The sequence below is a fragment of the Protopterus annectens genome, chromosome 8.part0, assembly GCF_019279795.1.
Source record: "Protopterus annectens isolate FY-2018-M chromosome 8.part0, PAN1.0, whole genome shotgun sequence".
Classification (NCBI taxonomy): domain Eukaryota; kingdom Metazoa; phylum Chordata; order Ceratodontiformes; family Protopteridae; genus Protopterus; species Protopterus annectens.
This window is the reverse complement of record NC_056741.1, coordinates 307,298,290-307,442,468: the sequence shown is the minus strand read 5'-3', so window position 1 is coordinate 307,442,468 and position 144,179 is coordinate 307,298,290.

Genomic DNA, 144,179 nt, shown 5'->3' with positions numbered 1-144,179 from the left:
TGATTCATCGAATACTCATTTCATTGAATTTCAATTCACCCTCAAAAAATCGCTGAAAGCTCAAATCACTGAAAACTCATTTCACTGGATCACATTTCACTGAATGTAAGTACTGTTGGGCAAATAAAATGTATATGTCCTTTTCCCCACTGTAGTGTGATCCTGGAATTAGTATATATAGTTAGGCATATGTGGAGGCTATGCCACCCACATTGGGGGGTGTGGGTGGCATAGCCCCCCACCTACTTAGCTTTTATATTTATGAATCTCATTTAACTGTGCTCCCCACACCCCCTAACTATATATACTAACTCCGGGTTCTCACTACAGTGGGGAAAAGGGCATATATGTTTTATTTGTCCAACAGTACTTACATCCAGTGAAATGTGATTCAGTGAAATGAGTTTTCAGTGATTTGAGCTTTCAGAGACTTGGCATGAGTGTTTTGAAATTCAGTGAAATGAGTTTTCAGTCAATCAAAGTAGATATATATATATATATATATATATATATATATATATATATATATATATATATATATATATATATATTTTACAGTCAAAAGGGCAACATTGCCTCGAACATGGCAGGAGTGACATTTGGAATGTCGACATTCATGTGTACACAGGGCAGGGGCTTACAGCATGGTTGTCAATGGAAGATTTAAACTGTAAGAATGACAGAAATTGTCGACTTTGTTGTGTCGACCATACAATCTACTTAAGTGATTTTCGTGTTTTTGATAGTAAACCTATTTATATATATATATATATATATATATATATATATATATATATATATATATATATATATATATATATAAACTGCTATGGAGTGACATGCATTGCTCAGTACACCACATTACACCCTTACCATTAGCTTAAACCCACTTATTCCTTTACTGGCATAAAATCAGTAGTCAGTACTTTAGACACTGATGTGACTTTCTAACTTTTTGCAAAAATTTTCAATGGTTCTTTTCTCACTGGAACATCAGACTTAGTTTTCTGCTCAGTGACTCAGGGAACAGGTCAGGACCGAAAATCAACTCATAGTCTTCAACTGGTATATCAGCACAGTTGTTGTGTCAGCCAACAGATGAAGGTTTATGTCATCCAGACTGGCAGTGTCCTTAACAATTTCTTGTGTGGAACTGTATCTCATCTAGGAAATCCTTGTTGTTTTCCTTTGGACTCAGTACAAAGCTGAGTCTGTGTTGTGCAATATAATTCCTGAAATTTAATTTGGAACTTCATAAATGGTATCCCAGACATATATTATATTTTCTATACTGAATGAGCTGTCCTTTGCATGCCTGTCATAATGAAACTTCTGCCAGTATTGTTATTTTGAAATGTCCCAATAAGACTTGGACTGGGATTTGAAAAGTACTTGCATAAATTGCTGTGAGCAAGAAGGCCAATTTTAAATAAAAGTGGAAAATGCAATTTGGAGATGTTCAGCTGCAATGAAGATAGATGTCATTATCAATTAATTTACATGTCTCTGAATCACGCGGTTACCACTAGTGCTAATCAGCCCTTTGTTGTCATAATTTCCACTGGCAGCCAATGCATCATATTGGCACATACGCTACTGCCATTCACTCTCCCATACACATGCACACATTCAGACACACACACATACACAACCACACACCATACCTCTCTGATGTCCCTGATTTTGCCTTTTATATTTGCCCTATCATTGTAAATCACAGACAATTGCAGTCAGTCAGTGAATAATGGCAAACAGAGTTTCATGCTTCTTTTTGTTCAGAAAATGCATTGTGATGCTGAACCTGTTACTATATGATGAATATTTCAGGTGAATTACTATAATATTTAACATTGTTCCTGTTTTGGACTCTTTGTTCCACCAATATTTATCAATTTTCCCTGAATCCACTAAAGGCTAAACTTCCCAGTACTTATCTGCAATGCAGTTTATCCCATTAAAAGTAATGGCTTTACATGGCATTTTGGTCACGATAATTAACACTACTGGTTATACTAATTCATTACCGTAGGCGTTTTCTGGTTAAATAAGTCATCTCCCCAGAGTGCTTCATTAACGTTTATCACAGCCATGGAGATGGCCCTCTGTGGTGAGTGTAAAACCACTGTGCTGGGTCCTGTCTATGAATCATAAAGTGCTACCAGCAGTGGTTTTCCATCTATGTTGGTGCTTACTGTGGGTGATGGGTCTTTCTGAATCAAACCTAGTCTGAATCTGACTCACCTATTCAAGGACAGCTGCATGGGTGTCTCTTCTGTAGTACAGTTCGGAGATAGTTTATATTGTAACAGCAAATGCAAAATTTTATTTTCAGTTTTCAACCTGGTATTAAGATGCTTTCTTCATACTCACCTTGAAGATTTGTACAAATGTCTTTGTTAACCTACTTCTTGCTAGATACCCTGGTATACTAATGGAATTCATTACTACATTTTGTTTATTTAACAAAATGCTGATTTTTATTCTGATGTCCATTGGATTCTGTTGTTAGTAGCAATATGTTCAGGTAGGCTATATGCAAAAAAAGTACCTTTGGTTTCATAATAGTAACCTGGGATATGTTATCAGACCCCCAAGACACCTCTTTACACTCGACACATGCATTTAGCCCTATCATGAATACATTATTTATAAAGGTTCCTGTAAAATCACTGTGTAACCTTTTCCAACATCCACTGGGAAATGCCTATGAGTGTGAGGGTGCTTATCCTGTTATTTTCCCTTCCATTTGACTTGGCAAAAAAGCCTTGACTTTTTTCACAGTCTCGCCCTCTAGTTCAAGTAACCAGACTGCCTTCTAGCTATTTCATTCATTTTAGCAATGCCAGGGTGACCTACATGTAACTGTTCCAACATAACTTTTCTTTTCTCACAGGAAACAATAACTTGAGTCCCCCATAAGATTGTTATCTGCATTATTTGTAAAATGAGAGTTGACCAGCCTCCCATCACAAAACTTAAAACTTATGATAGCCCTTCATCAGTTTTTGTTACTTATGCTATTAGGAGTGCTTTAAATGGAACATTCAGAAAGTATTCTTCAGTCAAAATAAGCACATATTGTGGAATCCTTTCTGTGGCATTATTTGAAATCAAAGGTAACAGATCTCTGGAGATGTAATCATTGCATGAGTCTTAGAATAGCCATACTTTATGTGATAATCCCAGGATGGTGGTATTATTGTCCAGCTGCTATCATGGTAGGCAAACTCTTGTACTCACCAAGTAAAGTAAATGAAGGTTTATCCTCAGTAACCAACTTAAATTTTCTACCACAAATATATTCATGGGATTTCTTCACTGCAAAAATTAAAGCAAATGCTTCAGTTTCAACCTTCCCTCAGCAGGGCAAGAGCTCTTGATGTATCTACAGTTGATTTTTCATCTTCTGAAGGCATGGCACAGGATGAGGCATCGATAGCAAGTTATACTAGTGAATACCAACACCACTAATCAAGTCAGCATTTCCTAATGTATTCTGAATGCATTTTACACAAGTAATTTAAACATCTGGGTCACACCATCTTTCAGCAACACATGCAAGAAGCTACTTCTAACCCTGAAACCTACAACTCTTGTCCCTGACAACTTAACATCTGAATATTGTACTTTTCAATATATTCATAAACAACACACGTGTAGCAACCAAACAGCCACCACCACCCAATCTCCGGATGATCCAACACTCATCTGCTCTGCAAAACAACTTAGATAAACTAAAATTGCTGACCCAAGAATCCTTCTCCAACCTTGAGTCTTGGCTGACTGACTCACAGATATTCCTTAATCTTAAAAATTCCTAACCTAAACCGTTTACCCCAAAGCAACTATCTGATCACAAAAATTACTTTTCAATAATGTTCCCAATAACAGTAAAACAGAACTAATAAGTCATACTAGGCTTCAGGGATTAAATATTGATGAAAACCTACAATTTGACCACTACATAAAAGTAGGCTATAAGGAGAACCCACCAAAAATTAGATGGCCTGTACAGGATCAACCATACCTCACAGATAATATCATGAAAAACATTGCTTCTGCTTTCCTCATATGAACATTCCTATATGAAGCTTCTACTGATTAACCTACAATCCACTCAACTCACTATATTAGACAAAAGTTGCAATAAAATATTCACCACTACAGATTTCATGAACTAGAACTATACATCTCAACCTGCAGACATTAACAATAGGTAGAAAGGCCCTTGAGAAGTAGGCACATCCATCCACAAAAATCTGGATATCTAATTAGCATACAATTTGAACAGCAAATAGCACACAAATCTTCTTGCCTCTAGCAGGAATATGGGACACTACTCAGAAGCATGTTTAAAAACAAAAAGTGACAAAAATGGTCAGTAAGACAACAGCACATTGTTCAAGAGACAATGTAAAATTTGTAGACTTTAGTTAATTGTATTGCACAAGCAAATGCTCTAGACTAAACTGTATTCTCCACCACTGTACTCTTGGGAGAACACTTTGGTCCACTGACAAAACATAGTCGATTGTAATCAAATCAAATAACACTGCAGGTGACTCCAATACCCCCTTCTACATCTCTAAAGTATGGAACTCCATTCCTTTCACTCTTAGAGTAATAGAAAATTCAAAGTCCTTTAAACTATCACAAAATAAGTACCTAATGGATACATAGATATGCTCACGCACAGCTCCTGGATAACCAACCTCCTCACTTAACTTTTATCTGGCACATATAACTGCAATCTCTTTACTTTACTGATAAGCAACGTCTATATCCTTCCATATCATGTTATGGGTCAGTCTCTATTTTCCCCTCGCAATTCTCTGTAATGACTACTTTAATGCTCAACTTCTCCTCTCCTTCCTACTTTCTCTCCCTCTTTTCTCTTCCTTTTTGCTGTTCTTCTCATCATTAAAGGTTTGTTGTATGATTGTTTTGTAACCAGTAACTTCTGCAATGCTACCAATTTTCAGTGCTACTACTTGTCATCTACTTTGTATTTACAATTATAATAATTTAAATGTACCTTTATGCATACAATGCATATATTCATAAAATGTTGTCTTGCATATGGAGCTTTTTTCCTGGGCCTCAGCTGCAAAGGTAGGCTTCTTGCCTATCAGACTATACATTACACTATGACAAAATAAGTACCTAATGGATACGTGGATATGCTCACGTACAGCTCCTGCAATCATTGTAATGCTATGTGTTGCTGAGATGTTTAGTTTTTATCCCCAGTAATCGGCATGTCATGCAAATACACATTCATATTCAAAACCTTGAATACATTTTTCATTATTCTTTAAATAATAGATGGTAACCTGTTATACACTAACACATCTCTGTGCACATCAGTCATCATAAACTTTATAGAATCAGTATTGAGTAACATTGTTGCTAAAGGATTCCTTACATTCCATCAACTTAACCTAATTCGAGTTATGCTTTTTCGAAAATCCAGTATCGAAAAGCAGAACTTGAAAACCATAAAATCACAAAAAAATATATTTTTTTCTTTTTTTCTTTTCTCTTTCTCTATCTCTCTCTCTCTTTTTTTCCAATCCTCCATGTGGAAAGTCCAGCCCTCAGACACCCTAAATTGTATATACCACACATTATATATACAATCACAGCACAGTGTAGAAAAAGGAAAAGTCCCCTGGAATAGGACTGCTGACATACAATGCAACGCACTGTAGTTAAATGAACATCAATATTGTTTTTTTCTTAAAAAAGAAGGCTGATATTTGTACAAATCCCAAAAGAGCATAAACTCCAAAAAGAGTATTGAGAAACAGTTTTTAAGTTTGTTTTAGAAAAGAAAATTCCACTACTCAACATGGCCATCACTTCTTTTAATAGAGGGAATGGATATATCTATGTTTGAAGCCTGATAACAGTCAGTTTACAATCATCACATATTTAAGTAAGCAGTACCTTTCACTCAAAGTTTATCTTTCATATTTTACTAAACTGAAGGCAAACATTTGTTTTACTTTTTTGCAGTATACTTTAACTGTGGTGGTGGTGCTGCGGTAGCGTTGTCACCTCACAGTAAGACGTTGTCCTGTTCGATTCTCAGCTAAAGCGTCTTCTGTGTGGAGACATGCGTGAATGGGCGTACTTTCATTGAAGGTTGTGCGTCAGAGCTGACAACTCGGCACGTAAAAATCTACTGCCAATCATTAGCGGACCGGAGTTCCACTGTGGTGACCCCTAACCGGGAAAAGCCGAAAGACACAACAACTAAAGACATAATTTCTAATGAGAAACACAAACTCTTCCCTATAGATGCCTTAAGCTCTACAGCAGAATTTTTAAGCATGTCTTAGAAAACTATATCTGAAAAAATTATTCAAGTATAATGGATACTGCTGTACCTCAATTCATTTTATGTCTACTTTTTATGTTTTATAATAGATGCATACGGCGGCAATTATCTCATTCACATGCTTCTTCATCTTAATATATATATATATATATATATATATATATATATATATATATATATATAAAACACCATAAATGTAAAAATCTAGTACACCTACCTTAAACTAGTGTTTATATAACACTGCATACCCCATTCATGGCTTATAAATATTATAAATGCAAATAATCAGTTGTGTGCTTAGCTAAGACTAGTGATTTCACTGCATGTAAACTCTTGCATTGCTTTTTGTTAATATCATGTGGTTCATATTATGTTTATTGTTTAACCTTGTGGAGCTTTTCTCCCTGGGCCTCCAGTGAAAATGTGCTCACCTGGCCCAGTGGACTTTGCCAGTAAACAAATGCAAACAAATAAATAAATATATATATATATATATATATATATATATATATATATATATATATATATATATATATACATACACACCCTGGGATTCAGCAAGCAGCCGTGCAGGGACCATTCCTGTTCAGCACGGCAGCGCACTATGCATATGTATGAAGGCACGCTGCCATGCTCTAAAATGGACATGGTTCCATGTACGAGCGCAGGTGTGTGTGTGAGAGCAGAGCTCTCACAATATACACACCTCCTGCACTCCAGAATTGCCAAAATCTGGTCAAAGCCATAAGGGACAATTGTCCCTACCAAGACAAATGTTGTCAGAATACCACATGTAGCATAAGCACATAGTGCACACTTCCCAACCGATTAGAGTAAGGAATGTGGACAAAGCCAAAAGGGACAATCGTCCCACAAAGCAGAAAGTTGATAAAATAACAGGTTCAGCATTAGCAGGGATATTTTGAAGGGTACAAATAAAATAACACAACAAATATATATTTTTTTATAAATGCAATAAAGTTTAAGTGTAGCTGTGCGGGTGTGCCCGTTGCTTAGCTGCGCTTAGTCCAGCTTAAACAGCACAAGAAGTTAAATAGCAAGAGACATCCAGCATAAGCAGTGTTTCAACAGTGGTGTGGTTAGACTGTACGCTTTACAAGCAGCCATTCTGGGTTCACTCCCCAGTATGATCAATTTGCATTTTACATGTGAAAGTAGTACATACACATTTATTTTTATAATTAGCTACTAAATAACATATATTTGTTAACCAGAATACTGTATTAGGTCCAGATTTGAGGTGTCAGTTTAATAAAGTTGTGAAACCCCCATATAAACACAAGTGCACCATACAGTATAGTCACACATGAATAAATGTAATGAAAGCACATTGGGAGATGTCAGGGACAGTAAACAAATTTATAATATGCAATGAATGATGAATTAATGCCATACAGCAGATAGTCTATTAAATGAAAAATAAGCAATGCTAAGCATTGCACAGCTCTGCTTACCAGGTGTAAACATAGTGTAAATATGACTGCTAAGCAATGAGTAGCCTAGCTAAGTGGATTTGCCCATTGGTAAGCAGTGCAGAACCTGCCCCTTAAGCGCTGCCAACCTTAGCTAAGCAAGTTTGTCCATAGCTTAGCTTAGCTCAGTATATTTAAAACTGTCTAATCACAGCAAAGGATGGGAAATCAGCCGCATTTAAACCCCACAGGTGGGAATACAGCTCATAACTGGTTGCAGCTTCCCACTGTAGGTAGTATGGCAGGAGTTTGTGAGGGCATGAGCTTCCATGCACAGCGCTGGGGCATACAGGAGTCCAAGGTCATGGTAGGACTCCTGGTATAAAAGCATGATGACAGACTGCTGCAGGGCCAGTACCAAGGCTCCCAATATAAAGCGGAAGCCTGGGACCATCTCGCCCATGATCTCACCAGCACCACTAGTATCCCTCGGACTGGTGAGAAGGTCCGGCACCACTATGCTGACTTGAAGCAGAGAAAGATGGAGCTCTTGGACGAGTGAGTCCAAGAAGCAAGGCAGAGGGGTGATGTCACAGCAGTGTGTAAGTACCCATACCAATAACTGTTTACTAATGTCCAGCCTGTGTATATGATGGATAGGTATGCCTAAATATTTCTCTATTTCCCTTACAGCTGCAGCTGAGTTGGCTGTGAATCATGAAGCCCAGGCTACTAGGTTGCAAAGGCTGCATCACAAGGCTGGTGAGTAACAATCCTGCTTGTAGTAGCCATACCAAATAAATATAAAGTAGTAGAAAGTCACCTGGCAGTATAAAAACTGTGTATGGGTTGTACTGAATAAACCAGGCAATAAGACAGTAATAGTCCCATATAGGTCATATTTAAATAAAGCTGTAACTGCCTGGCAATAAAGCTCTAAATCCTGGACTGGTTGTGTTTACTCTGGTATTGTATGGCATTTATTGTTGCATTCTCTGAATAGTAATGTTGTGTTAACCACTGTTACCCACACTATGCTACATAAGAAAAATGTCTAGGAATATCTGTACAAGACTGTTGTTAGTACAAGATCAAGAGAGACTTAGACAGAAAACACTAAAGGGATAGACAGCAATATCCAAATAACACACTTTGATGAAACTTAAATTGTTGTATTTTAAGCAGACACAGCCATGGTTCGAATCCTGGGAGTGATAGCAAGCTATCTGCATAATCATACCTCTCAACAGTACAGAGTTTTTCAGAATGTCCAGATAATTGGCTCATATTTTCTGCCTGTTCCTCAGTCCCCCTGGCAAATCAGTGGGATGATCACAGAATTGCAGTCACTAAATAATGATATACATTTGATTTTCAGACCACAAAACCTTCAAAAAGTGTATATTAAAACAAATCCTGTCACTGTAGCAACTCTCCAAGTTTATGAGAGCAATATTCAAAATGTGTCCCAATTTGTAACCCCATGTTGTCAAGCTTTGTCCAGAGTGTGTGCATTAAGAGATTGAGAGGTATGTTCATAGGTTCATAGGTTGGTACTAGGTTGTCGGCCCTATTGCCTATGCAAGCCTAGCCATAACAATTCCCTGGATATTTCTTCCCACAATATTTACTTCTCTGGGCCCCCTGTCTAGCAGGGCGACTGACATGATCCCCGGGGTGAATTTCCTATCTCCCATCCAATCATCAAGGTTCCTTTTGAAGAGGGCCAATGAGGCGCTCTGCTTGACATGTATGGGCAGTCTATTCCAGAGTATGATGAGACTCTGGGTCAGGAATCTATCCCTCCAGCATGTTTTGTTCATTGTGATGACAAGGTTTAGATCCCTGGAGAGTGTGGCTCTGAGGGATTGGGATTTCTTTAAGTGGAGCATGTTCAACAGCTCAGGGTTTGGCATGGCCTTGTATGTTAAGCAGAGATCGCCTCTGAGTAGACGATGTGCCACAGAGTATAGCTGGAGTTTTTTTAGATGGCCAGCATATGACATCTGCTTTAGGTCTGTGATTCTTTTAGTGAGGTATTTCTGTGGCCTTTCCAGCTGTTGCAGATGTCTTGTTAGGTACATACCAAATGGGGCATTATACTCTATAATGGGTCTAATGAGGGATGAGTACAGTGGGACAATGACCTCCTTTTTTCTGGATGAAAAGCCCTTAGTGATGAGGTGTGCCACATAGGAGGATTTCCTGACTGTTGTGGCGATGTAGTTATCGAAAGTGAGACCACTGTCCACCTGTGTCCCTAAGTCTCTCATCACACTTTAGATGTTTAGCGTCCTGCCACCTATGTGGTAATTCATGGGTACATGTTTATTTTCCAAAGGGGATAACTATACATTTCTTTGCATTAAGCTTGAACCCATGAATCTGGCACCAGGCATCTGTTTATGTAAGGCCTTTTTGTAGAATATCCACATCATTTGGGGATTCAATAATGGCTCCCAGTTTGCAGTCATCTGCAAACTTTGTTAGCCAGAGCCCCTTAGTGTTGGCCTGTACTTCAGAGAAGTAGATGCCAAACAAGAGTCATCCCAGGACTGAACCTGAGGTACTCCACTTGTCACTTGTCTGGAGCTGGATTTGGAGTTGGCTACTTTTACAGTCTGGGTTCTGTCAGCAAGCCAGTTGGCAACCCATCGAGTGACATAGGGATTTATGCCCAGCTTAGTAAGTTTATCTATGATTCCAGAGTGGGGGATGGTGTCGAAGGCCTTGGCGAGGTCCAGATAGGCTGTGTGGACCACCTTACCCTCGTCCACAGCTCTGGAGACTGATTCAAAGAAGTCAATCAGATTCAGGAGACAAGATCGGCCCTTCACAAACCCAAACTGGGTGGGGTCCAGTGTTTGAAGGTTGCCAATGTTTTTGTTTATAAGTTCCATGATAATGAGTCCCATGCCCTTGCAGATCAGGCTTCTCAGACTGATGGGATGGTAGTTCCTGGGATCCAAGGTGGATCCTCCCTTGTGGAGTGGGATAACTGTAGCTGTGCGCCACTCAGTGGTCATGAAGCCTCAGGTGAGGCTATGATTAAACATGACACTTAGGTGAGGTGCCAGTTCATTTTGTAGTTCATGTAGTACACAGCCTGGGATGTCATCTGGTCCCATGGATGCTGTATTCTTAGCTTTGGAGAGTGTGGTTTCTACCTGTGTGGCCATGATTATTGGAATTTGACAATCTTTTGGTATTGAGATGGGCCCTTTTGGGGGTAAGAGGGGGGTGAAGTTGGCACTAAATCGATCTGCCAGGATATTGGCAATATCCTTGGGATCAGTATATTTAATGCCATTCTGTTGTAGCTCAGAGCAGATCTGAGCATTGCCATTTAGATTCTTGACATAACTATAGAATGCCTTGTGTTTGTCTTTTGGAATCTTTGGCAATTTTATTTTCGTAACTAGATTTTGAGGATTTTATGAGGGATCTAGGCTTTTTACTGAGGCTGGTGAGGGAGTTTTTTGCATCCTGGGATTTTCCTTTTTTCTGCAACAGTTTCTTCCTTCTGTTGTATAGTTTGTTTATAGCAGGGGATCACCAGATTGGTTTCCTTTTTTTGGGGAAGAGTATCTTGGTTCTATTTGGGATGGCACGATTCATGCATGAGTGGATGTGCTCGTACAGTGCCTTAGTGTAGGATTCTGCAGTCGAACTTCCAGATCCTATCTGCGTGGGTGTTGTGAAGTTTGTCACTTCTGACTTCAGTAGCATGAAGTTGGCTTTGGAGAAGTTTTTTAAGGGAGTTTCCTTACTGGGGGTGGGGGGTGTGGGTGGGATGTGGATGTCAAAGCTGATTTGCTTATGGTCAGACCTGACCAATGATGGGGTGACCACTGGTGTGGAGCATCTATCTCCCATGTTGGTAATGACCAGGTCTAGGATATTGGCTCCCTTGGTGGAACAATGGATTAGTTGATCAAGGGCACTGGAATTTATGAATTCCAAGAACCGTTGGGAAAAGGAGTTGGTAACCGAGTAGTTTTCCCAATTAATGGCAGGGTAGTTGAAATCACCCAGTATTAGGGTGTTTGGGTGTATCTTAATATTTTCCAATATGTTTAGAAAGGTGCAGTGAGAATCTTGGGGCATGGTGGGGGATCCGTAGCAACTACAATTTGGATTGCAGTCTTACCTAGTGTTAGTTGCACATGGAGAATTTCAGATGCATTGTGTTGGGCAACTAGCCTGGAGGTGTGAATATCCTTGGTGAATATGGACACTCCTCCACCTTTAGTGTTTCAGTCTTGGTTTTGTGGCCGAAAAGTGTGGTATGAATTGTAGCCTGGTATTGCAGGGGTGGTCTCTGGAGCCTTGATCCAGGTCTCAGTTCAGGTATGTGCATAATATTAACTAAGGATCTGGGAATATGTGTAGAAACAGTCAGGTAGTGTTAACAAACATTCCCCCTACAGGTCTGTCAGATAAGAAAACTGTAACTGCCTGCCAATAAAGGTTTAAATCCTGGACTGGTAGTGTTTACTCTGGTATTGTATGGCCTGACATGTAGCATTCAGTAACATCTGATATCAGAATAGTACCGTTGTGTCAACCACTGTTTCTCACACTGTGCTACATAAAAATATGTCTAGGAATGTCTATATAAGACTGTTGTAATTACAAGGTCAGATTGTACAACCAAGAGAGACTTAGATAGAAAACACCGAAGGAATAAACAGCAAAATCCAAATAGCACACTTTGATGAGACTTAAATTATTGTATTTTTAGAAGACACAGCAATAGTTGTAATCCTGGGAGTGGTAGTAAGTTGTATGAATAATCATACTTCTCAACTGTACACGTTTTTTTCAGAATGTCCAGATAACTGGCTCATTTACTGTCTGTTGCTCTGTCCCCCTGGCAAATCAGTGGGATGATCTCAAAATTGTAGTCACTAAATTATTACTAAATTATTAAATACAATTAACCTGCCTTCTTTTTTTATTTTTTTCTTTATTATGTATTGTACCTGTATGTTGTATTGTACCTGTATTTTACACTGTTATGATTTTTGTCCTTGCTGAATACTCTGTGTTAACCTGTAATATGCATTGTATATATCACTGTTGCCGTTAATTGTTGTTTTATCATTTCTGTCTTGGAGCTTATCTCCACTGGCCTCTACTGAAAATGGACATATATCCAGTTAGACTAGCCTGGTCAACAAATGTAAAACAAATAAAATAATAAATAATGACATACATTTGATTTTCAGACCTCAAAATCTTCAGAAAATGTATATTAAAACAAATCCTGTCACTCTAGCAACTCTCCAAGTTTATGAAAGCAATATTCAAAATATGTCCCTATTTGTACCCCCATGTCGTCAAGCTTTGTCCAGAGAGATTGAGAGGTATGTGCATAATATTAACTCAGAATCTGGGAATATGTATAGAAACAGTCAGGTACTGTTAACAGACATTCCCTTCACAGGTCTAACAGGTAAGAGATGTAGAATTTAGCTATAAGACAGGTGAAGCATACACTGTGGACAAATATACCACTGCCCAAACCAAGGTCATAGAGTATTGTAATAATATTTGTACAGTAATGATTAGAGAAATGATCATTAAGGTTGTGAGTACTACAAGGATATATAAGTTGTTAATTGACATCTCCCCCCTCCCCACCATATCTGCAACAATAATATAAATACACAAATCAATGGGTATGTTTACACCAAACCTACTGTTGGGACAAATGTCCTATTGTTCAATAAATATTTAAATGTGTTTCTATTAATTTTCCATGTTGAAATACTATTATTGGTGGCCTGTTGCTTTCAATGCAACCTGCATGTCATTCTAATGGCCACTGTGGTTCCATATATGCATGTGTTCTGTTTACTATGCAGCTGTTCCAAATCTGGTGTTTTGGGTTAATGGGAATATCTATGCATGCTGTTATAAGTAGTCCCGGATTGTATGTATAAAAAGTTGAACTGCCACAGTAGAAGGAAAATTCTTTATTGCAAGGACAACGTGAGCACATTCATGATCTTCCAGGTCACTTCATCAGACTTAGTAAAACATCCCATACCTTCCTTGATATATATACTTTCAAAGTAACCAATCAGTTAAGACAAACAATTAAATATTTATATCACACTCAATTAATTTAAAAATAGTAGAAAAAACATAAATAGACATAAAACTGTTAAAAACAGTATGCACGTTCAAATATGAATTCGTATAGAACCCTGCTCTGCCCCCAAATTCCACCCACCCCCAGTATGCCTATTTTTATTCTTTCCTTTCTTCACCCAGCCAGCCCAATTACCCAATAGTAGCTCTTCCAACATTACTCCACCTATTTACAGCCATCGCACTTAAAGTCCCCTCCATCTTCTTATAATTCTAAGAAAACCTTTATCTCTTTCTCAAACCCTCTCTTCTTCATAGCCATTTCTCTTCTCCAAATCTATACCTATCATTCTCCCTTAGCACAGATATGCTCTCCTTAATTCTCCACACCCTTTGGGCCCCCTGCCTCCTCCTTGTATTCCTAATTCCCCTATGCTATGCCAACTCATATTCCTCCAATGCTTGTCCAATATTACCTTTAACAATAACTACCACACAAGCCCACCTTCACCTTCAACCCTACTCTCATTTCCATTCTATCTCCTCTTCCCTTATTCAGCCTAACACTCTGCACCTATTCCACCCTAAAATCTTCTCCACCACAGCTAAGATATTGACACCTAAACTAATTTTAGATTTTCCTAAACTCCTACTTTGCAAACTTAAATGGCTAAAGGTTATTTCCTTTAACAACCTAGTCTTAGCTGGTGATATCCATCCCAACCCTGGTCCTAGTCCCTCTATTAACAACACCTACCCCTTATCTCCTTCTTCCCCCCACAACACCCTTAAAATCTTCACTATCAACGCGCTGAGTCTTAACAATAAAGTTAACCAATTTCAAGCTTGGCTAAGCCATAACCAACCAGACATCTTAGCCATCTCCGAAACTTGGCTCAAACCCCATATCTCTGACTGAAATCATGCCCTCAGGATTTCATACTCTCAAAAATGACCGATTAAATAAAAAAGGTGGTGGCATGGCCTTAGTCTACTCTAACCTTCTTCCCTTAATTCCCCTCCAAATTCCAATACCTCAATTTAACAACACCGAACTTATAGCTGGTCTACTAAAAATGAATAAACACAAGAATATCTGCATCATTGCCCTATATATCTCACCTGGTAACAACATCTCTACCCTCGGAGATATTCTCCTATGGGCTTCAACTGAAATTAACTATAAAACATACATTCCAGGGGATGTAAATATTGACTGGAATAAAGTCAATAGTTCCTCTCCTTCCCTATCCATTAACCTCTATAACTTTACTCAAGTAATCCTCTCCATCACCCAACCCAACAAAACAAATCCCCCTGGATCCACTATTGATTGGATCCTAGTCTCCCATCCAAATAAAATAACCAACTCTGGCACAATTCCTGACAACATTAGTGATCACCTCCCAGCTTTCATTCATCGTTCAATTTGCTCAACCCCAAACTAGCATCGATACATTTTCACTCACAACCTCAGTAGCTTCAACCCCACAACTTTTTCAAATACTTTCAAACAAATGAACTGGCAAATTCTAAACACCTTTCTTCTTGACAAAGATATAGACTACTTTAATTCTGTCATTCTAGATACTCTAAACTCCCTAGCCCCACTATGAAACAAAAGGATAAAAACTAATACAGCTCCTTGGCTATCCAAAGACACAAAACAAATTATGCATCTAAGGGACAAATTATGGTAGTTTTACCAAAACAATAAACTGCCAATACCTTGCTCCAATACAAACAACTCTGTAACCTTGCAAAACAGATAATCACTAAGGACAAAAAATCCTACTTTATTAAGCTCCAGTCCAATAACAATAAACCCCCAAGCAATTCTGAAAATCAATAAATTCACTTCTCAATTCAGGCTTCAAGAATAACCCCTGTCCTGACCCAAGTAAATCTGACCTCGAACTAGGCTCTGAATTTAACTCATTTTTTCATAGAAACTATTTCTGACCTGACCAAGACTTTCCCCAGCAACAATCCACCAGTCCCTCACTCTTCTCCATTTAACTCCCCCAATAACCTCCCCCTTATGTTCGAGCTCAAACCTGTCTCCACTAACTTTATAAAAAGACTTATGTCCAAACTTAAACCTTGCTCTAATGCTCCTGACAATATTTCCTCCTCCTTCCTAAAATGTGCTGCTAATGGTATAGCTCTCCCAATCAGCATTGTTAGTAACAGATCTATATATGAATCATACATCCCCAAACTCTGGTGCTCAGCTTATATTATTCCTCTTCACAAGGGTGGCAAAAACACCAGCATCTCAAACTTCCACCCTATTGCACTGCTCTCACCAATCACCAAGATCCTAGAAAAGTGCATTCACCTCCAACTTATGCCTTTCCTGACCCAAAACCATCTTCTTACACCTACCCAGCGAGGCTTCCACCCAGGCCATAGCACTGTAACTGCTCTACTCTCTTTCCTAGAAACGGTCAATCAAGCCCGAGATTCAGGACACTTAGTCTCTACTGTTTTGCTCGATCTGTCTAAAGCTTTTGATACTGTTTCCCACAAACACCTTCTCTATCATCTCTCAAACCTACATCTCTCACCAAACACTTTATCCTGGTTCTCTAGTTACCTGTCAGACAGATTGCAGGCAGTTAAATGGAATAACTCCACCTCTTCCTTCTTACCTACCCCAACTGGCATACCACAGGGATTCATCCTTGGACCTATGCTTTTTAACATCTTCATCAATAACTTTCACACTGCTATTCCTGATGCCAAAATCATTCAATATGCAGATGATTCAACCTTAGTCTGCTCTGCCTCTAACCTGTCTGAATTGCTCACTAAAGCCCAAACTGCTTTTTCAACTACTGAAAATTGGATGTGCCAAAACTACCTCTCTCTCAATGCAAATAAATCAAAAATTCTACTATTCCCTCCCACAAAGACTTACTCCTATGACAAAAATGCTTTCAAAGTCCTTAGTCAAACCAACTCCCCTATAGAAGTGGTTCCTTCTGCTAAACTACTTGTCGTTACTATTGATGAACACCTCAAGTTTGATATCCATATTCAACATAATATAAAGAAAACCTAGCAAAAGCTAGGTATGCTTTACAGGAAGAATCTCTCTCTCTCCAACTCTACTAGGCATACCCTGGCCACTACTTATCTTCTTCCTTCTTTATTATATGGACCCCCTCTCCTAACTAACCTGTCCTCCTCCATCACCTCCAAACTAGAAAACTGCTATAATAAAATCTTCTAATTTGCCACCAAATCCAAAAATTCCACACATCACTGCCTTACCTTACAATCTCTGAAGTGGCTAAAACTCACAAACTACCTAAACTACCTCCAACTCACCACTGCACACAGACTTCACCCAACAAAATTTCCAGCTCTAACAAATATCCTTCCCCCTTGCACCCCTAACATAACTCTTAGATCTGAACATCCAAACTTAATTTCTATCCACAAACCCAAACATCCTGCTTACCAACTTTTCTCTTTCCCAATAGGCAAGAGATAGAATTCTCTCCTTTCCTCTCTAAGAACTATATCAAACTCAGAAAACTTCAAAACCTAGCTTTTCAAACACCTGTCTACTAAATGGAAATGTACTTGCCTTCACCCTACATAATTCTATCTAAGTATATGCCCCCAGGAGGTTTTCTCCAGATTCCTAAGCTCTCTATAAGTCCCATAGCTATTTTCCTAATGAGTGGATCTAAGCTCTCTGCAACTCATATAGCTACTTATCACACAATTCCAACTTTATAAATATTGTAAATAGTATCTCACTTTAAAAAAGTGCATGTAAAGTGTTTCATCATTTACTTTAAAAGTGTGTATGTAAAGGGTTTCCACACTTACAACATAAGAGTGTTTGCTCAAATGAATCCGTGTAGTACAACCCTTAAGATCAACCGCAATGAATTTTGTTGATTATGCGTGACATTGAATGTACATATTTGTAACTGTTCTATGCAATGTATGTTTTATACTTTTGTATTTTTTGTATCTTTACTGTGTTATGTATCTTGGAGCTTTTCTCCCCGGGCCTCCACTGAAAACAGGATATTTGGGCCCAATGGACTTCCTCGGTAATCAAACTGGAAATAAATAAATAAAAAATAAAAAATGTAGAAAGGAATTAGTGCTTTAAGGCTCTTGCCTTTAAAAATGGTTTCAAAGAAGTAGTTTCATTAATGCCTGGGGGTTTGTCTGCATTTAGTTGAAGAATCCATTTTTGCTCAGCCTCTTCTGTTCTATTTCTAATGTCACCCTCTCTGATATTTTCTTCCAGAACTTCTAAAACTAAAAATTTTAAAAACATGGTGTATCCCTTCAGCTTCTACATGTTTAGCTAGGACACTACTCTCCTTTTTGTTTACTATGTCCTTCATATGTTCTAAAATCCATTCTTTGAGTATTCTATTAGTCTTGCCCACATAAAAAAAAAAATTTACAATATTGGCAAAAACTAAGATAGACTATATTGTTAGTCCTACAATCTGAATAGAAATTAAATTCAATTCTAAACTTTTGCTGTGGATGTACAAAAGTGCTGCATGAGAACATATACTTACAAGCTCGGTAGCTCCTGCACATATAAAGATGAATAAGTTTTGTTTGGGAGGCATTATTTTACAATTGGTGTATATAAACTATTCTTGTTTAACATTATAGCTTTATTCATAGTAGTATTGTGCAAACAACATATTTTTATTTATATTTATTTTTTATAAGTATGGGATTGTTTATGATGCCATTATTGCTGATGTCATTTCCTGCTGAAGTTATTGCTGAGGTCATTTCCTTTTGGAATATTTTAAATTGAATGTTTAACTGTTGTCCTGTGTCTGAAGAAGTTGGATTACTTGTTCAACGAAAGCACTTACATAAATATTTTGGATATTATCACCGGCCTTGTGTGTTCTATACACATACATACACATATAAATATATAAATACTTATAGATATGTATAAAAAGACTATATATAGAGGGTGCACAGCATATCAAACAGCCATTATTCCTACAGTTGCCACCTTTTCAAATGGCCAGTGTCTGATTCTTTCCTACAAATGAGAATTATTGCTTGAAACATATACCCACACACAATGCAAAGGACAGGACTCCACACACAAGTTTGCATACATAGAAATATTTATTTTTGTACTATTTCTGTTGTTTATGCCATTTCTTATAGCAGTTAGGTGTGAAATACATAATAACTGATTAATTAAACTCTCAAACAAAACATATGATACAGTAATCTGCAAACATAACATACTTTGCTGTCTAGGCTAAAGCCTTCAAGTAGTACAACAGCAAAAAACACACTTCCATTGAAGATAAGAATCAAGCAAAACTTAATTACAGATGTAGTTCAACAACCTTCAATTACACTCTGTACTCAACCCCTAGGGGGAAAGTATTAGTTGTCACAATGAAAATGTATCTGTTAAATAACAATGTTTAACGTAAAACATCACTATCACACTGACAAACAGAACTGTGCGTAAGACAGCAAATTCTAGCCCACCACTGTTCCCATGGTGAAATGTATGAAAATGTACAGCCATATACCTTAACATTTCTTATTACTGATATCCCTCACATGTTGTAACAGCCTAGGTTAAAAACATTTAATATCCCCTCTCCCATAAAATGTCTTACAAGGGCATATAACAGTGTTCTCTGTACACTGACCTCCGGAATGTACATGGTTATACATGTTTTGTCCAGTTGTAGCCCTCATATATATGGGCCCTACTCCACAATTTGTGTAGGAGTCCACAACATCACTGGAATGATAGCAGGAATGTCAGCACTAAATAATGATAGGCTGTTCCCATCAACCTCTTACTGCATGACATCTGGACAAAGCCTGGTATATAGGTGGAGGACAGAGGCTGAAACACAGGGCCATATTTGAAATATTGCTGTTATACACTGTGAAAGTTGCTGGTGTTACAGGATTGGTTGCAACATACCCATACTAAGGAATATGAAGTCAGAAACACAAATGGATGTTGCCATGTACTGATAGCAATCAACGGAGAGAATGCCACTGACATGTCAGGGGCAAGACCTGTGTGGGGAACAGACAAAACATAACAGCAAATCCTCTGGCCATCATGTGGATAGGACCACAGTTGAGAGCTATGCAGACAGACTGCATTCCATGCAAAATAGCATGTACACACAAACCCTGTAAAACTAGCAGCATTCAATGCATATAACAGCAATACTCACCCACTGTCCCTAGCTCTGGAACCTTATACAAACATGTAGCTGGCCTGTGTCCACAAGTCCTGTTGTAAGAGGTATTGCTACCTGCTGTCTGTAACACCTCTACCCACACACAGGAAGGATGTCTTCCATACAGGAAAGGTAAAAGGACAATGCCCACATGATGTAGTCATTTATAGTAGTGGGTTGCTATGACAGTGGCTATTGGAGGAACTACACAGCTGGCTGTATGCAATTAGCAAGTGGGGAACACCAATTGATGCAGAGGTCATCACCTGATCATGAGTATCACCTACAAAAGCCATGCTGCAACCTATTCATACCAGCTCGATCCCTGTAGTGGAGAGAGAGAGAAAGATAATGAGAGAAATAAAAAAAAGCAAAAACAAAAATAATACTAAAAAACAAAAATAATACTGAAAACAAACAAACAAGGCAGACAACCAACTGGTACACAGAAGAGAGCACAATAATAAAACAGGTATGTGAAACATGTCAGCATGTAATTGAATGTGTTACTTGGTCTGTAATAATGGGATAGTTGATGTTGAAAGATTTATATTTGCCATCAAGACTTGCTGTAAAGATGTCCTGCTGAACAAGTGCTAAGGACATAGCATCTGGCCCTGTGGGCAGTGGGCCATACCTGTCAACTGTGCAGATCTGCACCGAATGTCAAGATTTAAGCTATCATAGTGTTTGTTTGGTTCCTCCAAACATCTATATTAGTCTGGCAAATAACTGAAGGTGGAAGTAATGAAGTCATGACAGACACATGAGTTTCAGACCCCACCACATTCAGAACAGTCATGGTAATGTGAAATGTATCATGCACAAACTTCATAGGTTTGTAATAGGCATCTCTATGATCTGTCCCTATATACCCCCCCCCCTTAATGTTAGGCTTTGTCCACATGTGATGCTCTGTTTTGTAGCAAGGCACAACAGTTCAACTGTGAAGGAAGGAGGTTCAGAATGTTGATCTGATGTCTGAATGCACTCTCTCTCTCTCTCTCTATATATATATATATATGTGTGTGTGTGTGTGTGTGTGTGTGTGTGTGTGTGTGTGTGTGTGTGTATACACACACACACACACACACACACACACACACACACACATATATATATATATATATATATATATAAATACATTTTCCCTACTGTTGAATGACTGTGCTGCATGATATGTTTGAGAAAACATCACACGTATCTGCAGCTCAGATGGCTTACGGGTAAATTGCTTTGGCTATGGTGTGCAGGATCCTGGGTTAGACACTTGCAAGGGCTGATCATTTTTTTGCTTGGCAGAATAAGGGCTGTTGGATACAGAGTGATTAAGGCACTTTCAAGCAGGTGTAAGTGGGTGCGAAATGGACAGTTATGTATGGCGTGAAATTCTTTTTGGGAACAGATTGCCCTTTTTTTTAAAGTGAGAGTGGGATGTTGGGGAAGGATAGTAGGTATATTTGGGGAGGTAGGTTGGGTCGGAGCACAGACAAGACAGACAAGACAGCATACAGGGGCAGTATATGACACATGTGGGGGTAAACACCTTGGATGGGGAGAGCTTTTTAGAAATAAGAAGCCCACGAGCCCCAAATAGAAACCGTGGGACTGAGGTCCCCACCCATGGGCAGTCACCACTGCACCTTCATGGCCCTGAAGGTGGCTGTGCTGGGGGCTGAGCAGGAGGGGCAGGCTGACCCTCTAAATGCACCATGAGGCCCTCAAGCTGGTGTAGAAGATCTCCCTATTCTCTACAGAGCTCCCTATGCACCAGACCCTGGAGCTGACTTCAAGTGACAAGATCCTGTCTGTGCCTGCTCCCAGGGGGAGATAAGCCCCATCTCCTGAGGTGGTTCCATCTGAAGATAGTGCAGGACCAGTAGATGAGGAGCTCCTGGGGTGGGTCCCATACATGCTGGGGCCTGGTGCCACAGCCAGATGAGGTGGGAGAGGTGGGTCCACTGGGAACAGCCTTCCGAAAATGCTATTGTGTTGTAGTTTTAGAACATATGTGGGTTAGTAATAGTCAACACAATCCAGCATTAGTTATAACAGCATGCATAGATATTCCTATTAACCCAAAACACCAGATTTGGAACAGTTGCATTGCAAACAGAACACATGCATATATGGAACCACAGTGGCCATTACAATGGCATGCAGGTTACATTGATAACAACAGGCCACCAATGATAGTGTTTCAACATGGAACATGAATAGAAGCACATTTCAATATTTGTTGAACAATAGGATATATGTCCCAAAAGTAGGTTGATTTGTGTGTTTAGATTATTGTTGCAGATATGGTGGGGGGGAGAGAGATGTCAATTCACAACTATTATATCCTTGCAGTATGAGGTCCTCTGATGTTTTTTTCCTGTTTATGTCTTGCAGGTACAATGTCCCATGAATGGCTCCCTGCATATACACCCCAGGAAAATGATGTCATCATAAACTTCATTGTACTACATCACGGAACCCTATTTGTACACAGGGCCCATGATCTGCATGCATATGTCAGATAACATAGTCTGTTGCTGCAATGTAGTAAGAAACAGCTGTGCTTAATCTCTAGTATTGTGAGTCGGTACTGTTGATGTACTGAAATGTTGCTCCAACCCTGTACCTGTGCCGCAGGTGTGGCTACTGACATACATCTCTCACACAACTATGTAGGTCCCTCTGGTATACATCTGGGGCAGCAGCCTATAGCTGGTGAGTATGGAGTTGTTTTGTTCAGGTTTGCCAATACACCGGCCATGTTATGGCCATGGTATTTTCCATGCACACATTTAACACACCTACCCATAATGCATGCTGTACATGTTCACTTATTGTTGCTGTTAACTGCATTACATCACATTGGTTCTCATGGTGGCATATCTGAAGGGAATGTGCAGTATACCTAACAACCTGTCAGTACAAGATGTGTGGACAGAGATGAACATACTGGTGGGACAAATGGCCTACAGTAGGGACATGTCTGAAACATTACCCTTATATAGTTGCTACAACAGTGTATACACCACTATTACAATGGCAACTGTTCCTGATTTACACAACAGGAAATCACAACACCACATTCCACACCTTTTACAACCTGTAATGTGATCCTAACATGAGCAATGAATGTGTAATATGGAATCCTATGTTGTGAGCACACACTCCAAATAACATATTGTGGAAGCAGCTTTTGAGGTACTGACAGCATTCACTCTTCTTCAGTGCACACCTTCTATGAAATACAGGGCCTCAATGTCACACCAAGTAATGGTCTGCAGTCCAAGAGGTATGTCCATGACATTTGCCAACTCGCCTGCAACAGAGGCAGCCGTGGCTTGCACACATCTTACAAACCATGGAATGGATCCCATATCTGAAAGGTAGCACTCAGGAGTGGGAGAAGTAGCCTTACCTCACCATTGCATATACCATGACAAACAGTGCAGACAGTCATGTATGTGACTATGAAGTATGGGACAACATTAATGTAGAAAAAAAAACAGATGCCCATCAAAGAGAGATGACAACACATGTTGCAAACTCATCACAAAGGCTGCCCAGAAACATGCAGCAACACTGAGAGACTTGCAGGAATGTCTAGTAAGTAATGCTTGTGCAGTACCTGTGTTGAAAATCACCTGGGATCTGCATAAGTGTGGCCTATGGGTTAGGGTAATCAGATGGAAGAGTTGTTCCACAGGAAACATCATCCAAGGCTCTCTACAGTTAGCATATGCATAACATCAAGACTCCCAGAGGCATGTGTTGCAATGTGTAATAGTGTACTGAGACCATGGCTGAAACCTACAGACAGTATTAATAAAGATACATGCGGTGCACAAGCAACACCTCACTCCACCTCAGGCCCACCATCCCCATCTTTAGCTTGCTGGTGCCAGTGCACACCTTTAGGTTTGCTGTTCATTAGCAGGAACTAGGCTGGTAGACAGACATTGTGTTCTGAATTTGGAACACTGCAAAATGACACTCATGCATGACCCATAGTTGCCAAGCTTCTGCAATAAGGCTGAGGATGGGGGGGGGGGAGTGTAATCCTGAAACACAACAGTGAACTGAAGCATACATCCAAAGCTTGCTAATAATGGCTGTATCTGAACACAGTCAAGGTCATGAATTGTGCCAGACATAACCCTGACTCCACAACAATAGTGAAGGCACTGTGTGACCTCCAACAGCTGTGCACATGAGCTGACCTTGCAATCCAGCCAAGTTTGGGGACATTTGTAAGGCAGAGTGACCAAATAATGGCAAGTGAGGATGGGCCATGCTAGTATACTCCTTCCAAGAATAGTGACTGCTGTAGTTCACTTAACAGGTACTGCAACTAACCATTGTATTAAGGGTGTGTACACTTATGCAACCCACATATTGTATGCATCTCAATCAGCATCTGCATGACTAACACATGTGTTTGATACTGCAGTTAATTGCACAGGTCATATGTCACATATCAGGTGTGTGTAATGTTAACATATGCAGTATTGTGGTCCCATTGCATATCAAGGAAGAGGCTAGCATGTCAACAAGGGTGTGTACACTTCTCATAGCTACAGTAAGTGTTGAAGGTTGTCAGTGTAATTGGATTTTATTGCTCATACATGCACAGATGATGATGATGAGATCAGCAAATCAGAGATTAGGCATGAACTATTGACATCTGTCCTCATATCATCCCAGATATGTGTAAGACAAGCACATAGGGGCTGTGGGCAACAAAGCAAACAGAACTGCCACACATATACACATTCAGGAATGGTGTGTACACTCATGAGGCATGGTGCACGGCAATACATGGGTGCAGTGTGTTCCAGGGGAAGGGGCATCACCTACTAACACAACTCATGCATCGCAGAGATGTATAATGTTGGTAACAAGGATTGAGTATAGCTGCAGTGCATGCTGTTGAGTGCCATATGTCATGCATGTTGACTGTTGGGTAATGAGAAGTCTGTGTAATATCTTTGTGCTACCTCACCTGTAAGTGTATGTGTGTGTGTGTGTGTGTGTGTGTGTGTGTGTGTGTGTGTGAGTGAGTGAGTGTGAGTGTGTGTAGAGATAAGCAATGATGTGCAGGTCTTAAATTACATTTTTTGTTTTCCCCTCACAGGTGGTGAGGTGGGTCAGGGTCTCTCCTGCAGGCAAACTGATGTTAGTGTCCATACAGACTCTGACAATGATGATAGATATGGTGAGGCACAGGCAGGGTTGTCAAGGGCTGAAGCTGTGCTCTCCGGTTGACATCCCACTTTTATCCACCCCATCCCCACACACAGTCACAATGCCTATACATACCCCATCACCAGTGGCCATAGATGAGTGACAGTTGGTGTGTGGTGGCATGGGAAAGGACAGTGTGGTGACTATGGCAAGTGCGTCTGTACACAGCAGCCATAGCCAGATGACCGGCGAGGTACCACACAGGCAGATGTACAGGGGTGCTCATAGGTGGGCTGCTGGCCATCATACACCTGGCAGAAGTGCCGGGTCTATATCAGAACATCGAAGTATTAAAACTTCAAATGTTCTGATATCGAACACTATTCAGCGAATGCTAAGAATAGCGAAGCTGCAGAACAGCAAATTCTTTCCTCGGGAAAGAATTCAGTTGGCCATTTCTGTGGCTTTGCTATTCTTAGCGCTGTGGTGGAAAGTTACGGGTTGGGTTCAGGTAAGTGTGCGATTGTTTGTACGTTAGGGTTAGGGGCTGTTTAAGTGAGTTAGGGTTAGAGCGCGGGTTAGGTGAGTGTGTGTTAGTGACAGACCCTATGGTTAGGGTTTGGGTTAAGGTAAGTGGGTAGATAGTAGTGTATGTTTAGTTTAGTGTAGCGTTAGATGTAGGAATTGAAGTGTATGTGTGTGGTTGCTGTTTGTTTGATGTGCTTGTGCTGTGTGTATGTATTTCGGAGCAGAGAATTTTTTCCATGGGAAAAGATTTGTTGTTCTGAATGTTCGATATTTTCATGTTTAGTTGTTTTGGGGCCGATGAAATAGCGATCGCTATTTTCATCTTTCGATAATGTGATATAAACACGAAGTGCTATAGCAGGTGTCACCAGATGCATGTTCTGGCCGTCATGGAGGCACGGGCACATATGGAATGTTACACCAGAGGGCTACTCATTCTACTGTATTTGACAACATCTGTGAACTTGCAGGTGCCCACCATTATTTTGCAGAGGTCCTGGATAGACTGTTGGATGAGATGGTGGGAATCCTCGACCGTGTGGTGTCTGTGTTAGAGCATATGGTGGGAGTAGGGCATCAGCCACATGGACATAGGTCAGCAACACCAACAGGTGGATGTCTACATGGATGTGCAGCAAGTCACAGCTGCTCCCGTAGTGGCAGTGCCAGCACCAGCACTGCAGGGGGTGCTGTCTATGTGCACGTGGTCCTGGCTGGTCCCAACAGGGACTCGGATCCATTGGACATTTGTTATCATTAGGGGAGAGTAACATATCTGGGCTTCTACCTGGTAGTGCCTGTGGGACCCCTGGCAGGCACAGTTCTCGAGTCCGTGGCCAAACATGGTGAACTATACACCCTGCCATGTACAGTCTGCAGCTGTCCAACAAACCCCTGTATAGGGCAGACACATGGCAGAACTGTGGATTAGGGTTGGCAACAGGTACTTCTAAGGTGGATGATATCTGCAGGACTGCTAAAGCCAGGCTCTGAGATGTGTACTGGGTGTAAATGGGGCCAAAATCTTTGAGGTACACACACAAACACTTGCCTCAGAGGAGATTCAAACCCATACCTGTGTAGTTACTGCTATTACATTATTCAGCGTTTATGGCATGCGCCATGGAGCTTGCATGTTGGAAAGCTCTCCACAGGTATCTTTGAAGGTGACTAACATCAGAAGCAGTGCTAAAAGAGGGGTAAGGGGAGACTAGTACGTGTGAATGTCCATAATATCAGGTATTATCAAAGACACACACACTCTCTCACACAAACACACACAGTTTCACAGTTGCCATGTCTGGGATTAGAACTCATACCTAACTAGTATGTTATACTATAGCATTAAAACAACAAAATATACACCAAGATCTTTATTAAATAAAGCTTTAGGGTCTACACCCTTCAGCAACACAAACAGGTGGATGTCTACATGGATGTGCAGCAAGTCACAATGAATCAATAAATATAATTTTTTTTTATGTGCTACTTTGCATATATTTATTGATTCATTGTAGCTTTAAATTTTTATTGTTAGGTGGGTTGAAGCATGTGATTTTATGTTCTCCTATTTAAATGATGGTTTTTTATATGTTAAGTTATACTGATGAAGGGTGTAGACCCAAAAGCTTTATTTAATAAAGATCCTGGTGTATATTTCGTTGTTTTATTCAAGCAGTTGCAGTAACACCTATTGCTGAATATACTATAGCATTACACAGTTATTGCAAGCACTAGGGAGCTTATAGGGCTGCTCCTTTTCCAAAGGGTTATTTCAAGGTGACTGACATCACCAGGCTTGCTAGAGTAGGGCAATGGGAGGTGTATGACTGTGAATGGCCTCAAAATTATCCATTTCCACAGACACACACACACACACACACACACACACACACACACACACACACACACGCAAACACACGCACACACACACACACACACACACACACACACACACACACACACACACACACACACAGTTTCACAGTTGCCATGTCTGGGATTAGAACTCCTACCTAACTAGGAATGTTACACTATAGCATTATGCAATTATCACAAGTGCCACAGAGCTTATGTGGCTCAGATTTGGCCAGATGGTTATTTCAAGGTGACTGACATCAGCATGAGTGCTAACATGGGCTGTGGGAAGTGCAGTGTGTGTGAATGGGCCATAAACCATTTCTCTGGAAGCACACACATAACACTCAGTTTCACACAACTTTACATTTGACAGGACTGGGTATACAAGTGCTAGATGAATACTGATTTGTACAATGTCTACAGTGATTGACATCAGCATATCATGTGATATTGGCCAATTGGATGTGTGGTGGGTGGGACAGGCCTCATGATGGAAATCTCTCTGTCACTGTCTGTCTCTCTCTTCCCCACATCTCTGTGTGTGTATGTTTGACATATTAGAGTGTGTTATTCTGAACAGCAGGGATATGACCTGTGATAAACCTGTGGCTGATGGTGGGGTGAGCTGAGTGCATGTGTGATATGGAAGCTTCTTGCAGCTGACTCACAGATATACCTGGGACATTCCCCTTATGCTGCCTTGTGCGGGGACATAGGCAGTCTCTCATTACTTCATAGCTGTGCCTTTTGTGGTCTGCCAGTGATTGGTCAGACTACATCAGTATTCCATATTACACAGAAAACTAATGTGCTGCTAACCTGCATGTACAATTCCAAAGTTGTGTGCAGTTGACAGTTAAATTTTATTTACTCTGTCTAGGGTACTTCCACCTGTGTACTGTGTGTATGTCTGGGCCCACATTCATGGCATGTCCATCTTTCAGATGCTCTTTCAGATGGTGACATATATTGACATATGGACAGTGAATATGGATGACTGCTGAATTGGGTATTGCTGAGATGCATTGTGGTTGGCACTGCAGTTGTTGGAACATGGCCCTGTCATCAACAGTACTGGTCATAGGCCACCAAGACACAACCCTCCATGCCTACACGCTGACCACTTCCACACAATATAGAACACACAACAACCTAACACATGGACCCCTGCATATTGTACACATGCAACAATATATCCTGTAAATTGGGTCAGCTCAGGTAATCTGTGCTCCACTGTTATTAAACCCACACGTACATGTTACTGCATTTCTACATAGTATTGGGGGGGGCACACCTGATAACTGTAAAACATTTGCAATGACTGTACTTGAATTTTCAGTACTCTGTTGGCTTCCATTTCATTTTGTATTCTGACCTATCATGCAGACTAGAGGCATATCAGTAGAGTACAGATCTTAGGCTTTATTGACCTACATTTCAGTTTCAGACTTCTTACCTTTCAGAACTAACATACAACTGCCAGACCTGTTGTAGGCTGTCTCTGTAGGTCTGGAGGGGGGCTGTTCACCATTGTCATAATTTGGAGGCGTTAGCACAGCCTTTTCCAAAGGGTTATTTCAAGGTGACTGACATCAACAGGCTTGCTAGAGTATGGCAATGGGAGGTGTATGACTGTGAATGGTCTCAAAATTATCCATTTACACACACACACACACACACACACACACACACACAGATACACACTTTCACAGTTGCCATGTCTGGGATTAGAACTCCTAACTAACTAGATATGTTACACTATAGCATTACACAGTTATCACAAGTGCCACAGAGCTTATGGGGCTGAGACTTGGCCAGAGGGTTATTTCAAGGTGACTAACATCAGCATGAGTGCTAACATGGGCAGTGGGAAGTGCAGTGTGTGAATGGGCCATAAACCATTCCTCTGGAAGCACACACACAACACTCAGTTACACACAACTTTACATTTGACAGGACTGGGTATACAAGTGCTAGATGAATAATGATTTGCACTATCATGTTACACATTTATCACAAGCACTACAGACACTATAGGGCTGAGGGCTACCAAAAGCAATGTCTACAGTGATTGACATCAGCACATCGTGTGATATTGGTCAATTGGATGTGTGGTGGGTGGGACAGGCCTCATGATGGAAATCCCTCCGTCACTGTCTGTCTCTCTCTTCCCCACATCTCTGTGTGTGTATGTTTGACATATTATAGTGTGTTGGCCTTGGATATGTGTGAGCATTCCTATCCAATATGTGTGCAAAGCATGAATGGTGTGCAATGTGGTGTGTGCACAGACATCTGCGACTGACAGATATGTATAGGCCACTGTTGTTGTCAGACATGGGCTTCATTTCTCTAAGTGTAGGAGCATGCTCAGTATGACCTTCTGCATTGAGTGTTTAAATTCATTACAGGTAGGTGTACTCCAGTCCAGGATTTGGTGTTTTACACCTACAGCTAACGACCTGTTTCTGCAGGATGTCTATAGATAGGTTGACAATATGGAGTTACAATAGGCGAAAAATAGTGGGATACTGTAACTATTGCGTCTGTGCTTCTTGTGTTTCATGGTTGATGTTAGCAGAGATATTCAGACATATGTACTGTTTTACACTGTGATGTATTATGTCATCAACTACTGACAGGTATACTTATTTGCTCACAGTTATTTCCTGGTAAATACAAGATGAATGAAGCTGTGTCCAGTATTGTGGTATGCAGCCTATATATTCTTGCACACTCATACCATTCTGGAGGGGTAGCTGCAGACACTTGCTGAAGGAATTGTGTAAATGGTTCAGCACCTTGGTACTGTGGTGGCTGAGGATCCCCTGCCTGTAAATATATCGATATAACAGAATGGCCATATCCTGCTGTGGCCATACCTCTCAGCTGTACAAATTCAGCCAGGTTACCCAGAGGCAGAGGTCATATATCTGGTCAATTTCCCTTCACATTGTGGTTTACAAGCAGGTTTGTAGCCACCCATTACTGGGTTTGCAGGCAGGGGTAGTATGGGCACACATCAGAGTTTCAGACTTCATACACTCCATGACATTCATGCATCTACACCCCCCCCACTCTGTTCTTCTATCCTCTTCCTAACATTATGCGAGCGATATCTGAGAAGTATCTCTATAGTTGTCCTTTCATCCCAGCGATATTTCGGAATTGGTCCACATTTCGTGCAGTAGGACATGGTGAGCATGCTACTAGGATTTGTCAACATGGCCTTGCATTTGTGTTTTGTGGACTGTGTTATGTTGTTAGTTGGGACCCCATGAGATAACATATATTGGCAGTACAGGTGAGGCACAGGCCTTTGACAGAGGACTGTAGGGCATTTGGTAGTGATGCAACCATCTGTAGCAGGTCAGTGCATTCTGTCACTCCTACATTCCCAGGCTGCGAGCCACTGGATTCCCCTGGGTGACAGGGTAAGTGTGTGAGGTGTTAATGGCAATAGTTCCTGTCCATATTAATCCATTGGTCTGGATGCTGGCAGGGTGATGCTTACAGCTAGGGACACACCTGCATGGGACACCTCTTCAGCATGCTTCATTCTGTGGGTATTCCCATACAGAAGTGGGGGTCATGCTGTACTTATTCCCAACAGCAGGGATATGACCTGTGATAAACTTGTGGCTGATGGTGGGGTGAGCTGAGTGCATGTGTGATATGGAAGCTTCTTGCAGCTGACTCACAGATATACCTGGGACATTCCCCTTATGCTGCCTTGTGCGGGGACATAGGCAGTCTCTCATTACTTCATAACTGTGCCTTTTGTGGTCTGCCAGTGATTGGCCAGACTACATCAGTATTCCATATTACACAGACAATTAATGTGCTGCTAACCTGTATGTACAATTCCAAAGTTGTGTGCAGTTGACAGTTATATTTTATGTACTCTGTCTAGGGTACTTCCACCTGTGTACTGTGTGTATGTCTGGGCCCACATTCATGGCATGTCCATCTTTCAGATGGTGGCATATATTGACATCTGGACAGCGAGTAGGGATGACTGCTGAATTGGGTATTGCTGAGATGCATTGTGGTTGGCACTGCAGTTGTTGGAACATGGCCCTGTCATCAACAGTACTGGCCAGAGCCACCAAGACACAACCCTCCATGCCTACACGCTGACCACTTCCACACAATATAGAACACACAACAACCTAGCACACAGACCCCTGCATATTTTACACATGCAACAATCTATCCTGTAAATTGGGCCAGCTCAGGTAATCTATGCTCCACTGTTATTAAACCCACATGTACATGTTACTGCATTTCTACATAGGATTGGGGGGGGGGGGGCACACCTGATAACTGTAAAACATTTGCTATGACTGTATTGGTATTTTCAGTACTCTGTTGGCTTCCATTTCATTTTGTATTCTGACCTATCATGCAGACTAGAGGCATATCAGTAGAGTACAGATCTTAGGTTTTATTGACCTACGTTTCAGTTTCAGACTTCTTACCTTTTAGAACTAACATACAACTGCCAGACCTGTTGTAGGCTGTCTGTGTAGGTCACCATTGCCATCATTTGGATGCCTTACCACAGCCTTTCATTATGGTCATCTACACCTGTCCTACTGGCTGAGGCTGGTGTTGGGTATGTGAGCCTCACTGACATGCATGTCTGTGTCCTATGGACGCACATTTGGGTCACCACATGTACTGCAGTGGGATTTGTCACCATGTCTAGTACTGCCTACTTTGTTGACACCAATATTTGATATGGATTTCATGCTGCCCATATAGGTGTCCACTATATGCTGCCATCCCATTCAGCCACCCGATTCCCTTTCATGCTCACATCCATACCATAGATACAACTAGCAGAACATACTACTTCATTCAGCAATTGATAGGAAGAGTGACTTACCTTTTGGCTGTGCCAGTATTGAGGATGGTGCTGGAGGGCTGACTATGCCGGATGCACATAGTACACTCCCTATACATGGTAAAGCACTGGTAGTGTCATGTTTGGCATCCCTTTTACTGTATGTGTGAGGCAGAGAGAGATGTCATTCCCTGGGTCCCTATTGTGTCAGTGTATGTGCTATCCGTTGCCTCTTTGCCAAAGCCTGGGCATACTGGGCATGCCTCCTTCTGCCTACATGGGCAGGCTCAGGTTGTTCCTCCTCTGAGTCCCTCTGTGCCTGTGATGGCCTTGGCAATGGTGGGAGGCTGTGTGGCCCTGCCCCGTGCTGTTCCTGCTGCAGCTGTTTTCGCAGGATTATATTGTGTAGCATGGCACATACAATGAAAATTTGTATACATGTAGCTGGAAAGCACTGCAAGACTCCACTGGATATGTTCAGGCACCTGAGCCATGGCTTGAGCATCCCAAACACACGCTCTATTATGATTCTGGTTTGGGCGTGTGCCTCATTATGGAGTTCTTGTTCGGGTGTGTGTGCATTTCTGATGGGTGTCATCAGCCACGGCTCCAGTGCGTAACCAGCATCCCATACTAGGTGGCCATATGGGATGTCCTCAAAGGCAAATTTCTGCTACAGCTGTGTTATATGACAGATGTGGGAGTCGTGATAGCTTCCAGGGCTGCCAGCACACACATCCAAGATAATGTCCTGGGCATGGCACACGACCTGGCAGCTGATGGAGGGGAAGCCCTTGCGGTTTATGTAGACCCTACCCCACTTGCCGGGTGGTGCTTTGATGTGCATGGGCGTGCAGTCTATAGCACCCACTACTTCAGGGTATTCTGCTATTTGGTGGAAGAGATGCATATTGCTGGTAAATGCCTCACGGGTGTTGAGGAAATATATGTGCTCACTGGCATTTGCTGACATGGCATCAAAGAAATGGTGGAGTACCCTGGATGCTGATGCCTGTGAGAACCCCATGATATTTCCAGTTGGCCTTTGGAAGGTACCTGTGGCTAGTATTCTTTACCCTACACATACCTTGGTATCCACTGGGATGAGTTCCCCTCTGTTGATTCTGTGTGTGAGGTGTGGCTGGCACAGTTAAACAATTTGCTCTAAAATGTCCCTGTCCACCCTATAGCGCTCTACTATCTCCAGCTCATGTAGCCCCTGGTAGCTTACCCTGGGTCTGTACACTCTTCTCCTCTTCCTCACTGTGGGTTGGTCATCAGCATTCACATCCTCACTACCCTCAGTCTCTTCCACATATTGATGTGTGAGAGCAACAGCAGCCCCTAACATTTTGTTAGTTTTGTCAGGTAAAATTTCCCCGTCTGTGTACACTGATGGTGTTGAGTTTGTGGGAAAAAAAAAGAGTGAAAGGTGTTTGCATAGTTTATAGTAGTGTGCTGTGCTGGGCTGCTGCCTGTGCAATTGGCTGATTCTAATGCATTTCACCTGTCAGCCATGCTAGTTCTCCTTGATTGCCTTCCTACTGCTGTTTTCCCTTCCCATTGCCTTCCCGTTTAAGCCCCTAGGCGCGCTGTGCATACTCGTGCTCAGATGTGAAAAAAGCTTCTATTTTCTTTTTCTTTTTTTTAAAAACCCATTTAGGCAATGTAAACACCTCCCCCCCCCCCCGTTTAGCTGTGCTTAGCTAATGACAAACACGGGCCACAGAGCTTCCGTAAGCTTACAACATGCATGAAACTTCCCCTTATGAGGTCATCTACCTCTTATACTTATACCATGGTGTTGCTGCGCCTACTCAGTTGTGTGCAAGCTAACACTGAAGAAAATCTGTGATTCAGTATCAATCCCCTCATTTGCATAAACCAGAAGGCTAATTCATAGTTACTACACTCACACTGAGCCTTCCCCCTTAGCAACCACTATTCTCTGGTATTGTTGTCTTATGCATGCCATTGACTATCATAGCAAAATGCTGATTTGGTTTAAAAGCTTATTTCCAAGTTTTTTTCTTATTTTTGAGCTGATCCTTTTTGCGCACTACGCTTAAATGGCCCAAATCGGCCCCCAAAAAATAAAAGTTATTTTTTATAATTTTGCAACTATTTCCCATGCCAATAGCTATATATTTGGCCATTGGCATGCCTACTACATTCAATATATGCTTTCTTTGGAGCTGTCATGCCTCTGTTTTGTAATTTGCAGAAATATATTCAGTTAGTAATCGAATACATTTCTGCAGGTTACACTATTCCTGCACAGACGCCTGCCTGCTTCCTGGATTGCTAATTCATCTCATTTGCATGGTTTTCACCAGAAAATGGGGTAATTAGCATAGAGTAGTGGTGTCCATGCAGGAATAGTGTAGGAGTGCTCGTGCACATCCCAGGAGCTCGTTCTTGGATTGCTTGTCAGCCATATTGCGTGCAGCAACTCTTGCACCATTTCTGTACACTGTGCAGAGCTTGCTGAATCCTGGGGCTAGTGTGTGTATGTACATATATATATATATATATATATATATATATATATATATATATATATATATATATATACATATATATATATATATATATATATATATATATATATGTGTGCATATATGTGTATGTGTGTGTGTGTGTGTGTGTGTGTGTATGTGTGTGTCTGTCTGTATGTGTGCGGGTGTGTGGGGGGGGGGGCTGGAAGAGGTACCCAGACACTTTGGACCACAACAGATGACATAGTCACCAACATGGATAAATGAAGTATCACAGGTGCTGTGTTCATTGACTTAACCAAGGACTTTGGGGTCTATGTTTGTCTACCAAAAAGAAATATCTGCAAACTGCTAAATATCAAATGGAAAACATTGAAATGTAACATTACTGAATGCACTTTTCAGACAATAGCTTTCTCAGTGCAAGCTCCACAATTATTGCAGTCTCTATCTCTCAGTAAATCAGTGATAACACAAACTTCGCAATGTTCAAGCATGAATTTTAAACAATATCTAATGGATCAACATCAATGTAAATGTAAACATATTGAGAACATAAATAACAAACCACCCCCTTTGCCAACAACTTTCTCCCAACAATGTTACTTCCTCCATTATAATATTTCAGTATTGACTATGACTTTGATCTATGACTGTTAATGTTTCTGTTGATCTGAACATTTTGTTTGTACCAATTCTTTATGTGTTATGCCTTGCTTTAAATTATGTTGTTAAATGTGCCCCGGGTTGATACTGCAATTGGCCAGTATGTGATCAGTGCTCCTCTCCAGTAACCAAAATGCATCTAAATAAAATATTTAGCAGTTTTGCCATGGAAATTATTTTTTATACTGTCCTTTACATCAACTTGCTCATTTTGTAAGCACAGTTTTACATAAATATGACATTTAGCCTCTTTATAATTATAGTTATGTTCAGTGTGATTTTCTTACTGGTATATCACTATAATATTCTATCTTTTGTAAAACTTGACTGTATTTTAGCTTTGTGTACCGCACAATTGCTCACCTGTTGTAAATATCTTCCTGTTCTCTATAATAAAGGAAATATTAAACACATTTGGAAAAACAATTCAATTCAGAAAATAGCTATGTTTAGCAGGATTCACAACAAGCATTGCACTCGAGTCCATTTATAAGCGTTTCTTCCCCAGATTCCAATTAAAACCTGAGTTCCATGATCACTGTTTCAGTTCAGTAATATATACTTACACTGCCTTGTTAAATCTCTACTTGCAGGAATTAAAACAAAATGTTTCTGCAACTACTGATTTAGGATCATAATAGCCCTTTAGTATTTTAATGACCTTTTGTGGAAGTTACCTTCAGATTTTTATAGCCAATACAGGTGTTGAAGTTCCAATGCGCTTCGTATTCAAATGTATCCAATACACTGAGCAATCCTGCCACATGGTTTCTTAAAGATGTATTATTAACCACAAAAAAAATATTCAGTTTTTTGTATATTTACAGACCTCACCACAGACACCGAGGAGTTAAATCATTTAATTCTTCACACCTAGTCCATCAAAATTAATATGCAATTTTTTTTTTCTTTCTGTGTTACATACATTGAAGAAAATCACATGCAAACTTGGAAATGCATTAGGTGCTGCAAGCACAAATAGAATATTACCTAAGCACAGACTAAGCATAGATTGACTACATGAGGGGTGGGTGGACTGACTTTTACAGAGCTACAGTTTCTGGTCAGTAAATTGCTACAGGAACATCATCACCTGCTTACATACAAATCTGATTTTGCTGTCATTCACTGTCATGCTTATCCATACTGCTTTGCGATGGATCATATCAACCATTCTTCTCTGAACACAGACTATGTCACTTTGCACACTGTATTCTAAAGTTCTCCACAGTCTAAATAACTGAACCTGCATTAAGCATACCTCTCAACCTCATAGCTCAACAGTCCAAAACAAAGCCAAAACATAATGCAGGACAAAGGCCCAAAATCAGAGACAGATTTTAAACATTGCTTTTAAACACTTCGAAAGCTGTTAGAATAATAGGTTTTGCTTTAGCATGCATTTTATGAAGGATATGAAGTCTGAAGCTCAAATATCTTTCATTATTTAGTTACTGCAATCCTCAAGGATTTGCCAGAAAAACACAAATTTTATGAGGACCAGACCAAAAATATGAAGCAAAATCAGGGACATTCTGTGAAATCAAGAACATTTGAAAGGTATGTCAGGAAAACTGCCATGCACATATCTGCACATGTCTGCACCAGCATCAAACATACTTATCATCTGGCCTTATGCATACTGACATGTTGTTCCCACATTTATTACCTAATAAGAATACAAAAATGTCCATCAGGTAATAGCCTGTGGTAACATTTTAACATGACGCCATGTCCCCGCTAGCTTTATCAGCCTTATCAGCCAGATTGGATTTCTTCTAGACTACAGGAAGACAAATGAGCAAACAGCACAATGTCGGCACTACAAATTGGGGTCATGCTACTACAGAGATGGAATATGATGTGGCACAGCACTGAAAAATAATGAATAAGCAGCCAGATAGCCATAAAACGTCAAAGGAATTTATTTGCACAGTTAACTTGCACAGATCATTTAACCTGTCAGAATTCTAATTACCTAAGCAAAGAAATTGCTTCGAAAGTCAGAAACCTGGGCATTTTTCTACATCAAAAGTAATAAATTACAGCTTTCTAAAAAGTAGTTATAAGAAATCATTTAAAATAACTTGCACTGTATAATACATATTTCTCTAAATGTCATTCAGTTCTGGTGCCTGCAGCCTTTTAAGAGCGAATGAAATGGATAACCATACTATACACTTTACTTTGTTCTCTGGATGCGAACACCAACACAATAGCAGTTGAGTGCATAGTTCATAACGCTGAATCATATCCAATATATAAAAAAATGTTTCTTATCGCCAATAGTAGAATACCTTGAAGTTAGTGCTTTAAAACATGTAAAATGGCCACACTGTATTCCACTGAATTTGCACATAGTAATATGAAAAGCAGTCCTCTCCTGCCTACAAGAAAGGAATTAAAAAATAGTTAAGGCTTCTTTATAACTCAGATGGAAACCTGCGAAGACTAAGAGAAAGCTGTTAATTACCTCACTGACAGAGAGTATTACCACTCCCTTGGGGCTTCCCATGTCTTCTCTCAGCAGACGGTATGAAATGGAGAAAGTTGGGAGGCACTTTGCAGAATGAGGAAAATCAATTAGTCAGGGAAACCTCCAGAGAGCAGGGTGATGGATTCAGATATTCTTAACCCTCTGTACCCTGTGCTGATGCTGTGTGTGTGTTTGTGTGTGTGTGTGTGTGTGTGTGTGTGTGTGTGTGTGTGTGTGTGTGTGTGTGTGTGTGTGTGTGTGTGTGTGTGTGGGTCTTTCTGTGTGTGTGTGTGTGTGTGTGTGTGTGTGTGTGTGTGTGTGTGTGTGTGTGTGTATGTGTGTGTGTGTGTGTGTGTGTGTGTGTGTGTGTGTGTGTGTGTGTGTGTGTGTGTGTGTGTGTGTGCATGCACATGTGTGTGAGTGTTCTATAGCGTGTGTGTTCCAAGGTGCTACACATATTAAAATGTGAACAAGAACTTACATTTTTTTCTCTGTTGATACCTGTATTTTTGCTTTACAGCTAGCCTGTCCTGCAAGGCATTGCCATAAGACCTACTATGACAAAAAGGAGACTAATACACTATATTTCTAAGCCCTTTTGTTTACAGCTGCATGCATTCTGAGTTCTGTAGTCACTTCAAAGACAGAAGGATTGAGATTTTATTGTTGATTTTGGGATGCTTTATAGTTCATAGAAGGTTCACTGTTTCATTAGCAGGGCAGAATGACTTCCCCACGTGTCTGCTTGTCAGTAAACGTGTTTCAAAGTGGTAACCCAAGAGTAAACAAATTAGTTATTAGTACATGTGTTATAATTAGGGAGGTTTAAATGATTTTATTCATTTTGGGTGATTGCAGTGCAATTTTAGCTATGTAGTTTTCTTTATATTCCTCTAAAGATCCTCCACACCCAAACCAGATCTATGAAGCAGGAGGACCCTCTCCTACATCTGTTCTGAAGTACTAACATTTGTTGTCATAAATGCTAGAAAGTGATGCCTGACAAAGAATAAATATGGTATATATATATATATATATATATATATATATATATATATATATATATATATATATATATATATATATATATATATATATTTGTGAACACACAGATGTGCATCCGTCTTACTTTTTCCTGTTAGTCTACTAATATGAACTGTTCAACATGTTCTCCATCTTCTTAAGTGAGTGAGTATACCTGTTTATATTATAAATCATTATGTTCCCAAAGTGGACTCTCACAAATTAATTAATGTGTGAAACACATATAGCGCCCCTACTTTTTCAGTGTAATATGGGAGATTTCCAAATTTTTATGAAAATAAAATGTGGTTCAACTCACTGGCATAGCAATTACTTATGGAACAAATCCAGAAAGACAATGGTCAAACACAAAAATATGCACAGATATATATGCTAACCTCCTTTTATGAAAATATCAGAAGGAATTTATGTATGTTAACTAAAAAACAATACATGTATGCAGGTCTCACCTAATAAAGTACACAGGCTAACCAGCCAGACTTCTTCAGGTAAAGGTATATTCAGCCTTTAATACAGCTTATCAGTAGGGTCTTTTGGTTTAGCTTAAATAGAAAATCTAACTATTTCTGTATTATTCAGTTTATAATGAAGCCACTGTCATATTTCTCAAATAGTTAGGTACCAAACAAGTTGAAAAAAAGGAAAGATTCTCACAGCAGAATCATAAAACACCACTATAAAGTACATAAACAAGTACAAAGATTCCTTAAGAAGCCAGACTCATATGACTGCTATTTCTTGTCTCATGCTTGTTTTTTACATATGGATGCTGTCAGCTGTTTTGTGAAACATACAAGAGTGCATCTTATCTATGTATCCATTCTGATGCATAACTGCAATGCATAGTCAGTCTTATTACAAGGAGTGACTATGACTACATACAGTCATGTATTCTGATGAGTGACTGCTTGCAAGATATTCAAATAAATGCTCATTCTAAAAACAAATCTGTTCAATGATAATGCAACCTACTAATAGTAACAATAGGAAGCTGGCCCTACGTACAAATAACTACACCCCGTGTCTCGGTAATATGCCTGCAGCTAATGGACCCAACTGACTCAGCCTAGTTTTCTAATTGCACAAATCAACAGCAAAATACAAAAAAGTTACAAATGTTAACAAACAAAAAAGCCGGATTACAGCTGCTTTCCAAGATGATTTGATAATGCTTTTTTTTAAATGCCTTTATTGAATTATCATTTGTGACACAGGAAAACTTACATTTGTATTTAAGTAATCAAACCATATTAGCAAGCTCACATTTACAGACATTATACAGCACATATATTGTTCTATACAATATAAGTAATCAGCATTATATAAACTGTTCGATTCCTGCTTTCTGTTAAACCTCATTCCTTCTATAAAATATTTTATAGCGTGTATTGTTCCCACAATTTCCATGTTTTTTCTATGTAATTTACTCCTACACTTTTCTAAATATCTCACTTCATATTCTTTTATTTTCCTGCTATATTCACTTCTTCAGGTATGGTTGGTTTAGAATTTGATTTCTATTTTCTAATAATTTTTTTTGTCAGGCACCAGACTTGAACTTAACAAGGCCTTTCTGTGTCTAGAAAATTCAGATCCGGTATCCCAGCTCGAAAAAATAATTTCCTTAGTTGCACTCACTTGCTCTCCCAGTATTTCTGACAGAGCACTCTATAGGTAATTTTTAAAGTCTGACAACTCATTACACTGTAAAAACATATGTTCCCTGAGGAGAAATTCTTTGTAGTTTACTTGGGATATAAAAATAACTATGCCAGGTAAAAATCTTGTGATGTGAATAATGTTGACCAAATAATTTGTATACCTTAAACCACATCTTCATTTCGGTCAACTGTAACCTACTCATGCCTTCAACTAACTTCACTCTAGCTGTCTGTACTGTCTGTACCCTCACTGCTGTAGTAACAACAGTCAGTTATATAGCGAGAGATAGTGCTGCATACGCAGGACAAACTTGTTTATTGGTTAATTTCTTGCATGCTTTCTTGTGCTTTGCTTTACTACATGTAGCAAAACATTTCTTTCTGTCTGTAGTTTGCAGATTTTTCAGATAATTCTGATTGAAGACCACTTTCTAATTAAATACCTTTATCAGTAGTGCCTGTCTACTCTTCACATTTATGATAGCCTGCATCTTAGCCATCAAACAAAGTAGAGACAGCTTAGCACAGAGTACTACAAGGATCTGGTAATACGTTTCCGTTTTATTCATAGGTTTGCTTCTCATTATTTCCCTTTGCAAAACAGGTGTCTGAGTAAATAACTTAAACCAGTCTTGACCCTATGCTGAAAAAAATCTTTCTACTTTGTGGGTAGTGGACTTACCATGTTCGCAAATTTAAAAAGAAATCAGGGCTTGGCTTTTGCTATGCAGAATTTTAGGCAAATAAGTTTCCTTAGAATATTAAGTTTATTCATATTTTGTTTAACCCTCTAGACCTTTGAGAGACATATGTCTAGAACATCTGGCTTTGAATCCTGGAAAGAGCAGCCATTTTGGAATGCAATACAAAGTGCTGGCAGCCAGAGTAAAGTAACAAAGGGATTACATAGTGAAGCTAGAAGTTTTTAATAAGATGGGGATGAACATAGAATTCATCTCCTCAAAACTGTACATATAAAAGCTGTTACATTTTGAGAAGCACCCTGTTCCAAATACCTTCTCTTTCCCAACGCACACACGCGCACACACACACACACACACACCAAAAGTACAGTGGCTATAACTTTGAAAGGAAACATAAGGTATTAGTTTCATCTGAAAGGGATACTAATAAAGTTGCAAATTACATCAAGCTTGCTACTGATTTCAAAACTAACTTGTATAACATATCAAGATGTATTTCTAAGCATAAGTTCGGTCTACTTCGAGTTGTTCCTTAGAACTCAGTTTTAAGATAATAACTACTAACTGGCCAGGAATCAAAACTGCTGAATCCAAATTAAACTTGTAAATGATTTCATCAGGGAAATGGCAAAATATGTAATGGTAATGTAAGGAATTGTTTTATTTCTATGTTACCTGTCATTATTCTTTTCTATGATTATTGTACTAAGGCCACTGTAAAGTTTAACCCATGATACATGGGATCAGAAGTAGGCACGTGTCAATGTTTCCAAAACCAGAAGTACGTGCATATCAACGTTTCCAAAACCAGAAGTACGTGCATGTCAACGTTTCCAAAACCAGAAGTACGTGCATGTCAACGTTTCCAAAACCAGAAGTACGTGCATGTCAACGTTTCCAAAACCAGAAGTACGTGCATGTCAACGTTTCCAAAACCAGAAGTACGTGCATGTCAACGTTTCCAAAACCAGAAGTATGTGCATATCAACGTTTCCAAAACCAGAAGTACGTGCATATCAACGTTTCCAAAACCAGAAGTACGTGCATGTCAACGTTTCCAACACCAGAAGTACGTGCATGTCAACGTTTCCAAAACCAGACGTAGGCACATGTCAGCATTGCCAAAACCCATAGCAGATGCATTTCAAAGTTTCCAAAAACAAAAGTAGGCACGCGTCAGCATTTCCAAAACCCATAGTAGACACATCTCAAAGTTTACAAAAACAAAAATACTCATATGTCAATGTTTCCAAAACCAGAAGTAGGTGCAATTCAGTGTTTCCAAAACCTGAAGTAGATGCATCTCAAAAGTTTCCAAAATCAAAAGTAGGCTCGTCAATGTTTTCAAAACTAGGAGTAGGCACATGTCAAAGTTTTCAAAACCAGAAACAGATAAATGACAAAGTTTTCAAAACTGGAAGTAGGGGAATGTCAAAGTTTCCAAAGCTTCCAAAACATTCAGTAAAAGAATCAGAGTTCAAGCCCCCTTCACATGTAATAGGATTTTACCACATATTTACTGACTCTGGCAGTCATGAATTAAGTTCCTAAAGATAAGCCTTTTGTAAGCCAAACAACTTATCCTCAGCATAATTGTGCCATTTACTTTGTTTGACCTTTGACTGATGTAATTATGAATATATATATCTATATATATATATATATATATATATATATATATATATATATATATATATATAGTTTTATTTATATGAGTGTTTTTCAGTGTTTTTTTCACTTCCTAACATCTGGAAAGGAAAGCATGGCAAATTCCTATCCCAAATACTGTAATAATATCAAAAGACTACAGACATATTACTGGCATTGCATACGCTTCCTGTAGCTTGTAATAAATTATGGGAAATTGAGAAAAAATATAAAATAATGACCACTTTAAAAATGAATCATCTAAATAAGATAGATATATTTCATAAAATATAACCTGCATTAATAAATATTTTTAACTGGAATAAATATTCTCCCTTCTGATGGTATAAATCCAATTGCTCTTGATAGCATTGTCTCACCATTATTAAATGAAATGAATAACTGAAAGACCCTCCAGTGGCCTTAAAGCAATTACAAAAGAGCAAACCATGAACTCTGCTACATCTAGCCATGGTAAGCTCCAAGTTTGCCTTTAGAAGTCCAGACAAATGCTTCTCTACATCCAGGCCTTGATTTACAGTTGATGGATGATAATCACAAGCACAGCAATAACATATTGCAAAGCAAAAACAGCAATGATAAGTGAATTTTATATATATATATATATATATATATATATATATATATATATATATATATACACATATGGATCTACTTCACAATGCCAACATTTCAGAATGCCGACACCATATGACCGACATCCAAAATCTCGACATTATAAGTAGACCATGTAAAAGGAAAATAAAATTTCCTTTCAACTGCCCCCACACCCCCTGTAACTTTAATATACCAACTCCGAGATCGCACTACAGTGCAGGAATGGAAATCTTTCCATTCTGCACTATAGTGGGATGCCAGTTCTGCATTGTCGGCATTCCGAATGTTGATCATATGGTGTCGGCCATATGGTTGTCGACATTCTGGAGTGTCTGCAATGTCAGATGGACCCACATATACACATATATAGATATATACCTATATCTATTTATCATATGCACATATAGATCTATACCTATATCTATTTATCTATATTTTTCTATCTATATGGTTTTGTCAAATCAGCATCACAGCTTTGCAAAGCAGAAAAATACCCATACGTTGTTTCAGCAGTTGTGAAAATTATTTTGTTAATTATTCATATATTATTGATGTCATCACATGATGGAACTAATGCAGGAGGCTAAACCATGCCTACCTATAACACCAATTTATTGCCCCCCTCTAAGTCACAGGTGCAAGCAACTATTTTTGTTCATCAGATGCAGTTCCTCCCACTGATAGATTTCTAGCATATTCTACTATTCCCATAGTAATGTTGAGTTAACTTGAGTGTTGAACTTTTTTGATTAATGTGTCCTTCTGGTGGCAAAAGTGACCTTTGACCTGACTTCCCTGACCCCAGTCTGTTAACTGCTAACGTGTTTATTGTGCCTAGGCTTCTTGCAGACTGCCCGGAACAGGCTAAGGCCTCTAGGGGTACAAAGTGTCCCATTGCTCTGGCTTCTATATTTATCATGATGTAGTCCTATCTGGCATATTTTCTTAAGAAAGTACTAAAGCACATATGCTGCACATCTGAGTGACACTCTCTCTAATGCATATCACAGCTATTCCTATAACTGGTGGAACATTTGTACACTGAAGGGTAAACTTCATTCTAATTTAAATATTTGCATGAGAAATAATCTTTTGAAACTGTACCAAGAAGATAGGCTAACATAGCTTCCAGCTGTAGAATCACATTATGTTATGCTCAATGCCTCCGCCTATTTCATTTAGTAATCTGTATAAATTCTCTGAAAAAGTTAGCCATTCATTATGCAGCATGCCTTTTTATGAATGCTACTGTTCAACTTGTCATCTGACTTAAACCTTCATTCTTCGCCGTCTCCATGGAAGTTCTTCCATAGTTCTCACTGGTGCCATTACCTCTACAAACATTTTCATTGACAACCCCTATTCCAGCTAATATTGCTCCTATAACCACTATGTTTACTGATGCATATATTTATACTTCTCTGAGAATGCATGCACCAGTTCAGTGCATAATATTAAAACATAAATGCATCATATTCCCCAATAGTACTATGAACATGTAGCTGTGGAAGTAGAAGATCTGGGTGCAGTTTGACTCACTGAAGTTACATGCACTGCCCATGGCCTAGTGCAGATAATTTTACAACCACCCTGTGGCAGTACATTACAATTATTTTAAATTTGTGGGAGCTCTTCCACCATCTCCATAATTTGTAAATATACTAAGTCTGAGGTTGTAGTAACACAAGGAAAGAGAAAAATGTATGTTAGGACAGTCTTAGAGTGACAGTATTTTTTACATGTCTAGCATCAGTCAGATAAAGTGGACAGTGTGTTTGATATGCAGGTCTTCAGTTTCATCTGACCAAATGTGTGGATAATATCTAAGTAACTGCTCCACTTCACTTTCTTTTCATCCAGCTGTCCCAATATCAAAGCCTGGTATTGTCTACACATCACTACATATTCTGTCAGTGCATTCTAGAGCTGCACCACCTGCAGTATAGTTACTCAGTATCAAGCCTGGTATTGTCTACACATCACTACATATTCTGTCAGTGCATTCCACAGCTGCACCACCTGCAGTATAGTTACTCAGTATCAAGCCTGGTATTGTCTACACATCACTACATATTCTGTCAGTGCATTCCACAGCTGCACCACCTGCAGTATAGTTACTCAGTATCAAGCCTGGTATTGTCTACACATCACTACATATTCTGTCAGTGCATTCTAGAGCTGCACCACCTGCAGTATAGTTACTCAGTATCAAGCCTGGTATTGTCTACACATCACTACATATTCTGTCAGTGCATTCCACAGCTGCACCACCTGCAGTATAGTTACTCAGTATCAAGCCTGGTATTGTCTACACATCACTACATATTCTGTCAGTGCATTCTAGAGCTGCACCACCTGCAGTATAGTTACTCAGTATCAAGCCTGGTATTGTCTACACATCACTACATATTCTGTCAGTGCATTCCACAGCTGCACCACCTGCAGTATAGTTACTCAGTATCTAGCCTGGTATTGTCTACACATCACTACATATTCTGTCAGTGCATTCTAGAGCTGCACCACCTGCAGTATAGTTACTTTAGATTCTATCTCTGCCATTTTCCTTCTGTTTACCAAGTTGCTGATGATACATATCCAAATCATTTACCCGCTCTACACCATATCCTCCCATAAGTACATGTTGAGTGCCTTCTTCTTCTCTTTGATGGCATGCCCTTGACTTTTGATTTACATTTTTATGCCAAAAACTCCGAATTTTTGTAGACAGCTCAGTCTGATTCTCTCTGAAGGGCATCCAGAACTATACATGTACACGAGGTGAGACCTTATTAATGTGCTAAATTACTGCATGTTTCTACAAATCCATACCCTTTATTACACAGTATATCACTTTGTCTGCTGCAGCCACTGCCCTTCCACACTGTTGCATTAATTTAGCCAGAGCATGATTATCACATGAGGTCACTTTTCCCCATGAAAGATTTATTTGATTTGCTGTCTCTATGCTGCTGGTACAATGTGTAGACCTGTAACTTTGCAGGACCAAAGGGCAGCTGCCATGTCTCACTTAAGTCTGACATCAATACATCCTGGCTTAGGCCATTTCCCATATTCTACACAACTGCACCAGTTTTAATGTTAAATGAAATAGTTTATCTTGTTGTCCAGCTCCATTGTCAAATATTAGCCATCTTGAGAGCCACTTCCCTAAATAACAGCTGCCCAAACTGAAAAGTCTGAAATTATTTCAACTTAATCTAACCTCTCATTTTGCATAGTCTCAGGGAAAAGTAAATAGCAGATTTGGAATAATAAGTAGAAGGACTGTAGTGGGTGCAGCCCACACAAACATAGAGTGAGCATTGTAATGATCACAGCCCTGCAACAATGTATCTTTTGCAGCTTACATATTTGAGTTGTACAATTTGTGGCATTATCCATTTTGTTCTTTTTTTAGGCAAGCATTACATTGCTAAATAGCTAACAGGATTGTAAATGAAGGTTGATAAAGAAATGGACATCTCCAAGCTATAGAGCAAAAAAAAAAAAAAAACTTGAAACTTGAAGACTAAGACATGGTTATGTATACAATCCTGACAGCCTTACAGAATAAAAGTTAGACTATTAGAAGCCTAGGACTATTAATCTGGGCTGAGTAATATGATTGCAAGATAACTGACTTTTCAAAAATATTTTGCTACTTTTCCTAATAGTGTGTTTGCTCCAAAGCACCCATGTGAGTATGTGATTCTTCTGCCTGAAACAATATGGCTTAATTTACATTACAGACTGTCATGGATGGTGAGGCCATTTGGACTAGAAATCAGGGAAATACCCCTTCAGGTGATGATGGTTCTTTTTACACAGGGTAGTCAGAGTGTGATTCTAAGTATGGTTTAACTATGCATCTTAGCAACAAATATGTGGTTTCTTACTGCACACTTTGTCTACGAGCTGCATTTACTGATCTGTCTTGCTCTTCAGAATACGGTGGTATAACTTAATAAGTTATAGCTTTTGCATCCACATTTCAAAAGCTAAAAAACATTGATCAGTCACTTTTTGCTTAAGAAGTTGTTAACTAAGTTTATCGAATCAATAATAAAACATAAGCTTATTCAACTGACTCTTGCAACAATGTATACCCCCAGTTCACAGTGCAGATTTTGTTTCCTTTGAGGTAGTGCCTCAAACCTTGGGTACTTTACCTTCTCCCTGCTCTAAATTACTCTAGCTACTTTAGTTTCACCAACCTACTCATTTTAAGTGCCAATTCTTTTTTTTCAAATAGAATTTTATTTATTTTGCGATACATGAATATCACACATAATTGCAGTTTAACAATTAGCGATACAGCAGAATACATATAACTACTGACTATATCCAATATATACAACAGTGCTGCTTAAGACTAATATGACATCTAAGAGTAAACCTAATGTAGATTCTAGATGCAAAAGGATGATTACTATAACTGAACACAATGTATTGCCATTGCTTGAGATTTATAAGGGGGGTAAAGGAGAGGACATAATACTTATCTTGAGCCACCATACTGTCAGAGTAGGGAGAAGTGGGGAAAAGAGAAGGATTTACACCTATGGGAAAAGAATATATAGTAACAATGAACTACCTAAGTTTATACATAAATTAATTGTCAGCCAAGTGCTCAAATATGGTATTCCAGAATGTCAGGTAATAAGCACGCTTACGAGAGTTTGTTATTAGAAGTTTTTGTGACTTAATGTATTTAATAGCCAAACATCTAAACCCTCTCCAGGACATCTTAGTGTGATCCATACAATGTTTTGGTAATGTAGAATTTGACTAACAGACAGAGTGTAATTAAGATATGCAATCTTAGTTTTGACATTTTAAGGTAACATGTAACAATGCCATCTCCCACGAGAGGGTTGATTTATGGTATCCCATCTTGTCAAGTCTCACTTTGAGGGAGCACCAAATACTGTGGGAGTATCTGCAAAACCATATTATATGTAGGATAAGCCTGGGGGTAGGAGCAGCAGGGGCATGCAGTAGATACACTCGGGTTAAATTTATTTAGACGGACTGGAGTAAAGTATAAATTATTGGTAATCATAAATTGTGTATAAGTAAGCTTCTTAAATGGGGAAAACATAAGCATGGATTTAATAGCTGCTAGCTTTTGCTCTACTAATATGTTCAACTCTTGTTGGTTCCAATACTCCGCATAGGCCATTTTATCCTGGAATTGAATTGTGCTTATAAGTTTATGGGAGAGGGGCAGCATACATTTCTTGCTAGCTAGGGTTTGTAACAGGTTGACAGCCTGATTAAAGTCTGATTCATTAATGGTGTGACCTTGAAGTAGAGATGTAATGATTTCCCTTATTTGCCATAGAATTATGGTGTACTTTTTTTGTATAGGTCCAGGATACCACGTAGTTCTGTTAATGATAAACTTCTATGTTTATGAATATCCCATAGCCTATATTCTTTTATTAGAGGATAGTCAATAGGATTGATCATTTTACAGTTCAACTTGATATTAGAATTGAGGTGAATGGGTTGAAATAGAGGTAGAGCTTTTTCCAATTTCAGGGAATTAAAAATTGGAAAGACTTGATTTTAATCTTTGGGATATGATGCAACTTCAGATTTTTGAGAGTTAGTGAGCTTAAAAAGGGGATAGCTTTAGGGTTAAAATTATTGTTCAGGGTGTGATTATGCCATATTTTTACTCAAAGGGGAGTCCATATTGTGTGGTTTGGTTGGAAATTGGCAATAGTAATTAATCTGTTAGCATGCGGGATTCTGTAATAGAGTAGAAGGTCAGGCATACCTAGGTCTCCTTTAGCTTTTGGATAGGTAAGTCTTTGGTATGATACTCTTACCAATTTTGGGTGCCATATGAACTTCGCAAAGACTTTGTAAATTTTGGTGAGAAATGCATTTGGAATGGAGGAGAGAGATGCATGAAAGTGATAGAGAAGCTTTGGGAAGATGCTCATTTTAATGCTACATTTTTTAGGTAGCATAGGAAGCTTCATCTGTTGCCATCTAGATAGGTCTCGTGAAAGAGCCACCCATAATTTAGATAAATTAGACTGCAATGTGGAGGAGGACGAGTGGTCATAGTAGATCCCTAAATATATGAAGGAATATGCTATGTGGAAGGGTGAGTCTGGGAAGAGATTTTCCCTATGAGCTGAAGGATTGATTGGGAAAATAAAGGATTTATTTTGGTTAATTTTATTGTCCGAGATAGATGCAAAGGTATTCAAGGTAGTTACTAATTTCTTGGTGTCCGATAGTGGATGATCAAAATATAGATTCAGATCATCAGCAAATGCAGTCAAGCTGATCCTGGTATGTAGTATTCTGGGGATTGAATGGTGTGTATTTTGTAATATGGATAGGAAGAAGGGTTCTAAATATAAGTTGAACAGAAGAGGGGAGAGAGGGCATCCTTGTCTGGTGCCATTTGAAATTTTATCAGTTGTGAGTATCGCTTATTGATATATAGGCGTGTATAAGAGCTATTGTATAAGATTTTAATAATATTAATAAACTCAGAGGGTATGTCAAAGTAAGAAAAGACTGTAAATAGAAAGTTCCAGTTGACTCTGTCAAATTCCTTACACACATCTAGTATCATTGCATATCTCAGATTTTTATCCTTTCTGGTAAGGTTAGTCATGGTTTCCATAGTTAGAGTATTGTCCCAGGTATGTCTTTTGGACATAAAATCTGCTTGTTCCTTCAAGATTAGGGAAGGAATTACTTTTTTTAAGCCTTTTGGCTAAGATCGATGATAGAATTTTAATGTCAGTGTTCATTAAGGAAATTGGCCTGTAGTTATTAAGGTTGGATTTATCCAGGCTATTTTTAGGGATTAGTATGGTCTTTGAGTGGTTAATGTAGAGGTCTGGTATACCGTTGGAGGATATACAATTAAAAACCTTGAGTAGAATTGGAGCTAAATCTGGAGAGTAACCATCTGGGCCCAGAGCCTTGCCTAATATAAGGCTGCCAATGGCATTTAAAACTTCCTGTTGGGTCAGTGGGGCAGATAGGATTACTTTCTGGTCTTCATTTAGCTTTGGGAATGTGATGTTGTTGAGATAATCTTTTATCTCTGTGATTGGGGTTTGGCGATTGTTACTAGCATATATATATATCTGAGTATTCTTGGTGAAATAGCTGAATAATTTGAGTGTCTGATTTATAAAGTGTATCTTGATGATGATTAAGGGCTATTTTGGGTGAGTTCTGTTTATTTTCAATTATCCTAGCTAGTGCTTTGGAAGGGGTTTGCAACCATTCAGAGTATTTTGAAATAAGCCTTAGTTCTTGCAGGGAGTAACTGGACTGGTGTAGTTCAAATAGTTCCCTTTGCTTTTCTATCATAATATTTTCTATTGCTGAGGTGTAGTTCACTTGAAGCTTCTCATCTAGTGTTCTAATCTCAGGTATTAGATGGTTCACTTTTTCTTTCCTCTTTTTTTAAGCTATGTGGATTTTTGAATAAATATTCCTCTGAGTACGGATTTGCATGCCGCCCATTGGACGTCATAAGGGATACCTGTGTCACAAGGGTCAGCGTTGAACTCCACCAGAACATTAGTTATCTCCTCAGTAACTGCTGAGTTTTGTAAGACATTAAGAGACCAGTTAAAACCTTTATTTACTAAGGATGTGTTATGTGCAAAGTTTATCCTTAAAGCAATCTTTGAACGGTTTGAGAACAATCTGGTCTCAGTTAGATAGTTTATTTGCCAATTTGCTAGTATTCCTGATATTAGAAGAAAGTCTATGTGTGACCAAGAATTATGGCATCTAGAGAAATATGTGTAGTTATTATTGTCCTAGTGTCCTTACCAAAAGATATAGGGTCAACCAGTCCAAAATCAGAAATTAACTTCATTAAGGCAAGAGAGGCTTATGTGTTATATGATTTAGATTTGCTCAAACGGTCAAGATTAGGGTCAATAACAGCATTCCAATCCCCCCCAGGATACAAAAATCGTTAGGGAAGTTAAGTAAGATGTTATAGATTTTCAAAATTAATTCCTGTTGTCCTGAGCATGGATCATATAGGTTTAGGAACAATATTGGTTTAGTAAGCAGTGGGGATAAGCATGTGAAATAACACCATCTACCCTCCTGATCTGAACCCTTGTCTAGGATGTAAGGATTAAATGAGTTTTTAATAACAATTGCTACTCCTTTGGAGTTACAGCTATTTACTGCTGAGATCTTCTTCTTCTTCCAGCTTTTCCCGGTTAGGGGATCACCTGTTTCCATTTCTTCCTGTCCGCTGCATCTTGCTCTGTCACACCAACCACCTGCATGTCCTCTCTAACCACATCCATAAACCTTATCTTAGGCCTTCCTCTTTTCCTCTTACCTGGCAGCTTCATCCTTCATAGGTTCATAGGTTCATAGGTAGGTACTAGGCTATCGGCCCAAGGGCCTATTACCAGCCCAGCCAAAAAGGTACCCTGGCTTTTGCCACCCAAGAAAATTATTTTCCTGTGCCACTATCAAGCAGAGCCACAGAAGTGATCCCTGGGGTGAATTTCCTATTTCCCATCCAATCATCAAGATTTTTCTTGAAGAGTGCTAATGAGGAGCTTTGTTTGATATAGATAGTTAGTTTATTCCAGAGTATGGGAAGTCTCTGGGACAAGAATCTATCCCTCCATCATGTTCTGTTTATTGTGGTGACAAGGTTTAGGTCCCTAGAGTGTGTAGCTCTGAGGGATTGGGATATTTTAAGTGGAGCATATCCAACAGCTCTGGATTTGACATAGCTTTGTATGTTAGGCAGAAATCACGTCTGAGTAGGTGATATGCGATGGAGTAAAGCTAGAGTTTTTGGGACGGTCTGCGTGGGGAATCTGTTTGAGGAGAGTAATCCTCTTTGTGAGGTATTTCTGCGGCCTTTCCAGTTGTTGTAGATGTCTTGTGAGGTACATACCAAAAGGGGCGTTGTACTCTATAATGCATCTAATGAGTGATGAGTAGAGGGGAAAAAATGACCTCTTTTTTTCTGGATGAGAAACCTTTTGTGATGAGGTGTGCCATGTAGAAGGATTTCCTGTCTACTGTGGCGATGTGATTATTAAAGGAGAGACTACTGTCCACCTATGTCCCAAGGTCTCTTATCACAATTTTGGTGATAAGTATACTACTGCCTGTGTTATAGTTCATGGGTACAGAGTTTTTACCAAAGGGGATGACAATGCACTTTTTGGCATTGAGCTTGAGGCCATGGCTTTGACACCAGGCATCTGTCTCTGTGAGGCCCTTTTTAGGATGTCCACATCATTAGGGGTTTCAATTATGGGTCCTAGTTTGCAGTCATCTGCGAACTTCATTAGCCAAAGACCTTCTGTGTTAGCCTGTACTTCAGAGAAGTAGATACCAAACAGGAGAGGACCAAGGACTGAACCCTTTGGTACTCCACTTTTCACTGGTCTGAAGTCGGACTTGGAGTCTGCTACTTTCACAGTGTGGGTTTTGTCAGTGAGCCAGTTGGCAACCCATCTTGTGACATAGATGTTTATACCTAGTTTAGTGAGTTTATCTATAAGTCCAGAGTGAGGGGTGGTGTCAAGAGCCTTGGCAAGATCTAGATAGGCTGTGTGAACCACCTTACCCTCGTCTACGGCTTTCGTGACTGCTTCAAAGAAGTCTATCAGGTTTAGGAGACATGATCTGCGTTTTACAAACCTGAACTGGGTGGGGTCCAGCATCCTTTTCCCAATATACCCAGCATCCCTCCTCAGCACATGTCCAAACCAATGCAATCGCACCTGTCTGGCTTTGTCTCCAAACTGTTCAACCTCTAATATACTTATTCCTAATCCTGTCTACCCTCATCACCACCAGTGCAAATCTTAACATCTTTAACTCTGCCACATCCAGCTCTGACTCCTGCCTTTTTATCAATGCCACTTTCTCCAACCCATATAACATAGCTGGTCTCACTACCCTTTTGTAGACCTTAAATTTCACTCTTACTGGTACTTGTCTGTCACAAATCTCTCCTGACATTCTTCTCCACCCACTCCATCCTGCCTGTACTCTCTTCTTCACCTCCCTTCCACACTTACCATTACTCTGAACTGTTGATCCCAAGTATTTAAACTCATCCACCTTCACCAACTCTACTTCCTGCATCCTCACCATTCCTCTATCCTCCTTTCATTCACACACATATATTCCATCTTAGTCCAGCTGACCTTCATTCCTCTCCTCTCTAGAGCATATCTCCACCTCTCCAGGGTCTCCTCAACCTGTTTCCTGCTCTCACTACATATCACAATGTCATCTGCAAACATCATAGTCCACGGGGACTCCTGTCTGATCTCATCTGTCAACCTGTCAATCACCAGTGCAAATAAGAAAGGGCTCAGAGCTGATACTTGATGTAATCCCACTTCCACCTTAAACGCATCTGTCACTCCCACTGCAGATCTCACCACTGTCACACTACCCTTGTACTTATCCTGTACCACTCTTACATACTTCTCTGCCACTCCCGACTTCCTCATACAATACCACAACTCCTCTCTAGGTACCCTGTCATATGTTTTTTCTAAGTCTACAAAGACACAATGCAACTCCTTCTGACCTTCTCTGTACTTCTCCATCAACACTCTCAGAGCAAACATTGCATCTGTAGTGCTCTTTCCTGGCGTGAAACCACACTGCTGATCACTAATCATCACCTCCCTTCTTAAGCTAGCCTCCACTACTCTTTCTCATAATTTCATGCTTCCTATTCATATTTCCTGCTGAGATAATTCCTTTTATCCACTTTCTGTTCTTTTCTCTTATACATTCTTCAGCTAGCATATGTGATTCTCGAATAAAACAGATATCTGCTTCTGCTTTTCCCAACAGGTGCATTATAAGATTCCTTTTATTTCTGTCTTGTAGTCCTCTAACATTCCAGGCGATAATCTGCCATATCTTATCCATGTTTATGGGGACCTTTGGTTTTCCTGAAGCAGATTCAAGAAACTACTAACCTAGCTATCAGGTAACTTCACCCCTGTCGCATGTCTTGTTAAATGATCTTCGCCAGTGTCCCTGCCCGCATTAACTCACTTGATTGTAGTTTCCCAGCTGGTTAAAGTGATTGAGAGACAAGATACTGGTACCCTTACCCTCCAGAGAGCAAAAGCATCTTTTTACTGACTGAATTTTGGCAAGAAAGGGCGAAATGAACAGGTCTAGTGGGATAAGCGGGAACTGTTCCACTTGTAATGCATTTGCAAACTTAAAAAGTGGTAACAAAAGTCAGTATTGCACCCTATTAAGAAGGGCATATCCCAGTTTATATACATATATATATATATATATATATATATATATATATATATATATATATATATAAATATCTATGTTTAACTGTAATTACATGATCAACACAACAGACTCTACCCATTGTGTATGTTATGGCAGGCTCAATTTACTGCTTATGGTGTTATTGTCTGAGTTACATAGGATAGATCTTAAATATCTCTCACATACACTTTCTATCTCTACACTATAGTGAAATTTGTGATCCCAGTTATTAATGGAGTGGTATAAGCTCCTCTGAAATTTTAGCTGACTTGATGCTTAGGTAACAGATTATCTTCCACTACTGGCAGTACCCCTAGCTAACAGCTAGCTGGATTGCTAAGAAGGGCTCTGAATGACAATGTTTGGAATTAAATTAATCTTGTACATAATTTGTAAATCTAGTTATTTTATGGTTCTTAATTACTTAATTGTTATAAAGGCATATTTACTTATCTATTGTTTCTTTTTCTCTCTCTCAAACATTGGGGGTAAGTGGGTAGGCACAAGGGTAGATTTGAGAGAGTTTAGTGTTGCTTTTTTACTGACTGTTACACACATAACTAATTTACAGTTTAATCCTGAGCCACACAATAGATCCCTGTTCTTTTGTCATCTCATAAACAATCTAATTTAAGTGCCCATTCTGTCTTCCCCTGCTAACATCTCTAGCACTGTCTCATTTATAGATCTGCTGACCTATAGATACTTTTCAGTTTATTTATTTGCCTTTTATGTATGTATGTATTTCTATATCAAATACTACAGTGTTGGCCAAATTAATAGAAATCTGTATTTTTATTGTTTTTTTTTTGTTTTGCCATATAAAGCAATATGAGTATATGAAATGCCAAACAATATAATTCATGTTATATGAGAAAATGTTGAAATACAATGTTCCAATATTTTATGAATGACAGTTTGGCCATTATCAAGGATTTAACTCACTGAGGCAGAGAATGAAGAAATTCAGGGCAATCTTCAATCATAGAAGCATTGCGAGCCCAAGCTAAAATGATTTCTGCTTGTTTGTTATGGTACTACCCCCCCCCCCCACACACGCACACACACCCACACACACACACACACACACACACACACACACACACACACACACACACACACACACACCATGTGCTGGGAACACTTTGACTGTAGCTGGGTTGGGAAAGGGATAATGAAAGACAGCATCATATATGCTATCATCTAGGTGGGGATGTTTTTGGAATACCCTAACTGGAATGACCTGCCAATGTCATGCACATCAGTGCACACAATGTCAGTCAACTCCAGCTTTTCATCTAATGCAAGATTCTTTATGGCAATCTCTGTTACAGTTACAGTATGTCTCGATCACCGGAGGAGTGCCTAATCACATAGAGAAGTCTCTTCCTCTCTTTCCTCCCTCCTGGAGTGGACATGCTGACAAAATATCATTCCTTCCCATCTCACCCTCCCTGACTTCTCCAGTCATACCTTTCAAATTCTCTGTTCAAGAATTAGGTGCAAAATCCAAAACAATAGGGGAACAAAATCCCACATTCACGGGTAATTTTAACTACTATGATAGTTCACTTAAAAAAGTTAATAGAACCACAGCCTGTGCTTTGACATTCATTTACTGAACAAAAAGAAGTATAAAACTCTAATGTTTGGCATTTTTGATTGATTGTAATCCTTGCTAATTTATCAGAAAATCAAAAGTTTTACATGGCACGGGCTAAAATATGAGACTAAATTAGGGAAATTCTTAAGCATCAGAGCCTGTTGAGAGGTATCCTCAAGGGATTAAGCCAATAATCAATCACAGGTCATCTGGGTCACAGTCATGGCTCCATCCCAGTTTACCATGAAGCTGATTGGAAATCTAAAGAATTTTCCATTGACTTGCATGGTGGAATTTGCAAATCTGTGTTTTTTCTATGCTCACTTGCATAGATAATAAAACACATAACTTTAAGTTTAAGACGTAGCACGTGGCTTCTTCACCTTAACACATTTACTCTTCTGTAAGATTTAAAGTGCTGCTTATTATGGACTGCATAACAAATAAATTGTAGAGTGATAGCAGGTAGACAGGGAAAGAGTAGAGGTAATATGCAACCTCTTCTGCACCTGAGGCCCAAGGTAAGTGTGGAACCTGTTTGAAGCAAAAAAAAAAAAAAATGAGATAGATAATTGCTTAGTCCCATATGCAATTAATTATATGTCCCCAAGATGAGACATCTATCATGAGTGCAGTAATGTCAGTAATAGTTTATAATTGATGTCTACAATATCCAACTATGGACTTTGCTCAATAATGTGCATCAGGCATTTCAGTTTCTCACACATATATGTAACCATAAATAAATGAATAATGTGCAATGGGCAAGGCACAATCATCATTAATGACACAGGTTGGTGGTGGCAGGGACACATGACGGCAAGCCTGACACCAAAGTAGTGAGTGCTAATTATTGAATTGCATTGCATACTTATGCAGTATACATGCTTGTGTTGTCCTCCACATCAGAACCAACATCAACAAATCTTTGTGAACCCTCTGTTGAGGTGTCTGGGATCACTGACAATGGACAGGAACTCCTCAGTTTCAGTCACTGGTGGCTTGTTAACAGGACCACCTCCCCATAACCATACATTACCAGATAATTCACCTGCCCTACATAACACCTGTGCTATCATGTCACTGTCCCTATGTCAGATTTTTCGATATATATATATATATATATATATATATATATATATATATATATATATATATATATATATATATATATATATATATATATATATATATATATATATATATAAACACACACACACACACACACACACACACACACACACACACACACACACAGCCATGGTCTCTTACTCCTTTTACATAATTATTTATTTATTTATTTTTTATTTGACATTTATTAAACGGGAATGCCTGACTGAGCATGAGGCCTTTTTCAGAGGAGGCCTGTGGAAAAAAGCTCCACAAAAAAGAAGTGATAAAAAATAGAGATAGTCAAGATGTATAATGATTATACAAAGTTTAACGTACAGTGATAAATGTAAAGTTCTGAAGTAATATCACATATTTAACCATCTGCTTCCAGACACAGTCATGGGAGTACTTGTCACCTCTGCCTCTTTCTAAGAGAAAGAAGCCACGTTGACATAGTGCCTGAATGATAATTTCATTCACTGAGTCATTGTATGGTGTTTTATGGTGTCCAGATTTCTTGGGCACCATAATCCTGTAATGAGATGAAACATAAAAGAAATGTAAAATACACAATAAAGACAAAACAGATATGTATGGATACATGCATCCATCATGTACAAAATAATTTAAAAATTAAAGGTCCATATTAGTACACACAAGTTAATGAAGAATTCCCCTCCTCAAAATAAGAAAAGTAAATGAAAAAGCAAGTATACAAGTTATGTAAGGGCAACAGTTGTGTAACTTTGTAGTGCACTGCAGCATTAACAAAATCAATGTACACTTTTACATTAAAAATGGCTAAAACTGTTGTTGGATGTCCACTGAAGTCAGATATATATGACAGGCTTAACAAATTTTGTGGGCTACAAGCATACACCCCTGAAATTGCTACTATTGATAACACCACTCTTTTGCAATACCTGTTCGGATGCCCATAGAAAATTTTCCATAATGTCAAGTTACATTATTTACATACATTTGTAATGGAAAAATAACTGGTATATATGCCTATGTGACCAACAGTGACAAACAGTGCAGAAAGTAAAGCAATGGACATATTGTGAAATGCAAGCCATCAGTAAGGTTGAAATATAGCATTCTGTAAAAAAAAAAAAAAAAAAACAGCAACATACCTTTATGTCAAGTCAGTTATGAAACTAGAAAAAAAATTGCAAGCAAATAGCAACATGGAGTTCTATGGATTCAATCTACCTTACCATGATTCAAGTTCATTACCTACAAGAGTACCTTTATATTGTGAAGATTCAGCACTCTGAGCACTATAAATATGCAAATGTGATGTGTACTCATTAGCATTCATGAATTCCAAAATCAGCACTAAGTGCAGGGGATTTAAACATGGTGTAAGGACCTCCATGATTGCATGTACACACAGTACATCTGCAAGCATGAGCACCGAGAAGCATTCCTTGCTAAGGTCTAGCAAGTGTGTACACTTATTGAGGGTGTGTCAAGGAGAAGAGACTTAATAGAATTATTTATGACCAATGTTTATGCCTCTGAGAAATAATTATTTTGCAATGTGCATTACTTATTGAAACACACATCAATGGCAATGCAAATGAGAAAGCATTGTTGTGAGAAAATTATAAATAAATAAATGTTACTCACAAAATAAAGAGAGGAAACTAACTACAGTATTGCAAATATTTGTTTTTGTATTATGTGAGGAAATATCAGTTTAACTGTTGCTAAGATCACACTCATCCACAGATCTACTGGCAAACTAGAAAGGATAACTTTCAGAGCTTATTTCTGTTGCACTTTTAATGTGAATTGTTGCAATCTCACATATACCTTATATGTAATCTTTTTCTTGTTCCTAATATATGTGTCTGTCTATATATGTATGTGTCTGTCGCAAATACTGATAGTAATCTCAGTTGTGTGTTGCCAATCCACTGTTCTGAAGGTTCATATCCAGACAGGGTGTTGTTTTTGTGAACATACTGATGTTTATATAGCAAATATCCAAGTTGAAAGACAAAAAGCTGGAGGTAATACCAGAAATGCAGATTGTAAATACACATTTCAGAATATTTCCTTTATATACTTTTTTCTTTATCTTTTGCATGTCATTTGGCCTTGTACAATCTTGACTGGCAACATTCCCTAGCAGTGAATAAAAGCTTTCTTCCTAAGGTAAAAACTGATACATTTAATTTTGAATACCATCAGTTATACAATTAAGACTTGCACTATTGTGCTTTCGTCAAGACTCTGGACCGTACTGAGTGAAGAAATTCTACCTGTCAGCTATGTGCCACAAATTATGACAGAAGTGAGCTTAGAGAAAGAAGCCACATAATGCAGGGTTAAATCCATTTTATTGATATTTTTATGACTGGATTCAGAATAAATACTGACACCCAATGATGTATATGAAATCACAGAGTAAATTCTGTGATAGATTATAAAAATCTTGTGAACTGATGTTACAAATGTGTTGCTGTAAACTCACCTCTTCTCATATGTGCCATGGATATTGTGACATATGGCATTTTGTAGAGTGCTAACACAAAAGCAGTAACATGGCATATGTGCCATATTTGCTGGAGAACTTATTCATATCTCACAAGTATTAATAATGACAGTTATACAATATACTGTAAACTTTGATGTCGTTAGTCATTGTATGTATTGTAGCAAGAATGACCTCTTGTCATTGTCTGTGTGTCTCCTTTCAGAACAACTGCCATTATAAGAAACCTTGATGATGTGTAACCTAAATGCTACTTGCGATGTTGCAAGATGTGAAATGGATGAATGTGACATGTAATGCTAAAGCTGCTCTGTTCTTTGCAGCATATATCCATAAAATGTGTTACTTTGCAATACAAGGTTATGTCTTTTTATAATGATTTCTGTATTTGTGCTCCACTAAGCAGCACTCAAACCAGTTTTACTTCCTAATGAAAATAGTGAAAATTTTAACTTCTGCCACCTCCTCAAGAGCAAACAAGCCTGGTGCCGGATGTGAAGCAACCAGCACTCTGGATAGTAGTCAGTGAAGAAAATGCACCTGGAAAGTAACTTTCTCTGTGTCAAAAGGTGTAAATGCAGTGAGTTTTGAAAAAGAAGAGAGGTGATGAAGGGACTGAATCCAGTTAACTGAAATTTTTCAAAAGGTGTCTCGATACATATTGATGCATATTTTGTTTGTTCACTGTGTTGTTGAAACTGAAATATTCTCAATAACAACATCCAGACAAGTTGCTGTTTGTGTGAACATATTGTTGTTTACATAACATATGTTTATGCTAACAGACACAAAAAGTGTGAGCTGTTGTCTGACCCCTTTCCCATTAATTGCCATTACCTAAGGTCTTCATAATGTGTGTCAGACATTACAGTTCTGACGTGACAAAGAAATGTGAGAAGGATTAATGCATCACTGGTCAATGGTAGATACATAATATAATTTGATTGATCGAATTTTCCTTTCAGTTTTCTCCTTTTTTTTGTTTTTAATAATGTTTTCTGCATTTGTGTTTGCAGCATGCAAACATGGTTCACTTCTTAAAGAAAAAAGTGAAAAACTTATCTTTGAACACCTTCTGTAGTACGAATGAGCCTGGTGCATGGGCATCAACATTGTGGATAACACTCAGTGAAAAAATACACCTGTCATATGAATTTTCTCTGTGGTACAAGGTGTAAGTGCAGTGAGCTTAGAGAAAGGAGCCACTTAATGCATCAGTCAAATCCCGTTTACAGATAACTTTACAGAGGGGTGTGAGCAAATATTTATACACAGGAAGATAATAACACCCACCATCACTTCCAGATATCTAGGACCAATAAAGATGAGAAAGTAGAATAATCCAATAAAACAAATGGACACAGAAACAGCTGAATTCTCCAGAATAAAAGCAAACTTTAATTGTCGACCATGGGCGCTTTCACAGCTAACCCTGATTCTTCAGATGCTAATAACATATTCTAAAATTAATTCAGTTTAAATACACCTTCATTCCGTTGTAATTAATCATATGACTCAAACACGCTCACCAATATCTTAAAACTGTGCTGTAAAAGAACATTCCAACAGATATATACACCTGCATGACAACCTAATGATGCATACATACATACATAAAAAATGCATCTCTTTCTTTCACTTAAAATAGATAAATAGCAGCCTATACACTAATACTTCAACTAAATAAAAGCATGTGTAATACACTTAAGGAAATTTAAAACAAGTTTTAAGCATTTAATACATTTTGATTAGAAACATTACATCAAATGCAAATGAGTATCATAACTGTTTATTGTAACACATGTATCATTACTGCTTCTACAGAACCCAAATATAATCATCATAATCATTATCATTTCACTTTTTTCCCATTTTCTACAATGGGTTGAGGTATCTCCATCTCTCTTGATTAAATGCCACTGTCCTACCTTCTTCAACACTGATGCCTGACTGTCACAGATCATCTATCAAACAATCCATCAACCTCTTTCTTGGACACCCTCATTTCCTCTTGCCTTCTTTTTGACTGTCCCAAACATTCTTCACCAGGTTGTCTTCTGCTTTTCTGCATATGTACCTGAACCACCATAGTCTGTTCTCTTGTACCTTGTCTGCAATTGGAGCTACTTTAGATTCTGCTTTGATTGCCTTATTTCTTTGACAGTCTTACAGTGTGCATCCTACCATCCATTTTAGGTACTTCATCTCCATGACCTCTAGCTTCCTCAACTGCTCCATCTTTACTGCCCAGGTTTCTGTACCATACAGTAGAACTGGTCAAACCACTGTTTTGTACTTTTCAGCTTCCTTGGCATTCCTCTGTCGTGCACTACCCCAGACAGTCTGTGCCATTTGGCTGTAGAGCCACTGATTCTAGCTTTATATCATCATTCAGACTTCCTTTCTCCTCAACCACACCTCCCAGATACTTGAAGCTGTTAACCTGTTCCACTGTTTTGACTTCTGTCTTAATTTTCAGCTTCTTCTGATGTCCTCATTTGCTGCAATTTTCAAAGTCTTATCTTGATTAAGTTTCCATTCCATTCCTCTATCCTTTGCTGACGTTCTTGATCACAGTCTTCCTGTAATGCCACACTATCTGCATATAGCAGCTTTGTTGATCTGTCCTCTCTAACCTGTTTGCTAATGTACTCCATCACCAGTATGAACAGCAGTGGGTTCACAGCTGAACCTTGGTGCACACCCACTCCTACTGGAAACCCCTCTGTGAGACCGAATACTGTTTTTACTTGAGTCATTGGATCCTTGAACATAGCTTGCACTAATTCTACCAATGTTTCAGGGATTTTGAACCATTGCAAAACTATCCTAATCAGATTTCTTGGGAACTTATTACATGCTTCCTCCAAGTCTAGAAATGCCCATTTGGACTCTTTCCTCATCTCTAGCTTCTTCTCAATCATCTTTCTCACTGCAAACATTGAGTCAGTTGTGCTGCATCCTGATCTGAAACCAAACCTCCCATCTCCCATCTTACTTTCTACTATAGTTTGGATTCCTTTATCAACCACCCTTCCCAGGACTTTCATACAGTGTGACAGAAGTATCTCTGTACTGTCCACAGTTATGAACACCCCCTTTGTTCTTGTATGTTGGCACTAGTATATTTATTCTCCACTCATCTAGTATACACCGTTCTCGCCATACTGCTATGAGTAGCCTCAGAAGTCATTTTTCCCCTATCTCAACCATCTTTATCATATCTGCTGTGACCTTATCTGAGCCTGCTGCTTTCCCTGACTTGATTTTAATTAATGTTGTCCTTATTTCTTCTAGGGTGGGCTTTTCAATGTCTTTCATTACAGGCTGTATCTGGAGCAGTGCAGCTTCTCTGGAGTTTTCTTCTTTTAGAAGTAGAAGAAAGTTGTTTCTGACATCGCTTATGAAAGGTATCTGATGACTACCTTTTTAATCTTTCTGCCCTTGCCTTAAAGCCTGACGGAGTTTCTTTGTGCCATTTACTGAGTCACTTTCCAGAAGCTAGTACAGTACCACTGATGCCTTGTTCTTTGCTATTGCAACTTGTCTCTTAACCTCATTGTTAGCTAACCAGTATTTCTTCATAGCCTGTTCCGTCTTTACTACCTCACACGTTTTCCTGCATGCCTTCTTTCTTTTGATGACTTCCTGGACGTCTGCATTCCACAATCAGCTTTACTTATGTAGCTTGATTCTGCATCTGGGTCAGCCACTTATCTGTTCTATAGTCTTCATCCCATTTTGAAGCGCTGCCATTCTTCTTCTTCATTTCCACTTATTTCCTCTTTTCCCTGAGGTTCTAGAGCCCTGAGTAATACTGTGAACTGTTTTGCCTTCTCTCCATTCAACTTTCAGGTTTTCAGCCTAACCCCTTTTGATCTTAGAGCCTTCTCTCACCACTGCTTGCAGCTGATTGTGGCAATAATGGTTTATGCTGTGGACTGACTGTTTCACTGAAGATGACTTTGGAGTCACTGATTCTACCCCAGTTCCCTTTCTTTACTAGGAGGAAATTTTCCTGAGTTGCATGTTGGCAAGTCTTGTATATGATCTTGAGACTGTCTCTCTTGCTGAACCATGTGTTGGCCACCATCAAGCCATTTACCAGACATAAGTCTAGAATGGGATCTCCTTCTTTATTCCTGTTGCCCCAGGACCCAGGCAGTCTTCATAATCTGTTCTGTCTGTCCCAATATGTGCATTGAGGTAATCCATTATCAAGACCAATTCATGTTGTTCCGCTCTGTCTAGTAGGTAGTGCAGCACTTGTCTGAATGCACTCTTTTCCTCACTGTCACAATACTGCTGCGGGTCTTTTGCTGAAAATTATGAAGAGTGTCCTGTCCTTACATTGGAGTCTGATTGCCAGAACTCTATCACTAATTCTAAAGACACCCTTCACTGTCTTCTGAAGCCCTCACTACAATTCCCACTCCATGTCTACTCCTGAGTAGTAGACTCTGGATCCCAAGCCAAGTGGCGTTGCTCCTTTACTCTTCCATCTTGTGACCTGGATACATAGAATGTCCATTCTTCTCCTTGCCATGATGTCATCCACTTCCAAGCTGCATCATGCCAGTAAATTTACACTGAGTGGAGCACTTGTTAGTTTATGTTTGCAGGTTAATTGGTTTTATGTCCAGCTTTTTCTTAATTTAGTTATCCCAGGTAACTCAAGCTGGGCAACTGGACACCCGCCAGCCAGTAGCAGGGCTGCTGGGCTTTATAGTGGGCACACACTGTCCAATAGGGGTACATTCACCTCTTCCCCATGGATCACTGATGTAGGTCAGAGTAGGCCAGGTTCTCAATCTACTTATTACTGATAACTACCCATGCCAATTTTGGCAACATTAGTCAACACAACTAAATCACTTACAGCCAATTTTTCACACCATTGATGGGCTAGCCCTGACACAGCATGCTGTCTGAGGTTCATGTTCACTTATCTTAAGATACTGGTCTCTGTTAATCCCTAATGAAGTTGGTATATACAACTCTTCCTCCTTATAGGGACCATCTAGAGTCTGTGCTGCTGCCTACAACTCTATTATTGGGTGAGTTTTCACATGGAAACACTCAACATGTTTTTGGGAGGAGAAGATGCAAACCAGGTAATTGGCTGGCAGTCAGGACTGAATATTGTACCTTGTGCATGGGAAGCAAATATCTTAACCATTATGGCAACTGATCTGACATATTAAACTCAATATAATGTGAGTAAATAATGTTAAAAATGACAATGATGATGATTAATGTAGAATCCACATGCATAGGTATGATGTGCATAATATTTTTGTTATAAATATTATAAGCTATTATATATCATAAGTATGCGTTTATGACAATATGTCTTGTAAAGTATCCATGTAACCTAACCCAACATGTATTACTCAGGTTATGCAACTGGATACATTTGAAATGCATTTACAAAAAAAGCACCGTCTTTTAAATAGAAATGCAACTCCATGACTAAGTAAAGTCACAGACATACAGGCATCTTTGAGGTATATATCCATTCATTCTTAAATTTTTATACCTCTAATTACCATGTTAAAAAGGAAATTCTCCTGTGGAAATGAGTTAATAAGTAAAGTTTAACATTTAATCCTTTTTTGTCATGAATTCAATTCCCAGGTTGTACTACTCAGTCTTACTAGTGTGTAAGCCCCAACAGCCCAATATGACATATGTGATACCTTATTTCCTTCAACTAACCATAATTATAACAAATACTATAAAGCATTTTAATGTTTAGCACTGCACGTGTCAGTAATTTGAGGACCACATGATGAAATCTCACTGCCATATTTTACACTTTCCAATCTGTTTGCCAAGCCACCACTGTACTTTCAGTTGCACAAATGCAGCTGTGTGTTTTTGTGCACAAACGCTTACATGTGAGATGTGAACTGGCCACAAATTCAGATATATACTTCTAACTTAACTTCTGCAGACATAGTTTGCAAAGGTAGTGATGGTGTCCCATTTATAGCACAAACACGGGGTGTTGTGGAGTCCAGGATTTTTGTGGCACTCCTCATGAAGTGTTCAGACATAGGCTGCTACAAGGAGATTATACTAGGCCTCAGTATAAGAGTGAGGCTTAGAATAGCTTGGTCACGGCTGTCTTCAGTGAATCTAGAATCCCTCACACTGGGGATCAGTGTCATCACCATTACAGTGACAGAATCCCTCACACTGGTGATCAGTGTCATCACCACTACAATGACAGAATCCCTCACACTGGAGATTAGAGCCATCACCACTACAGTGACAGAATCCCTCACACTGGGGATCAGTGTCATCACCATTACAGTGACAGAATCCCTCACACTGGGGAACAGGGTCATCACCACTACAATAACAGAATCTCTCACACTGGGGAGCAGTGTCATCACCACTACAGTGACAGAATCCCTCACATGGGAGAGCAGTGTCTTCACCACTGCAGTGATAGAATCCCTCACACTGGGGATCAGTGTCATCACCACTACAGTGACAGAATCCCTCACACTGGGGAGCAGTGTCATCACAAGTACAGTGACAGAATCCCTCACACTGGGGGAACAGTGTCATCACCACTGCAGTGACAGAATCCCTCACACTGGGGAGCAGTGTCATCACCACTACAGTGACAGAATCCCTCACACTGGGGAGCAGTGTCATCACCACTACAGTGACAGAATCCCTCACACAGGAGATCAGTGTCATCACCACTACAGTGACAGAATCCCTCGCACTGGGGATCAGTGTCATCACCACTTCAGTGACAGAATCCCTCACACTGGGGAGCAGTGTCATCACTACTACAGTGACAGAATACCTCACACTGGGGAGCATTGTCATCACCACTACAGTGACAGAATACCTCACACTGGGGAGCAATGTCATCACCAGTACAGTGACATAAAAAGCCAGAAGCAGAAACTCCTGAGCTGATGGGAGGATGAACTTAAGATTGCAAACACTCCTCAGTTGTCTAACTATACTGTCCCATCACCTGTATATGATAAGGCACTACTTAGCCAACAAAAGTGGTTATTCATTACACTTTCTTATATTCATTTTTTCTTTTCTCTACTCTGCAGCTGCAGCAGAGATAGCAGAACTTTTCTCTGCTCTGCAGCTGCAGCAGAGATAGCAGAAAACCATGGGGCACATCAGGAGAGACTAACTCACCTAAATAAAAAAAAAAAGAAAAGAAAAATTATGCCCCAGTACACAGCTCTCTGCTTTGCCTATGTGTCATATTGGCACACCTGACTTGGTTCATTTGGCTATAAAACATTTTTCTGTTGTTATCACCCACCCCTGGTGTGATGTCTCTCCAAAGTCATGAAATTTTATGTACAATTCCACTCTTTTCCTTATGTCATAACCTCTGATTGCCCGCCCCCCCACCATTTTCACTATTGTCCTATCAATCTCTTTTTCACATGTTTAATCTCATCAAAAGAAATCAAACTGCACACAGCACACATGGCCAGAAATGGGCATTAAAAAGCTGTCACATTTTATCCACAGCATTTGCAAGGAGGTTGGCTTCACACATCAATGCCGAGCGACGTTGCATGGCATTTAACATCTTATGGTAAAAGATGGTGAGTTTTTTCCTATGCTTATACAAGTCTGGTTACTTTCATCCAAATTTGCTTAAATCTACACTGTAGGAAAATAGAGTAAAGACAGACTAAAGAGGCTACTTTGAAATAGTTACTCTAACAGTTCTTATCAAATGGCAACATTATATGAATGTACTGATTTTAGGCAGACAACACTGCATGAAGCTATTATTCTAAATCTTTACTTTGTTACAGGACCTATAAGATAATTTCATAATTTCCTGGGAGTGAAACAGTTGGTCTGTGAATATCATGGTATCTGTGCTCTTGCAGCACATTCATTCAGTAATGGCCTGTATACCATATCACAGATAGACTATGGTTCAATTCTGGGACAATGTGTGTATGTACAAAGCAACAGAAACAGCTTCCTTTACCAAGAAACATCAATATTACATTGCTCACAGCTATGTGAAAATTAACATTGTTACTGCAATGTCATTATTCTGACAAAATTATATTGTACAAATTATCATCAGATATCTTTTCTTACATCACAAATTAATTTCAGCTATCTGTGACAAGATCCATTGCACTGTTTTCTGGCATATGCAGTCACTGCACAGCTCTGTAGAGAGTGTAGTATGACAGGCAGGGGATTGAATTTGGTAGCATGCATATGTCAGATAACTGTGTCAGCAGGAGTGGCATAGCAGAATAGAGTATTTATGGCACAGTCATAGGGCCACACTTTTAAGGCATCACCCTCCAAAGCAGGGGATCCATACCTATTACAATAGGAAAGTGCTGTAAGCCCTTCAAGTGTGTTTGTCATGACACAAGCAGTATGCCTATTTTTGTGGCATATGCAGCTTTCTGATATCTGTCCTGGCATATGTTCAAGTCTGGCAAGATACAAATGTTGAGTATGTCATTGATTGTTCACATGGATTACCTAATTCCTAAATGAATTTCCAAGTAATAATGCTCTGTATTGCATGTCTTTACCCAGACATTTAAGTTCTTCACAATCTACAGCTTTATATGACTTAACATATTAACATTTCTTACTGTATGTCATGATGCAAGATCATTGTAGACTGTGAATGGGCCTGTGTTAGGACACTTTCTTGTGTGCTTGTATTATTTACATTCTATTATGGCAGAATTTATCATAATTTCTTGTGAGCATGCTCAATACCGTCCTGTTCATAGATTCATAGGTGTGTACTAGGCTAATGGTCCTGGAGTCTTTACAAGCCTAGCGCATAGGATTACTCTGGCATTGTGCCACCCGACCCTAGCTCCCAGTGCCTCTGTCGAGTAGAGCCAGTGGAGTGATCCCCAGGGAGAATTTTCTATTTCCCATCCACTCATCAAGATTTCTCTTGAAGAGGGCCAGTGAGGTGCTCTGTTTGACGTGTATGGGAAGTCTATTCCATAGCATGGGCAGTCTCTGGGTTATGAACCTGTCCCTCCAGCACGTTCTGTTGATTGTGGTAATGACGTTGATGTGTCTGGAGCATGTGGTGCAGAGGGATTGGGATTTCTTTAGATGTAGCATTTCTAACAGAGCTGGGTCAGACATGACTTTGAAAGACAAGCAGAGATTGCCTCTAAGTAGGCGATATGAGACAGAGAAAAGTTGGAGTTTTTTGAGTCTGTCCATACAGGACAGATTGTTAAGGCCTAGGATCCTCTTTGTGAGGTACTTTTGTGGCCTGTCCAGTTGTTGCAGGTGTCTTGTGAGGTATATTCCAAATGGGGCATTGTACTAGATGATTGGCCTAATGAGGGAAGAGTAGAGGGAGACAATGACCTCTTTCTTTATGAATGCAAAACTCTTAGTAATGAGATGTGCCACATAGAAGGACTTTCTGACCACAGTGGCAATGTTGTGGTCAAAAGGGAGGTTGCTGTCAACCTGTGTTCCCAGATCTCTTATAACACCTTCTCTGTTCATTGGAGTACCATCGTTGTGGTAATACATGAGAACTGAGTTTTTCCCAAGGGGATGACAACACATTTTTTGGCATTGAGCTTAAGGCCATGGTTCTGACACTAGTTGTTGGTCTCAATGAGAACTTTCTGTAGGATGTCAACATCAGTTGGGGAGTTAATAATGGCTCCCAACTTGCAATTGTAAGTGAACTTTGTCAGCCAGAGTCCCTTCATGTTGGCCTGGACTTCTGAGAAGTGAGCACCAAACAGGAGAGGACTCAGGACCTATCTCTGTGGGACTCCACTCGTGACTGGTCGGCAGTCTACACTGTGGGTTCTATCTGTGAGCCAGTTTTCAACCCACCTATCGATATAGGGGTTGATGCCTAGCTTAGTGAGCTTTTCTATGATTCCTGAGTGGGGAATGGTATCAAAGGGCTTGGCCAGATCAAGGTAGGCTGTATGAACCACCTTGCCTTCATCCACAGCTCTGGTGACTCACTGACTCAAAGAAGTTGACCAAGTTGAGCAGGCATGATCTACCCTTTACAAAACCAAACTGTGTAGGATCCAGAGTTTGGAGATTCCCTATATCCTTGTTTATTAGGTCCATGATGATACATTCCATGGCTTTGCATATTAGACTTATCAGGCTAATAAGGTGATAGTTCCCAGGGTCTGTAGTCACTCCTCCTTTGTGGAGAGGGATGATCATAGCGGTGAGCCATTCAGTAGGGACAAAACCTGAGGTGAGTCTGTGACTGAACAAGGCACACAGGTGAGGTGCCAGTTCACTCTGTAGTTCATGTAGAACACAGTCAGGGATATTGTCAGGTCCCATAGAAGCTGTATTCCTGGCCTTGGACAGTGCTGTTTTAACTTGTGCACCAGTAATACTGGGTGCCTGGCAATCTACTGGTATTGTGATTGGTCTTTTGGGGGGAGGGGTAAAGTTGGCACTGAATCTGTTAGCCAGTATATTGGCAATATCTGTTGGCTCAGTATAGGAAGCACCATTGTGCAGTAGCTCAGAGAAAATCTGGGTATTGCCGTGGAGATTCTTTACATAACTATAGAAGGCCTTGTGGTTGTCTTTAGTAGATGCCCTACATTTACGAACAGTGATCTTGAACTGCAGAAATCTCATCAGTTCTGTGTTGTCATTTGCCACATGTGTATTTTGAGTGTTACTATTTTACTGTTTAAGATGTACAGTACATGAACATACAACACATGCTTGTTTAATACACGTTTAAGGTAATACACCCCCTCTCAATGTTTGCAAATGAAAACAAATAGCTAAATATGTCCCTTTCTGATATGCATGACAACAGCTGTAGGGCTAATTTTTTCTTCTCTATACACAATGAAGTGGGGAATACAGCAGTGTTGTCATTTATTACACATGCATTTCATGCATATATATCATATTCAATAACCGCAGTCTACGCGATTATCCCCTAATGTATCTCCTCTCCTGTTATTTCAACTCAGCAAGTTATCACCATTAACATCACATTTACTCCCCTTTGCTGCATTGTTGCCTCTCATACTTGCTTAGCATGCACATATTTTTAGCTACGTGCAGGGGTGGAGAATTGTGAACAGGATTAATTTGAAATATTTATGCTTAAAATGTCTCTTTTTGACATAAGCACATCTGACTGCTTTATCTGAGTACATTTTCTCCTATTATCCTCTCTTCCCCTCATACTTATGTCTGCACTAATACCATTGAATTCACTGTACATTCTTCCCACCTAATGTCCACTGTTCTTGTAATCAATGTACTTCATATAAGCTGTCCTCGCATGCTTGCATGATAGGTTTGCTTACAGGCAAGCCTCATTGTTTACACTGTTGTGTTTGTGCTTCCCTACACCTTTTCATGGCTGCCAACACTGCTGCTCACCACAAAAAGATACTTATTAATATGTAAGCGTGACGAGCAGCATGTGTATTCAATGAGTGCTGCTGATCATCACACCAACATGCTTAAGTCATGTAGGTGTCATGCAAAGCCTAAATTATTATTGAATACGTAATCATCAGGAAAACAACCACAGAAGAACCAGTTTTATATATAAGCTCTCTTCATCCATATTTATTTTTACATTCATAATAATTAACATTGACATTCACTATGTCTATCATTACTTCAGTAGTCCCATTTTCAGCTAGACACTAGGCAGCTTGTTTAGTCTGCAGCATAGGTCTTGAGGAACAGCTCTTCAAAGAACAGCTACAGTGATTAGAGCTTTCTGAACAAGAGTTGTGCTATACTTTTTCCTGATCTTGAAGTTTTTCCTTTCAATAGTACTAAAAAGTAAACATAAATGTAAGCATAAAAAAAATGTTTTGGACATATAAATATAGAAAGTACTGGAAAAATGATTTAAATAAGGAATATGTTTATGCTTAAACAAATAAATACACAAGCTCATATGTGTTTTGCTCTGTGGTTTCCTTTGTGATGGATTGGTATGACATTTCTTTTCTTCTGGTAAGCATTCTTAAGAGTTTGCTAACAGTGATTATAAAGGGGTCTGCTACCCTGCCCATGCACATTGTAACAAAAGAGAGAAAATGTGATATTAATGTTAACATGCTGAGGTGAGAAAAAGAGTGGATACTAGAGTGTTAATTCTTTATAAAGAAACTGTGAGGTCTAAAATGTTTTTGGTGCATGCAGCATTATTCGCTAGGATAGAAGTTTACTGTGCTAAAAAAAAGTTGCAGAAATATGAAGCTTGCATAGCCACAGATAAAAGAGTTTTTCATGCAGTGTTACAGACTTTGCAGAGAATGATATGATGAAAACAGAAGAGTAAAACCTAATAATTCCACCGGCATGCTTGGAAAATAAGATAATTTGACTGCACAGAAAATGCCTTATGGTAGTTATAATAAGTAACACAGCTTAAATTCATAGGTTCATAGGTGTTTATTATGCATCCCAAATCTTTATAAGTGTAAGCAGGAACCTGGGAGGTGAAACATTTACAAGCAGGGTCCTGGGAGATGAACCGTTTACAGGTTGCCTGTGTCCATTAGAGACATAGGTGCCAAACCAGGGATGAGTTTTCTGTTCCCCATCCAACTGTCCAAGTAACACTTGAATTGGGTTAGGGAGGATCTCTGCTTCACATGGATAGGGAGCCTATTCCAGAGATGGGGTAGTGTCTGGAATGAATACCTGTCTCTCCAGCATATGCTATTTATAACACAGTATCACAGGCAAGGTTTAAGACCTTTGAATGGGTAATTCTACTGCTGTTTGTTTTACAGATATGCAGGAGGGCCATCAGAGTGGGCTCTGACAATGCCTTGCATGCTAGGCATAGATGTCTCCTCAACAGCTTCTCGGAGGCAGTCTACAGGGATAGGGCCTTGAGGTAGTTTGCATATGACATGTTGCTTACTCCCTGTATTCTTTTAGTGAGGAACCTCTGTGGACATTTTAATTGTTGCATATGCCTTAAGTACATACCAAATGGGGCATTGTACTCAGTGAAAGCTCTAATGAATACCAAATACAGTGAAACAATGACTTCCTTGGACCTAGATGCCATACCTTTGTTTATAACTTGCACAACATTGAATGATTTCCTCACTGCCATAAACAAATGATAGTCAAAGGCTAGATTACTGTCTATTAGTGTCCCTAAGTCTCTGACTACTGGGTCAACTCTAGGGGTGCGTTGTCAACATGATAGTTACCAGGGGTGTATGACTTTCCGAAGGACTTTCTTATGCATTTCTTGACCTTTACTTTCAGTCCAGATGTTTGTCTGTGTCAGCCCTTCCTGGAGAACATTTGTGTCAGTGGGTGATTCAATGACAGCTCCTAATTTGCAATCATCAGCAAATGTAGTCAGCCAGAGGCTGCTGACAGTGGCATTGATTTCAGAGAAGTAAATGCCAAAAAGGAGTGGTCCCAGGACCAATCCTTCAGGGACTCCGCTTGTGACTGGACTCTTTGTAGAGGTGGCCTCACCAATTCTAACTTACTGGGGTCATGTCTGTGAGCCAGCTGACTATCCACTGGGTGACATAAGTGTTTGCAACTAACCTCATAGCTTTGTCAACAATGTAGGTTATGGTGTCAAATGCCCAAGTAAACAAGATACCAAGTACACACAGCACAGGAGATAAAGTTTATTAAAGTACAAAGTAAGCACTTCTGTGATATAATATCACTTCTTCACACTATAGAAATGCCAAACAATCACACATTTAAACTTTCATTGGCCTACCAGCTTACAACAGTTAAAACTTGCAGCTTGCAACAATTAATACTCAACACTCTTAGAAAGATATACATACATACTCCCTACATAATTAAAAACGCTGCACTGAATACTTTCAAGAACACAAACAACAGTAACTACAGTTAGTATTAAAAACGATAAGCATCCATACATACGCATAATATATATGTTGTAAAAATAATAAAAATAAATATTATTAATGAGGTAATTTCTGTGCACGCAGAAACATTTTCAGGGTCACAGCATCATTAATACCAGGTGATCTATCTGCTCTAAAATGCACAACCCATTTCTGCTCTGCTACCTCAGTCTTATTCTTGAGGTCACCACCCCCTGATACTGTCTGACAAAATCTCTAAAACCAAAAACTTAAACATGTGCTGTGAACCTTCAGCCTTCACATGTTTTGCTAAAGCATTGTTGTCTTTTAAATTCCTAATGTCCCTTAAATGTTCCAAGATACATTCTCTAAGTGAATAATTAGTCTTCCCAATATAAAGAACTGGGCAGTAACAACAATAACTAAGGTATACTACATTTTTAGTTTTATAATCTGCATAGAAATCATATTCAATAGAAAAACCTATCCCTGTATGAGTATAGTTATATCCTGCATGAATATATTTGCAAGCCAAACATATCCTGCATGGATATGTACCATGCTTCTGTGAATCAATCATAGGTCTATAACACAAGGACTTATAACTGTCTCTTAAGAGATAAGTTGTTCTTAAAAGAAAAATAAGGTCTGTCACCTACTATTCTCTTAAGTTCATCAGAAGTTTGTAGTATATGCCAGTTATTCCTAATGATCTCACAATAAATGGTGACATCACTGGAAAATATCAGTGGAACCCTGATCCTGTCATGCATTCGAACAAGGTCATTATTAAAGTCAACATTAGCATTCGCTGAAAAAATATACTTTACCTTTAGTATCTCTTTCTAACAAACATTTTTTGAAAATTGTCACCTGTTTCCTTCTCAGAGTATCCCCTTGCTATAAAATCTCTCTTTAATGTTTGCAAGGCTAGTATCAATTGGCCATCATCATTGTACAGCCTCATCACCCTCAGAGTCTGTCCTCTAATAACATTTCTAGGCACATGCCTAGGATGCATGCTATTTTTATCTAGGAGGTTATTCATCCTACTTGGTTTCCTAAACAAACCAGTTTTCAGTGACCCTAAATCAGATCTCGTAATAGAAACAGAAGCATCCAGGTAGTGTATCTCATGCTTAGAGTGCTGATAGATAAACTTTAAAAATAAGGTTGTAGTGTGTAAATATCTAATAAAGTCATTCAAAGACTTGCTAGAACTGCCCCACAACAGGAAAATATCATCCACAAAACAGGCATACCATATAATCTGTCCCAAATATATATTATTATTTAGAACATAAACTTCTTCTCAGTGTGCCAAAGCCAAGTTGTCATAGGTACTGGCACAGGCTGTGCCCATACCTATGACAACCGTTTGAAGATACAACTCATCTTTAAAAATAAATATATTGTTCTCCAATATAATTTCACAATGTGCAATTAGATTAACTTTATCAGTAGGGAAACACTGTCTTGTAACCAAAATTTCCCTAACATTGTCAATGCCCCCATGGATTAGGAATCACTGTAAACAGTGATTCAATGCCCATTGTTACAAAGATGTACTCTCTCTTAATATTAGAAACAATAGTATATACCTCATTTAAAAGAAAGTTTTCGTGTCTTTCAGCACACTGCTAACTGTATCCAAGATAGGACGCAGAATTTTTTCTGCATATATAGATAAAGGTTCTGTTTCCCAGACAGTACTCGAGACTATCGGTCTCATAGGTGGACTAACCATATCTTTATGTATTTTGGGTAGCCCATACAATATAGGGACAGTAGAATAATCTACATTAAAATACTTGAACAAATCTTCAGAAATCAATCCCATCACCAAAAACTTAAAAAGATACTCTTTCCATCACACCTTGTAAAAAACTACGAGAAATATGTAAATACACTATAGTATTGCCTAAATGACTAAACATCTATTGATAATAAAAATCTTTGTCCATGATTACGATCCCGCCTCCTTTATCTGCTGGCCGGATCTCATTGGAAGTTATTGTTTTAAGTTCATTTAAGGCCTCAAGCTCAGATTTACTCAGGTTATAAAAAGTTGCACTATGTCCTTCAACAAAGGCATCTCATAGTTGTTTATCACAAACCATCAGAAAAGTTTCTGCAATAGTATGATTTTTAGGGACAGAAAGGCTAGGTTTCTTAAATTCAGTTGCAGAAGTACTAGAAGATGGAAAAATCATCTTAAGTGTCAGATTTCTGCAGAGCAATCTCAAGTCAGTCAAAACATTAACTTTATCAGACCTCCTGGCTGGAACAAAGCATAAACCTTTATTCAGCAGAGATCTGTGCAGATGTCAACACAAAAAAAGATAGATTTAAAGCTAACTTATTTACTGTTTGTCTCTGGATCACATTCCCATTCATATCTTCTCTGTACTTTGAAGACATCAAACCCATCCATTCTTGGTTCTCTTCCTCGACCGCTCTTTCATTTTTATAGGAAAGGGTCACTTCAAGGAAAAAGCAATGGGACCCACTGTTGAGGCTGTATTTGCTGCCATATTTACTGCTTCCAAAGTTAAAGCAGACATACTTGTTGCAGATACCCTTGAAGCCCCAGCAGGCAATGCTGCAGAGGCAGATGATTTCAAGTCAACATCTATGGCAACGGATGAGCTGCCGATAGAGGAGTTGCCTCTGCTTCTGTAGTAGATATGTGTTCCTTATGCTCTCTAGAACAAGAGAAAATGGCACCAGTTCTAAAATCATTAAGATCTCTCAAAAGTTTCTTAGCCTTAGGGCAAACAATTTTCTCTCATGATTCACAATGGCATCATGCAAAATGTCTAGCCAATCACCAATCACTTCCATAGGGTAACTAGCACAAATATTAACTTGTAAGTCTCTAATTTCAGTAAGCAGTTCCTTTTCTTGTGGTGCAAAAAAATCAGTTAGCAGTATCATATAGTCCATGCTTAACTTTAAGATAAGCACCTGCCATTATTGAAAGAGTGCTGGATAGGTGTCCCCATAGGTGGGCATATTCAAGACTCTAATTCTCTTGGGGACTACCTTGTGATGTAATGCGGCTTCAAGGTGGAATCTCTGCCATTGAAGACTTACTTTTAAAATTATAGAATTTATTTTCCAGTTCCCTCACTTGTCTGTTAAAGGAGTTCTGCACATCTTCATTCACAGAGCAACCCAAAGCATCCAGCCCCACTATTGATTCAAAAAGAGGATTGGACTTATTACACAAGATCCTGTTCAAATGATCAATTTGTAATTTCGTAGTTCTGATAACTGGATTATAATCCAGCTCTAAACTCCACCCTTCAGCCATGCTCCACAACCGAACCATAACCAAGAATTAAGAAAAAATCAAAGCAAGGTATATGGAAAAAGGCTCAATATAAGAAAAAATCCAAGTATCCAAGTAAACAACATACTGAGCCACACAACACAGGAAATAAAGAGTAAGTGCTTTTGTGATATAATATCACTTCTTCAGTCTATAGAAATGCCAGACAATCACATATTTAAACTTCCAGTGGCGTATTGACTTACAACAATTAAAAAGTTCACAGCACATGTTTAAGATTTTTGTTTTAGAAATTTTGTCAGACAGTATCAGGTGTGATGACCTCACGAATAAGACTGAGGTAACAGAACAGAAATGGATTATGCATTTTAGAGCAGATAGATCACCTGTTATTAATGATGATGTGACCCTGAAACCTTTTCTGCACACACTTAAATTACCACATTAATAATGTTTATTTTTCTTATTTTTATAATGTATATATTATGTATATGTATGGATGTTTATCTTTTTTTAATACTAGCTGTATTTACTGTTGTTCGTGTTCCTGAAATTATTCAATGCAGTGTTTTTAATTATGTAGGGAGTATGTAAGTATGTTTTTTTAAGAGTGTTGAGTATTAATTGTTGTAAGCTGCAAGTTTTAATTGTTGTAAGCTGGCAGGCCAATGGAAGTTTAAATGTTGGCATTTCTATAGTCTGAAGAAGTGATATTATATCGCAGAAGCACTTACTCTGTACTTTAATAAACTTTATGTCCTGTGCTGTGTGGCTCGGAATCTTGTTTACTTGGATACTTGGATTCTTTTCTTATATTGAGCATTTTTCCACATACCTTGCTTTGATTTTTTTCTTGATATTGTGTCAAATGCCTTGGCCAGATCAAGGTAGGCAGTGTGAACCATTTTGCCCTCATCCATTGCTTTGGTGACCTTCTCAAAGAAGTCCACCAGGCTGAGTAGGCATGACCTACCCTTAATGAAACTAAATTTGGTTGGGTCCAGTGTCTGGAGGTTTCCTATGTCATTACTGATCATTTCCATGATAATTCTTTACATGGCTTTACATGTGAGACTAGTGAGACTTATGAGTTTGTAGTTTTCAGGGTCTGTAGATGGCCCACCTTTGTGCAGAGGGATGACTGTTTCTATTCTCCATTCATGATACATGAAGCCTGTTTGGAGGCTATAGTTAAATAGCAGTTCCAGAGGGCCTGATAGGTCATGTTTCATGCTATTTGGAAGACATCCTGGGATATTGTCTGGGCCCTTTGATGCAGAGTTCTTCGCCTTAGAGAGAGAACTAAAGACATGTTTCTTAATGATAGCAGGGAGTGTTATATTTGATGGTACTTTATAAAGGGATGGTTAAGGGGGAGAGAGGGGTAAAATTAGAGTTGAATTTGTCAGCCAGTAGGTTTGCTATTTCTTCTGCTCAGTATAGGTGGTTCCATTTTGCAATGAGCTCTGCACACAGTTGTGTATTGCCTTTGAGGTTGCAGACATAGCTAAAGAATGTCTTGTGGTTGTCCTTAGCCTGGGAGGCCAAACTTACCTCAAATTTGGCTTTGGTAGACTTTATTTGTTCTCTGAGTTGCTTGTTTAGTTTGACGAGAGTGCCTTTTTCCTGCTGGGTGCTGCACCTCCTAATTTTTGCCATGATTTTCTTCCTTCTGTTATACAGCTTTTTGCTGTTGTGATTCCTCCAGGGTGGCTTGTTTTTTTAGTTAGTTCTGTACTTCTTGCTTTGTACAGCTGCATCTCTGCAATTATTATCATGATAGTAGCAGTATTCTCAGGGTTTATGGGGGCTTGAAATTTTGCCAGGTTATCACTTAATAGTACAAAGTTAGCATAGAGTGTTCCTGAATAAGCATCTATATTATAAGAATGAACACTTAAAATGTTGAACGCATCTTTGTCGACACATTTTAAGCGAATGTTCTTATAAGAGAAAGCTGACAAAGTTGAAACTGACATACGTGAAATATTTTAGTTGTCCAACACCAATCCCCAACTGCCACATTGAACATGAACTGCAAACAAAGTAAATTTCACTTGTATTTTGTTTACTGTCTGATGAAGTTTATGCATTTTATAAACGAAAAGCGCTTAACATATATCTGAGTGTGCCTCCTTGCTTTCACTGCTTTGATTTGTGTTTTTGACAGTTTGTTTTGCCTGCGTGTTTTTAAATTTCACTAACGAACACCCTAAATATACGCTACAATCCTTCCTGTTTGTAAAGTAAATGAAGTAACCATAGCAATTGCCAATAGTAAATCTCCAAAATTACACATGACCAAAACGGCACTTTCCTGAAACACAAACCAGTTAACGCACATACACTCATTTTTCTCTAATTTTTGCAAGGGGGCTGCCCCCCACCCCACCCCCCATGTGGGGGCTGTGCCCCCCCTACACCCCTGCTAATTACATATACCAACTCCAAGATTGCACTAAAATTAAGGTAAACATGCATAATTCATAATGTACATATCTTTACGTCACTGCTACATTTGCGTGTGTTGGCCAACTATGATATTTCAAACTTAACGTTTTAGATCTTTAGAGCTTTCGCTTATAAGAGCATTCATTTAAAATGTGTCGACAAACTGGTGCTCGACATTGTAAGTGCTCATTCTTATAGGTTCATAGGTTCATAGGTTCATACTAGGCTATCTGCCCTAGGGCATTTATAAGCCTAGCCAGAGTGTGTTTGGCTTTCGCCACCCATTTTAAATTAATTTTGCTATGCCCTTTTTCGAGGTTAGTATACTGTGCCTCTGTCTAACAGTGACACAGAAGTGATACCCGGGGTAAACCTACAATCTTCCATCCACTCTGCCTAACCTGGACTGGGATTTTATTCCAGAGTGAAGGGAGCCTCTGGGTTATGAATCTGTCCCTCCAGCATGTCTTATTTATTTCACTGCTGAGGTTCAAGTCTCTCGAGTGCATAGCTCAATGGGATTTGGATTTTCTGAGGTGCAGCATGTCCATTAATTCCAGGTTGGACATGGCTTTATACGTCAGGCACAGATCGCCTCTGAGCAGGCGGTATGCCACTGAGTAGAGCTGGAGTTTCTTTAACCGGGCAGCATATGGCATCTGTTTGAGCCCTTTGAACCTCTTGGTGAGGTGCTTTTGGGGTCTTTCCAGTTGCTGCAGGTGTCTGGTAAGGTACATCCCAAAAGGGGCATTATACTCAATTATGGGCTGGATGAGGGATGAGTAAAGAGGCACGATGACCTCCCCTGATCTAGATGTGAATCCCTTCATGATAAGGTGGGCTATATAAAATGTTTTTCTAACCACTTTGGCCACGTGGTTGTCAAATGAGAGATTGCTATCAACTTGGGTCCCCAAGTCCCTAATTACTTCTTCTGTACTTAATGGATTACCACCTATGTGGCAATTTGTGGGCACTTTGTTGTTGCCAAAGGGGATGACTATACACTTTTTGGTGTTTAGCTTGAGGCCATGGCTCTGGCACCAGTTGTCTGTTTCTATGAGGACCTTTTGGAGGATGCTTGTGTCAGCTGGAGAGTTGATTATGGCACCCAGTTTGCAGTCATCTGCGAACTTGGTCAGCCACAGTCCTTCCGTGTTGGCCTGTACCTCCGAGAAATATATAACGAACAAGAGAGGTCCCAGGACTGAGCCTTGTGGGATGCCACTTGTAACTGGTTTGGAGTCTGACATGGCTCCAGCAATTCTAACCATGTGGGTTCTGTCCTTGAGCCACTTTGCAACCCATCTAGTGAAATAGGGGTTTATATTTAAGCTGGTGAGCTTATCTATAATGCCTGAGTGGGGTATTGTATCGAAGGCTTTTGTGAGGTCCAGGTAGGCTGTGTGGACCACCTTCCCCTCGTCAATGGCCTTGGTGACTGTTTCAAAGAAATCGACCAGGTTTAAGAGGCAGGATCTGCCCTTAACAAAGCCGAACTGGGTAGGATCCAGTGCCTGTAGGTCCCCAATATCTTTATTTATGAGGTCCATGATGATCCTTTCCATAGCTTTGCAGACCAAGCTAATCAGGCTTATGGGGCAATAGGTTCCAGGATCCGTTGAGGCACCACCTTTGTGGAGAGGGACCACTGTTGCTGTACGCCATTCTTTGGGTACATATCCTGTAGTAAGGCTGAGATTGAACAGTAGTTTTATGTTTGGGTTTAGGACTTCTTGGAGTTCATGTAGGATGCAGCCCGGGACACCGTCTGGTCCCATTGATGCTGTGTTTTTTGCTTTGGAGAGGGCGGCTCTTACCAGTGCATCTGAGATGTCAGGGGGGCAGCACTCTGCTGGGATTGATATTTGCCCTTTTGGTGGGGAGGGGAGGGGGGAGTTTGCGCTGAACCTGTCAGCTAGGATGTTGGCAATGTCTGTGGGTTCGATGTATTTTTTGTCATTTTGGACTAATTCTGAGCATATCTGGGAATTCACACCCAGGTTCCTAACGTAACTAAAGAAAGCCTTGTGATTATCCTTAGTGTCCTGTGCAATTTTTCTCTCGAAGCTGGCCTTGGATGATTTTATGAGTGCCCGTAGTTTTTTGCTAATACTGATCAGAGATGCCTTCCCTTTTTGGGATTTTGCTCTATCATGTAGTAGCTTCCTCCTTCTATTGTATAGTTTGTTTATGGCTGGGGTCAACCAGACAGGATGTCTGCCTTTGGAGGATTGGGTCTTGGTTTTATTTGGGATTGCATGATCCATGCATTCATGAAGGTGTTCATAGAATGTGTTTATAAAGGATTCTACGGTCTGGGCCGTATTTTCCACAGGCTCGGAAGCTTTGAAGGATTCCACCTCAGTTTTGAGGAGTGTGAAATTTGCTTTAGAGACATTTTTCAGTGTGGTTTTCTGGGCAGGGAGTGGGGTCGGGATGTGAATATCCAGAGATTAGTTTATGGTCTGATCTTACCAGTGAGGGATACACTTCTGGTCTGGAGCATAGAGTCCCCATGTTGGTGATGATCAGGTCTGGTATGTTTTCCCCTCTTGTTGGAGTGGTAACAAGTTGTTCCATAGCATTTGAGTTTATAAATTCTAGGAACCTTTGGGCTAGGGTGTTGGAGCTAGAGTAATGCTCCCAGTCTATGTTTGAAGTCGCCCAATATAATGGTGTTTGGAGAGACCTTCATATTTTCCCGTGTTCTCAGGAAGGCCGAGTGGGGTTCCTGGGTTTGGGAGGGTGGTCTGTAGCAGGCTATAAACTGGAAGGCAGTTTTACCCACTGTTAGTTGCACATGGATAGTCTCTGATGCTTCATGCTGTGCCACCAACCTGGATGTGTGGGTATCTTTGACGAATATTGATACTCCCCCTCCTTTTGTGGTTTGGTCCAAGTTTTGGGGCCGAAAAGCATGGTATGAGGCATAACCTGGTAGTGCTGGGGTGCACTTATAATGTAGACCCCCTGAATATTACAGGTTTAGCTGGGATTTGAGGTTTTATTTTTACTTCAAAGGACACCATTTTGTTGTCTGACCTTACCAGAAAAGATATTACACTAGGGGTGTGCAGCACTCCCCATATTAGTGAGGACCAGATCCAGTATGTGCTTAGAAAATACAGAAACTTCTGTACTTGTATGTTTGGTGTCATGTATGATTCCCTGTTAATAATGGGGTAATTAAAGTCGCCCATGAATATGGTATTGTGTTGGATGGAAAGTGTTTGCGATAAGTTTAAATACATGGTATGGGTTTCCTGGTTCATAGATGGGACCTATAGCTTGGAAGGAAGTGGTACAGGATTTTGCCCATGATAATTTGAATGTGGTGAAGCTCAAATGCGTTGTCCTGTTTGACCAGCCTTACTTTTGATGTAAATCGAGACACCTCCACCTTTAGTCCCTATCTGTGTAGTAGCTGGTCTAAATGTGTGGAAGGCATTATAACCTTGCACTGCCTGTGTCCTCTCCATGGCTTTAAACCATGTCTCAGTGACCACACAGACATCAGCATTTTCAAGGGTGAAGAGAGCTTCTAGGGAGAGGATTTCTTTGTTTAGATTCCTAGTGTTGAGGAGTAACACGTTTAGATTTTATTTGTTTTGATTTGCTATGTTGGAAGTACTTTCAGTTTGGCATTGCCTAAAAAGGCACTATGGGGGAGCACAATGTCTTAGCTAATATTCAAAAGCCTAGAGGGGAGAGATGTAGACCATCCCTGGCAAAGCAGCGTGGTCTGTTGAGCATCTTCTTCCATGCTGACAAATATTGCTTTCCCTTAGAATGACACCAGAAACTAAGACAATTATTAAAGTCAGTCAACTTTTGTTCGTATTGTGGCATCATCCTTGGAGATGGTAAAATGCTGCTCAATGCTAGGCTCATACCAGCCTGGAATACATATTCTGAGAGCTCCATGATGTCTCTCTTCATATAGTCTAGGTAGGTACATCTCAGGTCATTTACACCCACATGGACTATGACTGAGTCATACTGGTACTTGTGGTCCAGTGACCTGAGTGTGCATGTAATGTGGCAGATCCTGGCCCCAGATAAGCAACAGATCATAACTTTCTCCTTACTCAGCTTTGTGAGAGGGACATCACTGTGTCTCACAATGGAGTCTTGAATGCCCAGAATATTGGATTGTGTGGTGGCTTGCCTTATATGCTTAGAAGTAGAGACTCCATGAGATGTGGCTGTATGTGTTGATGTGGGTGCTGTTTTGAAAGCCTGCATACAGGGCAGGTGAAAGTGTTTGCTATGTGTACTTCATCTAGGTGGTCTTCGTAGTTTAGGAAGGTTTAAGTGCCTCAGCATACATGTGTCTATGTGCCTGCTTTGAATTGTGTGTGATGGGTGCAGTGTGTATATTACTGACAATTTTATTGTCTTTAGGAATGCTTTTATGTGAGAGCTTTGCCTCCATTGACATTGTGTAAATACATATCTCACATACCATAACAGAGTTTGAAAATTAACTGGTTGCCAACAAACATAAGGCAATTTCTATGTTGCCTCAGGATGTTCATATCAACCAAACTGATAATGGAGATAGTGGGAAAGTCTGTATCCATGACAACAGACCTTCTTTTATTCGAGTTCTCTGGTTCGATTCTCGGCTGGGGTGCCTTCTGTACGGAGTCTGCATGTCCTCCCTGTGGTCGCGTAGGTTTCCTCCGGGTGCTCCGGTTTCCTCCCACATCCCAAAGACATGCTGTAGGTGGATTGGACACTCTAAATTGGCCCTAGGCATAAGTGTGTGTGTGTGTGTGTGTGTGTGTGTGTGCGTGCGTGCGTGCGTGTGTGTGTGTGTGTGTGTGTGTGTGTGTGTGTGTGTGTGTGTGTGTGTGTGTGTGTGTGCCTTCCGTGGAAGGTTAGGCGCTGGGCTGGCAACTCGAAACTGTAAAACTCCACTGCCGATCATGAGTGGACAGGTGATCCGCTGTGGCGACCCCTAACCGGGAAAAGCCGAAAAAAGAAGAAGGCTTTATATTCTCAGTCCAACTATCTAATGTACAGAGTATCTTGTTTGTAACTCTGGGGCAGTGCTTGTCACTGCAAACTAGTTTGCTTGTGTACAAATAGGTATTGGTGAAATTTCCATTGTGCTCTTACAGGAAAAATGCTAACTCAAGGTGTCTGTGGCTATACAGGACACTGCCAAACACATGAGGGGTAATGAATTAATAAGTAGAGCCTGATGATTTATGGATGAAGTATTTAGGCAGATATTCTGAAGTTAAAAGCAAATCAAGCAGTACTTAATGAAAAACAAAATAATTAGCTTGTCAAGAATGATGAAAAGAGGGGATTCATCTGAATGGCTACTGACTGACTACTGCTAGTGTTGGTCAAGCCACAGCTTCACTCTGCTGGGATACAATGTTCATTTCCTTCTTCTCTCACTGGAAGCAAAACAGTAGCACCAGTCCCAAGATGAGAAGCAGGCCACAGCTTGTTTTGTCATCATCTGTCATGTTGCAGATGCTACAAGGGTCTGTAGGCTTGTTGTAACTTTTTCCTGGTAGCTGCCTTGAATAGCAACCAGACCAATCAGAAAGGTCAAGCACAGACACTCACTTCACAAACAGAAGCAGTCAAGAATCAATGCATTCTGCTCCTTCTCTCACCAGGAGCAAAATGCAAGCACAAATTCCAAGATGGCACTTATGAAGCAGTTATTAGGCTTTTCGGTGATCAGCAGTCTCCAGGAAATAATGTTCCTGTACTCATTCTCTCAGCAGGAGCAAAACAGAAACACTAAGTCCAAGATAACTACTGAGAGGCAGAATGTGGGTTCAACAATAATTAGTGGTCTTGCAGAAGTTAAATACTTGAAGGGAAGTGATTTCACAAAATGATAATTTTGTGCTTACTCAGAATAACAAATGAAAGAGGAGATGTAAGGAGGTATGTGGTCAAATTAACATGAGGTGCAGGAAACTAGAAAGACCACTGAGTTTGCAAATGCAATAGTACCAAGTGCAAATTAATTTATGTGTGACTCACAGGACACACAGCTGTGGACTCTTTCCTAGAATTCATTCAGAGGATGTATTTGAAGTTCATACGCACTTTTCTTTTAATTGGCCATATTAAGTATCAACTGAAAAAAAAGCAACTTAGACAAGAAGGAGATTTTATTTATTTATTTTTAAGACTATATTCCATTGCTGAGCATTCAGTCCTGCACCCCTGGTTACCCTATGGTCTGTCATTCTCTGTAGAAGGACTCCTTTGCCCTGTCTTGGAGTGAAAGTTGAGTGAGTTATGAATGGGAGCCATCGTGATTGTGGGCTCCCCACCCAACTTCCTAAAGAGAACAGACCCAGCCTTGACATCCCTGTCCTCCCCTCTCCCACTTAGATGATCAAAAGGTGACAGATGATGTGGCAGATTACAGAATAAATTATGCCACCTGCTGAGTGCGGCGATGATAAAAGCTGTAAAGAACACTGAAGCAATGAAACTATGTGCAAAGCCATAAAGTCAGGACCACTCAGCAGGGCCATTTCTGCTGCCCATGCATGGTATTCAACCAGTGGTGAGTGCCTGGTATCAATATGTGGGGGCAGCAGCATGTCAAAAGGACACAGTTTTATATGAAGTAATAAAACAAATGAAGGAGATGGAGAAACTTTTTTTTTTTTTGCTTATTTATGTATTGCCTTTGTTTACCAGGAAAGTCTGAATAGGCAAAAATGCCCCCTTTCATCAGAGGCTTGGGGAGAAAAGCTTCAACAAACACAAATGTACATGCAATAAGAATGTAAAATAGAGTTTACAAAATACAAAGCTTACAAACAGAGAACTAAGCAAATAAATATATACACAATTTCTGAATGACAGTAAAGCAGGTTATATATGTGAAAACTATAAATATATATATATATATATATATATATATATATATATATATATATATATATAAAATAATAATAGGTAGGTCTGCTTGTGAGGAATAGAAATAAGAGTGAAAGAAAATAAAAGGGAGGGCAGGGAATTCACTAATAAAGACAGAAGTTAGAAAAATAGGAAGTGAAGCACAAGATAAACACGTGATATGATGTTAATAAGTAGAACATTGTTATCGAGATAGGGAAAACCTCAGCTATGTAACTTCTAACCAAATGTGGTGGAACATCGAAGGATGATGCGAAATTCACAAAGGTGCCTACATTATTCTCATAAGGGTCCTAGGTGAGGACATGGGACCTGCCAGAGTCATGGCACTTCTGTTTCAAATGCAGGCAACTGAAAATAGTAGAGTTTATTTCCTTTTACTGTAAAAAGTACTGAATTGTTGGCACTGATGATTATAAGAATGATGTAGAGTGTAGTGATGGACCATTGAGAATGCCGTGATAGAAAGCAACTATCTCAGCAAGCAAAACAGAATTAAAGAGTCATACCTCTCAACTGTCCAGATTTTAGCAGAATATCCAGATTTTCACCTCATATTTTTATTCTCTACTGCAGTGGTGGTGCTGCAGTAGCGTAGTTACCTCACAGTTAGACGTTGCCCGTTCAATTCTCAGTTAGAGCGTCTTCTGTGTAGCGACATGCGTGAATGGGCATTCCTTCGTTGAAGGTTGTGCATTAGGCCCGGCAAGCCAGTACGTAAAAATCTACTGCCAATCATTAGCGGACCGGAGTTCCGCTGTTGTGACCCCTAACCGGGAAAAGCCGAAAGACACAAACAATTTTTATTCTCTAACTCATAAAATTTGTGGTTTTCTGGTGTACCATTGAGCATTTCTCACTAAATAATTATAGACATTTGAGTTTTGTACTTCATATCCATCAGAAAATGTGTGCTAAAATAAAACCTATTATTCTGTCAGCTTTCTAAGTTTGCAACAGCAATATTTAAACTCTGTCCCTCATTGTGCCACCCATTATATTTGTCTTTGTCCAAATTTTTTGTGTTAAGAGATTGAGAGGTATGTAAAGAGGTATGTGGAAACACCTCTATTTGTCAATAACCAAGAATCTCATTTCATTCTTTGTCCACTTCCATTGTAAGAAGATAGTATATGCATTGATAAGAAGATAAGCCTCCATAAAGGGAACATGGTCCCATGTGGCAGTACAGAATGCCAATGAAGCTTGAACAGCATCACATTCAGCCCCAGATACCCGTTAGGCTGGTCCAAAGAATAATACTTACTTATGTTGTTGAGGTATGGCTTGTGCTGTAGACCACCCTGGCGGATCCAGCTTTGAGATGATGCTATAGAACATCAACAGTAACTTCGAGTGGTCAATAAAACAGGATCAAAAAGACATGAAAAAGAGAGGGAGGAGAAGTGCCCACTCTACTAGTCTCTACCAGTCACCTAACACTTATTCAAAAATTATCATTAATTCCCTTTTCCCCATTTTTTCTACACAGAGTTGGATGTCACGTCAACTGTTGTGATTTTCCTTTGGTTCCATACCACTCTCCTACCTTCTTCTGTAGTCATGCCTGACTGTTGAAGGTTTTCTCCCATACAATCCATACATTCTTCTTCCTGCCCGTCCCCTAATCTTCTTCCCCAGACTGTCTTCTGCAAACACGTAAGGCTCAGGTTAATGCTGTGTTGCTGGTGTATGTGAAAGTAGTCTATGCTTACTTGTGCTTTTCTGTACACAGCATATACCCAGACAGGGTGTAAGAGGTCTGACAGAGTGATGCCACACCTTACTGAGTGTTCTTCACACCCTAGTAGTCTTAGTTTTATACTTACCTCTTCATTACCTTTCGAATCTGGACGTATAAAGATGCAGTCTGTTAAAGCCCAGGACCATGCCACAATCTGGTCTGAAAAAATAGAACAAGGATTCTCCTTCACATACTGCAGGCATCATACCTGCAAGAGCCAGATGATGCTGCAGCTGGAAGCAACTGCATGAAAATACATATATAGCCAGAGTTGGGAGATCACTTGACTTCACTGACCAGGATCCTCAGTTCCGGAAATCAGTGACACCACAGACACAATTACCTGCAGAGGAAAAAGACAAGGCCAGCTGGCTGAGTGGGATTCAATGGTATGGGTGAGGAGGCCGCAGTTCTAAGTAAGTACTCCTTTTAGTCTATAGGGCAATAATACCTAAAGATGTTTTTTGTGTGTTTCAGTCTTTAGTCAGCCGATCTGGTGACAAGGCTTAAGCGAAAGTGCGCTATTGTTCAAGTGCACTTTCGCATAAGTGGAGTCCTACTTGTCTTTATCGAAATAATGAAATTTTGACAAAGAAAAGTGTGTATATATATATATATATATATATATATATATATATATATATATATATATATATATATATATATATATACATATATATATGTGTGTGTGTGTGTGTGCGTGTGTGTGTGTGTGTGTGTGCGCGCGCGCGCGAGTGTGCATATATAGATATAGATAAATACATATATATATAAATATATATATATATATATATATATATATATATATATATATATATATAGATAGATAGATAGATATATATATAGATAGATATAGATATATAGATGCATATAGATAGATATCAGAGAAAACAGAGGGAGAGAGAAGTGCTGCCTATCCTGTAGTGACAAGTAGTTTTTTAATCCCCTTGGGATAGATGTTGAGGATAAGGTTACTTGCAGCTGAGGTTAACTGCTTGTGGATAGGCTCAATATAGATTCTTGTTGATCCCCTATTTCTTAGAGGAGGTGGCTGGGTTTGCCGACTGTTTGATCCCTAATGGTTCTGGGTTGCTGGGTCCTCTAGGTTTGTGCTGATTTCTCTCTGTTCTAAGAGAAATATTGGTTATATGGTCTGCTTATAGCTCAGACAAAGAAGACTTCTGCTCAGTTCTTTTGAATTAAAATATCCTTTACTTAGCAGATGAGTGCTGCTTAGAAGACTGAAGCGCTCATCTCTCTCTGTCTCTCCCTATCTCTTTTTCTGTTTCTGTTTTTTTTTTTCTTTACCTTATATGTTCTGTTTTCTGCAGGTGTAGAAGTGCATAGGGCAGTTCGACCTCAAGCTTCCCAGATGCTTCACAGAGTGGGGAGTGGCTCCACCCCACAGGGCATCCTGGTCAATGGCAATTTGGCAAATCAGAAATTTGAGCTTCAGGACTTGGTTGGGACTGAAGTCAAGAGGGTGGTATCGAAGCACTGGGGCTTTTACTAATTCTTCCTCCAGTGGGTACAACATTCAATGCTCTGTTTGACTCCAGTCACAGAGCAACCAGAGGCCTTCACCCCACCCCCACCATTATGGTAACTTTGTCCATGCCCATTAGGGCAGCAGAATATTTGGGGGTCTCGGGAGTGGGTGATATTGATCCCCTGGCCCTCCTCTCCTTCCCTTTTGAGTATGCCCATCATCTGTCTAGCTTGTCTCCCCTTGTCCCCTACTACTGTAAGTACAACATAGTGCTCCTGTCTGTTTTGAATATTTTTTTATGTTAATGCCTTAAAAATGCTTTACCTGTTCTCTCCTATGCACTCTGCTTTATTCCTTCCCAACCTCCCTTATCAAACAAAATTAGAAAAATTGGGATTTATCGAAATTAAAAAAAAATAATAACCATCCACTCCATCCTCCTCAATCACAGCCCTCTTAATGTGGCCCTTTTAAGTTTTCCTTCTCTTTTCTCTTGCCTTTTTCCCCTGACTGTTCAACCTTCTTCTTTTAAACCTTATAAAAGCCACAACAGGTCTATATAAGGGCACCTCCAGAGTGAATACAAGTCTTAAAAAAGTTCTGATGAACAGTGAGTCATTAGTTATAAGCTATAACCAGCACAACCTCTAGTGGAAAGTCTCAAGAGAGTCAAGTAGCTTCAAGCTTACTAGTTTTTGACAAAAATACATGGCAACATTTATGAATTCGCCCACATACTGATTTTCCACACCTAATTAAACTCAGTTCACATTGGCTTATGCTGATTCAGACATGCAAAAGTATGCTGGGCATTCCCTTGCAAGGCTGAGAAGTTCTAAAGCAAGAGCTGCTTGCTTACGCTTTGCTAATTTAATTACAGGCATAGAGGCACAATTTGCAGATTCCATTTATGTATATGTAAAGAGTGGGACTATGAAACCCACCCAGATTTGGCTGACTGGTTCTTTTGTTTTCACAGCAGCTCCATCTTTTTAGCAAAGTTGCTAAGACTGTTAGGATGCCTGTTAAGAAAAATGTAAATTGTTGTAATGCAGATTCCTAGCAGTGCATTTGGTTCACAAAGAAGCTCTTCTTAAATTCACAGCATAACAATAAACATGAATCTACTTTTCCTGTAACACAGACATCAATAACCCTAGAGAAAGGACTGCAAAACTAGTGACACAAATCAAGAAGCCAGTCTCTCATCAGTTTGGCGCTGTGCTGTTTCCAAACCAATGAGATTGCACAAAGTGGTGCGGTCATCATTCAAAGCAAAGCAGAAGTCACCACTGCATTGTTTTAAAATCAGAGTGCATAAAGCAGAGCAATCACTCATCAATTTCATACATTGTGATGAGGCTAAAAAAAAAAACACATGGTATAGGTGCTGTCTTTCAACCAGTTTGCTATCCATATTACCACATAAGGGTTGATTGTTAGCACATTAGCTTCTGTATGATGTCAGCAAGGGGAATGGTGTCAAAGGCCTCGACAGGGTCAAGAGCTTTGCTATGTACCACATGGCACTGTCTACAGACTCGCAACCCCTTTGAAGAAGTTTATCAGATTCAGTACACAGGATTAATCTTTTCACAAAACCAAACTCTTGTGGGTAAAATTGAATAAGATTCTTAATATCATAGATAATGAAGTTAGTTAAAATGCATTCCATGGATTTGAGATGAGGATTGGAAGACAAATAGGACTGCGATTACTTAGATTGGTAGAAAGGCCACTTTACACAGGGACATAATGGCAGTAATGACCCACTCTTCAGGGATGAAATCATTAGCTAAACTTAGATCCATTTTAAGGAGTGGGTTTGCATGGCAATTTTCTTGCAATTAAGGAACCAGGTATGTTGTCAAGTCCCATGGAGGAAGTGTTTTTGATCATATTTAGCAGGGTAGGGGTTTCAGGTTTTTCATTTCCTTACATAGAAGGCAGGGGGATGAAGATGACACTGACTTTGTTTACAAGGATGTTGGCAATATCTATTAGGCTTCAGTAAGATGTGTCATTTTGAATGCATTCAGAACAATGTATGGTGTCGTTTCTTAGTTTTCTAGCATAGCTAAAGAATGACTCATAGTTATCTTTGGTTTCAAAGGCCAGCTTAAGCAAATTTCTTTTTGTAATTATTTTGATTTTCCTTGAGAATTTGGGGTTTTGGATTTGATACAAAATTTAAGGAGTTTCATTCTTTTGTTGTAGACTTTATTGATGATAGTGGGCCACCATGGTGGTTTATTTTTGAATTTCTCATGAATACCTAGTTCTGGTAGGGATTGCTAGCTGTATGGATTTTTCTAAACATGTGTAGAATTCCCTAGCGAAGCCATTACTGTATCAGTGTCAGGGGTGGTGCAGTCAAAACTGAAGTTTGATATTTCATCATTGTGTAGGTTGACTTTGGCATGTTTATAGTCTTTACCTTCAATGGGGTTTGATGTAGGGACTTTTGGGAGTCTAAAGAAGATCACAAATTTGTGGTCAGAATTCAATGTGGAAAGAGATATCAGAGGAGAAGTGCAAGAGGCAGACATATTTGTACCAGGTCCATCTGTAATGCACTCTTGTTAGTACAACCTTACTTAGAAAGGAATACCATCAAAAACAGAGTGCGACACAACTCAGAATTAAGGAAACTAGTATAATTACTCTTGATGTTTCCTATCTTACAACTCATGGTAATATTTTAATTTGAATTTTATATTTTGTTCATGATTCAGGCTGACATTTCTCTTGTCTACCGCTACCACCTGCTCCTCATATTTTCTCACCATCTCTGCTTTTTCTACTTCCCATATGCCTTCTGGGAGGGAACTGTTTCTGAAAGTCCCTCCATTTCTACCTTCTCCTGGGTGTCACTCTACTTTGAGAAGGGGGACACAGATTGTAATACTGGCCCTGCTGCCTTCAAGAGCCTCTGCCCATTTTAAGCTCCCCCTTTAAACACAGAGACTGAATAAGTTTAGTCTAAAACTTATTCTACTAAGTGTAAATGATATGTTTAACAGGATAGACTACCTGAATACATGATTTCCGACATGATCCTGTCATACTTACCTTTACACATTATTGGCTAAATCCTGATATGCTCAATCTTTGCTATTTCTTTAATGACTGCAGCAAACATATGATTATCCTAGGTCTATGGTTTAAGGAGGTACCCTTTTAGTATACTGTAGTCTTATTAGTACATCCTCGATTACCAAGGAATATTGTCAAAACAGATTACAACAGCATTCAGAATTAAGGAATCCAGTATGATTAATCTTGCAGTTTTTCTCTATTGCAACTGCTCTGGATTTGAAGAATGAACTATCTCCTCTTATGCCATATAAAAGGAATGTACTCCTCCCTGGAGACTTTAATATCTGTCTCCTTCAGCCCTACTGATAGGAAGTTGTTGGCATTCTAGTTGATATGAGTCTTAATGCTGCTGGTCACCCAAATAATCCTTCAGGGGAAGTTTTGTGTCTAACAGTAAATCTGTTATGATTGCTAGTTATCCTGAAAACCTATACCCTATACTTCTGGCTGGGTCTATATTAAAATAGCGAAATCTCACTTACGCTAATACCTAAATGCAACACATAAATAGTGAACCGCGAAAACACTGAACGTCCTGAAGAGCAAAATTTGAAATATCGAATTGTCATAGCTGGCCTTTATCTATTATAGCTCCCTAACGTAAATGTGCAATAGTTACAGACCTTAATGTTAGGGTGTGAGTTAAGGTAAGTGCATACATAGTAATACATGCAACCTTTACTTTAGGGTTAGAAGTAGGGTTATGTTAAGTGTATGTATAGTAATATAGCTGTGTAGCTGAATGTATACGTAATTTATACTTTTCCCATAGTTGGGTGTTGTTTGTTTATAGTTAGATACATTTGTGTGTAGTGAATGTTTGATTAGGATATGGGATATATGGGTGAAGTGTAGATATCGGGAAGTGTGGTTTATTTATTTTGTTTGGGTAGGTAGTACATAGCGGGTGGTGGGGTTTGCCAACTATGGCAATTCGATATTTCAAATTTCATGCTTCAGGACGTTTGGTGTTTTCGCAGTTCGATATTTATATGTCGGCGTTTAGGCATTCGCATAAGTGAGCTTTCGGTATTTTAATATAGACCCCTTCTAGCTTATGAAAATATGCAAATATTTATTTTACAGTCCTGCTTCTCTCTTTGTCAGACTTCCTTCCCTGCTACATGAAAAGTTGCAATTAGATTGCACCCTCTGCTTCCACTATAGGGTGGTAAACACACTTTCCACTAACAGTACCATCTAATAACGCATACACACATGGATTCAACCCTAATGCCATAACTTTGGTTACAAATGAAAGTTTTGGCATTACTACATTTGATGATACATAATTTGACTATTCCATCACTTGATAAAAACATACATTTGAACAAATTCTACCACATAAATACTTTTTGACAAATGATAATTTCAAACAAACTTAGTGTACACACACACACACACACACACACACACACACACACACACACACACACACACACACACACATATATATATATATATATATATATGGGTATATGGGTCCTGGTAACTTTGTTGAATGGTATTTTCGTCGACATTTGTTTAATCAACACAGTTTGGTTGACTAAACAGATGGTTGACAGGCATGTAAGATCAAAAATCCCTGGGTAGGCGTATATCCCCTTTTCCCTGGAGATTGATCGATCTCAGAGTTAGAATATATATTTAGTGGGGTAGGTGGGCTGCAGGTGGGCTTGCCCCATGCAAAAAATGATGCTTTCTTTTGTGTTTTTTCTTAATTTTTGCACAAGCCAAGATTAATTCTAGGCACATGCATAATAGAATATCGATGAGCATTATGTCATTCAACTTGTTTCAACATTATGCACGTTGACATAAATGGTTTTGATAAATTTAAGTACATCCATATGTGTGTGTGTGTGTGTGTGTGTGTGTGTGTGTGTGTGTGTGTGTGTATGTGTGTGTGTGTGTGTGTGTGCATATATCTATCTACACACACACACATTTATATAACTAGATTGACGGACACATATATTATCCTTTGATACATCCCACTTCATTGGAAGGTCTCTTCAGTTTAGCATCCATTCATACTTGTTACAATATTCCAGCTGAATTCAATTTAAATTGCTTCACTCAAGCTGCATTATTTCTTTTCTGGGTAATTAATAACAGTTTGGTTCTACAATGAGTAAGACTTGAGTCTTATCATTTATTTATTTACTGTACAAACTTTATAATCCATTGAAGACACAAAAGAAACATCCTACAAAGAAAATTCACTAGTTAGTAAGAGCAGTTCTGAAACATGAATTAAAAGCTGTATATTAGATGCAAAAACAAATGTTTTTAAGGATCTAAACATGTACTGATGTGCTGAAGTACATACAAAATAATATAGACTAAGGAGGACACACAAACATGCTAAGTAAGAAACCAAGAAAACAATACAATGGTAGCTAAGCTGCAGTAAAAGTATATCCTCATCTTTGCAAAAGTAGCAAACCTTTCTGTAGTTTATCAAGACATTAGAGAGAAAGATCATAGAAATATTGTTAGTATATTATACTAAGAGAAACAATGGCTAAGATATACCTCACACAACATTCTTTATACCTTCTCTCACTGCAGTGGTATAATGTCTCTGTCTCTCTTTTGTATTTCTCTGTTATATAAATGCCGTTCAAGCATATTTGATACATTAGAATTATCAGCAATATTTCAGTTCAACCATGCAATATGTCCCTTTTGACCCCAGAAGATATCTATGTATTGGAAGGAGTCACTGGTATCTCTCTTACAAAAAAAAAAAATTGATAAAAGTAAAAAAAATGCAGTAAGGCAATTGTTGACCTGCAATTAGAATAGATTTAGTGGGTGGATATCTAAAGTATGAAGAGTGGGCAGCCTGTTTGGGCAAATTATCTGCATCCAGCAAACATACTGCACATGTTTTTTTTTTATCACAGACATTTTTGTATTGAAAAAGTAACTTTTATCTCTTTTATCAAAAAAAAAAATGATTAAAGTAAAAACATGCAGTAGGCCAATCACTGACCTCTCATAGTCTGCATCAAGAATAGATCTACTTTGCAGATATTTAAGGTATGAAGGGTGGGTAGCCTGGATGGACAAATTTTCTGTATCCATCAGCAAATGCAATGTATTGTTTCTGTGTATTACTTACAGCCACACGTTTAGCTCCTCCCCTCATTTTTCTGCTTTTGCACTCCATTTCTCTACAGGGTACAGTCTTTGGAACCTCTTCTTATGCTTAATAAAGATGAAGAGATGTTTATTTCTGCAGTATTTTATTCAGAAGTAACTAAGGCTTTTGAACAGCACAGCAGTACAGCATGGTTACCAAATCCTAGATGGGTTGTCATGTCTACAGATTCGTTGAAAACGAAGAAACAAACTGAAACTAATAACAAAAAAGAGTAGCGAGTCCAGGAACCTCACAAAAATGCCAAGGATAAGATCCACAAATTAAATCTGCATAAACGAACTTTATTTTAAATCGTTTTCGCCCCCGTAACCACAGAAGCTTCATCAGACAAGAGGAAAAAAGCGCCAAGTGTGTTGAATTTAAAACATTTTGACTAAGGAAATGATGTCATTTCCTTAAGCACGAATTAAAACAAATTAAAGCAATAAAAATGCTTATACCATATGCCTTCATACAAGAAGAAACCTTGTGTCAATAATGTACAAAATATGCATATCAAGATATAAAAAATAATGAGTATACACTAACTAGCAACCATTTAAAAATATACTTTCTCCCAACTGTATGTATATAATGACACAGTTGAGTAACCTTAAAAAACAGCTCATCATAACAATATTACACCCCTTCTAAAAGGATATATTGAATATAAAAATGTGAATAACATGCTAAGACACAAGAAATGCTTGCCTTATTTTAACTTGAAAAGTATATAATTTACATGTAAAGGCAATTCTTAAACCTTAAAATATACAAGTAGAAAGGGGTTAACAGAAGTAACCCCTCTAATTACCTCAGGTAACTTTTATATTTCAAAACTACAGAAATATTGCATGCATCATTCAACCCAGGAACAGAAAAGGCATCTAATAAAAGTTGCCATTCTAATTCTTTAATTTCAAGTAAGAGCAATTGTGGCCCGCCCCTAATGCCCACATTGACAAGATCAATCCCCATAAAATGGAAACTATGTCCCATATGATTTAAGATGTGTTTAGAGAAGGCATTGTCGCTCTTTTTGTTTTTAATTGAATAATTATGTTGGTAAATACGGTCTCGTAATCTACGATCTGTCTTACCAACATAAAATGCAGGGCAACAATTACAAAGGGCTAAATAGACTACTGATTTGGTGTTACAAGTAATCTTATGTTTAATGATGTATTTCTCCCCATTAATGGTGAAAGAACTCCCAACTTTCAGGAGTCTACACCAATTACAGGTCCCACAAGTAAAGGTACCAGTTTGTCTCGATGGAAATTGAAGAGATTCCCTTGTTTGCAAAAGTTCTTTTAAATTGCTTCCCCTCTTGAATACAAAAAAGGGTTGCGATCCCAAAATCTCTGATAACTGGGCATTATTTAAGATGAAGTGCCAGTTTTTCTTAACAATGGAACAGATGCCATTGACATGTCTATTGTATGTAATAACTAAGCTAGTCTTAAAATCACGACAAGGCACATTTTGAGTAGCTACTAGTTCTCCTAAGTCGTGTTGGTCCTTTATAAGTTCCAAAGGCGATGTACAAGCCACAGGCTCCAAACAACATGTAGTGATGTGTACATTGCGTTGAAGGAGAAGGGGTTGATAAACCCCATTTTCTCTCTTCAAAGAAACCTCTTCAATTAAACTATCAATTAGCTCTATTGGGTATCCCCTATTAAGAAACATGGCCTTAAGTGTGGAACACTCAAGTTCAAGGGCCTCGGAGGTATTACACATACGGACAGCTCTAACTAGCTGTCCTTTGACAATCGACCTCCTCTGTTTCCGGGGATGGTTGCTGTCAAAATGTAGGAAAGCATTACAATAAGTAGGCTTCCTAAAAATGCTGGACAAATATCGATGGTTATTAGTATCTTTAATCAATTTGACATCAAGATAGTCAATTTCATTGGTCGAGAAATGATATGTAAATTTAAAAAATGTAGATGATTCATTCATATAATTAGTTAAGTCAACGACAGCATCTTCACCTCCTTGGAAGAGCACAAACACATTGTCTAAGAACCGGGTGTAAAATTTTATAGACTCTTTATATGTAGGATTATTCAAGAGAAAAGTGTTCTCCCAATAGGCAACAACTAGATTTGCCACGCTGCCACCACAAGGGGAGCCCATGGCAATCCCTCTTTTCTGTAAATAATAACAGTTGTTGAAAATAAAAAAGTTTGAGGACAAAATAATGTCCAAAAGTAGTGTAACAACAGCAATCTCGTCATTCGGGGCTTTTAAATGTGACAACATTAACTCCACCCATTCAACCGCCTCCTGATGTGGTATGGAGGTGTACAAATCCACCACATCGATTGTTAAAAAATTATGGGACGAGTCGAATGGGATATTGTCAATAGATTGAAGAAAGGACCAAGAATCTTTACAAATTTGAGGTATTAAGCTAAGATATTTAGAAATAATATGGTCCACAACTCTTGCACAAGGGTGGGTGATTGAGCATCTCCCGTCAACCAAGGCCCGCATTGGTGGGTCTGATAAGTTTTTATGAATTTTAGGGATCCCAAACATAACTGGGACCCTAGGAAAAGAGATATTTATAAAATTGAAGGTGTCAATATCAATCCTACCATCAATGAATAGGTCTCTGAAATAACCTTTAATCCTGTTATATTGACCCTCTCCTGCATACGACACCTCATCGTTAAATGAGATGTCTGGTCAATATAACAGGATTAAAGGTTATTTCAGAGACCTATTCATTCAAGAGGGGAAGCAATTTAAAAGAACTTTTGCAAACAAGGGAATCTCTTCAATTTCCATCGAGACAAACTGGTACCTTTACTTGTGGGACCTGTAATTGGTGTAGACTCCTGAAAGTTGGGAGTTCTTTCACCATTAATGGGGAGAAATACATCATTAAACATAAGATTACTTGTAACACCAAATCAGTAGTCTATTTAGCCCTTTGTAATTGTTGCCCTGCATTTTATGTTGGTAAGACAGATCGTAGATTACGAGACCGTATTTACCAACATAATTATGCAATTAAAAACAAAAAGAGCGACAATGCCCTCTCTAAACACATCTTAAATCATATGGGACATAGTTTCCATTTTATGGGGATTGATCTTGTCAATGTGGGCATTAGGGGCGGGCCACAATCGCTCTTACTTGAAATTAAAGAATTAGAATGGCAACTTTTATTAGATGCCTTTTCTGTTCCTGGGTTGAATGATGCATGCAATATTTCTGTAGTTTTGAAATATAAAAGTTACCTGAGGTAATTAGAGGGGTTACTTCTGTTAACCCCTTTCTATTTGTATATTTTAAGGTTTAAGAATTGCCTTTACATGTAAATTATATACTTTTCAAGTTAAAATAAGGCAAGCATTTCTTGTGTCTTAGCATGTTATTCACATTTTTATATTCAATATATCCTTTTAGGAGGCCTGTAATATTGTTATGATGAGCTGTTTTTTAAGGTTACTCAACTGTGTCATTATATACATACAGTTGGGAGAAAGTATATTTTTAAATGGTTGCTAGTTAGTGTATACTCATTATTTTTTATATCTTGATATGCATATTTTGTACATTATTGACACAAGGTTTCTTCTTGTATGAAGGCATATGGTATAAGCATTTTTATTGCTTTAATTTGTTTTAATTCGTGCTTAAGGAAATGACATCATTTCCTTAGTCAAAATGTTTTAAATTCAACACACTTGGCGCTTTTTTCCTCTTGTCTGATGAAGCTTCTGTGGTTACGGAGGCGAAAACGATTTAAAATAAAGTTCGTTTATGCAGATTTAATTTGTGGATCTTATCCTTGGCATTTTTGTGAGGTTCCTGGACTCGCTACGCTTTTTTGTTATATGTCTACAGATTCGGCATGCCCACTGTGTGTCTACTTTTTTGCTGATTGTCTCAGTTTCACATTCCAGTGACATACCACAGGTAAACTGGTGATCTTCCAAATATGTGTGCATGATATTTTTGAGTGAGTCTGTATATACCTCCTACAATAGACTGAGGTCTTATCCAGGATTAGTTTCGCTATATTGTGACCATGAAATACCAAGATAAATTCCAGCTTACCTATGACTATGAATTAGATTTTAGATTATGAGAATGAATGAATGCCTCATGTTTCTTGAAAAAAAAAACATACAAATGTAAAGAAATAATAACATTACACTGTAAATTAATGAATAATTGTTCTAACTGCCTATGTCAATTTTTAAGCATTTAAAGAGGCTGTATAGGACACCATCATGATTGACAATTGGACAGAAATGTTCCTGGCATAATAAAATATGAAGACCAACAACAAAAACCTGTTATATTGCAGATGGCAGATCAGACAATAATTTACATCTTTTTTAACAATGACAGATTATTGTGCCCATTTTATAAAATGTCATATAATGTTTAATTAGGAAGAGATTATACACAACTCAAAATGCATGTGAGGTAATAAACTTTCAATATGTGTTTGATGTAGCTCAGAAACTAATCATGTACACTTTAAAAAAATGTATTTCTTAAAGGCATTTTAGACAACAAAGTGGATTTTTCAAATGAAGACAAGACAATCATCGTGGAAGTAAAATGTTATCTTGAAATACAACAAAATATTGACTTTTCTCTGTCAGAACTTCTTCTTTCTGCTTTTCCTGGTTAGGGTCACCACAGCAGATCACCTGTCCGCTCATGATTGGTAGTGGAGTTTTACAGTATTGAGTTGCCAGCCTTCCACAGAAGGCACACACATGCACTCACACCTAGGGGTAATTTAGAGTGTCCAATCCACCTACAGCATGTCTTTGGGATGTGGGAGGAAAACAGAAAACCTGGAGGAAACCCAAGTGACCACAGGGAGGACATGCAGACTCTGCACAGAACGCACCCGGACCTTAGCATCCAGGTTACAGTAACCTTAACTACAGGTTCAGGGAGTGCACTAGGTGAAAGCAGGAAACAGCATCAGACATGGCTATAGCTTAAGACACTGAATTCTACATATTGTGAAAAATGCACAAGCATATCTTCTACAGTGTCAGAATGCAGCAAGTTAAAATAGTAAAAAAACATCTTTCATCTTGTTGTCCCATGTTCTTCTATGCCCCTTTAATACCACAAAAACTGTTTTGTTTTAAATTACTGTTATTAGTTATTCCCAGAACAGTAACTTGTAGGCAATGCTTAGGGAGAACAGTAACTGAATTTTTAATGGTGTCATTTTATAGTCACAGTGGATTTGAAATCAATATTAATATGTGCACTTACTGAGGAAATAAAAGGAAATCAAACAGTAATAATTATTTTTTTCAGTTCCCTGGTAACTAACAAGGGAATAAAGGGCAAAGAAATTCTTAGTACACATTCTAAAATACACAAATATTACATTTTGTGTAGAAAAAGCTTTCAAAATATAAATATTGGTGTAATATCGGATGACTATCATAGTTTTAAATATTAGGGCTCTAACAACTGCAGTAATTATATTTTCCTGATCGACTATGCTAGAATATTTATAACAAATTAAAGAAGAAACCCCAGTACAAGACTTTGTCAAAACTATTTACTTGACAAAGTCTGCACATTATCAACTGAAAAAAAAGGAATCAAATAATTAATATAAATTACTTTTATAGTTACTAGTTTTCACATTCTGATAATTTAGGGAATTTTAAAGAACAGTGTTTGCTAGCAAGATCTACAAAGCAAAATAAATAAAAACTGAGCAAATGGCTGCACAGACTGACATGGAACAATGTTTCACTTGTTTTTTGGATGTTGGTACATTGTTCATTTTCAGTGTACTTCATTGAATGGGTAGATTACTTTATTCAGAAGGGATGTTTTCATCCCTTCTTATAAGAATGTATATGGAAACAATATCAGCATATGTAAACTGATAGAAACAAGATATACATTAAATATAGCAGCCACAGTATAAGATGACCTTATTGCAAAGTAAATAAAATAACATAATAGACTTGACTGCATGCATAACAGGTTATCTTTAGAACATTATAACTAGTAGAGTATTCAGAGCTATATGGGATATTTCAGATCAGCACACTTACAGGCCACCACATGAGACTGTAGACATTGCTACCAAAAGGCTCATTATCCAGATGTGCTTATGCAAATGAGTAACTGCATAATGCATACCAGTGAAGAAGTCTGTTCAGGGGATTCTGACTGCAAAGTAATCACTTTTGTGGTATCTGTTAATTACCATTAACAATTCAGTAAGCTAAATTTTACCCTAATCACATGGAAGCTATGCTTCAGAAAATATTCTGATCATTCTGAAAGTCTCTGTTCTTCAGTTATATCAATGGATACATTTGTAGGATCTAGAGGTTCCATCTCATACACCACACACCCAGTTGGTGTTGGGTGCACTTGCCTGCCAAAATATAATTATAAAAGTAATCCCCTCTGAGCTACTACCCTTCTTATCAAACGTGTGTGTGTGTGTGTGTGTGTGTGTGTGTGTGTGTGTGTGTGTGTGTGTGTGTGTGTGTGTGTGTGTGTGTGTGTGTGTGTGTGTGTGTGTGTGTGTGTGTGTGTGTGTGTGTGTGTGTGTGTGTGTGCGCGCGCGCACATGTGACTGGGTGTGTACATGTGTGTGTGAATGAAATCCTTGGTCTTCCACTCCAGAATACAGGCTGACACAGATGTACAGTGGCAGGGTGTCCATCTACAGTACAAATGACCTCAGATTGATTACTGATATGGGTTGCTGGATGACTGCTAGTGAGTAGGCTTGACTGGCCAGTGGCTGATCCACCTCATGGTGAGGGCAAAGGTTTTAATACAGTCCTGCTTTTTAGTTGAGACTAAACGGCAGCAGTAATATCACACAGACATGTGCTCTGACTGGGGAGGGGGCAGTTGTCAATGCAGCTTGAGTGGAAGTGCCTATGGGTACCTGCTTATGTCACTGCACACTTGTACCTCAGGACAAATATAGGTAATTTCAAAAGAAATCCTTACAGTAAGGAGTTGATATGCCAGGGTGGTGTACCTTGATTCATCTCTCTACACTAATAGATGAATAGTTGATATATCATTTGTAACCTAAGGGTGGCAGCCCTAATCATGTGGTAAGCTGGCCAATTTAGAGGTGGGGTTGGGGGAAGAAGAAGTGCTAACACTAGTTGATTGCCTTTTTGGTCAAGGGAGCCAAAAATTTAAAAAAGGAAAAAAAAAGCAGGTTAAGTGTTCATCACATGATTGCCTTTTCTCCTGCTAAGAAGACACAATCACACAAACCTCATGACAATTTTCTGCCCAATATGGTACTGCAGCATGCAGAGTGAATGGCAATTGACATTGCAGATTCTAATTAAAAAATATGTTTGATAAAACAAGTTATCAGCTCCTTGCACAGTCCCATCCACAAGTCAGTGTGTGTTGTTTCAGTTTTGATTCAAGGTGACTTGTATTGCAGCCACCTAATGAAGCCTGAGCCAGTGTGAAAGTTGCATGTTGTTTCATCTATCAGCCCACAAGTGAGGTGATATTTAACCTTCCTCGTAGAAAGATGACTCATAAAGTATTGGGGGCTCTAAAGACAAAATAAATCACTCTGACTCACTATTCCATGCTTTCATTCTTTATTAGATGGGCATTTAAACTGACAAAGGATGGTACATCCATAACAGTTATGTAATTTGGGGTATGATGGGCATCCTGTGCCTTTCTGGGTTACAGTCACTAAACAGAGAAGAACAGGAGAAAACTAGAGTCTTGAAGGGGATGGTGAGCTATTCAAAGCAAAAGGAGCCAAGCAGTTAATGGCGAAGCAGAAGGAAGAACAACAGAAGGAAGAAACTGTTGCAAAAAAGAGTAAAATCCCATGAGTGGAGGAGCTCCCTGGTCAGCCTCAGTAAGAAGCTGAGATTCCTTATAAGATCCTCCAAAGCTAGCTATGAAAACTAATTCTAAAGACAACCACAAAGCATTCTATACCTATGTCAAGAATCTCGATGGCAACACCCAGATCTGCTCTGAGTTACAGCACAACGGCACGAAAATTACAGAACCAACTGATATTGCCAACATCCTGGCAGATAGATTCAGTGCTAACTTTACCCCCCTCATCCCCTAAAGGGCCCATATCTATACAGAAAGAATGCAGAGTCCCTGTAATCACAACTACGCAGGTAAAAGCTGCACTCTCTAAAGCCAAAAACACAGCATCCATGGGACCGGACAACATCCCAGGCTGCGTTTTACACGAACTTCAGAACAAACTGGCTCCCCACTTAAGCACCATGTTCAGTAATAGCCTCGCATCATGCTTTGTGCCCACTGAATGGTGCACAGCAACAGTTATCCCACTCCACAAAGGGGGAGCCACCACTGATCCCAGGAACTATCGACCTATTAGCCTGATGAGCCTGGTCTGCAAGGTTATGGAACGTATCATCATAGAACTCATAAACAAAGATATTGGCAACCTCCAAACTCTGGATCCCACCCAGTTCGGGTTTGTGAAAGGCAGATCATGCCTTCTGAACCTGATCAACTTCTTTGAGGCAGTCACTAAAGCCGTAGATGAGGGTATCTTGACCTCGCCAAGGCTTTTGACACCATCCCCCATTCTGGAATTATAGCTAAACTCACTAAACTAGGTATAAATACCTATGTCCCAAGATGGGTTGCCAACTGGCTCACTGACAGAACCCACACTGTAAAAGTCGCAGACTCCAAATCTTACGTCAAAGCAGTGACAAGTGGAGTACCACAGGGTTCCATCCTGGGACCTCTCCTGTTTGGTATCTACTTCTCTGAAGTACAGACTAACACAGAAGGCCTCTGGCTAATGAAGTTTGCAGATGACTACAAACTAGGAGCCATAGTCAAGTCCCCAAATGATGTGGACAACCTACAGAAGGGTCTCGCTGAGACAGATGCCTGGTATCAGAGCCATGGCCTGAAGCTCAATGCCAAAAAGTGCAGTGCCATCCCCTTTGGTAAAACCCTATCCCCATGAACTAACACATAAGCAACAATCTACTTAACACCGAATGTGTGATAAGAGACCTTGGGACCCAGGTGGACAGTAGTCTCTCCTTTGATAGTCACATAGCCATAGTAGTCAGGAAGTCCTTCTACGTGGCACACCTCATCATAAAAGGGTTCTCATCCAGGAAAAAAGAGGTCATTGTTCCACTCTACTCGACACTCATTAGACCCATTATAGAGTACAATGCCCCTTTTGGAATGTACCTCACAAGACATCTGCAGCAACTGGAAAGGCCACAGAAGTACCTCACAAAGAGGATTACTGGCCTCAAACAAATACCCTATACTGACCGCCTCAAAAAATTCCAGTTTTACTCCATAGCATATCGCCTACTCCGAGGTGATCTATGCCTAACATATAAAGCTATGTCAAACCCAGAGCTGTTGGACATGCTACACCTAAAGAAATCCCAATCCCTCCGAGCTACACTCTCTAGGGACCTAAACCTTGTCACCACAATAAACAGGGCATGCTGAAGGGATAGATCCCTGTCCCAGAGACTTCCCATACTCTGGAACAGGCTACCCATCTATGTCAAGCAAAGTTCTTCATTAGCACTCTTCAAGAAAAATCTTGATGAGTGGATAGGAAATAGGAAATACACCCCGGGGATCACTTCTGTGTCTCTGCTCGACAGTAGCACAGGAAAATAACTTTCTTGGGTGGTGTAAGCAAAGGAGCCGTGTTGTCTAGGCTTATGTAAGCCCTTGGGCCAATAGCCTAGTACATACCTATGAACCTATGAACCATGAAAAGAGGAGGAACTGGTGCTGTTATCTTAAGTATGTACTAATGCTAATGAAAGATTTTCTGTTTACCTTGCATGTTTAAAGACAGTGTTTATTTCGGCAGAGGAAAGGTAGCAATGGACCATGGTGGTAGGCAACATTTCCTTGATCCCTAAACCTAGAAGCAATGCTGTGGAGGTGAAAAGGCATGACCTGGCTACAACTTCATCCATTTTTGAACAACACGATTAATGAGACTGGCCAACCACATGTTGTCATTAGGCATTTAGGAAGAAATCACTTGAGTTGTGCTACTCAAAAAATAATTATTTTCTGTGATGGTGAAAGACACAATGTTCATAAAGGAAAAATGCTGCAAACAGTAGAGGTATAGCCTATCATCTTTTGGAGATTGGTATGTAGGCAACCTGTATACTACAAAGAAAGAAAGAGAGAGAGAGAGAAAGGGAGAGATACAGTAACTAAATAGGTGACTCGGGTTTCAGTAGCAGTTCACGCATCTGTAGGAGCAGGCTGAGGAGTGATGGGAGTGATTGCCCATTCAGGGAAGGGACTCAGATATGGCTTGCTACTTGAATGATATCTAGAGGGATCACTGGGTATTATGAAGTGTGTGGGCCTAGAAGGATGGGATGCCATTGTGCAGATGCATGTACCATAAGATCTAGCATACAGAGTCAAGCACCTAGCAGCAGCAGCAGAGGTCAGTGAGCTGCCACGAGGAAGAGGGAAATGGATGCTCCACCAGGGAAGGTATGTTGCCCTGCTGAGGGAAATACTGGACTCTTTGGGTTTTCTAGACTTAAGCAAATGGGCCAGAGGGCTTTTGCCATGTCTTGCTCAAGAATGCTTGGCTCTCTCCCCTAAAGAAGGAATGATGAGCTGAATAGGTGGTGGTAGCATTACCATCAGGCTAGTTCCTGCGGATATGCACAAGAAAAAAGGGACCCAGCTTAGTATGGGAAAGATGTTTTGGATATGAAAAGTATTGGCGTGGACCTCTTTAATGTACACTTAATGTTGTTGCTGTAGGCCACATTGGTAAAGGGTAAAAAAAGGGGAAAGGCAAAACCATGAGTGGATAAAAGTTGGACCCCAAATAAAATAAGCTGGATGCAAAGACATAGTCACTACTGGCCTAGGAGAAAAGAGGGATTAGACTGATATTCAAAAAACGAAGCCTGATGGATGGTAGGAGATCTCTACTGACATGTGGGGTTGAAAGGTCTTGAGTTAAACAGGTTATTCTACTGTAGAAGGAGTGAGGCAGACAGTACAGCTTGCCCTGGGATTGAAAATGGAGCTGAAAAAGAGAATGGTGGAACTGAGGGTGTCAGAAGACATATTTAAAGTGAAAAGGGAGGATGCCACCTTCCCCTTTGTTGGACAAAGTGGACAAGAGAATGCCACCTTGAGAAGGACATCCAGAAGTACCTAACTAGTAGTTTACCAGCTTGGTAGATCAGGTAATTGGCAGCCAATGAAAATGGGTTGGCAATTTAACACAGTGAGTTCAAAGGTCTGGAATTAAATATATTATTCCAGTGGAGAATGAGTGAGGCAATCAGTACAACCTCCCCTGGGGTGGGGAAATGGAGCTGAGAGACATATATGGAGATAGATATGCTGGTCTGAAGGTATAATGGAGGGAAAAAGGAAGATGTCTTATACTCCTTTCTTGACAAGTGTGGGCAGGAGAATGCCACCCTGGCAAATACAAGAATATGTAGCTAATTGGAGACATGCAAACTGCTAGGTTAGTCAATTATCAGTCTATCAAAATTGGTAGAAGAGAGGATTTGCTATAGATAGGCAATGTGAGGAGGCATCAGGCCCTTGGCTACACAGCAGGGGTTTCAGACATCTGACTGGCCGTTTAAGGAAGTACTTAGAGATTGATGCAATACATTGCTGGAATGTGTTTGATGCATTCAACTGGCTGAATAGAATCAATAAAGCTGATATTGAATTATGTTAACTGAATGAAATGCACTGAAATGTGAAAGTGTCAAAATGGTGCCAGATGGAATAAAATGATGACAAGTTTGATTGTAAATGTGTAATAAAACCAAGTGAAAAGACAGAAAGCTGTTGTATTTCTTTGGGTATAAGCAAGGGTAAAATGAGCATGCACTTTAGTATTAATGACTATAAAAAAGACAGAAGAAAAAGTCCATGAAATTAATTCAAAAATACAACATTGTTCCTCAAATGGTAAAAATCAAGTTTGTAGGTCCATGAAAATGCATCAGTAGTAGACTTTGCCAAGCTACAGTTAATAAACATTTCTATAAGAATTTTCATGTAATGCAATTTAATTTATGTGACAGAGAAAATGGATTACAACTCTGAATGGGTTTTGTGATGTAGCATAGATATCCAGGGTATTCTGGCAAGGATTCTAACACAGAGTACAAATCATTGGTTGGTCATCAAAGACATATACATATAGTATTCCGTAAATTATGAATGAATAGACTTCTCTCGTATGTTCCCTGACAGCAAAAATGACCTACATCAAAGTACATATTCATTTCATTCTCTGATTACTTACTTGCTCCATTTCCGGATGACTTGGGACTGGAGCCTGAAGGGGCAATCAGTGGGCCCAAGGCAGTGAAAGTACCCCCAAAACACACACTAGCTAACATACAGCATGCACACATATGTCCATTTGGTGGATTCCCCGTGTATTTATGGCTTTTTTTATGTTAGAGGAAACATGCATAAAACAAAAATAGAGAGGGGGTTGTACAGACTTTTCATATAAGGCATCTCAGAACTAAACTAGAGAACTAAACAAGAGGATTCCGTATTGCCACCAGTGAGTCACCCTCAGAGGCAAACATATTTGTGACATGCTGCCATTTAATTCTAATCATGAAAAGAAAACTGTAATAATAAAACACGAAAAACTCACATAAATTTTGCTAGAAAAGGATTAAGGTAAGTTACTTGGAGTGTTATAACTTACATTCCATATAAGTAAACAAAACACAATTAAAACTGTAAATAATTAATAAAAACATAGTACAGCATGGGCACTAGTGCCATTTAAGAAATCAAAAATATGAGCAAAAACCACAGTAAAGTCACATGGGAAGCTCCTCAAATAGATGTTTTAGATTGAAATGTATTTTCTCTTTCAGTTGAAGCTGAGGAGGCAGTGGGTTCTAAAGGATAGGAGTCATTCAGATGAATGGATGCCTGCCAGATGTTGATGGACTCAGAACCACTAGCAGTCCCTCCTCATATGAAAGAAAGTGGTGTGGTGTGGTAGAATATGAAACGCTTGTAACTCCTTTGGGTACGCAGGGTCCTGAACAGGAATAGTTTTAGAATTTAGACATTAATAATAGATCTTGCTGCAATGAGCAACCAATATAATTTGTATAAAACTAGGGTAATAGATTAAAAATTCCATGTTCTACTATGTACCCTGACTACTGGATTTTATGCATGCTGCACATACTTGAGAACAAAGGCTAAGAGTCCAAGGGGAAAAAAAATATAACAGTAATCAAGATGTGAGAACAATGACACATGAATAGGTTGAAATGATTCCATGTGCAAGCTCACTGCGCAGTAAATATATAAAGAAAACAAATACTAATGTCACGATCACTCCAGTAAATTAGATGTTTAACCCAGGAGGTATTCTTAAGATGAACAAAATACTGCTAACACATGCTCCAGTATTGTTAGAATATTATCCAGGAGAACTTAAAACATGCAAACCTTTGCCAAAAACTTCTGATCACACTGAAAAATACTAATGATGAAAGTTATCAGGCCTGTGAAGTTCTTACATCATACCTCTCAACTGGACAGATTTTTGCCTCATTTTTTTGGTCCGTTTTTCATTAAATTGTATTTTCCTGGCACATTAGTAACAAATCATTAAAGACTCAAGTTAGAAAATCATGACAGACATTTGAGTTTCAAACTTCATACTCTTCTGAAAATTCATGCTAATGTAAAACTTGTTAATTTATCAACTTTCAAAGTTTGTAAGAGCAATATTTAAAAACTGTCCCCATTTTTGGGCCTTTGTCCTACTTTTATTTATGGCTTTGTCCAGATTTCTTGCTCTAAGAAGTTGAAAAGTATGCATACCATAGCCATCTGTAAATATAGCTTCAGTCCTTAGGGGGCATAGCAGTAGATGACAATATTGTGTCCAGTCCAGAACAGAGTCTGCTCTTTATAGTGCTCAAAATAGTAAATTATGTCATCTGCTCCTGGAAAAATGTGGGTTATAGCTGAATATCATTAGTGCCACAATAGTGAATTTGTATCCCTCATGCAATATTTTATGGAGTTAGCATGTACATGGTAAATGACAAATTACACAATACTCAACCTTCTGGAACTCCACCTGACATCACCCACTGGATCTCCCCAAACAGGTAAGTGGCAGCATTTCAGGATGGTGCAACTAAGTCATCTGTGTGCTCATAGTCAGTTTAACAAAATTCCAAGGACCACCATGTCCAAGGCAGAAGGCATTTCTCACTCCCTCACCACCAAATAAAGCTCATTTCAGTACTATTATTAAATCAAAATCCAGACTGTCAATGATAAAGGAGCGCATGAGGGGTTAACAAGGAACACAGGTGCATGTAATTTACATTTTACATAACCTTACTAAGAAATGGCAAGTTAGAATTAAGAAAATAGTTCTCAAAGTTGCTGGGATCAAGAGTCAGGGTTCTCAAGGGCAGGAATACACAAACCCTCTTTTTAAATATTTGGATAACAACTTATTCTCAAGTAATACCTGGCAGTCTGAAAAGTATCTGGCTTAGGATGTTAGGGAAGATGTTACAAGACTGGCTGGCCCCGTGTCCAACCTACGATAAGTTGCCCATGCAGGTGAGACCAAGTATGCACTGTCTCAGCAAATATCTAAGGTTTATGTGGGTTTATTACTTCTTTGTCTATTGGAGATATCCTGGGCATGTTGAATGGCTATCTTGTCTGCACAATTATTCAGATTCCTCGCAATCATTTTTTGGAAAAAAAAAAACTTCCAGATAAGTAAACATTTATTTATTATTTATTTATTTTTTTTATTTTATTTTACATTTGTTAACCGGGCTAGTCTAGCTGGATATATATCCATTTTCAGTAGAGGCTCGGGGAGAAAAGCTCCACACAAATACAAACAAAAACAAAAACGTATACAAAAAAATATCATAACATGGTAAAAAAAGGATTAAAAACCATATGATACAGTATAACATTTCAGAGATCAAAGACACTTCAGAAAGTTAACATAGAACATAATCTTTCTTAAAAAGGTGAAATAGATGCACTCTAGTAAGAGTTAAGTACAATAATTTACATCAGAATTGAGGGATTTAAGCAATACATTGAATAAAGTTTGGCTTAGTGATAGTCTTAGTTACACGACTAATTATTAAATGTTAGGAAGAAGGTAGAAGAGGAGAAAAACAGGGTATAGATGTTGATCAGTCAGGTTTACTACAAGGACATAGCCAGTGACTTTGGAGGTGATTTTTTTGAAGAGGGGCAATGATGTAATTAGTGTTATATCACTAGGTAGCAGATTTCAGCTCCTTCCTGCTGTATTAGTAAATAGAGAGTCACCAGCTGTGTTATTAGACTTTGTTAAACTGGCAATGAGTTTACTAGAAGAGCGAAGGGAGTTGAGATTATTATATGGGATTAAGAGTTTTGAGAGTGTAGGTGTATTATTGGGTTGGTACAGTATTTTGTGGGCAATAGTGAGTTGGGGGATTAACAGATGGTTTTGAATATTGCCTTTAGAATATCCCAATAATGCAAGCATGAGTTGCTGTTATGCAAAGCATAAGCACTTTAAATGAAACAACATGCCAGACTGCACTGCAAATAAGTCATTTGGATGAGTGCATCTGGACAATTATTTAAAGTGAAGAGCTCTTGCAACTCCAAATAACCTATTTTTGGAGAATTGCAAGTAGTTCACAGAGGAATCTGCACCAGCATACTTGGTTGTTTCATTTAAAGTTCTTATGCTTTGCATAACAGCAACTCATGCTTGCATTATTGGGATATTCTAGAGGCAATATTCTAAATGAAATGTCTTTTACAAATTGTTCATTAGGAATGAGGGTGCAGCTATATTTTGGATTCAACATACAATGTTTCCCACTTGCATATTCATTAGGAATGTTTAGGTCCCATCTAGTGGCCCTTTTTATTTATTTATTTATGCCTTAGTTGGACCGTGTTAGACGGTTATGGGCTTTATAATGTTTTATAATGTTATGTGATTTTTTTATGTATGTTTAATATCTTACAGTAGAGTTTTCACAAAAGTGCTTTTTGGTAAGAATGTTGATGGATTTTTCTTATTGAATGTAACTTATTTATGACACTAAGGTTTTATGATTTGGTTTGAAATGTTCAATGCTGATTGGGCTTGGAGCCTACCTAATTGAATGATTGTTTGATTGGCTAATTGTTTACAATAATATATAAAGTGTGCCCTTTTGTCCTAGAGTTTGTCTGAAGAAGTTGGTGCATTTACTCTTACGAAAGCGTTCACAGTAAACAGTAATAAATAGTGGTTTGTGTTCCTGAAACCAGCTTGTTTCTTCTTTACAAAATATTCTGAAATAGGGAATAATGTGTAAAAGGACACCTCTTTTCTCCTCTGTCTTATAATATATGCATGCTCAGCTTTCTAAGTGTCTGCTTATACACTGACTCCTGCATACCCTTCACCCTTTTACTAAAGCTGTGTTACATTCTTTCTCTTTGAATAATTTACTTTGCTCTAAATGGTATTGAGAACTTTATTCCAGATGGAGGCTTGTCACTACCCTGTACAAAGGAAAAATTACATAATTTTATCTGAAATCGATCCTTCATGCTGTGCATCCAAGTAACATAATGATCTTCACCACTGTCTTGTCACATTGCATAGTATGCTAAAACCTAACTGGGATTATTTATCTAACTCCTTTTCCTATTCTGTCTTGTTTAAGTTTAGTCTTCAAAGACTAAGTATTTCCATGGATCTTTTTCAACCAAAAGTGCATCAGTGTGCATTAAATTCCATTTCCACCTACCTGATCACAATTATAGCCATGACAAGTTTTTTTCTGAAAACTACCACTTACCTCTCACTATATAACTATTTATCAGTTTAGTTAGTAAGTTAGTTAGTTAGTGAGTTAGTTGAATGCATTTGCATTTATAATAAAGGGGAAAAAACAATTTTGCATGTATGTTTAGGTAGATTATTCCTGTAGAATATGTATATATGTAGCGGTTATGTTACATAAAATACTATGTCAAATTTAAAGACATAAACATGGCTTTAAGTTTACAGTTCAGAAATCATATGCATTATGTCTTTCTGATACAAACAATATACTTTTCTAGTTGACATGTATGAATTATGCTAAACCAGATTTTTAAGGAATGTTTTAGCGTGATAGAAGAAATAATTAATATATAATGCTATGCTGCTCATATTAACTAAACAAGAATGTAATTCTGGGTGGCATTCATAGACATGTTGTGTACCCACCTACCCAAGTATCAGCAACATGCAGCCTGACATGGGATAGTAGCGATTTATAGTTCCATGTTGCACTCCAGTGCAGTGAGTCCAAGTGCACTACATAAGATATATACATATGGCTGTGTAATAGTATGCAAATGAAATGAGTTAGTTAAAATCAGGTTTAATGATATTAAAATGTATGGAATGTGAACACATCCATAATTCACTGTCACATGTAAAGGAAATTGCTTATTTCTGTGCACTTTACTAAAACAGAGCAAAGCACACCAAAAATTGTTCCCTACAAAACGGTGTCTACAGGACTGCAATCAGTTGTTTTCAACATTTAAACAGACTGAACTCTACAGTTCCCTACAAAACGGTGTCTACAGGACTGCAATCAGTTGTTTTCAACATTTAAACAGACTGAACTCTACAGTTCCCTACAAAACGGTGTCTACAGGACTGCAATCAGTTGTTTTCAACATTTAAACAGACTGAACTCTACAGTTCCCTACAAAACGGTGTCTACAGGACTGCAATCAGTTGTTTTCAACATTTAAACAGACTGAACTCTACAGTTCCCTACAAAACGGTGTCTACAGGACTGCAATCAGTTGTTTTCAACATTTAAACAGACTGAACTCTACAGTTCCTACAAAACGGTGTCTACAGGACTGCAATCAGTTGTTTTCAACATTTAAACAGACTGAACTCTACAGTTCCCTACAAAACGGTGTCTACAGGACTGCAATCAGTTGTTTTCAACATTTAAACAGACTGAACTCTACAGTTCCCTACAAAACGGTGTCTACAGGACTGCAATCAGTTGTTTTCAACATTTAAACAGACTGAACTCTACAGTTCCTACAAAACGGTGTCTACAGGACTGCAATCAGTTGTTTTCAACATTTAAACAGACTGAACTCTACAGTTCCCTACAAAACGGTGTCTACAGGACTGCAATCAGTTGTTTTCAACATTTAAACAGACTGAACTCTACAGTTCCCTACAAAACGGTGTCTACAGGACTGCAATCAGTTGTTTTCAACATTTAAACAGACTGAACTCTACAGTTCCCTACAAAACGGTGTCTACAGGACTGCAATCAGTTGTTTTCAACATTTAAACAGACTGAACTCTACAGTTCCCTACAAAACGGTGTCTACAGGACTGCAATCAGTTGTTTTCAACATTTAAACAGACTGAACTCTACAGTTCCATACAAAACGGTGTCTACAGGACTGCAATCAGTTGTTTTCAACATTTAAACAGACTGAACTCTACAGTTCGCTACAAAACGGTGTCTACAGGACTGCAATCAGTTGTTTTCAACATTTAAACAGACTGAACTCTACAGTTCCCTACAAAACGGTGTCTACAGGACTGCAATCAGTTGTTTTCAACATTTAAACAGACTGAACTCTACAGTTCCTACAAAACGGTGTCTACAGGACTGCAATCAGTTGTTTTCAACATTTAAACAGACTGAACTCTACAGTTCCCTACAAACGGTGTCTACAGGACTGCAATCAGTTGTTTTCAACATTTAAACAGACTGAACTCTACAGTTCCCTACAAACGGTGTCTACAGGACTGCAATCAGTTGTTTTCAACATTTAAACAGACTGAACTCTACAGTTCCCTACAAAACGGTGTCTACAGGACTGCAATCAGTTGTTTTCAACATTTAAACAGACTGAACTCTACAGTTCCCTACAAAACGGTGTCTACAGGACTGCAATCAGTTGTTTTCAACATTTAAACAGACTGAACTCTACAGTTCCCTACAAAACGGTGTCTACAGGACTGCAATCAGTTGTTTTCAACATTTAAACAGACTGAACTCTACAGTTCCCTACAAAACGGTGTCTACAGGACTGCAATCAGTTGTTTTCAACATTTAAACAGACTGAACTCTACAGTTCCTACAAAACGGTGTCTACAGGACTGCAATCAGTTGTTTTCAACATTTAAACAGACTGAACTCTACAGTTCCCTACAAAACGGTGTCTACAGGACTGCAATCAGTTGTTTTCAACATTTAAACAGACTGAACTCTACAGTTCCCTACAAAACGGTGTCTACAGGACTGCAATTAGTTGTTTTCAACATTTAAACAGAGTAGGTTACACAAAAAACATTTGTTAAGCTTTCACTTACAGTGCTTTGTAATTAAGCAGGTCACCATATTGGTCAGCCATAGGGATCTTTGTTTCTACTTGAGTGGTTGCCTCCTTCCCCTGTAACTGCAGTAAATTGACTCTTACATTAGAGCTGTAATACTTACCTTATAGCTTTAGGACACCTTAGGAAACCTTGTAAACTGCAATAGCCCTACATTAAGCCGCTACGCTCGGGCTTTCTTCGCTCCTCTCTCTGCCCCCAATTACCTCCCGCCCCCAGTACCTCTAAATTTATAGTACTATAGCCACTCCCCCACTTTCTAGATCCTATCTGCTTTCATCTGGGATAATTCCACCCACCCTTATTCTACTACCTACATTTAATAGCACCTATTAGCTTTCATCTGGCATTCTCCCATCCCCCCTTCCAGTACCTTTACCTCACCACTCTATCTTCTATTGTTGCATCACCAGGTAAAACAGTTCCTTCACTCACTAGCTGAATCACATATAATGATATACTCCTCTTTACTACCCCTCTTGTTCACACCATACCTCCTTACCTTGTATGAAAACCAGTTTCTTACGGGATTTCAGGTCCCAAAAGGCCATACTATCACCCCAGCTGTAAATCCTTCCACCTTCAACCATACTTACAGTACCAGATCCTATCCAACATCTTGTTCAGTCTATCAACATCTCAATGCCAGGCACATTAGCTCTAGATCCAAACACTACCACAAACTAGTAAACAAATTCCTGAAGTTCATCACCAAGTATAGACTCAACCTAATACTTGGTGGTGATATTCACCCCAACCCTGGCCCACTCACTTCAGATACACATACCCCCTCTACTTGTAATCTAAGCTACAAACCTACAATTTATAGGCCAACTAATTCTCTCCTAGTCTGTCATCTCAATATTAGAAGCATTAATAACAAGGTGCATGAATTGCATGCACTTCTGGATGTCCACTCCCCTGAGATTCTCTGTTTATCTGAAACCTGGTTAAAACCTAACACTAAAGACAATGAAGTGTTACCACCTGGGTACAACATACACAGGCTGGATTGTGCTTCGAGGAAGGGGGGTGGGGTAGCTGTACTCTATAAATCTGAGTTGAATGTCACCATAGATGTAATACAACCTCCTGAGATTAATAACTCTGAGATTCTTGCCACCAAATTGCAATTTAATAAAAATAAATGCATTAATATCATCTGTATGTACATTCCCCCAGGTAACAATATATCTACATTTGAAGATATCCTGCACTGGTTATCATGTCACTACCCCCAAGAAACCCTACTACTTGGAGACTTTAACATAGACTGGGGCACCTGTTCCTTAGAATCCCCAACCACCCATATTAACCTGCATGCATTTACACAAATCATATCCACCCCTACCAGGATAGGTAAACCCAACCAAAAGAAAGTATACTTGACGGGGTACTCAAAAACAGTCACCCCCAACTGTACACCTCTGGTACCCTCCTTAATGGCCTAAGCAATCACCTTCTCACATATGTAATTAAGCACAAAACCATTAATTCCCAACAACCCTTACTCAGAAAGGTTAGAAACAATAAAAACTTTGACCCTGCCAAATTCCAACAAGAACTAAACTCATGTAATTGGTTTATTCTAAAACACCTCCCCTTAGAGGAAGCAGTAGCATACTTTAACAACAAATTCCTTGAGATCCTTGATTTGCATGCACCTGTTCGTTCAAAGAGAACCAAGGCAAAAACTGCACCATGGCTTTCTATAGAGTCTAAACTCAGAATTACCCTTAGAAACAAAGCATGGGCTTTATGGCGTTCTTCTAAAGACCCTCAAGATCACATTAAATACAGGCAATCCAGGAACGAAACCAAAAAAATCAATTTTACAAGACAAAAAACAATACTACTGTAATTTACAGACAGTAAATCAAAATAACCCTCAGAAGTTTTGGGCAGGTTTAAATAATCTACTACATCCTGGACAAACTTCAACCCCAATCCCTGCTTCTACTATTGATAAAACCCCTGAATATGTTTCTGATAGTTTTAACCAATTCTTTACTGAGACAATTCAAGCCCTAGCTTGCCAACTACCTCCTAGCTCCCCTGGTCCTGAAAGTAGCACCCCTAGAAACCTACTTGCGTTCAGCTTCCAACCAGTTGCCACTTCACTTATCCGTACCTTGATCAAAAAATTAAAACCCACTACACTTTCTGCTGATCAACTCCCTGCCGAGTACCTACAAAATCAGCTGATGCTATTGCTTACCCCGTCTCAATACTAATCAATTGAACCATAGTAGAAGCTAAAATTCCCACCATCTGGAAAATATCCTATGTAATCCCACTTCACAAAGGAGGCAGCTCTACTGAATTCTCCAATTATAGGCCAATAGCTATACTCTCTCCACTTGCAAAGATTATGGAAAATGTATTCATAGACAATTCATGCACCACCTAATCCAAAATCGCCTTATGGCAGACACTCAGCATGGCTTCCGTCCTCAACAGAGCACTACTTCAGCCCTCCTAGCCTTTACTAACACCATAAACCATAATCGCAACAATAATTATATATCCTCAGCCCTCTTTTTGGATCTTTCCAAGGCATTCGATATGGTTGATCACCAACTTTTAATCCACACCCTGCAAACATTCTGTCTAGATACTGGAGCCCTCCAATGGTTTCAATCCTATCTGAATGGTCGACAGCAGGCTGTCCTCTGGCAGAACAAACTCTCTAACCTTCTACCTAACACCCTCGGAGTACCACAAGGCTCTATACTAGGGCCCTTGCTGTTCTCCATCTTCATTAACGACCTTTATACTGTCATCCAAAAAGTCAGCTGTATCCAATATGCTGATGACTCTACTCTGATTTGCTCAGCCACATCTCCAGTAGAGTTATGGTCAGCTACCCAGACCACCTTTAATACAATAGAAAACTGGATTTCTGACCATCGTCTGATCCTAAATCCCAAAAAAACTAAAATGCTGTTATTTTCACCAACACGTAGGTCTACCGCTTTCACCTTTACCATAAAATCAAATGATGGCACAATAATCTCCCCGACCCATCTACAAAACTATTAGGTGTCATCATAGACAATAATCTCAAATTTGACCTACATGTTAACCAAACTATCAAAACCATCAATAAAAAACTAGGGTCACTTTACAGAATAAAAGCCTTCCTAACCCCTCCAGCTAAAATTGCCATAGCTCGCTCTCACCTTCTTTCAACCCTTCTGTATGCATCCCCTCTACTCTCGAATTTGAACAAGACTGTCCTTAACAAACTCTCAATTTGCTACAACCACATTGCCAGGTTTGCCACTGGGCTGCCTTTTAGGACACAGCATTGCATCAATCTAAATCAGCTTGGTTGGCTTGAACTACCTAGCCTAATCCAGTATAACCAACTGATTATGGCCTATAAAATCCTCTATAATCCGGACAATACTCCTGCACTTAAAAATATTATCACCCCCTATAACAATCCTAGACCGCTTCGATCCTCTAACAAACTACTAATTCAGACTAGCAAAATTAATAACACAGCTGGTGATTCTTTCTTTGCAAACTCTGTAAGTAGATCCTGGAACTCACTTCCAGCTGATATTACCTTTCTTTCCACCTTAGGTCAATTTAAAACTAGACTCAAACAACATTTGTCACTTAACTGGCTATGTCAATGTATCAAGCCTGGCTAACTCGAATGTGTAAAAATCTGTTAACCAGTTTACTGTGTAATTTAATTTAATCCTGACTTGTGCTCAGGACTAACTTTAACCTGTGGAACTTGTTTAACTTGCTTACTTATGTAATCTCTGTAAATAATCTGTTTGTAATATGTAATGCTGGTATTATGTAATGCTGTATCTGCTTATTACCCTTGGAGCTTTTCTCCCCGGGCCTCCGCTGAAAATGGACATGCATCCAGTCGGACTATCCCGGTCAACAAATGTAAAATAAAATAAAATAAATAAATAAATAAATAAAATTGTATTGTATCAGGAATACTTGGAGTCAAAGCAGCATCCTGTAATCCTTAGCACCACCGGTTCTGGACGTTATGTTCATAATACCATCTCATGATGATGGAAGTAGTGCCATCAATGGTTAAAGTAATCATTGTTTCATGGACAATGAGATCATTAATCAGGTTATTGCCAATTGGAATACTGTGTAGATCTTGGCTGACAAGCAGTCTCCACACACAGAATTAGAAGGAATGCATGGTCTTCCCATTACTAGAAGACCAAGGTATGGCTAGCTCTTTCCAGTTGGAATACAGGGAGCTGAGCTTGAGGGCTTTGAATGAAAAGCTTAAAAGTGTTTTGGGAATTCACACAAACTGGGAAACGTTAATTTTTTTGCATCTTTTCAACTTATTACTGAAGTTAAAGTAATTTGTTGTTCTGTTGATTTTCAACAGCTTGGTATCCAATGTACACTTAATTTTCTCATTTAATAATTTTATTTTTTTTATTTTATTTTATTTTACATTTGATGACCAGGAAAGTCCGACTGGACATAGGTCCATTTTCAGCGGAGGCCCAGGGAGAAAAGCTCCAGTTAATACAATACTCAATCACAATTTAATAGCACCCTGTCAACATGGCTTTAGACCATTTCATAGCACCACCTCTGCTCTCTTATCCTTCACTAACCATATTAACAGTAATCGTAATATTGATACTCTGTCCTCAGCTGTTTTTATTGACCTGTCCAAAGCATTTGACATGGTAAATCACCACCTCCTTATAGACACACTCAAAAACCTGTCATTGGACAACCATACTATACAGTGGTTCCAATCATACCTACATAACAGGCAACAGGCTGTACTATGGAAAAATACTTTATCTTCCCACATCCCAGTCACTCTAGGGGTCCCGCAAGGATCTATATTAGGCCCATTACTCTTCTCCATCTTTACAAATGACCTTCATTCTGTAATTCCTCAAGCTGACTGTATCCAATACGCTGACGACTCCACACTCATATGCGCTGCTGCTTCTCAGTCAGAACTTCAGTCACTAACCCAAATGGCCTTTAGTACAGTTGAAAACTGGCTCCTACAAAGACGTCTTATCCTTAACCCCAAAAAAACAAAAATGCTACTATTTACCCCCACCCGCAGAACCTCCCCACTTAACTTTACTATTACTTCAAATTATGGAACTATAATATCTCCTGAACCAACCACCAAACTACTCGGGGTACTAATAGATAACAACTTGTCCTTTGAACCTCACATTAATAACACCATAAAAATAGTAAACAAGAAACTAGGTTCCCTCTATAGAATAAAACCCTTTCTTACACCTCCAGCCAAGGTTACTATTGCTGCACCCACCTCATCTCTACCTTGCTCTATGCCTCCCCTATCTATACCAAAATATGTAGAAGTAATCTGAGTAAACTTACATCCTCTACAACAATATTGCCAGATTTGCAGCTGGGTCCTCCTATAGAACTCATCACTGTATCAATCTGAATCAGTTAGGATGGTTAGAGCTGCCAAATTTAATACTTTTCAATCAATTAATAGTAGCCCATAAGATCTTGTATTTACCTCAAAATACACCCATACTTACATCCCTAGTCATCCCCTATAATAACCTCAAGACCTTACGCTCAGCTAATAACCTACTTGTACAAATATCAAAATCCAACAACTTAGCTGGTGACACCTTGTTCTCCAATACAGTAGGTAAAGCCTGGAACATCCTCCCAAGCCAGCTAACCACAATATCCTCTGTCAGCTTATTTAAAAGCAAGCTTAAACCCTACCTCAAATCACACTGGCTATGCCCCTGTGTTAACCCAGACTAAGTACCTAACTATTAACTAGACTCCCACAATTCCTAGCCTCCCATGATCATGATCTTGTGTTGTCTCACTAATTTTTAGTGAGCTTAACCTTCCTTAGGATTTTTTCTCATGTAAATAAGTATATACTGCGGAATGATCAAACACCTTCATATAGTATCACAACCTATGTGTTAAATAACACTAGAAATCCATCCTTGTTTGCTGTTCTTCTATACTCTATCTATTGATCTCTAGTGTTTTTCTTTCTTAGGTTTTTGTGGGACCTTAGTATCTCTTACCATAAATTACTAGGTGTATCTAATTTTGTAATATGTTATAAAGATTTGTACTACACCATTTCTAATACAAATATATTAGTCTTTTTCATCTATTCTTAGATAAATTTTTCCTTTTTCCTACTGAAATATAAAATATAGGCTTGTACTATAATTGTTAAACTTATGTACCAAATTATACTGTTATTGTCTTTGTCTTGACCTTTTATGTTGTTGTAATTTGTGAGCTTTTCTCCCCGGGCCTCCACTGAAAATGGACATATATCCAGCTGGACTAGCCCGGTCAACAAATGTAAAATAAAATAAAATACATGTTGTAAATACATAACTGGGTTCTTAAGGCATACCATTAAACATTTAAAAAACATATTTGACATTTCTGCATAGACATAAAAAAATCAATAGCATCAGAATAAAACTTCAACATTTCTACACAGACATTTAAGCCAGTACTATCACAATAGACCATTATTTGGTAAGAATAAGTATTCACAGGTTAGAAACTTATAGTAAGAATAGTTATTCAGAGGTTTGAAACTTATAGGTGATCTTTGGCGGAATCCTTGCAACACTGCAATGTAGTGGCTTAGCCTGGAGAGTCACATGTGCACAGCCAATTGTTAGTATAGTGGGTTTTAAGTAGTTTCTTAAATAGTGAAGCAAAGCTTGTAGAAGTTATATGATGTGGGAGGGAGTTCCAGATTTTTAGAGTTTTACCTGCTTCATTCTTATGTTTGATGACATTTATGAGATTTTGGTCTATTGATCTTAAAGTTCGGGTGGTGTTGAAGGGCTGTATTAGATCCTGTAGAGCAAGAGTTTTGTCAGAGAGGTAGTACAGTCTGTGGGCTGTGGAGAGTTGAGTAGTAAGAAGTAGTTGGGGCAACTCAAGCCAGTTGAGCTGTTTGAGGGAAAGGCAGTGATAGGATCTACTAGAGGCACCTGTAGCAAACTTGGCAATCTTGTTATAGCAAGATGCCATTTTGTTTAGTTCACTGTGGCAAAGATTAGTCAGGATTGGGGAGGCATACAGTAGGGTGGATAATAGCTGTGTTCTAGCAATAGTGGCTTTGGTATAATTGGTCATGAATTGCTTGTTCCGATACAGTAGACCAAGCATTTTGTTTACTTTTTTGATTGTTTGGGCTATGTGTATGTCAAACTTTAGATTGTTATCAATTACTACTCCTAGGAGTTTAGTGTCAGTTGTTGGGGTGATTGAGGTATTATCCTTGGAGTTTATGGTGAAATCATTATTTAGTGCAGGAGATCTACCAGGACTGAAGAGAATTTTTTTTTTTTTTTGGGATTGAGTATACATTTAAGGCTAGAAAAACATTCTTCCGCCAGAGTAAAGTTATGCTGTGTTATTGTTTGACGTTTGCTTAAGGTCGGGGAGGTATATATGATAGTAGTGTCATCAGCATATTGCACTATAGAGACAGAGGGAGAGGATGCAGCTTTCTGATTTGTAAATGTGGAGAATAGTAAAGGACCAAGTATGAAGCCATGAGTGACTCCTATGGATACAGGTAGAAGGGAGGATAGCTGGTCCTGCCAAAGAACTGCTTGTTGGCGGCCTAAAAAAATAGTTGTTGAACCATGATATAGTGAGGGAGTTAATGTTAAGGGTAGATAGAGTTTTGAGAAGCAGGCTGTGGTTGACCATATCAAAGGCTTTAGATAAGTCTAAGAATACAGAGGAAATGAAAAGTCCATTGTTTCTATGGGTGTTGACTATGTTGGTATATGAGAGTAGAACAGTGGTGGTACTATGGGAAACTCAGAAGCTATGCTGAGATGTAGATATAAGGTTATTTTTTAGGAGGTATTCATTAGTTGCGAATGTACTACTCTTTCTAGTATTTTTGCTAAAAGAGATAAAACTGCAATTGGGCGGTAGTTGGTGAGCTCAAGGGAGTTGACGCCTTTTTTGGAGTGGAATAATATGAGATATTTTCCACAGGTTAGGAACTTTGCATTCTGCTATGGATCTATTCATGAGTATAGACACATGATAGGATATAGATTCAGCTGTAAGTTGAAGGAAATCAGCAGGCAGTTTGTCAGCAGATAGTGTGGTAGGTTTTAGCTTTTTGAGGAGTTTAGTAATAAGTTGGGTAGGTGCTGGAGACAAGGAAAAGTTAGAGGGGGTCTGTTGTATAGTAGGGTTAGTAAGGGTTGGAGAAGGGGTAGGGCTGCTGGTGTTATTTAGGGTGTTAGAGCTAGGACTGTTTCCTTAAAGAATTTGTTGAATTGTGTAGGGGTGTCCTCTTTGTCGGTTAGAACTATGGGTACGGGAGTGCCAGTTTTAACTGGATGCAGTAATTTACTTATTGAGGCCCAGAGTTTCTGAGGGTTGTGAGCATTTTTCTCTTGTAAGGTTTTGTAGTACTTGTTTTTATCGAGTTTTATAAGTTGTTTGGACTTGTTCTGTAGTGCTAAATAGCTTTGTTTTGAGGTAGTGGTTTTAAGTTTATGATATTGAGCCCAGGCTCTGTCTCTGTCCTTCATTAACCAAGGGCCATAGTTTGTCTCAACTCTGATGGTTCAGGCTTGTGCATGACAGTTTAGGATTGAGAGAATGGTTGTATTAAAGTAATCTACTGCTTCATCTAGGAATAGGTATTTTAGGGGAGTCCAGTTACAGAATTTTAGTTCATTGTTTAGGTCCTTGACTTTAAAGTTCTTTTTGTTATGAACTATTGTAAGGATAGGTTGTTTACTATGGTGGGATTTATTTCTAATAAGCTAGGCTGGTTGGTGATCGCTCAAATTGTCTGGTATGCAGCCTGATTGGTATGCTAAGGTGGGGTCAAACAGAAGTATCCAATCTAAGATGGACTGACATTTTGATTTCTTATCGACTCTTGTGGGGTTATCTGTGATTTGGGTAAACCCATGAAGATTAATATGTGTAGAGGGATTAAATTTGGTACAGTCAGACCAGTCAGTGTTAAAATCCCCTAAAAGAATGGTCTCTTGTGGATGGGAGGTAGACATCCAGTGTAACAGGTTTTCCATAGTGGCAATGTTATTTCCTGGTGGGATGTAGGCACTTGCTATAACTATATGTTTACTAGAGTTTAGTTTTAATTTAGCAAGAATGAGTTCTATAGCATTGACTTCCTGGAAGTTGTAGCTAACCTGTTCCAATGTGAGGTGATTTTGAAACAGTATGGCTACTCCTCCTTTTTTCCCTGCCCTATCTTTCCACATAATATTATAGCCAGGGGGTGTAATCTCATTATCATGCTGTTCTGGTCTCAGCCAAGTTTCAGTTAGTATGGTTAAATCTGGTTTATATAATGTCAATAGGGCATGGAGGTCCTGAACTTTGTTAAGTATACCTCTTACATTAATGTTTAAGAGAAGTAGAGAGGAGGTTGCCCTTCTATAAAGAGGGTTTGTTTGGTTTAGGTTGGTATGGATAGAAGAGTTGGGTCCTGGGTTAGAGTGCATGTCTCCACAGCAAATGAATTGTTGAGTTAGATATAGGTAGAGTTTAAGTAGTTTCTGTAGTATTTTATTTTGTTTTGGGATAAGTAGGGGTTTATTTTGTTCATTGGTTTATTATTTTTGTAGGAATAGTGATGTGTTGGGGTAAAGTCGCATGGAGATATTGGGAAATGATTTAGTTTTAGTGTATTGGCTATGGTATCTGTTTGCCACTGGGATGGATTGGTGAGATGAAGTTGTGTGTGGTAGGATGTAAGGATAGAAAAAAGGAGAAGAACAAAAATAGTTAATGTGTAACATGCTACCTTCAGGTGTGGGAAAGGCATTTTATTTATTTCCTATCCTCCTTCTTATGCTACCTTTTGTAGTAGGGGAGGAGAGGTCAGTGAGAGTAGGGGCTGTAAAGCTAGCTGGCAGAGAAGCTATTAAAGGACTTAGCAACAAAGGTGTGGTGTAGTATGATTGAGTGGGGATTGATGGTGTGAATTGATTGGTTGATTGGGTGTGTGAGCTGAGGTGGGAGTGGTTAGCAGCTATAAGTTTAATTGAACTAGGGCTGGGTGGGAATGGGGGTAGGGTAAGGGAGTGGAGTGAGCATAGTGAACAGAGCAGGGCATCACTGTTCTAGAAGAGCAGCAGTTATGGAAACAATCAGTTGTAATTCAGTTAGTATATTAAGCTCAATGCTTTAGAGTCTGCTGGTTAGCAATTTTCTTCTTGAGAAAGCTGCCTTATGCCTAATTCTATGCTATTTACTTTCCATAGACAAATATATTAGGCCTAAATCTATTTGGAGGGAAAGAGCACAGGTTATCTGGGAGCAAGACTGAGGAGGTGGATGAGGGACCTCTGGTAAGGCAAGGGGGCACTAGGTCTTAGAGAGATAAGTTAGAGACTGAGTGAGAAGGTCAGTGAGAGGACAGGCATGAGAAGGAAATAGAGGTACAAGGGTGATACAGTGGAAGATAGGATGGTAAAAGAAGTAAGCTAGGATAGTGAGTGATCAGTGAGGGGGTAGGAAGGCAGGTGAGTAGGCTAAAAGGCCAACAAAAGACCCCTTGATGGAGAGTCCACAGCAATGTTATGTAGCTGACCAGGGGTAGTACACAGTGGGCACAGGAATAGGGGAGTACAATCAGGAGTACGTATTATCACTGAACATACATTCAAATACTGTTGCTGTAGAGGGAGACCTTCAATAGAGCAGTACTCTGACTTGGGCTGATCTTCAGGAGTTGGCTGGGGTTATACAAGCTTGTTTGCTTTAGGTGTCAGGGACCTGTAAAAAAAGATAGATAAGAGACCCAGGTTAGAGCAAGACAGTAGAAGTAGTAGTGAGTGGTATTAGACAGGAGGAAAAAAACGGAGAATAGACGCAGCAGATTTCGCTGGAAGGTGGGAAGAAGGGACAGAAAAATGGAAGTATTTCACAGTAGAATTGACATTAGGTGGAGTAGATGAGGAGAGTAGTAGGGGGTTATTTGGCTGTGTACTGATAGTCTAGAGGCAAGTAGGAAGTAGAAGGAGTAGAGTGAATGAGATGAACAGGATAGGGAGAACAATAGTTGCAATGTTGTTAAAATACAGCTTAACAAAAACAGATGGCTGCATGACACCACATGTTAACAACAACAGATGCGTTCAGGTTACAGTTTACAAGAGCTTAAAATGGTTAGCAGCTTTCAAGACAAATATGCCAGCAGAAACTATATTCCCAGGTACACTGATGGTGCATTACTTAGCTTAATCAGTGTTATCTTTTCTTTTTTTTTAAATCTAGTAACACAAACTATATTTGGCTAGGTGTTTGGTAACACACAATATTTGTAGTTAAATGCAGCATAATATATCTAGTATACACATTAGTATTGGGTAAATTAAGTATTAAACATTTAGAAACAGTCAGTGGTATATGTAGCAAAGCAGGAAAGAACCAGTCTTTTGCATCACATATCTAGTAACATATGCATAAAATAACTGGTAACACATTAGTTAAGCATATATGTAATATATAACAATTGGAGGCAGACAGGGCAGAGTGGCAAAGCAGTAAAGATCTAATCGCTCGAATACTTGTTTATGTTTAGACCGTTTAAGGCCCTATTGCATTCAGAATAGCAGTTAAGCAGAGCTCGTGGTTCCTAGGCTAGCCAGTTAGCTATCGACCATTGAATAGTTATGTATTCACAGGGACTACACAAGTGTCATGTAAATCAATGTGAACAGCCAGTGGACAACATCACAGGCCAGAGTACAACTAGATGATTTAAAAGTATGTATTAGTTAGGCTGACTATTGCAAGAAAGATAAGAGAATTGTTGAAACTTATCTTCCAAGACTAACAGCCCCTTCTTGTATAAGCAATGCCTGCAAATGGTCACTTACACAACTAGGTATATTAAAACCAGCTTTACCTATAGGTGTAGAGCCTAGACGCCAACATGCATCTGTAAGTAAGGTTCAGTAGAATGCAGGCTGTGAGCTCGAACTATTACCAGCAGCAGCACTACACCGGAATGCTACGGTTATGGTTAAATACATAAAATATCATTAATAATTGTTTGGTAACAGCCTTTTCTGGACTTGTGTGGTGGCCATCTTGGAGACTGTAGTTATTCTAGAGGAAGTGGATTAATTGCTGCTATATCAAGGTAGCCAAGCACTATTGTCTTTAATGTCTAGCTGTTTTTCACTGGTTCACTTTTTTGTTGCTAGCATTGTACTGCATTCGGCACTGCCATGACAGGTATAGCTTATTAGTTGGCAGCACACACTATTCAGTTTTACCCCATAGTCAGTACTACTTTTACATTTCTTTCATTTACCAGCACTTAAACTCTATTATCTAGTTATCTCCATCACATCAGTATTAATCCCCTTTCACACAATGCTATTGCACCTGAACCTCCATTATTCCCCCAAACAGTTTCATTGTATAAGTACCTCTGTGGTCTCTTTTACTCCTGACTGGGTGCTTTTTCATTTATCAGCACAGGGCATCATGGAGTGACCTCAAACTTGTCCTTCCATTTCCTGCATTCTAGCACTTGGTATCCTAAGCAAGTATAAAAACTATTTCATGCTTGCTGATAATGAACTATTACTTAACAGTGTAGATACGATCTGTGAGAAGTGCAAATACTTAACCAAGATGGAGACATTCTTCTCACAGCCACTATTTGCAGTGAATGTCTCACTGTCACTCCCCCATCTATTCAAATGCAGCGCCATTATACTAACAATACAAACCTGTTGTACACTGAAGCTATCAGAAAATAAAAATAAAATCTCTATCCAAGCCTTCTAGAACTCTTAAGACTGGACATCAGCATAAACCCCTTATTACACATACTTCACATAACATCCCATCAGCATAACCAGCATATTACAAAGGGCAAACCACCCCTAAGTCTGGTAGGCATAATTCAGATATTGTGAACATTATTGTTATTGTTACTGAATTGTTAAGCACACAGGCTCCCCACTTACCTGGCTGAACAAGGACAAGATGACAGTCAGCTGTCTCCCAGGAGCCATGATCCTGGACATAACTAGAACATTCCACACCCTCTTCTCCAAAAAATATAACTATGACATGATTGTAGTCTGCGTGGGGTAAATGATCCATCACCCAAACACCTCAAAATATGCAGAAGGATATGTTGGAGCTCACCACACTAGATTCGGCTACAGTTATTGGTTCTGAGTGTAATTCTACCTTAACCTAGAATGATGGCTAGATACAAGAAAAAGATGATTGACTTTAACAATTGGCTAATTTGCTGGTGTCATTCCAGGTGGATCCTGTATGTATTACCTCAAGACAAGATTATCGATAGTTAAACACATTGCATACTGGTCAAAGCTCTTGCTGACCTCATTGTGCTTTTTTAAGCTAATAAACACCACAATTCTCAAAGTGGATGATATTAATGTGAGTCTATGCAATGCCAGGAGTCTTAACAATAAACTGCCTAATATTGGGGCACTTCTACATTTGGAAAATGTCATATCCTTAGGGTTCACTCCTTCTGTACTAGGCATTTCTGTGTACCACTCCTTCAGACCCACAAGTAACAGTCATGGAGCAACAGTGTACACAAGGGAAAATAACCCTTCAAAACAGCTATCCAGGGAGACCCCCACCCCCCAAGTTAGCTTACTGAACTACAACTCACTTTAGAGAACTCTAATTTCCAACTCATAGCCTGCTCTCAGTTCCCCTCTATGAATCTAGAGTACAACAATAAATTCCTGACATTCATTGAGTATATCATTTTCAATTACCTCAACTATGCTAAAATTGACTGGAGCACTTATACTTCCAATGTTGGGTATGCTCAGTGATTCTTGGCTTGAATGAGTACACAAAAATGTCCCTGATCAGCTTGTTTTCAAGCCAAACAGGGGTATAAATATTCCTGACTTACTATTCACAAGCTTTGCCTCTATGACTAATCCTTCATTAAGAAAGTTGAACTATAATATGGTTATCTTCACCCTTAAAACTTCCACTCCCTTGGTTGTGAACACCACCATCTTTATGGAGTTGGAAAAGGTTAACCTCATACAATTGCATGATGATATCTGTAAATTTATCCATGTCAGCTCCATGGCTGGACCTAGTTATGCAGACTGTTACAGAAATGATTTTATGACCACTTATATAAGCATTGACAAAAACAAATACGGTAGTAAATTTAAAACTAAACTATCCTGGTGGACTACATATTAAAGCAAACTGTATAACAAAAGAAAGAAACTCCTTAAACTATTGCTTAGGGCTAGAACCCCAAAGCATCAAAATAACATTAAAATCCTCAATAAGAAACTAAAACCAGCTATGAAGTGAAGTAAAGCATCACTTCAGTTACACAAATTAACACTAGCAACTGAAGCAAAGGATAATGCAAAACCTTCTTCAGTTATGTCAGTAAATTAAGAAATAACTCCAGTTCTTTTCAGAGCTTCTCCATAACAGGGCATCTCATTCAATCCCAAAATACATTGCAAATATAATTGCTAGCAAGTCTGCACTAAATTTTTCCCTGGAACCACCTTCCTGTCTGAAATCAAAGCAAAGTCTGTCTGCTCCCCCTTCATTTTTCCCGCCCTGCTGTAACTATGGAACATGTTCATAAAGTACTCTCAAAGACAAAGAACACTTCCTCCATATATCCAAACAACATACAGAGTTGTCTAATAATGTTAAATGTGCACTCTTCCCTCCAAAGACTGTTTAACCTAAGCCTTGCTACAGGTTATGTCTCTGAATCATGGTTCACTGTTGTAGTAATGCTGCTGTGTAAGGCCAGAACCACCACACACCCCAGGAACTCCAGACCCATCAGCCTTACAAGCATTTTCTGTAAAGCAATGTATTGCATCATCAACAGCCTCATAAATCATGACATCAGTAACTTGTCTAAACTAGTCCCACTCATACGTCTTAACCTCTTACAGCAAGAAATCTGGACAAAGCCTTAAATAATGGGGGGACAAAGGCCCAAAACTAGTGACAATTTTTAAACATTGCTCTTAAAATCTTAGAAAGTAGATAGAACAACAGGTTTTGCAGTAGCATTTATTTTCTGAAGGGTATGCCATCCAAAACTTAAATGTCTGTCATTATTTTCTGATTTAAATCTTAAATGATTTGCCAGTGGTTTGCTAGAAAAACACAATTTTATGAAAAATGGGCCAAAAATATGAAGCAAAAATCTGGACATTCTGGAAAATCTGTAAAGTTAAGAGGTATGGTCCTGCTTTGGTTCAACTGTATATATGGCAGGTCCTGTCTGATGAACCTTGCATGGTTACACCATCCATGCTTCCTACCTTAATTTGGTCAAAGCATTTGATACCATTCCACATGATGGATTGTTTATATATTGTTGTCCTTAAATGTAAATTCCTACATGGTAAGATGTCAGAGTGAGTGAAGCCTTCTCAGACAGAGAGAAGCCACTTATATCCCCCAGGGATCACTGCTAGACCACTTTTCACATGTATTTTTAGACCTTTAAAATGATAATAGTGATCTCTGGTTAACAAAGTTTGCTGATGACTGCAATTTGGGTATTGTTGTTAAATCCCCTTTGGATATATGCACCTCCAAAATTAACTAAACAGAGCTTAACCTAAATGCCATGAACCCCTTCAGAAAGCAGAATCACTCTTTAGTCTACTGCATTGAAAACATTCCTTTGTCATACAAATCAGTGATAAGGGATCTGGGCACATGGGTGATAGCTTTCTTTCCTTTGACCTTCATGAGATGACCTCAAGTTAGGACATTCTTCTACATTTCACAACTGATTGTCAAGGGTATCTCTTATAAAAGCAAATAAGCCATTGTCCTTTTTTCTGTCTTAATAAGACCTGTTATGACTGTAATGTGCCTCCGGCAGACATCCAGGTTCCTAAGAAAAAAGATCTCTACTTTCAAAAACATGTGCTACCAGGAGAGACTGGAGTGTTTATCCCTAAACTCATTGCTATGCAGACTCCTGAGGGGCTACTTATGCCTAGCGTGCTGGGCCTTTAGGGATGCAATCATTCTCAACATGCTTTGCCTTGAAAAGTCAAATTGTTTAACTAACAGGAACAGGAGAACCAAATATCTAAACCTTTATTAATAAATAAATAAATAAAAATGTAATAATAAAATAGGTTAGTAAGAGTACTTGTTTGGCTTGCTTGCTGTTCTCTGCCTGACTATTGCTGATCTCTGTCTGCATTTGATTTTCCCATCCACCTGCCCAACTGTTATTGTACTTTTAAACCTGGTGTTTTTTGAGTTGTCTGCCCCCACTATAAATCTGGTTTTGGACTCTCCTCCCAGTCCCATCTCATCAGCTCATTCTACTAAGTACAGAGAGATTATTTGGGGAGGCCCACCACATTAGTCTCTTAACCTTGAAGAATCTTCTGTTTCCTATCTTGGGTCTATATTAGCAAAGAGAAAAACCCTATGAGCGAATACCAAAACATCAACCCCCATACCGTGGACCGCGAAAATTCCGAACGCACTAAATCTCAAAAAAACATTTTTGAACTGTCATAGTCGGCCAACCCCTCCACCCGCTACATACTACCTACCCAAACAAAATAAATAAACCACATACATACACTAACCAAACCCTACTTCTAAACTAAAGCACGAAAACCCTACCTCCAACACTACACTAAACCTCACAAACACAACTATCAATGCACTCTCCTTAACACCTTCATAACCCTAAGGTCCGTAACTACTGCACACATCCCCTACAGACATACACCTAAACAAAATAAAAGCACCAAAACCCCACCTCCAACACTACACTAAAACCCACAAACACAACTATCTATGCACTCTCCTTAACCCCTCCCTAACCCTAAGGTCCGTAACTACTGCATAGATCCCCTACAGACATACACCTAAACAAAATAAATAATACACATACATAATAAACCCTACACTTAAAATAAACATACACCTAACACTACACTAACTCTTACATACAGTACCTATCTAAACACTTACCTTAACCCAAATTCAAACACTAAAGTCCTATCTATCGCACACTTACCTTACGAAGCTGTACCACAGATGGGGCAACCAAAACAAGTTGACATTTTGAAATTCGTGGTTTTGATCGTTCGGGGTTTACATACTTCGCGCAATACAGTTCGATGTCTTCATATTCGCCTAAAGGGATTTTTGATCACGTAATAGGAACCCTCCTACCTTCCCTCTTATTTTAAAAAATTGCACTTTATTCAGCTGCTTTTACTATATCTGTGATTCTTCCTACTTTATTATTTTATTTTGCATTTAGTTGCTTGTTCTTAAAGTGCTCAGTTGCATTTATTCTGCTGTATTTATTACTGCTTGTTAGTAGCCTGATTACATTGCAACTGTTATTCTAAACCTCTTAGTTTTGATTTAATACTTCGGCTTCAAAGTAGCTATCTTACGTAATGAAGGTCTGCAGTATACACTCTTGTGGCAGGAGAGGTAGCTTACATCCATCTAAGCTGGGAATTGCTGGTTGAAGGCTCATTGTGTCTATTATTCTAAAAGTGTCTTAGTTCTTGTTTAAGTGCTTGGACTTTAGGCCAGTTATTTTACATTAAGAAGGTTTGTGGTCTACAATCTTGTAGGAGGACAGGGTAGCCTCTATTCTTCTGCGGTGGGAATTGCTGGTGAAGGCTGTAATTCTAAGTGTCTTTGTTTTGGTTTAAGCTCTTGTGCTCAAAACCAGTTATTTTACATTAGAAAGGTTTGTGGTCTAAACTCTTTTGGCAGGCGAGGATAGCCTACAAACTTCTGAGCTGGGAATTGCTTTTTGAAGGCTTATTGTGTCTGTCATTCTGAATGTGTGTTAGTCCTGATTTAAGCATTTGGACTCCAAACCATTTTACATTTGGAAGATTTGTAGTCTACACAGTTTACCTGAACTGCTCTGAGTTTGGCATTCTTAGCCAGAGGTCTGGAGTGCATCTAAACAGAAATCCAAGGCATCCCCTCAAATCTTCTAACATATGAATAATTTAAGCCTGTATTGTACTTTGCGAACTATATTTTATTTTTACTGTTTATGCTGCTGTGTCATTGCTACTTCTGCCTTAAATAGCATAGGCTTGATTCAGACTTGCTGAATCTAGACTGTTTGGTATCACATGAGCACTAAAGCCAGCCATCTTATATTAAGAGGGCCTCCTTGAACCCTTGTGTCAGACGTCTGTAGCTTAGGACCCACCTGAGTTGGAGATTACTGGAATAAGGATCTGTGTGGGGCTTTCCTATTGGCAGCTTGTCTTAAAACTGTTTAAATTCAATTGTATTTAAGCCTCACATTTATGTGAGTTTGCAATCAGTTTACCAGAGCTGCTCAGAGTTTGGCATTCTTAGCAAGAGGTGTGGAGTGCATCTGAACAGAAATCCAAGGCATCCACTGAAATCTTCTAAAAACAAGTGTAATTTAAGCCTGTATTGCACTTTGTGAACTGTATTTTATTGAACTGCTGCTTAACTTTTTACTGTTTTTTTTGTTACTGTGACTACTTCAATCTGCACTTTGTATCATTGCTATTTCTACCTTAAATAGCATAGGCTCAATTCAGACTTGCTGAATCTAGACTGTTTTGTATCACTTCAACACTAAAACTAGCCATCTTCCGTTAAGAGGACTCTTGTGGCAGAGGTGTGTAGCAGGACCCATCTGATCTGGAATAAGGCTCTGTGTGGGGCTTTCCTATTTGTAATTTGTGTTAAAACTGTCTAAATTCACTTGAATTTAAGCCTTGCATTTGCGTGTAGCTGCACACTGTGCAACAGGAGCTAGTGGTGCCCTGTACAGACGCAAGCACCTAGATGCAACTTTTTTACTAGAGAACAGTCAGTGGAACCCTCCCAGGCTTCCCTGCTGTACTGAGGGCAACTCAGCTGAGCACTGAGCAGCATTGCCATGCTTTTTAATCCATAATCCTTAATAGAATAAGTCCCCTTGCTAACCCTAGATCAAAACCTGATCTAGTTTGCCCAGCCCCCTAACAGTACTTACGGTTTAACCTGCTACAATGGACAGTCAGTTTCCCAACATTTCTCCAACCAACCTGATTGACATGGGCATCCCGAGGCAATGTAGTAATTGCCTCATGTATACTGGCAACAATTTGCTCCTACAGCAAACAAATATAGTAAAAAAATCACCTTGGATGATTATAAACATATGTTGAAATATAAAGAATTGAACTGGCAGCTGAGGTTAAATGCCACTAAGTAACAGGGGAATAATGACTCCATTTCCATTTCAAGTGTATTAAAATTTAAGGATAAGATGGTGTGATTGGCATTTAGGCATTTTTAATCAGTCATTATATAATTAACTTATCTGCCAAGCATGTTATATTTTCATATATGTATTTACAAGTGGATTGTTCTGATATGTATATATGTTTTAGATGTAAGTGTTTAAGTGCTAATGCAATATGTTTTTTTAATTATTCATGACCAAGTTCACAGATGGCTGCAAACTAGGGGCTATAATTGGCTCTCCGGCTGACACAGTCATCCTCCAAAAGGGTCTCACTGAGACAGATGCCTGGTGTCAAAACCATGGCCTCAAGCTAAATGCCAAAAAGTGCATAGTCATCCCCTTTGGAAAAAAAAGTACCCACAAACTGCCACATAGGTGATAGCCCCCTAAATATGGAAGTCATTATAAGGGATCTGGGGACCCAAGTAGATATTAATCTCTCCTTTGATAATCACATTGCCAAAGTGGTTAGAAAATTCTTCCATGTGGCCCATCTAATCACAAAAGGTTTGCATCCAGATCAAAAGAAGTCATTGTGCCCCTCTACTCATCACTCATCAGACCCATCATAAAGTACAACTCCCCATTTGGGATGTACCTTACAAGACACCTGCAACAGCTGGAAAGACCACAGAAGTACTTCACCAAGAGGATCACTGGCCTCAAACAGATGCCCTATGCAGCTCGACTGAAGAAACTCCAGCTGTACTCGGTTGCATACCACCTACTCAGAGGTGATCTCTGCCTGACATACAAGGCCATGTCCAACCCAGAATTGATGGACATGCTCCACCTAAAGAAATCCATAACCCCTAGAGCCACATGCTCTAGGGATCTAAACCTCACCACAACAATAAATAGGACATGCTGGAGGGATAGATTCCTGTTTCAGAGACTTCCCATGCTTTGGAACAAGATTACAATCCACATCAGGCAGAGCTCTTCATTAACACTCTTCAATAGAAACCTTGACGAGTGGATGGGAAACAGAAAGTTTACCCCGGGGATCACTTCAATAGCTCTGCTGGACAGAGGCACAGGGAACTAATCTAAGGGGGCAGCGAAAGCCAGCACATTCTGGCTAGGCTTATAAATGCCTTTGGGCAGATAGCCTAGTACCTACCTATGAACCTATGAACCTATAATTAGTTATCACTGATTATTAGGTGAGTTGTATTTAAGTAAAGTTAGGAAATAAGCTTATTAGCTTGGATGAAGCCCTAGTGAATTGTTAAGGGAGAAAGTATTTAGTTTGCACATTAAACTTACTGGAATTCTCCATGCCAGTTTATTATTTTGTTTTGTCATTTTCTGAAAAACACCTAAACAAATTTGAGTTTTAATTTAATACAGATGTATGTTATTACACATGTTGGGCATTACATTAAAAACAACTCTTTTACATGTATTTGTTTAATTCATATTGCTTGGCAGTAGTGTCATCTTTTGTACTATACTGGGGCATTAAATATTTCTTATGTTTATTTGTTAAGTCATTGGTGGTATTATTATTATTTATGCAGGCTGCAAACAAGCACAGCTGAGGATTCAGAGACAATAGCTATGAAAAAGCAAAACAGTTTGAGGAAATCTAATGCAAATGATGGAATAATGAGATGTAAATTATTTATTTATTTATTAACTGGTATTTGTTGACCGGGAAGTCCACTGGGCAAAAAAAAAAAAACATTTTCAGTGGAGGCTCAGGGAGAAAAGCTCCATAGTTAAACAAATGACAAAAACAAAAGTATTATACAGTTAAAAATACAGATCTGGGGAGAAAAGGCCCCACAGTTAAAACAAACTAATATCACAGAACAGCATAATTGCAAACATATGTTATACAAGTTAATATACACGCATCATATCACAGGTAAACTATATCATAGAAAATAGGCACAAAGTAATGGACAAATAATAAAGTATTTCCAGTCAATGGAGTACATTGAAAATCAGAGATGTTAAAAAGGCAGGATTGTAGTTGAAATAAGTTATGGGATTAAGGGGGCTTACATTGTATTTCACATGTACAGCTTGGATTTTGTAAAAAGTATGTTTTTAGTGCAGCTTTAAAGGACTTTGGGGAGTCTAGTTGGGTAATGGAAGAGGGGAGGATATTCCATAGTGTGCCCTATGTTGTAGGAATACAATGAAGACTATTTGAAAAATCTGAGGCTTTCATGTGTAAATGAGGCATTCTTCCTTCCTTTGTGTGATCCATAGCTGCTTCATGCTGTACACTCTTCTCATCTTTGCTGTGCAGAAATTATTGGACAGGTTTAGAGTGGATAAGGGTATAATAGCACTTTGATGAATGTGTATGGCCCAGAAATGGGAACTGAGGGTAATGTGTGGCCTTCCTATACTTGTAGACACAAAGTTATGTATGGACTTCACTATACCTGCCCCAGGCAGATTTCAGAGATAAACTCAGGACACTTTGATTATCTCACAGGCTTCTGCCTTGTGGATGCTGCAGCATTTCTTCAGTATACCCTTGGCACATTTGGATGCACATATCTAATTCCCATTGTCACCAGAGGAACAAGCCATTACTACATGTGCCGTCTACATAATGGCACACTTTCCTAAGGTGCATTGTGCAGTAGACTGCATGCATGTTGCGATAAGGGTGCCAACATGACCACTGGTTGAGTACTAACTGATCAGGAAGGGATATATACCATTCTGTCAGCTGCTAGGTACCAGGTAGTATAGGATGCATGGGGGTGAATCAGCAGTGTGTCTGCCCAGTATCCTGGGAGTTCCCATAATTTCATATTTGTTACACAAGCTCACTGTAGTGCCTCTTTCTGCATAGTAGGATTTCTTATTGTCACCTAGTTGGTAAGTGCTAACTATTAGAATGTGGTTAGCCACTGTTATTTCTGTATCTGTTCAGTAGCATAGGTACTATTGAGTAATCGTCCCCTGTTTTAGTATGTGCCCCTCCCTGTTTTATTTTCCAGGTGATACTAGCTACCCACTTTAACCCTGACTAATGACGCTAGTTAATAACCATCAGGGTGGTTTAACACTACCCTGTTCCAGACACATATAGTCATGGTGTTAGCGTTTGGCTTCCTCTCACCCCATTTCTGTTGCCTGGATGAGGGTTGGGAGCCCCTCAGTATGAATACTGCATGGAAGCTGTTTATGGCCTGCAGCTTTCTGCATAACATGATCACCCATTCATCTGGGGCACAACTGCTATAGCCAGTCAATGATAGTGACAGTGTAGTTGCCCTTATTGCTTGTCAGACCAGTGATGAAAGTGATGGTGGCCAGGTGATGGCAGTAGCAGAACAAACCCCCCTGGCAGACTTGTGCATGGTACACAGCTGCACAGGCAAAGAGGTAGCATCTGGTCCACTACTGTGAGCTATGGCATTCAATACATGACAGTTAAACATATAATACTTGACACTTGAAGCTATGCTGAATAAAGCATAGTCAGCCTACAATGGACATTCACAGGTTCATTGATGTATACTAAGCTAATGATTACTGGGGCCTTTATAATCCTCGCCATGCATCTCTAATGTATCCTGTGAGTTATTGTGTCTTACAACTTATTTTTTGGGGTGTATGCTAGTTAGGGCATGAGTTAAAGGTTGTCTCTGTCCACCAGAGACACAGGTTTCAGACCAGGGATGAAGTTCTGATTCTCATTCACTAATTCCTGTGTTCATATGGGTTTCCTTCAGGTGCTCCAGTTTACTCTCACATTCCAAAGACCTGCAGTAGGTGGACTGGACACTTTAAATTGGTCATAATTGTAAGTGTATGGTGTGAAAAAAAACTATGGCTGGGTTAGCCACCCAGTGGTGTAAACCTTGGCTGTAGATGATTGTCACTGTTGAAGTCACACCCCGACTTGATGTGCAAAAATAGGAAAAAGGGGCTGTGGATGGATGCATGGATGGATGTATGGATGGATGGATGGATGGATGGATGGATGGATGGATGGTCCGGCTTGGGCTTGAATATGGTTAGAGAAGGGCTCTGCTTCACATGGATGAGAAACCTATTTCAGAGAATGGACAATCTCTGAGATACACACCTGTTCCTTTAACAACTCCTGTTTAAGTTGCAAGCAAAGTTTAAATCCTTAGAGCTAGTAGTTCTGGTGCTGTTCATTTTGCAGAGATGCAAATGTCCATCAGAGCATCATCCAAGGTTGCCGTGTATGCCTGGTATAAATTGCAGTCTGCAGGAAACAAAAGTATAAAGATAATTATATATAAACAACAAAGACTATCAGTGAGTCCCAGCTCTACCTTCCAATAAAATTTATTTCGTTGAACAGTTCCTTCTCTAGCACCTCGGCCAACAGCCTTTACAGAGTAAAACGATAAAAAGATAATTATGTTTATGCTTTGTATTCTTTTGGTGAGGAAACTCTGTGGACATTCCAGTTGTTGCATGCACAGTGTCAGTTACATACCAAAGGGGGCTTTATACTCAATAATTGGTCTGATGAGGGCTGATTAAAGTGGCACGATGACTTACCTGGACCTTAATAGCATACCCTTACTTATAAGTTGAGAGAAATTGAATGATTTTCTTAATGCCTTAGACACATGGTGGTTGAAATCCAGATTACTATCTATGAGTCTTCAAATCTTTGACTACTGTGTCTACTTTTAGGGATGTTTTATCATTGTGATAGTTTCTCTGGATGGCCAACTTCCCAAAAGGTACTATTATGTATTTCTTGACACTGAGTTTTAAGGGCTGGCTTTGGCACCAGTCATTTATCTGTAACAGAAATTCCTGCAAGACGTTAGTACCTTGGAGGGTTTCTACGAATGCTGCTAGCTTGCAATCATCTGCAAACTTGGTAAGCCAGAGACCCTTGACATTGTCCTTGACCTTAGAAATATAGATACCAAAGAGGAGCAGATCCAGCATAGAGCCCTGGGGATCTCCACTGGTGACTGGCCTCTTTGGTGATCTTCCCAAACCTAACTTCTTATCTCCCCATCCCCAACTTCTTAGGTCCTGTCTATGATCCAGCTGGCTAACCAGTTAATTATATAGGTATTTAAGCCTAGTTCCATGAATTTGTTTACAATGTCTGAGTGGGGTACTGTATCAAATGGCTTACATAGGTCATGGTAGGCAGTATGCACCATTATGCCCTTATCCATTGCTTTGGTGACCTCCTCAAAGAAGTCCATCAGGTTCACTAAGTATGATCTGCCTATAACAAAATTAAACTGGGTTGGGTCAAGTGCCTGAAGGTTTCCTATGTCATTCTTAGTCATTTTCATGCTAATTCTTTCAATGACTTTGCATATGAGACCAGTCAGACTTATGGGTCTGTAGTTCCCGGGATGCATTAATGGCCCACCCTTGTGCAGAGAGAGAACCATTGCAAACCTCTATTCATGTGGAGCAAAGCCTGTATGGAGGTTATGGTTGAATAGTAACTACAACTAACTTGATAAGTCATATTTCAGGCTCTTTAGAAGGCATCCTGGGATATTATCAGGCCCATCAAAACTGTATTCTTTGCCTTGGAGAGCACACCAAAGACCTGCTCCATACAGATAGTTGGAGGGCATCTGTTAGATGCATTTTCTGAGGGGCAGCTGGGGATGGGGTAAAACTAGAGCTGAATTGGTCAGCCAAAAGATTTACTATATTTCCTTCTTCTGTGAAAGGGGCTCCATTTACCTACAGTTTGGCACATTGTTGGGTACTGCCTTTGAGGTTTCATACAGAGCTAAAGAAAGTCGTATGGTTGCCTTTGGCCTGTTAAGCTATTTTTACTTCAAAATTGGCTTTGTTGGACTTAATTAGTCTGCTTAGTTGTCTATTCATTTTGATGAGTGAGTTTTTTAACTTTTTTGTGTTACACTTCCTAATTTTAGCTATGACCTTTTTTTGTTTGTTGTACAACCTGTTTAATTTTGGATTTTACCAGACTGATTTTGGGCTTGAGAGACACAGTAGCCTGTATATAATAACTGACATGGATGTACAGAACTTCTGTAATGGATTCTGCATACACTGGTCTGTTATATGGGTTTGAAGGGGCTTGAAATTTGGCAGGTTATCAGTCAATAAAGGATGTTTGTGTTTAAATATCTAGAAATCTCTGTGCATGCAAATTTGGGGTCATGTAGGGTTCCCAGTTTATAGAGAGATAATTAAAGTCCCCCCATTAATAAAGTATCTAGTTGAATTGTGAGTATCTAAGCATGTGCTAAGGGTTTCATGGGACATAGATGGTGACCTATAGCTTGCTAGGATATGGTATGGGATTTTGTCTATGATAATCTGGACATGGAGGATCTCCAGTCCATCATCCTTTAGCCAACCTAGAGGTATGCTTGTTATTGATGCAGATCGAGACACCTCTACCTTTAGTCCCTGTATGTGCAGTTGCCGGTCTAAATGTGTGGAAGGCACTGAAACCTTGCATTACCAGCATACTCTCTGCAGCTTAAACCTATGTTTTATTTATTTATTTATTTAACATTTGTTTATGGGGGAAGTCCAACTGGGACAAAGGCCATTTTCAGTGGACGGCCGGGGAGAAACACTCCAGATGCATGTCTTTGGAATGTGGGAGGAAACCAGAGCACCCAGAGGAAGCCCACATAAACTCAGGGAGGACATGCAGACTCAGCACAGAAGACCCCCAGCGAAGGATTGAACTGGAGAACCTATTGCTGTCCGGTGACAATGCTAACCACTGCACCACTGTGCCACCCATGTTTTGGTATCAAACTATACAGATGTCTGCATTCTTCATGGTGAGGAGAGCTTGGAAGAAGTGAAACTTCTTGTTTAGACTCCTGACAATGAGCAGTAACACCTTTAGCTTTACCTGGGTAGATTTTGCTATGTTGGAAGGTTTGTCAATTTGGTATTGCTTAAAAAAGCTCTGTGGGGGAGGACAGTGTTTTAGTCAATATTCGAAAGTTTACATAGGACAGGTGCAGACCATCCTTGACAAAGCAATGTGATTTGTTAACCATGTCCTCTCATGCTGACAAATATTATATCCCTTAGAATGACACAAAAAACTAAGCCAATTATGAAAGTCAATCATCTTCTGTTCATATTGTGGCATCATCCTTGGTGAAAGTTGGGTGCTGCTCAATGCTAGGCACATACCAGCCTGTGACACATAGTTTGAGAGCTCTATAATGACTCTCTTCATATAGTCTAGGGAGGTATGTCTCAGGTCATTTGCACCTAAATGGACTATGATATTATCATACTGGTACCTGTGGTGCAATAAGTGGAGCATCAGTATGTCATTCAGTATGTCAGTATATCAGTATGTCAGACCCTATAAGTCCTGGGTAGTATATTGGTGTGTCTTCCGGGTTTAGTAACTGAACCTCTACAGGGTGTGGCTGTATGTGCAGTGTTAGGTGCTGTTTCTGTTGAGTGCTTTCAGGTTTGCTTAGGATAGTTTTGGCAGGACATTAGGGTTTATGAAGATTGCATTTAAGTGTATCAGCATAAGTAGGTCTATGTGTAGGGTATGTACTATGTGTGGCAAATGTAGTGACAACTATATTGTTATTATGAGTGCATGCACATGACTTTTTTTCCTCCATATATATTGTGTACATGTATCTTTCATGTAATCTGTTTCTTTGAGGATTAAATTGTTATCAGTTAACATTAGACAAGTGTTACATTATCTCAACATACCCATGTCCACCAAACTGGCTGTGGAGAAATTGGAAAAATTTATATTTATGATGTCAGGTCCTTTACTGGGTGAGCTACAAGGGTGTGGAGCATGAGAATTTAACAGTGAGCTGACTAAGGGTGCTTTTGGTACTAGAAACTAGACTAGGCAATATAGTACTACATTCATGGATGTCATGTGTACAACCATACTGCACATATGAACCAGCATGACATTGTCAATGACCTCCATCATCTCATGCACTGGAGAATTTCCTCACGTATACCCTGTAGTGCTCTAACCATCTCCACTTGACTCTCAGTGGCACTAGCCTGGGTCTGAATTACGTAATGGCTGCATGTCTCTGGACCTTAATGTGGAATATGTTCATCTGACTCCCCTGTGTACAGACATAACAGTGTGCACTGCTACCTCCAAAAGCATTATCTGTTCAGCAAGGTGCTCAAGGTGTGTATAACAAATAGGTGTTGAGCTCTATGCTGTCCCCCTCAGTAATATCATTTCCTCATTATGCTCAGTGTGTAAGCCTGTGTCACTGCCTACAGAGTTGCCAACCTGCTGTGAGGTAGGGGGCCCTGACAGTATACTTTGTGACTGTGTAGCACTGCCCTGAGGCTGCATCATGAGAATGATAGTTGCAGCATAATCATCAACAGCCATTCTGCTGTCAAATCAGCCTAGCCTGAAATTAGCAGCCAACCAAACATTAACTATCTGCACTGACTGCATGTGGATCTTGTAAGTGTCTGAAAGCATTGGCGTCAACAACACCTTGATTTCTATAGTATCCTCCTCTGCATCAAAGTCATTACCCTCTACAGAGACAGAGCGATAAGGTACTCCTCATTTGGTGTTAAAGTTTGGATAGTGAAAGGTCCATTACCAGTGCTGCTATGAGCAACTACATTCTGCCTAACCTTTGTCCTGGCATGTCCCACCATGTCATAATCTCTTTTCCTATAATGTTCCAAGGTGCAGTTCCTTTTCTCCTACAGCACTTATGTCAGCAAATACTTGATTACTGCCTTAGCTCTGTTTGCCTACTTTGCCCTCCCCCTTTTCTCTAAAGACATTTTCCATACATTCACAGTACATTCATAGGGATGCAGTTTTCCTCAGGACTGCATTAGCCTGTCCTGTGCCTTGCTCCATGATACTGCAATGTTGTAACCTGAAGTACATATTTGCTAATAATTACACATCCCTATCCCATTAGAATTCTGAATTCTGCATTTCATTCAGTAATTAAACAAGAGTGTAAGCACAGTGAAGTATTACTTCTGATTACT